Source organism: Nycticebus coucang, chromosome 4 (assembly GCF_027406575.1).
Source record: "Nycticebus coucang isolate mNycCou1 chromosome 4, mNycCou1.pri, whole genome shotgun sequence".
In the NCBI taxonomy this organism is placed as follows: domain Eukaryota; kingdom Metazoa; phylum Chordata; class Mammalia; order Primates; family Lorisidae; genus Nycticebus; species Nycticebus coucang.
In genome coordinates this window covers 85362846-85484741 of record NC_069783.1, presented here as the reverse complement: position 1 = coordinate 85484741, position 121896 = coordinate 85362846, and the positions used below count along the sequence as shown (strand labels likewise).

At 41.6% G+C, this 121896-nt stretch overlaps 2 protein-coding genes and 1 non-coding gene across 5 annotated transcripts; 2 read left to right on the top strand and 1 right to left on the bottom strand.

The window, feature by feature from the left end:
• The first annotated feature begins 1644 nt into the window (after window positions 1-1644).
• CD8A (CD8 subunit alpha) lies at window positions 1645-22291 on the top strand. Of its 3 annotated transcripts, none has more exons than XM_053588100.1 (7): window positions 1645-1664; window positions 16292-16365; window positions 16462-16833; window positions 17349-17459; window positions 17649-17759; window positions 18097-18127; window positions 20845-22291. In XM_053588100.1, exons 2-7 carry the CDS (start codon window positions 16317-16319, stop codon window positions 20894-20896), a joined length of 726 nt encoding a protein of 241 aa, XP_053444075.1. In that variant the 5' UTR covers window positions 1645-1664; window positions 16292-16316; the 3' UTR covers window positions 20897-22291. The 3 variants fall into 3 exon arrangements, 1 of the variants encoding a protein (XP_053444075.1); XR_008379516.1 differs by lacking the exon at window positions 1645-1664 and having other exon boundaries at window positions 16120-16365; window positions 20845-21811; window positions 21928-22291; XR_008379515.1 differs by lacking the exon at window positions 1645-1664 and having other exon boundaries at window positions 16120-16365; window positions 20845-21811; window positions 21924-22291.
• LOC128585111 (U6 spliceosomal RNA) lies at window positions 11698-11804 on the top strand. Its single transcript, XR_008379857.1, has one exon. It is a non-coding gene; the product is annotated as a U6 spliceosomal RNA (small nuclear RNA).
• Window positions 22292-30216: 7925 nt separating the features above from the next.
• On the bottom strand, window positions 30217-106837 carry RMND5A (required for meiotic nuclear division 5 homolog A). Its single transcript, XM_053588094.1, has 10 exons — window positions 106220-106837; window positions 78907-79049; window positions 63154-63288; window positions 61306-61406; window positions 46285-46451; window positions 44020-44185; window positions 39377-39479; window positions 37294-37448; window positions 34870-34957; window positions 30217-34372 (listed from the first exon to the last, which is right to left on the bottom strand). Exons 1-9 carry the CDS (start codon window positions 106359-106361, stop codon window positions 34894-34896), a joined length of 1176 nt encoding a protein of 391 aa, XP_053444069.1. The 5' UTR covers window positions 106362-106837; the 3' UTR covers window positions 30217-34372; window positions 34870-34893.
• Window positions 106838-121896: the final 15059 nt, after the last annotated feature.

Sequence of the window (121896 nt, the reverse complement as noted above, 5' to 3'; positions counted from 1 at the left end):
ACCTCATTTTGCTTAAAGCTGCAGTTTCCAAGAACCTAGCAACAATGTTAAGTGCAGACTCACTGTATGTGGGTATATATATTTAATTTCTAGTGCCGACCAGGGTTTAGGAAAAGAGGAACTTTTCATGTAACAGCCAATAGTATATATTTGTCAAATCCTTAAAAGGCCCAGTTGGCATTAAAGGCCATTTCCCACCAAGAAAATAATTCAAAGTGCATTAAAAAAAATTCATGCCAATGTTTATCATTTTAACAGCCATGTGGTTCTTATACTTCATAATATCACTTTAAATATATAAAATATAAACTATTGAAAATATAATACTAAACAAAGGGAAAAGAGAAAAAACAATCTATCCACTTGAAAAATTGTAATCACTTTTTAAGAACTCTTAAAGTAACTAAGAAAGAAAAATTAAAATTGCATACCATTTAGAAATCATTATCATAATGAGAATGTAGACAAGACATAAATGCCCAACTACCTTAGCAAAATATTATGCAGATATCGAGTGCAATTCATGAAATACACATTATATGTAATATAAAATAAATTGGCCGAAATTTATTTATTTATTTTATTTATTTTTTTGAGACAGAGTCTCAAGTTGTCACCCTGGGTAGAGTGCCATGGCGTCATAGTTCACAGCAACCTCAAACTTTTGGGGTTTCAGCGATTGCCTTGCCTCAGCCTTCCCTTGCCCTAGCTGGGACTACAAGCGCCCACCACAACATACAGCTATTTTTTGGTTGTAGTTGTCATTGTTGTTTGGCAAGCCTGCGATGGATTCGAACCACCAGCTCAGGTGTATGTGGCTGGCACCCTAGCCACTGTGCTACAGGCACCAAGCCCAAATTTTAATTTTTTTTTTTTGAGACAGAGTCTCAAGCTGTCACCCTGTGTAGAGTGCTATGACATCATAGCTCACAGTAATCTCCAGCTCTTGAGCTCAAGGGATCCTCCTGCCTCAGTTTTTTTTTTTTTTTTGCAGTTTTTGGCCGGGGGCTGGGTTTGAACCCACCACCTCCGGTATATGGGTCTGGTGCCCTACTCCTTTGAGCCACAGGCGCCACCCCCAAAATTTAATTTAAAATTTGAAAAAACATTAAAAGCAGGCTGGAAATCTCAACGGAAAATATGATGACCATGATGGAAAAAAAAAAAACTAAAAATACATAAGTATGGGATAAGAGCAAAAAAAAACAAAAACAAAAAAAATAAAGACCAAAAAAGCAAATAAATACACCAACATGTTAAGAGTGATCATAGTCTTATATTGGCACTATGGGCAATTTATTTTTCTTTTCTTTTTGGTTTATACTTTCCAAAATTCTTTTAAACTAGGTAACAAGGCAAAACTGTCAATTTAAATATTAAGTATACATCTGGGGCAGAGAGGGACTTAGGGATTTGAAGTTCCGAATTCAATGCGCAGCCCAGCCCCCTTCTAGTTGTCATTGGCAGGTCTAATCGGCTGGGACTCCAGAGGACAACAAGGAAACAAAGATTCCCATCACCAGGAGCAGAAACAGGCTGGGCCCAAGGCCTTATTAGTGGCTGACAGCAGCCACCGATGCTTTGACCAAGGAGCTCTGGTTCCAAACACCTCCAGAGGCGGTGGAAGAGAGGACCTTCCACATCCCAAAGTGGTAGTGAAATCGGTGAGTAGACCAAAAGAACCTCAGAGGGACCTGGGCTCTGGTAACCTCCACCTTGGTTTTCCGAGGCTTTCCCCTGTCCCAGCCACGTCCGAGCCAAGAGTGCGCATGGCCAGCCCGCGACCTGATTCTTTGCACCAGTACCCCACGGGCCCCAAACTCTACCTGCCCCAGGACACCCCATCTCCCAAGCCCGTCCCCTTCCTGCCGGGTGCTCGCCTCCTCCTGCTCCCAGGCCCACTACCCCCTTGCGGGGGGGGGGGGGCCTGCAGTTTCGAATGAGCAAGGAGCTAGCCCAGCTGTCCCAGCCATGGGCCCCAGCCGCCACCCACTCACCCACCCCTCTCCCCTGCCCTCGGGGCCCAGGACCGCCTGGGATCTCCACTGCGGTCTCTTTTTTTTTAGTTTTGTAACTAAGCCCCTTTTCATTTTTTTTGACAATTGAAGGGAGAGTTGGGAGAACTCCCAGTTTGGCCTAGAGTACAGAAGTTTTCCAACTTAGGGACTTCTACCCAAATTAAAATTTGACATTCTAGCCATTTCTAAGGACAGATGTATTGCATAGGGGGCTCCTCAGCAATTGGTAGAAAGTGAGAGATGCGAGAGGTCAGGGGCCCACCCACATTATCTCCTCGCTCTGTCTTGGGCCAGAAATTCTTTCATTGACCAGCAGTTCATGCCGAGCTAAATCTAGTAATAACCTCGGTCTCCAAAGCAAAGTAGGGTTCTAAGAGGTCTGTTATGGGACAGGGCAGGGGATCGTGACAGCGGCGAGAGCCGTTGCCCCAGCGGGCAGCGAGGCTATGGAGGGCTGAGGTGAAGATGAGGGCGGCTGGGCAGGAGCGTGCCCCTGCTGTATTTTTGCTTGAGGCCAAGTGCAGGCTGCGTTCCGAGTTGCTCCCTCCTGCCCACCGCCCGCCCAGGTAACATCGTCCCCTGCTGGAAAGACGGAGCATTTGGTTTTATTCGAGGCGTGGTAGGGAGAGTCCCTGCACTTAGTCGCAGCTCAGTCGGGGCCTCCTGAGTTACCTGGAGGACGATACTCACCATCCTTGGGCCTCTGTTTTTCTTGCTCTGCAAAATAACTGTGTTGGACCGGATCTTTTCTGAGTTCGCTTCCACGTCTGGATTCTAAATCCCTCCTCGGCCCTCTCCCTGCCCACGCCGGACCCCCAGTCACTGACTCGGAGCCACTCGCTGCCTACGCCCGGGACCTGACCTAGCTAGGCGCGCTGTCTCCTGGGGCAACTGGGAAATGTGTTGGCCTCCTCGGCTCAGGGACTCACTGTGCGCAGAAAAATGAATTCGCGTGAGAAGTGGCGGGGAGGGAGGACGAGGGGGCAGCCTAGGCTCTGGATGAATGGATCTTGACAGCTCTGCCAAGGGTGTCCCAGGGCCTTGGGCTGAATGAGCAAGCGAGGAGAGGAGGGCGTGCAAGCGCCGTGAAGCGGCCCCACCTCCTCACCAGCAGACCCTGCCTCTGGCGGTCTGGCAGGTGCCCGGTTCCCCAAGCACACTGCTGCTGTTCCCGGCCAGGCGCCTTTGCTCCCTTCTGCCTCCAGACTGGACTGCCCCCACCCCACCACCCAGCCCCTGCTTCTGCCACACCGAGTCTTCGTCTGAGACAGGGACAGCCGCCCTGGTCTCCCAGGGTCCTTCTCCCAATTCCTCCGATGACACCCTCGGCCGGGCTCCTCCAGCGGCACCCACCACACCCTGGCTCCCTCATAGTGGCATCACGTGTCTCCTTGTCTGTCCCCATTGCTTGGGTGCCCCGCAGCGCTGGGACCTGCAGAATAGAAACTGGTGCTGGGGGAGGGGTGGCAGGCCACGAGGCCGGACGACGACTGCAAACCCCACCCACACCCCAGCTCCACCGAGCTCCTGTCCCTAGCACGCCCGCATGGGGAACAGCATTCTCTAGCCTCCAAGTAAGAAGCTGACTGTGGGGCGCAGGGGCGGTCCCATAGCGTGGTTCTGCTTCTGGGCACACGCAGTCACATTTCTGAAGGACAGGTGACCTCCGTGTCTGAGGTGTGGAGGGAGCAGCTTGCCTCTTTTTCCTCTATATTGGGAATGTGCAAACCCTCCTGAGAAATCCTCTCTACTGCTCTACCGGGGAGAGAAAGACCCAGGCGCTGACAGGCAAGAGCTAGGGGGAAGGGAGGGGAAAGTCCTTGGCTTCCCTTTCTTCTTAACCTTCGCAGCTCTTTTCTGGCAGCTCTTTTCTGCTACCTCTTTCCCCGTCAGCACCTCCTCCCCTCCCCCTTCCTAGTGAAGGAAAGTCCTATAAATGGGTCACCGGCTTCAGGAGTTAGGGCCTGTAGTTAGCGGGTGGAAACAGTCTTCCTCCCCTGGCAATGTTTCCATCGCTGCCCCTCCAGCTTCCACAGCTGTCTCACCGGTAACTGAAGAGAATCGCTCAGATGCACTCAGAAAGTCACACAGCGGGCTTGCCACCAGCAAGGTCACGGTTTTTAAAACGTGGGAGTGAAAAGCTTTATGGTTGAGTTGAGGTTACTTCATGGATCCTTGGCCAGTGCCCAAAGGAAGACTTAACCATCTTATGTGAAAAGAATAATTTCCACTGACTTTTTACGTTTCTATTTTTGGTAAACTTAAATTTGTTTCAAGATAACAAATTCTCTCTCTCTCTCTCTCACACACACACACACACACACACAGAGGTACGAGAAACAGTAAAAAAGAAAAGGAAAGCAATGAGCCTTTGGGATGCATTTTATTTTGCCTTATGATGTTTTCTGGCAGAGCCTTTACTCTGACTACAACAGCATTCAGGACATCTTCTGAACAAAAAGAAGAAGCAAAGCCTCCTTTGGTTGTGCGATTAGTAGTGTATAATTGGTTAAAAAGAAATCAGGTTCTGCCAGGCACTGGTGGCTCATGCTTGTAATCCTAACACTCTGGGAGGCCGAGGCGGGTGGACAGGTTGAGCTCACAAGTTCAAGACTAGCCTGAGCAAAAAGCGTGACCCCCATCTCTACTAAAAACAGAAAACTTGAGCCCAGGATTTGGAGGTTGTTGTGAGCTATGACACTACCACACTCTACCCAAGGCAACAGCTTGAGACTCTGTCTCAAAATATATAAATATAAATAAAAATAAAATAAATCAGGTTCTCTAAGCACCAACAAAATTCCTATTTTAAGTGATTAAGTGATATGAGCTCTGGAAGGCAGGCATACCTGGTATACAAAAGTTACTTAAACATAGTTAATGCCCATCAGGGCAGTGGGCCAAGGCTACGGACTGGACACATGCAGAAAAGGAAAGCTGCCCATGCAGCAACCTCGCGGCAGGATGCTCAGCCTCACCTGAGAAGGGAGTTGCAGGTTTATACAGAAGTGAGATACTAACTCACACTCATGAGGCTGGTAGAATCGAAAGACTGACAAAACCAAGAATTAACAGAGATGTGGGTAAATGGAAACTTCTCACCACTGACGTGAGCATAAACTGGCACCACCACTTTGGAGAAAAATGTTTCAAAAGCTGTGGGGCACATCCTTCAAATCAGTCATTCCTTACAAGGTCGGCATACTTCTCAAATCATTCCTTTTGTGGGACAATGCTTTAGAAAACATCTTGTGCTTGAATGCTAGGAAAGATGTTTACTGTAGTGTTGTTTATAATGACAAAAGCCACAAATAGCTAGCCCGTTGTGGTGGGCGTCTGTAGTCCCAGCTGCTTGGGAGGCTGAGGCAAGAGAATCACCTAAGCCCAAGAGCTGGAGGTTGCTGTGAGCTGTGACACTACGGCACTCTACCGAGGGCGGTAAAGCGAGACTCTGTCTCTACAAAAAAAAAAAAAAAAAAGTCATAAATAGCCAAAAGGTCCATCAACAGAGGAACTGGTAAATAGTGGAAGTTGCCATTAAACATTATTGTTCTTTGTATCCCCCTAAAATGTAAAATATTACATACTCCTTTACTAGTTTTTTTTTTTTTTTTTTAACTTTTTTTATGGCCTGACATGGTGGCTCACGCCTGTAATCCTAGCACTCTGGGAGACCAAGGCAGGCAGATTGCTTGAACTCAGGAGTTGGAGACCAGCCTGAGCAAGAGTGGGACCCTGAGACCCATCTCTAAAAATAGCCGGGTGTTGTGGCATGCACCTGTAGTCCCAACTACTCGGGAGGTTGAAGCAAGAGGACTGCTTGAGCCCAAGAGTTGAAGGTTACTGTGAGCTATGACAACACTGCACTCAACCCCAGGGTAACTGGGATTTAAAAAAAAAAGGGACAGGGCGGCACCTGTGGCTCAAAGGAGTGGGGCGCTGGCCCCATATACCAGAGGTGGTGGGATCGAACCCAGCCCCAGCCAAAAACTGCAAAAAAAAAAAAGAGAGAGACAACAAAAAACCACATTCATCTTGTGCAACTATCATCACCATCTGTCTCTAGAACTCTTTTCATATTGCAAAATTGAAACTCTGCACTTGTTAAGCAGTTACTGTCATTTCTTCCTCTTCCCAGTCCCAGGCAACCACCATTCTACTTTCTGTCTATGATTTTGACTACTCTAGTATCAGATAAGTAGAATCATATAGTATTTGTCTTTTTGTAACTGGCTTAATTCATGAAGTATATTATCCTCAAAGTCTATCCATGTTGTGTCAGAATTCAGAATTTCCTTCCTTTTTAAGGCTGAATAATATTCCATTGTAAATATACAATTTGTTTATTTGCTTGTTTTTTAAAATAAAAAAAAAAAAATTTTGGGCGGTGCCTGTGGCTCAGTGAGCAGGGCGCCGGCCCCATATACCGAGGGTCGCGGGTTCAAACCCGGCCCCGGCCAAACTGCAACAAAAAAATAGCCGGGTGTTGTGGCGGGCACCTGTAGTCCCAGCTACTTGGGAGGCTGAGGCAGGAGAATCGCCTAGGCCCAGGAGTTGGAGGTTGCTGTGAGCTGGGTGACACCGTGGCACTCTACCGAGGGCGGTACAGTGAGACTCTGTCTCTACAAAAAAAAAAAATAAAAAATTTTTTTTTGAGACAGAGTCTTACTTTGTCACCCTTGGTAGAATGCCATGGCGTCACAGCTCACAGCAACCTCAAATTCTTGGGCTCAAGGGATCCTCTTGCCTCAGCCTCTCAAGTAGCTGGGACTACAGGTGCCAGCCACAATGCCCAGCTATTTTTAGGGACAGTGTCTCTCTCTAGCTCAGAGCTGGTCTTGAACCTGTGAGCTCAGGCAATCCACCTGCCTCGGCTTCCCAGAGTGCTGAGATTACAGGCATGAACCACCATGCCCAGCCCGAGGTCCCCTTTTTGTTTATCCATTCACCATGAATGAATACTTGAGTTGCTTCCACATTTTAACTATCGTGAATATGCTGCTATAAAATAGCTGTACTCCTTCCCTTTTTTTTTTTTTTTAGAAAAGATCTCACTCTGTTGCCCAGGCTGGAGTGCAGTCTCATGAGTATAGCTTCCTGCAGCCTCAAGCCCCTAGGTTCAAGCAATGCTCTTGCCTCAGCTTCCTACGCAGCTAGGACTATGGTGGCATGTCAGCATACCACCACCTTCAGCTATTTTTTTTTTTTATCTTTAGTACGCCACCAGCTTCAGATATTTTTAAACATTTTTTTGTATAACTCATTTTGCTATATGGGCTGGTCTAGAACTGTCAGTCTCAAGTAATTCTGCCTTGGCCTCCCAAAGTGCTAGAATTACAGGCATGAGTCACTGCACCTGACCTCCTTCACTTATTTCCTTATTCTGTAAAGGATATAATTTCTAATGTAAACATCAATATTTTAAAATAAAATAGGCTGTGCGGTGGCTCACTCTTGTATTCCTAGTACTCTGGGAGACTGAGGCGGATGGATTACTTGAGTTCATGAGTTCAAGACCAGCCTAAGCAAAAGTAAGACCCCCCATCTCTACTAAAAACAGAAAAACTGAGGCAAGAGGACCACTTGAGCCCAAGAGTTGGAGGTTGTTATGAGCTATGATGCCACGGCACTCTACCCAGGGTGACACCTTGAGATCCTATCTCAAAACAACAAGAACAACAACAACAAAACCTTTGAAGTACTCTTTTTCATTGTTTCTAATAGCATATGAAAAATATGTTGATTTTATTTTAACCAACATCCATTTTAAAAATATAAGAACAAGTTCTTTTTAACTTTTTGGAAAAAAATAATTTTTTTGAGACAGAATCTTACTATGTCACCTTCAGTAGAGTGCTGTGGCATCACAGCCCACAGCAACCTCAAACTCTTGGGCTTAAGTGATTCTCTTGCCTCTGCCTCCCAAGTAGCTGGGACTACAGGGGTCCGCCTGGCTATTTTGCAGTTGTCATTGTCATTTAGCTGGCCCAGGTCGGGCTCTAACACACGAGCCTCTGTACGTGTGGCTGGTGCTGTAACCACTGTGCTACGGGTGCTGAGCCTAACTGTGGGAAATTCTTAATCATTCTTTTTTCTCTTTGAATTTTCTGAGTCCTATTCCACCTTCTCCATTGAAATACTTGTAATTTAGTTCCAAAACACATTTCAATACAAACAATATTTTGATGAGATGTCTTTTATTATATTATCATAGGTTTTAAACTTCATTTTCATCAAAACCTTGGAGCTAAGGGCAGTGCCTGTGGCTCAAAGAAGTAGGGCACAGCCCCATATACTGGAGGTAGTGGGTTCAAACCCGGCCCTAGCCAAAAATTGTAAAAAAACCCCAAACTTGGAGCTAAAGATTTAGTTCATTTGATCAATAGAAATAAAAATACTGCCAAATAAAAGAGTAGGAAATTTAACATCCTCTCATAATTAATGAGAAACATTCCAAATTTCATGTTTGGCAAGGAGGCTGGTGGGCCTTGGGAAGGTACAATTGTATCTATAATGTTCATCTGAAGGAAATATGACAAAAAGGGTAACACATAAGTTGTGCGGAGTGGGCATGTTGGTGTTTTATATTATTTGAAGTATTTTTCTGTGTTCAAATGTTTTCAAATCTTAAAAGAAGAATAGCAAAAACATTTAAATGAACATTTTTTTGAGACACTCTTACTCATTCCCTTGGGTAGAGTGCCATTGCATCATAGCTCACAGCAACCTCAAACTCTTTGGGTTCAAGCAATCCTCTTGCTCAGCCTCTGAGCTAGCTGGGATGACAGGTGCTGCCACAATGCTGGCTATTTTTTTTTTTTTTTTTGTGACAGAGTCTCACTATGTTGCCCTTGGTAGAGTACCATGGCATCACACTCACAGCAACCTCAAACTCTTGGGCTCAAGAGATTCTCTTGCCTCCGCCTCTCAAGTAGCTGGGACTATAGGCACCCACCACGACACCCGCTATTTTTTTGTTGCAGTTGTCATTGTTGTTTAGGAGGTCCGGACTGAGTTCGAACCCACCACCCCGGTGTATGTGGCCAGCACCCTAACAACTGAGCTATGGGAGCCAAGCTGATGCTGGCTATTTTTTAGAGATGGGGTCTCACTCTTGCTCAGGCAGGATGTGAACTCCTGAGCTCCACCCTCCTTGGCCTCCCAGGGTGCTGGGATTACAGGCGTGAGCCACCATGTCTAGCTTTTAAATGAACATTTAAATAAACAGTAAATGAAGTCCAGAAGGCACCATCCGTTCATCAACATTACCCTCCACAAATCCCCACCTCACCCGTCCCACTCTGTATTGTTCGCCTTCCTTCTTACCCCAGAGTCTTCCTTATCGTATCATCATCACAGATGACAAATAGGTGGGAGGGGATGTCCTCATAATTGGCCAGCAACAGACATGTGCTTAAAATCTCTTCCTGCCACGGCCTGAGTGCCCTCTCCACGCTTCCTTTATAGCCCAAACCTGCCCGCCCACCTCGCCCTTGAAGTTTCTCCACCTCCTCAAGACTTGCTTTGAATTTCCTGCGCTACCTTATCTTGTGCCAATGTTTTCTTCCCTCCCTTTCAATGGGAGCTTTCCTTGAAGCTTCCATATCCATTTTCGTTACTGGCTTTCTGCTCCTCCTTCCTTTGCAATGACATCTGCTCTCACAATTTAAATTATCACCTCCTTCCCAGGGCTGCATTCCTAGCCTTGACCCTTTTCTTGAACTCAAATCCTGGCTCTCCAGTTGCATTCAGGACACTTTGTTTCAATGCTTTGAGATTAAAGATCTGAGACAATTTGACCCAAACCAACTTTACAGCAAGCATATGTCAGCACTGAATGACACAGCCAGAGTCAATACAAAATGTGCCAGGTTTTCCCTATTACAGTTCAGCTTCTTAGGCTCTCTGCCCCATCCAAACTGCAACTAAGGATTCCCCAAACATATTCCAAACATTGTCCTAGCTTTCTGGAATGTCTTCCTCTTTTTGCTCTTGATGTCTTGTGGTTCACTTTGATATATGTACAGAGATGGATATATTTTTATTTGTCCCATACTATCCTATCCTCTGAAAACATTTTTTATCTGAGGACTTGTGTCTTTAATTATGAAAAATTTTCAGCCAAGATCTCTTCCAATATTCTCTCTTCCTATTTCCTTTTTCCTCCCCTTTCTGAAATCTATTAAACATTTCACAGTGCTAATCCACAGATTTTTCAAATTACTCTGTTTTTCTTTCCACATGTTGCATTATCTGTGAATTCCTCAATGCTAGCCTCCAGTTCACTAATTATCCCTTCAACTATGTCCAACTTAGAGCATATTTTAGCTTATATCCAGAAGTGTTCATATCCAGTATGCTCAGTACTTATCATCTTCAACTGTTCTTAATTTCTGCATTTTCTATACATTCTTGTTCTTTTTATTTTAAATTCTTTCAGATTGTGCCATAATTTACATGTCTTCAGGAGTGAATTCATATTCTAATTTTGAGTCTTTCTTACATACATTTTGAATTTTGAGTGTGTGCATAGGGTTGTCTTGAATAGGAATTTGTAAAAATCTCTTTCTCTCTTTACTCTCTCTTCTCCTGGTTTTCTTAATAGCCAAAAGCTTTCTAGAGCCCCCAGTCAGAACCAGACCTTACTCTGGCAGCTCTGCGCTCCAGCCTTTCAACCAAGAGAAATCCAGATCCAATACTCTGTTTCAAGCAAAGAGCCTACTCTAGCCTCCTTTCATAGATGAAGCACGTTGCTAGCTGAAGGAGTCAAACTCTTGGTGTCTCTACATTGAGAACACACCCTCAAGATCCAGAGCCAACGGTGGGTGTGGTGGCTCACACCTGTAATCCCAGCACTTGGGAGGCTGAGGCAGGTGGACTGCCTGAGCTCACAGGTTGGATACCAGCCTGAGCCAGAGTAAGACCTTATCTCTAAAAAAAAAAAAAAAAGCCAGGTGTTGTAGTGGGTGCCTATAGTCCCAGCTACTTGGGAGGCTAAAGCAAGAGAATGACTTTAGTCCAAGAGTTTGAGGTTGCTGTGAACTACGATACTACAGCACTCTACTGAGGGTGACAAAGTGAAACTCTGTCTCAAAAAAAGGAAAAAAAACCAAAACACCCATAGTCAACAATGGTCTGCTCAAGAATAGACTCAGTAACCCAGCCTCTGATCTAAGCCCTGCTGTACCACCACATCCTTAAAGATGTTTACTTTGCTTTTGAATGTCTCTGCCTACTCCCTGTTCCTCTTCCCCTTCTATTTTGAACTGCACCAAGAACATGTGTTAAGGCATGGTACCAGCAAAGTCTTGACCAGAAACCAAATGCCTTATTCTAACCAACCTCTCTCCTAATTCTTTCCTTATCTTCAAATCCAACTACATGTAAAGCCTTTCTTGATCACTCTTACCTGAAATAACTGTCTCTGCTTCCTCTGGTCTGCCCTGCCCTACTTCTGCCTTCATTTAGCTTTTACAGAACAATTGTTTGCTGAGCCTTCTGTCTGACACTCTGCTGTAAACATGAATGAGACAAAACTTTTTCCATGTGGGACCAAAGATCTGATAGTCAGGCTGGACAAGAAAACAAACAATGGTGCTCCAGTCTAGGGATACCCAAGGCCCAGATGACACAGAGAAGGATGTGGTCCATGTTGCCTGGGAATGAGAGTGGGACAGGGGTGCTCACTTCGGCAGCACATGTACTAAAATTGGAAGGATACAGAGAAGATTAGCACGGCCCCTGCGCAAGGATGACGTGCAAATTCGTAAAGCGTTCCATAATTTTTGCTGTTGTGTGAGACATTCCTATTTCTTTTTGGGTTCCAGTAAGACATCAAAAATAAAAAAATACAGAGAGTGGGAGAGGGACGGAAACCCACAGAAAAAAGATGTTTGAGTGGGTCTCAAGGAAGAGTTTGCTAAGCAGAGAGCAGAGGAGGGAACATTCCAGGCTGGGGTAGCATGTTCAGTGGTACTGAGGCATAAGGAAGTAGGAACTATTTGAGAAACAGAGATATGTCGAGCATAGAACAGTGGAGAGGGTGAGCTCCTAGGGCCACAGAAATCCCCTGTGGGTTGAAGCAGGGTGGGGTGGCAAGATTTTCACAAGAAGGGACTGGAGCAGAAGTAGGGTGACCAGTTAGGAGATACTACAAAAATCTAGGCAAGAGGCTCGGTGCCCATAGCTCAGTGAGTAGGGTGCTGGCCACATACACCGGAGCTGGCGAGTTTAAGCCCAGCCCGGGCCTGCTAAACAACAATGACAAATGCAACAAAAAATAGCCAGGCATTGTGGCAGGTGCCTGAAGTCCCAGCTACTTGGGAGGCTGAAACAAGAGAATCACTTGAGCCCAAGAATTTGAGGTTGCTGTGAGCTGTGGCATGGCACTCTACTGAGGGCCACGTAATGAGACTCTGTCTCAAAAAAAAAAAAAAATGTCTAGGCAAGAGATGAGAGCAGCCTAGATGAACTTGGGCATCCTAGGGTAGAGGAAGTAAAAATGGCAGAAATGAGGTAGAATTAACAGCTATTTGTGATTAAGGTAAAGCAAAGCCCTAATAAGTCCAGAGTTTCAAAGGCCTTCTAGCCCCAAACAAGCTAACTCCTTCCAAGGAGACCAGTAACATCTCTGTTGATTGAACTGGCAAAGGGACACAGCAGGCAACTTTACAGCCATGATTCCAGGCTGTCCTTGTAGTCTGTGTCTTAGGCACTGTGCCACAGAACTCTGATGAGTTTCCTACTATCACTCTGGCCAGTTACACATTTTGAATGTCCTTAATTAATGTAAATTAGAATTATTTTATTTCCGTATTTTAAGAACAAACACTTTGAGAAAAACTAAAAGCTGTTTATTTTTAATTTAATTTAATTTTTTGGGGGACAGAGTCTCTCTGTGTTGCCCTGGGTAGAGTGCCGTGGTGTCACAGCTCACAGGAACCTCAAACTCTTGGGCTTAAGCGATTCTCTCTTGCCTCAGCCTCCCAAGTAGCTGGGACTACAGACGCCCACCACAACACCCGGACATTTTTATTTATTTTTGGTTGCAGTTGTCATTGTTGTTTGGTAGGCCCAGGCTGGGCTTGAACCTGCTAGCTCTGGTGTATGTGGCTGGCACCCTAGCCACTGAGCTACAGGCACCAATCCAAAAACTTGTTTAAATTCAGCATAGAAGCCAATTATTATCTCTCTTTTTCCCTCTCTTGATATTTTTTAAAATAAGGGGCTTGCTTAACAGGGTGTAGTCATTCCCATTTCTTCACCCCATCCTGTGAGTGCTGCGGTGTGGGCACAGGAGCTTACCTGGCAGTGATGAGTAGGTCCAACCCAGCACACCTGGCCTACAAAAAGCAAGCATCTCCAGATTCGTGCAATCACATTTGCTCTTCCCCCTGCTACAGGGCGGATGTCGTTGTGGTTACATTGAGAATCCACCACACATTCTGTGAAAAATATCATTGGGGTCACAAAGCCTCCTTGGTGGGTTTGACATGTTGCCTTGTCCCGCCCCCCCCCCACCTCCAAGCCCCCATGGTGCTCTGTTCAAAGGGGCTGCCACCCGTATGGCTGATGTTCTTTGCTACAAGACTGGAAGGCCCCCAAGCCAGCTACAGCTCACTTGGGAGACTGAGATGGAACTATTGTATTTTCAAGCGGTATACCCCCAAATCTGGCCATCATCATATTTAGGGGCTTAGTTTTTAAGATCCAAATATCTAGAGGTTGACTCTGGCCCCCTCTAATGCTTTCTCTACCTGGGGAGGCATGCTTTCCCATCTAGCCATCCTCTTTACCACTCTCTTCATTGTAGCTTTGGCTGGCAGGGCCATCTGACATTCCCTCTAATGTGAGTGGCAACCAAGCAAAATGGAAAACGGCCATATAAATGAGGGTTGCCATGTCAATGGCCTGTCTGGATTTGGCTCTTTTGTTGTTCCCCTCATTCATGTAAGTTAGGTGATGGCACTAGGTTTACACAGCTAGGGACACATGTACCCCCACACATACATTTACATGTCTGTCATAACCATGATTGTAAAAGTTTCTCCTTCCCCAACTCACTCATCTAAAAGTTTCTCCTTCCCTAACTCACTCATCTAAAAGTTTCTCCTTCCCCAACTCACTCATCTTCCATTTGAAATTGCTACAGGTACTAGCCCAAGTCCTCACTGATACAGATACAGTGTAACTACCACAGCCTTGCTAGTAACTGCAGTAATGAGAAACTGCCTAAATGTCCATGAGTAGGAGGATTAAATTATGGAACATCCATATAAAATGCACTCATTTGTAAAGAATGGGCTGGGTCTACGATGAAAGCTTTCTCTTCTGTTACATAAGAAAGGTAGGTTGCAAAACATATATACATAATAGAGTCCCATGTGCCTGAAATGATGTATAAACATCTGTTTATGTGCAGATATTATCTAGACACGCAACTGTAATGGTGGTTTTCTCTGGAGAATAGACGATGGTGAGGAGAATTGAAAAAGCAAACCTTTTATGCATGTTTTTGTACTTTCTGAAGTTTTGTGAGAATATATTGTTCTCTTGCCATTTAAAAGACACGTTTAAAACCTTTTCTAAATATAAGATTTTACATTGCAATAAGCACCTTGAATACTTTAAGGGAGGCATAATCAACATAATTTTTTTAAAAAGCCCATCCAGCACTTAAGTTTGGACCCCAACAAGGGAGTGCAGTTCAGCAAACACAGAATGATAGCTCTGTTCATGGGCCTTCAGCCCACGAGTGATGTGACATCTGGGGGTGGGGAACACAGCAAGAAGTCTGGGGCACAGTCCTTGCCAGCAGAACTCACATGTGGGGCAGACACATGGAACAGAGAATGGCAGGTGGCTTGTAGAATCAAGCAGCAGTGTGAGGTACACCATGAGATTCAAAATGAAAAGACAAGGGAACTCTGAAGAAATGGGAAGAAGTCACACCACTGGGGTTGGAAGGTTTCAGGACAGCAACAAACAAAACAGAAGGGTCCTCCTGTATCCCCAGCTACTCCAGAGGCTAAGGCAGGAGGACTGTTTGAGATCAGGTGTTCCAGTCCAACCCGATCAATATATCAGGACCGTATCTCTAAAAAAAAAAAACAAAAAAAAAACGAAGGGAAGGCATAAAACGTATGTGTTATGCCAGGGATAGAAGACATAAACTGCCTCCACCCAACTACTCACCCAGCTCTCACTCCTGAAGATCACCCAGAAGGCTGGGCATGAAAGAACTGAGGTCCAAGTCAGGAAGCACAGGAGCTGGCTCTAGGGCATTCCAGGCAGAGGGACAGTCAATGTAAGAGCCTGAAAACACAGGGTTTTAGATAACTTCAGGCCTGGAAGAATGCAGCTGCAGGTGCATGGGAAAGGCAGAGCGGGAGCCTGGGGGCAGAGGCTGGAGGAGCCAGCACCCAAGGGCTGGTAAATTGAGCCAGAGGTCTGAGTTTCCATGCAGAAGTGCAGGTCATGGGAAGCTGCAGGAGTGACACTGCCAATCTTTATGAGAATAATTTTCATAGCAAGATGGCTGGATGACTGGTTAAGAGATAGACTGGTGTAGAGGCTGTTGCAATAGCCCCAAGAAGGGATGAAATTGTCCGTGAGTCTAGCTGCCGGGCAAAAGCCCCCAGTCAGCAGATCACTGCCAGCTCTACTCAAGGCCTGGCTGCTCCAAGTGCTGTGGCAGTCTCCCTGGGGAGAGGGAGAGGGCCCTTCCTCGGTGGACTGCAAACACTTGGGCTGTCCTGCCAGAGCTCCCAAGAAGTGGGCAGGTCACTAATTCCTCTCTTCCTTTTCAGCACTCAATGCCCATTTTGCAAAAAGCTCAGGGTGACATTGCAAGGACGCTTCGGGTGAGGGCAAAGGAAGGGACACGCCTCTCCTTTCCTGCCCACTCTCATCCTCACTTCTTGACCTCTCTCTCTGCCATTCCCACAAGACAGCTGTTTCCAAGCGCCATTTCCAAGCCCCCTTTTCTTCATTCCCAAATCTGCAGTTTTCAACTGCCCCCCGCTGCTGGGCAAGGCTGCCTTGATAGCCCCATTCATGGCCCTCAGCATCTTAACAGGGCTGGAAGGAGACAACCGCGAAAAGGAGGGCGTCTCTTCAGGTCCTCCTCCGCGGGGGCTTCGGGTGATATCACATCCTTCAGACAGGAAATCAGGCTCTGTGGCCAGCCGGAGGACGCCACTTTCCCCCAACCTCCGCCCACTTCCACGCCCCACCCGCTTCAGTGAGTTCTCCCCTCGCCCCTTGCGTCCCAGCTGAGCAGCGCCCCGGGAGTGCGCCATGGCCCTGCCGGTAGCCGCCTTACTCCTGCGGCTGGCCCTGCTGCTCGGTGAGTTTGCGCCGTCGGGGAAAGCAGGGGGTCCGGTCGGGAGTCGGGGGAGGTGGCGCGGGACTCCGGCTCAGCCTCGCTGCCTGCTGCCTGCAGATGCCGTCGCGGCGTTCCGGCCGAGCCAATTCCGGGTGTCGCCGCGGGATCGGACCTGGAACCTGGGCGAGTCAGTGGAGCTGCGTTGCCAGGTGCTGCTGCAAACGTCGGGATCCAGCTGCTCGTGGCTCTACCAGCCGCCGGGCTCAGCCGCGAGCCCCACCTTCCTCCTGTATATCTCCCAAAGCCAACGCGGGGACAAGAAGGCCGACCATCTGGACCCCAACCAGTTCTCGGGCAAGAACATGGGGAACGGCTACTTCAGCCTTACCCTGAGCCGCTTCCGCGAGGAGGACCAAGGCTACTATTTCTGCTCGGTCCTGAGCAACTCCATACTGTACTTCAGCCCCTTCCTGCCGGTTTTCCTGCCAGGTCTGAGCGCAGGGCGCGGCACCTCCCCGGGTGGGGCTTGGGGTCACCTCAACCTGCACGAACGCCTCACTTTCAAGCCTGTCAGAGCGCTCAGTAGTTAGGTGCTGTTCCTATTTTACAGACGGGCAAACTGAAGTGCGGCTGTGTTAGACTGGAGATGGCTTTCTACGTCTGAGCGATCAGGGCTCCAGTTCGGGTGCTTGTGTGATTGTGGGCAAATTACTTAAATTCTCTGCACCTCCATTTGCTCGTCGGTAAAATGCAGATGTCAGCCTGAGTTTACGGGGTTGCTGGTTCAGCCCCGGGAGAGGCGGGTGGAGCGCAGCGGGCCCCTCGCTGGGGTCGGGAGCGCCGCTTGCGCGGGGCTGAGCCTCAACCCAGGCCACCGCGCCCGGCGGCAAGGGGTCCGCGCGTACCCGGGAACCACCCTCAGGTCAAGAAAGGCACGTGGGCCGGGGCTGGGGCGCGTTCACAACCCCAGCCTGGTCCCCGATCGCGGTCTATTGCCCCTGCAGCAAAGCCCACCACTACGCCAGCGCCGCGACCACCCACGCCGGCGTCCACCACCTCGTCGCAGCACAGGTCCCCGCACCCAGACGCGTGCCGGCCCGCAGCGGGCAGCGCAGGTGAGGCGGGCAGGGCCAGGCTAGAAGCCGCACAGACCGCGGGGAGAGCCGCTGCCACCGGCAGCCCTGAAACTGGGAAGAGAGCCGAGGGTTAAGTGGTGTGGAGACCGAGATGGGGTGGAGAGGTGTGCTGGGATGGCGGGAGCTGGGGAGCCTGCTCCTGAATGCTGGCGTCTTCGGCGTTGTCAGTGGACACGAGGGGTCTGGACTTGGCGTGTGATGTCTACATCTGGGCGCCCTTGGCCGGAACCTGCGGGGTCCTTCTCCTGTCACTGGTCATTACGATTATCTACAACCACAGTAAGTCCTGAGGAGTCTGTCCTAATCCCATCTAGGCGCTGCTCACGACCTTGGCGGCTCCCCCTCCGGAGGGTCTCTCCCCCTGCCCCTCCCCCCCATGAGTTCCCCCCTCCCCCATCCAGCTTTGGGACCCAGGCAGAGCTAGCTCCAGTCAGCAGGTTCCCCATGTTCAGCCACATCTGTATTTGCCATGGTTTTTAAATTGATGCCTGAAAGAGGGATGGAAAAGAAACCCTAACCTGGGTTCTCCAGAGATATAATCCTCAAAGAAAAGGGAAGGAGAAATTGTGTGTGTGTGGGGGTGTATGCTCACTTTTCCTTCTTTTTCATTATTCAGGGACCAGAAGACGTGTTTGCAAATGTCCCAGGTGAGTCCCTTAAACTCTGGGCCGCCCACCCTGGGCATCCCTTGGCCAGGGTCCTGGCTCCCCCCTCACAGATGGTGGGAACTTTCCCCAGAGAGAGGTCTTGCAGTGGAGTCCTAGGCCAGAGTCAGCTAGTCCTGGAAAAGAGAGAGGCAGAAGGCTGGCAAGGCCTCATGCATTCTTGAGAAAATGGAGGGGCAGGTTGTGCTAGAGGGGAGAGCAGTGTGACTTCAGTAAATCTCAGTCTTGTCTAGCACCAAAAACCCCATCTGAGGATTCCCCCCATTCATCCTACCTCCTCAAAGGTATTTATTTGAATGATTCCATATGGATTTCTTTTCTTTTCTTTTTTTTTTTGAGACAGAGTCTTGCTTTGTCACCCTTGGTAGAGTATCATGGTGTCATAGCTCACAGCAACCTCAAACTCTTGGGCTTAAGTGATTCTCTTGCCTCAGCTTCCCAAATAGCTGGGACTACCGGTGCCTGCCACAATGCCAGGCTAGTTTTAGAGATGAGGTCTCACTCTGGCTCAGGCTGGTCTTGAACCTGTGAGTTTAGGCAATCCACCTGCCTCGGCTTCCCAAGTACTGGGATTAAAGGCATGAGCCACTGTACCTGGCTGCATTTTATTATTTTCTTAAGAAAATCATTTTATTTTTCCTACTTGCCTGGTCTAGTTTTTTGAGGGCAAACCAATCTTTTATCACCTTAACCAAATAGATAATGGCCTCAGTTCCTAATTTCCCTCTATCCATGTAGGGCCTTGATTTGCTGCCAAGGACTAGGGCAGAAAAAAGGGAAACAAGAGGCAGGGACAATTAGCTATCTGGCAGCTCAAGCGACTGCCCCTTCAATTCCAGTCCATGATCATTATGAAACGATCAGAAAAAAGACCCACACTGTTAAGAGAGGCCTCAGCCTCCTCTTTCCTTCACCTTCAGGCTGAGGCAGCCCTATGGTAGCATCTAACAAATGCCTGCTTTAGCCAGCCACCATGATAAGGGTTGGACTTGGATCTCTCTTAATCCTCATAGCAACCTTGTGTGGTAGATACTACTGACCCTTTTCACAGGTCACAAGGAAACTAGGAAACCTACTTAAGGTGGCAAAGGCACAATTATACCCAGATTATCAATAAAAAATAACCATTTGATGAAAGCTTACACGAGTTACTTGATTTATGTGTGTCAAGTTTCATAACAACCTTTAAAGCAATTACTGTGACCTCCATTTTACAGATAAGTATACTGAGGCTTAGGACATTCATTGATCCATCCAGGCCATACTACCAGCAAGTCGCAGGCCTGTAACTTCTATCCAAAACTCAGGTTCCTTCCTGTGCCCAGCGGCTGGGGTGGAGGATGTTAAAGATAACCAAGTATATATGACAGTTCCTTTCAGTAGATAAAAACAGTTCAAATTTTATCTGTGGGGGTTGCATTTTACATCCCTTTGTGGCATATGTTATAGTTGCTATACAACAGAGATAAAGACTTTAACTTAAGAGAAGTGCCAGGCACGGTGGCTCAGGCCTGTAATCCTAGCACTTTGGGAGGTCGAAGTGGGCAGATTGCCTGAGCTCAGGAGTTTGAGACCAGCCCCAGCAAGAGCAAGACCCCATCTCTAAAAAAATAGCTGGGGTTATGGTGGGCGCTTGTAGTTCCAGTTACTTGGGAGGCTGAGGCAGGAGGATCACTTGAGCCCAGGAGTTTGAGGTTGCAGTAAGCTGTGATGATGCCACTGCACTCTACTCAGAGAGACAGGCTGAGACGCTTCCTCAAAAAAATTTAAAAAAGGCAAGATTTTTAGCATTTTCATTACCTGGGGTGTAGTTGGAAGCTTTTGCAAGAGAATCATCTCTTAACCTGTTTTCTGAAAACTCTCATTTTTTTTTTTTTTTTTTTTTTGTGGTTTTTGGCCGAGGCTGGGTTTGAACCCGCCACCTCCGGCATATGGGACCAGCGCCCTACTCCTTGAGCCACAGGCGCCGCCCTGAAAACTCTCATTTTGAGATAAATAACTGAGAATAAAACTTTGCCTTAAAATACAAAGCTTTGTGGATTAAACATATCTGAGGAATTCACACACCTGGGAGTTCATATACTGAATGATGGTGGTCAGCACAGTTTCAATAGAGAAGTTTTGGAGGACTGAGGGTAGACGTGGCACTCATGATGAATTAGCCTATTTAGGAGGAGCTAGCCCAGTACTGAATTACCACACATTTTTAGCATAGTATCAAGTTTGTGTTTTCAAAGGGACACACATAGACAAAGCAGCTCCACTTGGTTGATGGTGGTGATTTGCTGTCACATCCTCCTCTCTTTCAGTGACCCTCCAGGGCTGAGAATCAGGTCAGCTGTTGACTTTTGGTTGTCAGTCTCAACCTCTCACTTCCAGGCACTCCAAGAAGCTAGATAAACTCTGCTCAGTTCCTGGCTCCGCCACCTAGTTGTGTGACCTCAGGCACATTCAACCCCTCTAACCTCTCAAGCTCCATGCTTACCTCCTAAGGCTGCTGTGAGAATTAAACCAGATGGTGCTAGTAAGGACCTCAGCAGAGTTGTTGAAGTCATTCACCTAGTCCCATGCTGTGCCCCAGGGACAGGTTCTCAGACTTCTCAAAAGCAGGCGGTTGGGGGTTTGGCCCGGATGGATGCTGCACATAGGGGCTGGAAAGGGGCTATCCCCACATCTATGGTTGCTTGCTTCTCTTTCAGGCCAATGGTCAGGACGGGAGGCAAGCCAAGCCCTGCAGAGAGATATGTTTAACCCTGTGTGACAGCCACTACACGACGTCAAACTGAGATTTCTCCTTATAAGGGAAGCAAGTCTTTCTCTTCTATTTTTTCCAGTTTTCCTTATGTGTTCATTCATTCATTCATGTTGGTGGTGATTATTATTTTAGTTGGGGTGGGGTAGGAAGGGTTACTTTTTCTTTAAATGTTTAAATGAAGAACAGAATCATGTAACATCTCTGGTACATTGCAAGGGCCACAATATTGTTGTGCACACATATTGGGGTAAAGGGCGGAAAGGGGCCCCCCAGAGCTACTTGAGAGTTTCGTTCTCAGAATCATGCTGACAGAGCTGAAGGTGGCTAGGGCATACAGTCAGTCTGAACCTCTTCATCATCTATTTTACAAGGGGAGAGGCTAAACCCCAGGAATGGGAACAGCTTAATTGGAGTCATACAGCAAATTAAGGTTGGAGCCAGAGAAACCTTACCTCCCACCTGAGGTCTACTTCCTTCACTCCGTACATTCTTCCGAAGGCCTGTCTGTCTCTGTATGTGTGTGTGTGAGAGAGAGAGAGACAGAGAGAGAGTGTGCGCACTTGTATCTCAAACTCCAAAGGAACAAGTATTTCTTGAGCACCTATGATACACCGATTACTGTACCCAGAGACTAGCGGAGATAATGAAATAAAACAAGAGAACTTCTGCCTTTGACAGAGTTCTGTAACATAGATGAACAACGTCAGACTTTTTTATAATCCAGTGTGAAATTCTATAGATAATATGAATTCCTAAAATAAAGTATAGGGGTGAACTGAATCCTGGAAAATACATCCCTCCATCTTTAAAGACAATGTGAAAAATCTTCCCTCCATAGAGGCAAGATTGCTCTCCCAGCCCCAGCCTTGCAGGGGGACCTGTCAAAGAGAAGAGGCTGCCCCTTTACAAAGGTAATCTGAGCATCAGTTAAGTTGAGCAGAGAACCTCTGGAATCTCAACATTTGAGATACCAGATTTGAACGTGCTCCTGGAATCACTGATGACTTTTTACGTTTTGTAAAGATAGAATTGTTGGAGAGCTGCCAGCACGGCCCTGGCCTCCGTTTCACCAGCAGACGTGGGAATGATGCCGATCTCGTGAGGAGGCCAAAAGCCAAAACTGTTTCCCCAAATGCACATTTCCTCTCTTACAGTGTTGCACAAGTGAAGCCTGATTATTGAGAGAAAAAAGCTTAAATAGATAAGGAAATGAGAATTGCCTATAATTCTTTAGCTCAGGTATAATTCCCTGTTAATATTATGGTGTACATTCTCCCTGGGTACTTTTTATGCATATTATATAAAATATGTGGTTAGTTTTTAAAAATGCGATTGTACTATGTCTTTATAAGTAACTTGAATGAATAAACATTTATAGTACCCTCTTTTTAATGGCTATATTGCATTCCATTTTTGGTTGTGCCATGACTTATTTAACTATTAACTGGCATTTGTTTCCAACTTATCCACCGCTGTAATGACACTACTAAAATTCTGCACACATCTTTGTTTCTTTAGGAAACATACCAAAAAGTAAAATTACTGGGCCAGTCCCCACGTTCTGACCCCTCCATTTTCACATCCACTCAAAACAGATTAGCCGCTTCCTCCATCACCTTCCTTCCTTTTGTTCTTTCTTGGTAACAGATGTGATTGTATTTCTCTCATAATAAATTACAAAATCTTCATCTTGTTGAAGTAAAATATATATACCAAAAAGTGCAAAAGTGTACAGGTCGATGGCATCATAGAGTGGACACACTCATACAACCAGCAAGTGAAAAACAGAAACTACCAGTCCTCCAGATACCTGTCTTTCACTTCTTTAGTTTATAAAACAAAGATACTTTGAGAACAGAAAAGCAGAGAAGGCAGAAGAGAAAGCTGAGAAACTTCCTATGCCGCCTTCTCCCTGAACCCTCTCAGCAGATCAGAGCCAGGAGGTACCCTAGGGGCTACCGAGGACCAGCTCGGCGAGGATGCCAGTTTTTTGTTGCTGTTTGTTTTTGAGACAGTCTCACTCTGTTGCCCAGGCTAGAATGCCATGGCATCAGCCTAGCTCACAGCAACCTTGAACTCCTGAGTTCAAGTGATCTTCCTGCCTCAGCCTCCCTAGTAACTAGGACTACAGGTGCCCATCCCAATGGCTAATTTTTTGTTTTTAGTAGAGACAGGGTCTTGCTCTTGCTCAGGCTGGTCTTTAATTCCTGAGCTTACGTGATCCTCCCACCTGACTGCCCAGAGTGCTAGTATTATAAGTATGAGCCAGTGAGTGTGAGGGTGCCAATTTTTTTTTTTGGAAACAGAGCCTCAAGCCGTTGCCCTGGGTAGAGTGCCATGGCATCACAGCTCATGGCAACCTCCAACTCCTGGCTTAAGCGATTCTCTTGCCTCAGCCTCCAAAGTAGCTGGGACTACAAGTGCCCGCCACAATGCCCGGCTATTTTTTGGTTGTAGTTTTCATTGTTGTTTGGCAAGCCCAGGCTGGATTCGAACCTGCCAGCTCTGGTGTATGTGGCTGGCGCCGAGCGTAGGGTCCCAATTTTTGACCCTCTTGTGAAAGTAGAGTCTGAGCTCTGGGTTGTCTCTGGAATCCCTAGGAAGGGTGAGGAGGAGCACCCCACAACAGGTCAAACTTGTGAAGATGGCCATGGAGCACCTATGTCCATGAGTCTGGGCCAGGGCAAAAACAAGGAAAGGACCTTTCCTGTCATGGTAGCATTTGTTCTCCAACCTTAAGCACAAGTTAGCAGCGGAGGGGCTACACTTGTGTTGCTGGACCAAGGAATCCATCTGCCTGCTACCCAAGCCAATCAATGCAGAAGCAGATGAGAGATTAACAGTTCCACTTTTATTTACAGAAAAGCCAGCAATTCCAGAGAACAGTGAGAATATCTCCTCAAAGCACTGTTCCGCTCTCCTGTTTCTCTGTTACCTTTATATTCTTCTCAGTAAAAGTAAGTGTCAGCAATGTCATCAAGCATGATAGTATAAACAGATTCCTCCTAATTGGTTACAAGGTTACACAATATCCCCCTATGGTAAAGTGGTTACACCTTCAAAGGATTCCTACTCTAGACTACATTTATAGTCAGTCAAGTGCATTACTAATTGCACTTTGTGCACTGGGTCCTTGTAGCATCCAGTTTCTTAACTTCATCTATTACAGCAGGCTTTGGATGAGAACAAACAATTCTGGATGTTGGCACGTAGGCTCATTAGGCCTTGCCAGGGCCTGTCCAGCAGTACCCTGTATGGAACAGTCATTTAGGATAACAGTGGCTGCCATCACTTGGGAGACTCTGAAGGGGGTTAAATACTTGCTGGTTTTTGCTTAGACCCTTAAAAAAAAAAAAAAAAAAGGATTTCACTTACCACAAATAAAGTGGTAAATAATTTGGAAATTAAAAAATATCAATATAGGAAAAAACGTTCCTTAAAGCTGGCTCTCTGGACCAAGGAGAAAATAGAAAACAGATATATAGATCCTGCAGGCCTTAAGCACACTAAAGGTAGGCTGTGAATTTAGGCATTCAGGTCAGTGGTGGCCACAGCATCCAACATGTCTGCATTATACTACATTCAGAAGCACCCCACATTTCAAGGCTGCCAGCTGCAGGCCCGACAGTATTTCATTTGCCAGTTGGCTAGCCTGAAGCATAGGTTATACAAATCTTCTTGCTATGTGGGAGATGTCCGTATTTTATCCCCCAAAACAGAAGTAGACAAATGATTCCGTTATTATGCTATAAACTTGGTATCGGCTGGTTAGAACTTAGCCTGAATGTGGTTCATTTAACAAACAGTCATTTAACAAAATATATTCTATTTGTAGAATAAAAAAGCCAAAGAGAAAAGTTTGTCATTTCCTTCTCCTGTCATTAAACATACTCTTGGAAATCCCCAAAATCTTCACCAGGAGGCCAAGAAGTTTCCTTTGAGGAAGCATCCCCTTCCTCCTGCTCTGGGCCTATGTGCAAATCCTCAGCACACAGTTTTATGACTACCTGAGATAGGCACCACGTAACTGCCCTGACAAGCAGGCTTGAGCAGCAGTGTTCATCTACTAGAGAGAACTGAAGGAAGTCACAATAGCATATAAGCTCTAAACCAGCCTCCCGGCTCTGCTACTTAACTGCATTTTTTTCTGGCAAGTGACTCACTGTCTTGATAACTCAGTTGCCCCACTTGTAAAATGGGGGCCATAACAGTCTCTAACTCAAAGGGACCATTAAACTTAATACATATATTTTTTTAATTGCCTAGACCAGCTCCTGGAACATAGTAAGCAAACAGTAAACATATGCTGAAAAAAGGAACTTGTACTAAATTTTTCAAAACCAGGGTCATATTGATTACACTCTGAATGCAGCCTCATGTCTGATTCTTCCCATTTCTATTCCCCCCCAAAAGGGTAGACAGTAGCCCTTCCTGATGGATACGATATTACACATACCCAGCAATGTTAGCACCCCAGTGCACAGGAGGGTGATCCTTCACGGGTGTCTCTCAAGAGCTCAGTCCCAGACACTCAGCCCCCGACAGCACTGTCATTTGAAGTTCCTCAATCCTGAGTGCCACCACCACGCTCTGCTGATGCCGGCTATGGCTATCAATTCCATGAGGATGCTCTGGGCAGCAGAGGAAAGGAATGTGTTGTCATTCTGCCATCTCAATCCCTACTGAAATCCCCTTTTTCCCATTAGACATCTCTTCTCTGTATGCCAGTTACCAATTCCTCTTTTCTGTTCCCCTTTAGCGGATTATTTTTCCTTCTTTTGAAATAGAGTCTCCTCCCTATGTTGCCCTTCGTAGAGTGCCGTGACGTCACAGCTCACAGCAACCTCCAACTCTTGGGCTTAAGCGATTCTTGCCTCAGACTCCAGTAGCTGAGACTACAGGTGCCCACCACAACGTATGGCTATTTTTTTGTTGTAGTTGTCATTGTTGTTTAGCAGGCCCAGACCAGGTTCGAACCCACCAGCCCTGGTATATGTGGCCAGTACCCTGACCACTGAGTTATGGGTGCCAAGCCATCCCACTTTAGCTGATTATAGAATGAAAATGTCATGTGATTTATGTTTCATTGACCTACTAATGGCTTCCAGTTATTTAGCATTCACCACAGGACAGTATCTCACTTAGGTTTCATCAAGTTTCCTACTGAGGCAGGAACTATTATCATTATCTTTTACAGATGAGGAAATGAAATCATAGAACATTTCCATCACTTGCCTAAGATCACACACACACACATTCTGGTGGGATTGTGGGATCAGGATTTGAACCCAATTGAATCCTATAGCCCAAGCTCTTCACTGCTTGCTCTGCTATGCTAAATATTTTATAGTCCTGTTTTTTTTTTTTTGTTTTTTTTTTTGAGACAGAGTCTCAAGCTGTCACCCTCAATAGAGTGCCATGGCATCACAGCTCAAAGCAACCTCAAACTCTTGAGCTCAAGCAATTCTCTTGCCTCAGCCTCCCGAATAGCTGGGACTACAGGTGCCCGCCACAATGTCTGGATATTTTTTTGTTGCAGTTCTCGTTGTTTAGCTGGCCTGGGCCAGGTTCTAACCTGCCACCCTCAGTGTATGTGGCCAGCGCCGTAACCACTGTGCTACAGGCACTGAGCTGATATAGTCTTGTTTTTGATTTTAAAACCAGGTAAATGAAACACTTCAAAACTCTCTAAAAAATCAATAGTCATCTTGGACGGCACCTGTGGCTCAAAGGAATAGGGCGCCAGCCCCATATGCCAGAGGTGGCAGGTTCAAATGCAGCCACGGCCAAAAACTGCAAAAAAAAAAAAAAAGAATAGTATCTTGAAACCAAAGATACTTTTTAACTTGACTACCTGCTTTGAAATGAAACAAGAAGGAAGGAGCATCAGGGTGAGGGCCAGTCAGGTCTGTGTTCCTTGGTTCTTAGTTCCCAGTACCAAAGAATGGTTCCTGGTACCGAGTCACTGGAATAAATGAACATGATAAACAGACAGAAAGAAGCAAGACCTCCGGTGTTACCAACCTCCCCATAAGGATCGCATCTCTACTTTTCTATTCTTGCCAGTAGGACACAGTTTCATCTCAATTCCTTGCACATAGTAGGTACATAAACTGACTAAAGATGTTATACCACATGTTAAATATTTTCTGCATTTATCTTACATATGTGTAAGTTATTTAAGTAGCCAATATTTAGCATGAAGCTCCTTGCAGGAGTAGGGAACTTGCAGCTTTCTGATTTCAAGATCATTTTTTTTCTAAGAACCAAAGGAGGCAATAAAAGCTTCATTTTTCTGCTGTATTCCTTTTAATAAAAGGATTTGTTATATAAAAATCTTTGATTCAGTTGAAAGGCTGCACTTAGGGACCAGGAAAGCTGCAAGTTTCTTTTAAGGTGTCAGGTCTCCCTTGTCATATTGCAACATTTACCAGCATAGAAGTCTCAGGAGTATACAAAATCCCTCTTCTATAAGGAAAGTTTTTTGGGGGGTAGGCGGAGCTGAAAGAGAAGTACTTTCTATTGTATATGCATTGAGATTTCAAAGTGATCTGTGACTAGGTCCATCACTGCATCATTGTCTTTTCGTGCAAGGTTTATCAAACTGCGGCCCACTAGAAGGTCATAATGTCAAATTAGTCTTGAGCATTAAAAATAGAAATAGAGAATATCACACATTTTTTTTTTTTTTTTTTTTTTTTATTGTAGAGACAGAGTCTCACTTTATGGCCCTCGGTAGAGTGCCGTGGCCTCACACAGCTCACAGCAACCTCCAACTCCTGGGCTTAAGCGATTCTCTTGCCTCAGCCTCCCGAGTAGCTGGGACTACAGGCGCCCGCCACAACGCCCGGCTATTTTTTGGTTGCAGTTTGGCCGGGGCCGGGTTTGAACCCGCCACCCTCGGCATATGGGGCCGGCGCCTTACCAACTGAGCCACAGGCGCCGCCCGAATATCACACATTTATAAGCATAAAATATTTTCTAAAACCTGTGTCAGCACTATAAACTTCATGTATACAGAGTTATATTAAATTTATTCTTACTGGTTGCTGAAGGGTAAAAAGGTAGGAAAGCCTGTGCTCTGCTTGCTGGGGTATTATTTATTATTAAGTTTCTCTATTGGGGGAGGAGAGGCATCAAGCTACTATTTTGTTTCAAGGTACATTTTTAGTCCTTACTTTGCCGTTACAAAAATTAATTGTTTTCAGGCAGCACCTGTGGTTCAGTGGGTAGGGCACTGGCCCTATTTACCAAGGGTGGTGGGTTCAAACCCGGCCCCAGCCAGCTAAAACAGCAGTGGCAAATCTAACAAAAAATAGCCGAGTGTAGTGGTGGGCACCTGTAGCCCCAGCTACTTGGGAGGCTGAGGCAAGAGAATCGCTTAAGCCCAAGAGTTGGAGGTTGCTGTGAACTGTGATGCTACAGCACTCTACCGAGGGCGACAGAGTAAGACTCTGTCTCCAAAAAAAAAAAAAAAAATCCATTGTTTTGCATCTTTGCCTTCCCTGTTTTGCTGCAGAGTGGAAAAGTATTACCATGCTGCAAATACAATACTCACTCAACTACCTAATGCTTAAAGAAATACACTGATATTTTAAAATAACTAAACTAAAACAGTACAAAGCACACTAATTTTTTTTTCTTGATGCCTCAAGACTTAATCATCAAGAAAAAGATAAATTTGCTTAGTACCTGTAGCTCAGTGGTTAGGGTGCTGGCCACATGCATCAGGGCTGGTGGGTTCGAACCCAGCCCTGGTCTGCTAAACACAAACAACGACCAAAAAAATAGCTGGGCATAGTGGCGGGCACCTATAGTTCCAGCTACTTGGGAGGCTAAGGCAAGAGAACCGCCTGAGCCCAAGAGTTGGAGGTGGTTGTGAGCTATGATGCTACTGAACTCTAGAGGGCGACAAAGTGAGACTATGTTTTCAATAAAAAAAAAAAAAAAAGAAAAAAGAAAAGGACAAATTGGTCTTCCCTTACTAGCCAGATACTATAGTACCTGATTGTAAAATAAAGACACCAGTGTTTGCTTTAAAAAAAAAAAAAGAAAGAAAGAAAAAGATAAATTCTGTTTAGCATATTGATCTCTATGTGCTACATTTAAGAGGAGGGTTCATATAAAATAGGAAGTCTCCAATAGGCTCCTGGCCAGGGAAGCCAGTTTTCTCATGACCATGCAGATTTTGACTCAGGACACCTGGGCTGGGGCCTGAGCTGCTGAATTTCTCAGAAAGTCCCAGATGATGTTGACGCTGCTGAACCACGAATGACACTTTGAGTGTTGGAGAGCCCGAATGCTACACGGAAGTTGGTACTCAGGCCTCTTCTAGGTTCTAACAGGTAGGAAATATTCTAAAATTTCAGGTAAGATCAAGTTTATCTCTAAAACTACATGTAGGTCACTATGAAAGTTTTGAGACAGATAGTGTTATGGTCCATTACTTCACTTCCAAGAAACACAGTCACAGCGTCCTTTCTCATTCACCTGTTCATTTCAACTTGCTCAGCTTTTCCATGTTGCTGAGAGGGCTTCATTTGTTTCTGTCTGTACAGATTTCACATTTCAATTTTTTTATCTCAAAAAAAATTTTTTTTTTTTTTTTTGTAGAGACAGAGTCTCACTTTATGGCCCTTGGTAGAGTGCCATGGCCTCGCACAGCTCACAGCAACCTCCAACTCCTGGGCTTAAGCAATTCTCTTGCCTCAGCCTCCCAAGTAGCTGGGACTACAGGTGCCCGCCACAACGCCCGGCTATTTTTTGGTTGCAGTTCAGCCGGGGCCGGGTTTGAACCCACCACCCTCGGTATATGGGGCCGGCACCTTACCGACTGAGCCACAGGCGCCGCCCTCTCAAAAATTTCTTAATGACCCATGTATACAAAGGAGCACAATATAAATTCTTGGCCCCTACCACCTTAGGTTGTCACTGAGTAGGATAGGCCATTCAGCCTGTTGCTCCTGGAAACGCTGAGTGCACATGTCCCTCCCCACCAGCAGGCTGGACACTGAGCTGTTTTGCAGCTCCTACTGCAAAACTTAAGTCATAAACTTACTATGTTCCAGAGCACAGGATGGGCGTGAGCCCAGAAACTAAGAAACTCTGACTTAGAAACTCAGGATGGTACCCAGCCACCTCTCCTCACACTGTTGGTGGCACAGTAACAGAATAAAATGGTGACAAAGATTAAAAAAAATTTCTTTACAGGGAGACTCTCAGCAAATGCAGACAGCAACTTTCTCACAATTGACACCTCTATACTCCCTCCCTCACACCTTTGTCACCTAGCATTATACAGACCGGTTCCACAAAACACTTTCACAATGTGCATTTCTTTAATTTTTAAAAATATACACAAGAGAAGCCAAGTGTTTTACATAGGAATACACACATTAACAAAGCATTTCTTATAGTTTTCTAAAACTCTATTTATTAATCAGTCTGAAATTATAAATTAAATATATCAGAATTTTTAAAGGTAAATGAAATCCCTGAAACTACCAGATATGCTAGATGTTTTCTAAAATCAAGTGAACAGAGAATATGAATATGGTTTGTGTTAAATAAGGTTTATTGTTAGCTTTATTGCCTATAGTCTATAAGATGCAATTTTATTGTGCCTTTGCAAACAGGATACATTTCTTAAAAAACTGATCAAAATTTTCCATACATATAGCTCTATATGATAGATTACAGTGCAACACTATTCTTGTTACATAATTATAGAAATACTATAGAACCCAAGAGCACAGGGTAAGCAAAAGAAATACAATCCTGAGCCATCTGAACAAGATGATTTGATGAAATTTTTTAGGGAAAGTTCAGAAAACACAGAGGAGGAAAAAAATACATGCACACTGCAGTCATGAGCAAAATACATCACACATCTGCTCCTCGTTAGGTACAGGTGGGGCAAATGGTGAATCTCAGACACATGCACACTCACTCACACTCCCAATTTCTTCTCCTGCTTCCCTCCCAGGCCTAATACATTCACTCCCACCCCTTCCCAAAAGAAAAGATCAGGCACTAAATCCTAGTGAACCCCACATCTGCCTTGCTAAAGAAGGTTAAGTGACTGCTAAAATAAGAGTGTAGTTCCTCACCCATAACATAAAACAAAGCATGTGCTGTAAGCTAATTCTAGCTGCTTTTGCCTCTTTGGAAGTAAATGAAGCATATGCCCACTATGGGTTAAAACTGTTTCTCTCACTATGTCTTGAAGTAAAATCAACTGGCCTCATCGGTTATTAAAATACATACGTCATTCTATTTTTGGTATTCTATTCAATTTAGTTGATTAAGAATAGTTCATGAAGTCTGTACCTGTTTATATAAACACTACAGTACCACATAAAACCTGCCACATATGGACAGGCTCATAAAACACCAAAACTTCTCTACGTGTTCCTTACTAACATTCCCTCAAGACCATAGCGTTCTAGTGTTACCAAAGATGATGTATGTAAAGTAATAAAAGGTATTTGGTTTGTGTTGTCTGTTACCTTACGCACCCTAGTGATGAACTAACCAAACCATGCCTCCATGCCTTCCCTGAAAATAACCTGAGTCGGCTGACTAAACAGACTGACCAGCGTGGCTGTCAGTCCACTTGATCAGAGATTGAGCTGAAAAACCAGAATGCTAGTGTAGTCTCCCAGCAGCTTGTCTTCTGTGGATAACTAGGAATTCTTGGTTTTTATAATATCCACTGTCCCAAAGGCTGAAACCACTGAAGCTGAAATAACTCACAGCATAAAGAATACTGAATTTAAACTGCATAACCTGGGGACCACCTGGAGAGATAAAAAAGGATCCTCTTTCCCCACAAAATGTAGTGTGGGTTTTAGTGTCTCTGTATACATTAGCTGCTACAGAAAAAGTTTAAACAAAAGATTTACTTCATCATTTTCTTATTTTCAATTAAATGCGACACATAAAATACACACCCTAGGAATATGAAGTGGCTCTTTTCTTCAAATTTTTTAAAATAAAGAGGCACCAATACCCGTTCATTTATGTTCATTAGAAGTCTCATATAATCACCAATAAAATAACAGAAATGGCATCTGTGATGATCACAAAGGAAGAAAAAAGATCAAAAGACAACCTTAGCCACTGTAAAGACTATACTTGAAAACACAGATGCTCTGGCTAAAGATCTGATAAGGTTTTATTGGTTTAGCATAGTCCCATGGCCTCTTTCGACAACTGATAAATGGAAATGGTTCCCAAAGAAATTTAAGAAACCATTCTGAAATTGTTTTCAATGTATATTATTATTATTATCCTGTCTATAAAAAATCTTTTCTCTATCATTGCCTTTTCGGACTGGAGGCAGAGAGAGACAAATAGCTTCCTCCCGCACTGCTGACGTGCAGACAGCACGAGTGATGATATGGTGGTTAACACCACTTGTGAAGGTGTTTCCTTCTAGAGTACGAAGGACAGAACACTGCACTTCTGCATCTTTGGTTAAGGTTTGGCCTCATTAAATCCACCTCTCCTTCATTTAGTCTTCAATGAATTTTAAGTCCGTGCACTTAAAGAAGGTCACAAGAAATAAATTTTCTTGTTAAATTGTCAGATTAACAGAGTTTCATATTTTTGGCCCTCACACTGCCCAGTAGGCTTACAAGGACCTTACACAGAAAGCTGTAAAGTCAAATGGTTTAGTTAAAACATGTTTCTTCATAAAGTTTTCATGAGCTGCACAGAAAACTACCAATAGGACTCCCAATACTGGAAGAGGGACAAAACAGAGCTCCGTTTTTTGTCCTTAGAAGTGGCCTGAGCCAACTGTGTGAAGTATTTGGCTACTAAATACATTTACACCAACCTCTAGAACACGTCTGTATCATTCAAACCTAGGTGAAGCCTGAATGTTGTGCAGGTGTTTGGGATGGAAAGGTGAGAAAAAGTTCTAAATAAAGTTAAACTTGGTTTAAAAAAAGGTTTGTTTGTTTTTTAAAGACATTTTAGGTTTTAATTCAAAGGAAAAAAAAATATATATATATAATAAACCTATTTACACCCTTAACCAGAGTGTTGCCTAGAATTTTCTACCTTTTCTTTTGCTGCCCACAGAGCTTTTCTCTCTTTTCCGTCATTGCTTTCATGGAGAGAGGGGGAACTTTTATAGAACAGCGGTTCTCAACCTGTGGGTCGAGACCCACAGGAACTGTATGAAAGGGCCACGGCATTAGGAAGGTCAAGAACCACTGTTATAGAGGATTCCAATAGTGAAGCAGAATCATGGGGCAAGAGGCGTAGTGGGGCCAGACTGAGGTTGGACAAGGTAAGCACTGAACCGGGCCAGTCACAATTCCTGGCTAACCTACACAGCACACAGTAGGCATCTACACAAGCCTGACCACATGGTGATTAAGCAGGGCTTTTCTGCAGTACCCTCTTCCTTCACAAACAAATCCTAGCTCTCCCAAGTAAACATTTCAGGATAAACCATCCAGGTTGACAGACTATTGCAAATGCTGCCAGCTTCTAATTAACTTAGCACCAAATCTGTTATCCCCCCTCCCTCAAACTAAGTCCACAAGAAAAAGTGAAGTGCCACATTTTTCTTTGCTTCTGTTTTCTTCTTTTTTCATTTTCTCATGAAGGTACTCCTATATTGATACTCAGTTCCATGTCAGATGAGATAAAGTCGCAAAATATTTGGTGATTTCCATATAACATTCTTCTCCTATTGAAGTAACTTCGTGAGTTTAAGTCAGAATTATGTCCACAGAAGTCTTTCCATGTAGTTCATCATATAGAGAAAGATTCTTACACATGGCTATTTCTGGACAGTGCATTAAATGAAGATACCTCACAAGAGAAAAGATCATTATCTGTATCCATTAGAATAATATACAGATTCACAGTCAATGAGATGATACACTCTGTAGAAGAAAGGCATTGAACAGTATACTATTCAAACACAAAACAGCAATAAACGTATTCTGAACTACAGAAAATCTGCTAGCTTCTAACTTTAAGGATTTAAAGTGATGGGTCTGGTAATTGCATTTTAGGACTGAAACATGCTTCTTCCCTTCTAGATACACAATGTTTGATGCTGGTGCACATTATACACACACGCACAACACTGTGTCTAAAATGATATATAAATACAATATATAGCCAAGTCCCGAAGGTAGATTTCAGACAATAGGGCTACCAAGACCAAGAGAGCAAATATCAATGTAAGAACACTTCTAACTTAGAATTTCATTTCATTGAACAAACTTTTAAAACAAGCACCTCTTGGCAATAAAAGCAAAAAAACGTCAGTACTCCTTTCCACTCTAATGGAAGACTTCTCACACCAGCCTGCTAAATGATGAAATTTTAAATAGGCAGCCTGCTGCGGTTATAAGCAGAGCTCAAATGCAGGTGTGCTGACTTCTTGGAGGAGGAGCAGAAGAAAACATCAAAAAGCAAATTTGGAATCTATCACAGCTTTCTTCCTTAAGCAAAAAAAAAAAAAAAAAAAAAAAGGCGAATTAGTTTTATAACCACAATTCACTTTATCAAACTTTTTTCTGAAGAATTTTCATTTAATTATGTATACATAACAGGAAATAAAAACTTTTTCACAAATACTCTCAAGGCTTACAATTATCAAGAAAATGACAAAAGTAAAAGCAGGAGAAATATTAAAAACATGGCGAGGAGGTCAATTTCTGTTTCTGCTCTTAAAAAGTAAAAAAATCACCATATAATTAAGTACAAAAACCTGCACTGAATGACAACTGCTGGTGTATTTACTTGATCAGAAATGAAGACCAAGAATATAATAAAGCCCTATGATAATATTCATCTGGAGCACTTCTCTCAGTGTGTGTGCACTAACGTGTTGGCAAAGTTTCTGGAGCTTTAGCTTATATAAACACGGAGTCCTTGGTTAGCTGCATTAAATGGAACGTTCTCTTCTGAAATGTGCCCACAATTCAGTTTCACTTACAAATTGTGAACTAAAGTTACTTCTTCAGAAAAATATCTGTTTGGCATCTCCTGGACTTTGTTCCATTGGACAATATGGACATTTTAATCTAAAGACAAGAAAGAAAAAAAAATGAAGAAAACATTAAATCAAAGAACAGGATCAGTACTAAGCATTCAATTTTCATCTAGTAACTTACTACATCTTTAAAAATTATATACACACAGAAATTCATAAGCACAACATATGTGTCTTCATTTTGCTTTGAGGATTAAGTATGCTTTCCCTTAATACTAACTAAGCTTTGAAAAGTCACAAATAAATATCAACCATGCCAGACCCTAACTAAAAGCCTCGTCTTCAGTGGAAATCAGTGAAAATTATTTTGTAAGTAAAACAAGGACAACTTTTCTGAAAATTACTTTCGGGGTTTCAGTAGTAAATCCAACTTCTTTTCTCCAAAGATGAAGTTGTACTGGCCTGTAAATGGATTTCGTATGTACACGCCATATGATCCACTCATGGGCAGCAAATCTGATGCCAACTGCAAGCCTACAGCAAGAAGGTCCCACTTGTCCCTCAGTGGCACAACATACCAGCCAAGTCTGCACAACAATCTATCTGGCACTTCTAGTCACTATCAATCTGTACTATCAGAGCTGCTATATGTCTGAGAGGGCACAAACCATTTCTTTACAAGCCAGGGCCTTCCTTTTTTTTTTTTTTTTTGAGACAGAGCCTCAAGCTGTCACCCTGTCACCCTAGAGTGCTGTCACATCACAGCTCACAGCAACCTCCAACTCTTGGGCTTAAAGGATTCTCTTGCCTCAGCCTCCCAAGTAGCTGGGACTACAGGTGCCCGCCACAACACCTGGCTATTTTTTGGTTGCAGCAGTGGTTGTTTGGCGGGCCTGGACTGGATTCGAACCCGCCAGCTCAGGTGCACGTGGCTGGCGCCTTAGCCACTTGAGCCACAAGCGCCAAGCTGGGCCTTCCTTTTAAAAGAAGAATCTTACTATAACAGATCTGAATTGAATATCCATTGAAAATAATTATAAATGTATATATCTTAGAATTAGCAATTCCAATTCTAGAATTTATTTACCATGTATAAAGTAATTTACTTTCGGCCAGGTGTGGCTATCTTGCCTGTAATCCAAGTACTCTAGGAGGCTGAGGTGGGCAGATTGCCTGAACTCTGGAGTTCGAGACCAGCCTAAGCAAAAGTGAGACCCTGTCTCTATTAAAAATAGAAACAAAACAACAAACCTAGGTACTTGGGAGGCTGAGCCTGGAGTATCACTTGAGCTCACAAGTCTGAAGTTGCTGTGAGCTATGATGCCACTGCACCCTACTCAGGGCAACTGAATGAGACTCGTCTCAAAAAAAAAAAGTTGATGACTGGGTGCTTGTAGCTCAGTGGTTAGGGTGCTGGCTGGGTTTGAACCCGGCCCAGGCTTGCTAAAACAACAACAACAAAAAAATAGGCAGGAGTTGTGGTGGACACCTGTAGTTCCAGCTATTAGGGAGGCGGAGGCAAGAGGATTGCTTGAGTCCAAGAGTTTGAGGTTGCTACGAGCTATGATGTCACAACACTTTACCCAGGGTGACAAGGTGAGATTCTGTCTCAAAAAAAAAAAGGAACTTACTTTAACACTGGAGTAACAATTTAAATATTTATCAGTAGGGAACTGCCTAAATAATCAAACTTCTATATGGCAGAATACTCTGCAGTCTTTTCTTTTTTTTTTTTTTGAGATAAAGTCTCACTTTTTAGCCCTCAAAAGAGTACGGTGGTAGCTCACTGCAACCTCAAACTCTTGGGCTCAAGCGATTCTCTTACCTTAGCCTCCTGAGTAGCCGGGACTATAGGTGCCTGCAACAATGCCTGGCTATTTTTAGAGATGAGGTCTCACTCTGGCTCGGGCTGGTCTTGAACCTGTAAGCTCAGGCAATCTACCCACCTGGGCCTCCCAAGTGCTAAGATTACAGGCATGAGCCACCACGCCCGGAAGAAATAAAGAGTTTTCTTGGGCCACACATTAAATACACAAACACTAACAAAAACTGATTAGAAAAAAAAAAAAAAGTTTGGGCATATTTTTCATTATATTGAACACCATAGATAACCAAAAAAAGTCCTCACAAAAGCAGCATGTAGCCCACAGATTGGACACTCTTTGTTTATTGTATGCTACCATATGTATACAGAGGGAGGGAAATGTATTACCTACTAAAAAGTTAAAAGATCATGATTATAAATGTAATTACCAAATCAAATAAATTAAAGGAAATGCCAAAACACCATATACCACCTACTTTGGCCAAATGCACAGTTAAGAATCTATTTCTAAATATGGATTTATTTAACCTCATTATTTCTTTTCTTCCCATCAAGTACTAAAATAAAATTTATTTACTAGTACATAAAAGTCAGGCACTTACTTGCTACCATTAAACATTTTATTCAGAGCATCTCTTGATATAATATGACCACAAACCAATTTCATGGGTGGATTATTATCTGTTGTCTGCTGACGAAGAATGGGACAAGCAAATATAGAGTGATACCAACACTTTTTGCCAAGGTCTACTTCAATCTGTTTAAAAAAACAAAAAGCAAAAAGGCTAAAGTTATATTTCAGAAAGCCATCCACAAGATAACATGCACTATGCAGCAAAGGATTTTTATGAGATCTACGCATCTGAATGTAACTTTCTGCCGCACTCTAACTCAAAGACAGAAAGTCTTTAGGGATTTAAAAGGTTAAATTAACATTTAAAATAATCTGTAACACTACTTTTCAAACCAAATTCTGATGTCTGAGAGCATCAAAAGCAAGGTGTTATTTTAGAAGTTAAACTCTTATGTGTTAACTCAACTATTTTGTAGCATACTTAGCTGGGTGATAAAATTCAGCACAGTAACTCCTTTAAGACAGGCTAAACATGGTTTACTTCTGTGTGTGCTTCAGATCTTCCCATGTTTTCTGTGTAATGGTCCAGAAAAACCACCTGAAACAGGGCTTTAAGGCAATTTTCAACAGACCCTTTTGTAATTTGTACACTAGAGCCACAGCACTTGTATCCATTGTTTCTCTTTGCTGCAAATGAAATAAATCATCTGAAAACTGAGAAATCACCTAGCAGAGTGGCAGGCATATACAGAGGCTCCACAAATATCAGTTCTGGGAATTTTTTTCCTTCTAAATCTAAAAGGACTACCAATATAAAAGCCCATTTCCCAGACTCTTTGAAGAAAGTTGACTAGGTGTAACAAGAACAATCCTGATAAATGATGGTCAGATCACCACCTCCAACTGCTTTATTTGCCTGACCCACGGGCTTCAGGCAAATTCAGAATTCATTCTCCTCTGTTCTAGTGTGCAAGCATCAGAAATTCTTACAACATAACTGGAAAACTGACACATGCTGGACATGTACTTCAGCAAAGCCAAGTGGAGACTCAAGTTTCTTTTCACTTGATCAAATCAGCAGCAGTGGAGAAGGGGTGTTGCTTGTGTCCTGACCACGCATAGGACTGGGAATGCACCTGTGCCTTTAACCAGAAAAGATCTCTGAGAAAAAACTGGGGCAACCAACTGACAGGGTTGCCAGCTGGAAGAACAAGGTAATTGCATGGGAGTGGCAGAAAAAAGCAAAAAGCCAGAAGCACATTTTAGCCATTCAAGGTCTGTGACATAACAATGACAAAAATAATTCCAAGCAAGAATTTTAGCGCCTACTGTCAGAGGCTTGGTGGCAAAACACATACCTTTGCCACTCCAAGTCGTAACTGTACCATGGCAGCTACAATTTGAGTAACTACTATGTGTCTCATATTATTATTCTAAGCATGATTATCTTCTCTCTAGCCTAACCTTTAGCAGTCGATTAAGAGAAGGTTAGTCCCTATCTTAGAGATGAACAAATTACTGCTTAGAGAAGTCAGAGTTGGCAAGTGACTGGTACTGATGTTTAAAGCTGAGGCCTTTTCCACAGAGCAATAGACACAGCATGGGTCTATGGTAACTGCAGCTGTTATGGAAACAACCTGTATTTTAATACATCTATACATATTTGAATTGGTATTAGAAAAATATAACCAACACAAACCTATGAACTCATCAACACCAATGCTTAAGACAAAATTAAATCCAATTAAACTGACACTGCTTTTATATTTAAAGAAATCACAGTAGAAATGTTTTGTGAACTGTACCGTAGAACACACTGCGCGCTACAATATGTATGACCCTCTCCACTTCTGATGTTTTTCCTTTACCAACTTTCAATGTCACTTTAAGTCAAAATTCTAAGAATACTCCTCTAGTGGCCCCAAAATATACTAGATTCCTCACTTCCATTATTTACTCATGTCTACAGAGTCATAAAAGAACTCTTGTCAAATGGCTACAATAATTTAAAAGCCTGGTTAAAAGGCAAGATGATAGGCATTTTAAACCCTTAACACCCATATTCTTCTACAGGCAGGAAGAGTAAATAGCCGATAGAAAATGGAACTCACAGGTAATTCATCTTTCTGGTTCCAAACTCCAGTACACTGCCTCTGTTCAATCACTGCTTTGATGTTAATTAAAGCTGGCAGTGCCACACAACCTGCTGAGAAACTGGGAAAGAGAGAAAATGTCAGTACCAGGCTAGATGTCAGGCCACTTGGTCTGAGGAGATGTCAATTCCTCCAGATGCACGTGCTGAGGGCCCTGGGCATTGGAAAGGGCACAGAGCCTTCTGTTCAGCTAGAAGCAAACCCAGCCATTTCTATTAGAAGGAAAAAAAGCTTGTTTTCCCTCTCCTATCCCTCAGGCCCACTGGTATATCTGCAATTATGAGTCATTACAAAAAGTTTTGGGATAAACAAAAATCATGAAACATAAAATGTGCACAGATGGAAACAAATGAAACCCTCTCTGCAACACCAATAAGCTGAGCAAGATGAAACTTGCACAAGTGAATCAGAAAGGATGTCATTGACTTCATCTCTTAGAAGTGAAATAATGGACCATAAAATACTCTGTCTCAAACTTTTGTAGTGACCTACATACTGAAAAACAATTCTTGCCTAAAAAAATAAAAATAAAAATAAAACCCTGTATTTACTAAATAAAACTTCCTAATTAGGGAAATCTGCAGTAAGAAAATGTAACATTAAAAAAAATACTAACTAAAACTGGCATTATTCAATAGGGTACTTAATTTTAGCTTAATTTCCCAATAATTAGAAAAACAAAATTTTAAAATATACAATAAAAAAAAAAGCAGTGTCGGTGGCCAGTGTTGAAAAGGAGAACCAATCATTAAATGAAAGAAGTATAGAACATGTCAGTTCAAATGAAGGAAGAACAGGAATTAAGAACTGCTCTTCCAAATATGGTGGTTTTAGCATCTGAGTTTGAAAGGAAAAGAGATGTTGTACAGAATTCTTCAGTCAACAATAAGTAAGATGTAACATCCTTTCCCATCCTCTTCCTTACCAACTATATTATCAGCATACTTAAATTTATTTTCATTACAAAATTTGCTACAATGTATAGCTTATTAGAGGAGTGATACCCAAAATGTGGTCTGTAGACTGGTGCTACAACATCATCTTTGGTCCAAAAAAATTGAGATTTAACAATTTGGCATTGGTACAAAAAAAAAAAAGTCCTTATATTTCACAAAGATACCAGATTTAATGGCCTCTGCTTATCAGTCACCAGTAACATTCTTGCCCCTGAACCATTTTTTTGCATCCTTCTCCCTACATCCAAATCACCCCTGTTCAAGGTGGGAGCACTCATTTCTCAGATCTGGAAGTGTTGGCCGCCAACACTTAAGGACTGTACTCAGTTGAAGAAAACCATCTAATTAGGGTCACATCCAGTGACTGCTCCACGTGAGGATAAAAAGCCCCTGTAGACCCAAACTGGGACAACTCTACAGGCCCATCACAGTCCTAGAGCTCTGCAGATATGGGTGGAGACCTTTGTTGTGACTGCTTTTCTCTGTGCCCCTACAGGTACTGATCCCAAAAAACTTCCTGCATGCACACCCCATTTCAGAGTCTGTTACTCCCCAAAACCTGATGGCAATACTGCCTCACATTACAGTTAACAGCACTGAGTCTGTCTCCTACTCCGTGTGGAACACCTATGAATGCAGACTGTACTGTATTCACCATTGTATCCCACACAGTTCCTGATACCTAGCAGGGATTCAAACACTTGGGGAATTAAATGAATAAAAGAGCTAAAAGCTATATTCTTAAGATAGGTCCTGGATTTTTGGCTTCAGGACCCCTTTAAATGCTCAAATATTAAGGCTCTAAGACCTCTTGTTTTTGTGGGTGATAGCTATCATTGATATTCTTGTAAGAAATAATTACTTTCAAAACAAAAATCAAAACTCATTAGAAGAGTGGTACTGATTTATACTTTTACAAATATCTTTAATGCCTGCCTTAATAGAAGATGGCTGGATTTTTATAATTTACTCTGCATTCAATTATAACATACACTTTGACGTAAATGGAAAAAAAAAATCTAGCCTCATACAAATTTGTAGTACTTTAATTGCCTTTTCAGATCATTATGGATATTCTTCTTTACCAACACACTACAACTTAATAGGCAGTAGTTCAGTACCCTGCTACATTAAAATGCATTGGTCTTTATATTGACTTATGCATGCCTCATTTCTTAAGAGCATACTGAATTAAGACCTTCTAAATGTTTCATTCCGCTATGCAATCAAATTCATTAATATCCCCACCAATGTCATTAGAAAAGTCTTTGAGCAGGGAGAAGCTGACAAGCTCACAACGGAGGTTGCAAGTCTCCCAAAATTTTAATTTTAGCTTGAAAAAATCTTAAACATCCCACTCACCCTCACCCCTTGCCAAAAGCCAAACCAACTAATAAACAAATATCTCAAACTTTTTCATCATGGTAAGATACTGTTAGTTGTTTCCTTGCTGTGATAAGCTTTCTTCATTTATCTTACTAATGGCTAAATGGGGGCTGGGCACAGTGGGTCATGAGTTCAAGACCAGTCTGAGCAAGAGCCAGACCCCGTCTCTAAAAATAACCAGGTGCTGTGGTGGGCCCCTATAGTCCCAGCCACTTGGGAGGCTAAGGCAAAAGAATAGCTTGAGCCCACCAAGAGTCTGAGGCTTGCTATGAGGTAAGACTCCAAGACACTATACTGAGGGCGACAAAGTGAAACTGTCTCAACAAAAACAACAAAAAAGGCTGAATGTGGCAGCGTGCACAACTAGTCCCTGCTACTTATCCAGAAGTCTGAATCCAACCAGGGTAACACAGCGAGACTCTGTCTCTTAAAAAGACAGCTAACAATTAAAAAATGCCAAAAACCTGAGTATAACTTAGTTTGTCTGTTAGTGATTCTTTCAAGTAAAAATTGCATTTCATGAAAACAAGTGATCGGTTACCTCTTAAACAACATACAATGCTTTGTCTTAAGACAATCATAGGCTAGGTGCCTGTAGTTTAAGCAGCTAGGGCTCCAGCCACATAAACAGGAGCTGGTGGGTTTGAATCCAGCCTGGGCCCCCCAAACAACAATGATAACTACAACCAAAAAGAAAACCAAAAAACAAAAAACAGCTGGGCACTGTGGGGGTACCTGTAGTCCCAGCTACTTGGGAGGCTGAGGCAAGAGAATCGCTTAAGTCCAAGAGTTGGATGGAGGTTGTTGTGAGCTGTGACACAATGGCACTCTACCCAGGGCAACAGCTTGAGACTATCTCAAAAAAAAAGACAATCATACTTTGGCAGGAAACTAAAGTGCTTTACACAAAATTTCTATTTTGTCATAGAAATATTTAAAAAGTGTACTCAAAGGTCAAGATTAATAAAGCTAATAATTTAACATCTCATCAAGAACATTCTTAAGTAAAACAAGTTTTTTGGGTTTTTCTTTTTGATACAGAGTCTCACTTTGTCACCCCTGGTAGAGTGCTGTGGCATCACAGCTCAGAGCAACCGCAAACTCTTGGGCTTAAGTGATTCTCTTGTCTCAGCCTCCCAAGTAGCTAGGACTACAGGCGCTTGCTGCAACCCCCGGCTACTTTTTGGTTATTGTAGTCATTGTTGTTTAGCAGGCCCTGTCCGGGTTTGAACCCACCAGCCCCGGTGCATGTAGCTGGCACCTACACCACTGAGCCAAGTATTTTCTTTTTAAAGAGACAGGGGTCTCATTATGTTGCTCAAACTGGCCTCAAGTGATCACCCCACCTCAGCCCCTTCAGTAGCGGGGATACAGGTGCGTACCACCATACCCAATTAAAACTAGCATTTCTTTTCCTTCTTTCTTTTTTTTTGAGACAGTCTCACTTTGTCACCCTTGGTAGAGGGCCGTGGCATCTTAGCTCACAGCAACCTCAAACTCTTGGGTTCAAGTGATCCTCTTGCCTCAACCTCCCAAGTAGCTGGGACTTACAGGTGTCAGCCATAACACCCGGCTATTTTTTAGAGATGGGGGTCTCGCTCTGGCTTAGGCTGATCTTGAACCTGTGACCTCAGGCAATCCACCTGCCTCGGCCTCCCAAGTGCTGGGATTACAGGCCTGAGCCACTTTGCCCAGCCCTTTTTTTTTTGAAGACAGGGTCTTGTTCTACGTCCCAGGCTAGAGTGCAGTGGCATCATCATAGCTCACCGCAAACCTCAAAATCTTGGGCTTGAGCCTGTCTCCGCCTCTCAAGTAGCTCCAACTATAGACATGTGCTACCAGGTCTCCTCTTCCTCAGGCAGGTCTTAAACTCCTGGCCTCAAGTGATCCTCCAGTCTTGACCTCTCAGAGTGTTAGGATTATAGTCTTAAATCACAAGTATGTGGTGGTGAGGAATACAGCAAGTATCTGCCTCTGCCTCAACTTATGCTAAGTCTCCAGCAAGTCAGCCCATCATTGTTTTTGTACTGTGTAAACATCAACAGTGTAGAAAAGCTCTCGAGATCCCCTGAGGTTCACCAACACCCCACTTTGAGAACCGCTGCCCTAAAACTGTGCCAGCTGTAATGATCTCTTGAAATACCAATAGCATTTTTCTTTAGAAAGACAAAAGTTTTGACTTTAATTATGAAGAACCAGACAAGTTAAAGGTAGGTAACCAATGCATATTTCAATAGCAAACAGAGCCAATATCCATACCTGACACTGAGAGGGGACTCCACAGAGAGCCCCAGGAGGGCACAAGCATCCCGTGTGAAGATGTCACAGATATCAGCCCACTGGTTTGCATCAAGCAGGTGAACATATGGTGAGTTCTCAATCCCTTGTCTGAGATACACAAGGCTTCCCATCAAAACCTGAATGTCTAAATGAAAATGCATTAGCAAAAAAGGCATTAAAGCAGCATTTTTCAACCTTTTCATTTCACGGCATGCTTGAACCTATAGTTCAACTTCTGCGGCACACTTAAATTATGTTGGTTAAAAAAAGGAGTAAAGGGCGGCGCCTGTGGCTCAAGGAGTAGGGCGCCAGTCCCATATGCCGGAGGTGGCGGGTTCAAACCCAGCCCTGGCCAAAAACCACACACACACACACACACACACACACACACACACAAAAAGGAGTAAAACAAAAAAAAATTACTGTGCTTTGAAAGTTTTTCAAAAATAATTTAATGATCTTTAAAATTTTTCGTGGCATACTGGTGTGCCATAGCATATTAATTGAAAATCAGTGCATCAGAGTTGGCTTGTAGGTAATAAGCCAAGAAAGGCAAGAATACCCCACCTAAATGATATAGCCTAACATTAGGTTGGTGGAAAAGTAATTGTGGTTTTTGCACTGTTGAGTTCAAAATATGTCATAAAGCAGGAGACAACTTGCAACATCAATGATGCATTAGGCTCAGGAACTGCCAACAAACGTACAGTACAGTGGTGGTTCCAGAAGTTTTACAAAGGAGATGAGAGCCTTGAAGATGAGGAACTTAGTGATTGGCCATAGGAAGTTGACAATAACCAGTTAAGAGCAATCATCGAAGCTGATCCTCTGACAACTACACATGAAGTTACTGAAGAAGTTGCTGAAGAACTGAACCATTCTACAGTCGTTCAGTATTTGAAGCAAATTGGAAAGGTGAATAAAAGCTTGATAAGCAGGTGACTCATAAGCTGACCAGAACAATCATCATTTTCAAGTGTTGTCTTCTCTTATCTACACAACAATGAACCATTTCTCCATTGGATTGTGACAAACAACAAAAAATGGATTTTATATAACAACCAGTGACAACCAACTCAGTGCCTGGACTGAGAGGAACCTCCAAAGTACTTACTAAAGCCAAACTTGCATCCAAAAAAAGGTCATGTCTTTTGGTCGTTTGGTTGTCTGCTATCAGTCTGATCCACTATAGCTGTCTGAATCTTGGCCAAACCTTTACAAGTATGTTTAGCAAACTGATGAGATGCACTGAAAACTACAATGCCTGCCACTGACACTGGTCAACAGAAAGGGCCTCATTCTTCTCCAGGACAATGCCCAACTGCACGTCACACAACCAACACTTTAGAAATTGAACAAATTGGGCTACAAAGTTTTACCTCATCCACCATATTCCCCTTACCTCTCGCCACCCACTACAACTTCAAGTGTCTAGACAATTTTTTTGTAAGAAAAACATGTCCACAATCAGCAGGATGCAGAAAATACTTTCTAAGTGTTTGTAGAATCCTGAAGCACAGATTTTTTTTTTTTTATGCTACAGGAGAAACAAACTTATTTCTTATTGGCAACAATGTGTTGACTGTAATGGGACCTATTTTGATTAATATTGATGTGTTGGAGCCTAGTTATAATGATTTTAAATTCATGGTCCGAAACTGCAATTACTTTTGCACCAACCTGATACATTAACAATGTCTTGAAATTCTGGTCCTTAAGCTTGGCTTCTTCCCCTACCCCGAAGTAAAGACAATGGAGAGAAGGGAAGAAAAACAAAGCACAGAAAACATTGAACTTATATTTTTTAGTTCTTATCCACAGTACACACAGTATTATTACCATTTCTAGAAGAATAACAATTATGTCATCCCACATCTTTGATGCAGGCTACCTAGCGCTCCTACCCTGACAAGTGGGGTGAACACCTGCCACCCTGTCCCTCAGACATTTTGTCATGGCAATAACAGCAGCATAAAGTAAGATAAGGCTGGGGAAAGAGTAGTGCACACCTCAATCCTCCTCATGTCTCCCCTTAGTTTAATATGGAATCTCCAAATCTGCAGTCTTTTTTGACTTCTCACTTTAGAGGCTTTAAAGTTTCATTTTTGTTCTAAAGCCAGTCAGAGATTTTTAAGTGATTACCATCTATAATTGTTTTAGTTTATTAGCTAATATGTATTAGATATAGTTAAGATAAATTACAGCCCTGTTCCAAACATTAAAAACATCCGACTACAGACTTACCTTTTTGATGATTTAGGGCAAATGGCTGAAAATTTTTAGCATACTGTAATGCCTCTCGCTGATTTGTAGTTCCACCCATTAACAAGCTAATGAAATACAGTCTGTGTAGCTTAAATTCTAAGGAGCTGTTTTGCGCTATTAGCATTTCTCGGTTCGATACTGCCCACCTAAAGAAAAAGCAAACAGGATTTTAACAATAATCAAGAACATAAGCAAGGTGTGTTAAAAATTGTTTGAAACCTAGTAACACAAAAAAGGGGTTTTGCCTGCCATCTTGTGGAGGACTGTCATAACATCAATCCCCAGGCTAAGAATTTGTAAAGTAAGTAAATAATACCAACTATACCTAAAGAGGCCCTTTCAGTCAGTAAAAGAAAGAAAACATATTAAGTTAGGTGACAATTACATATTTATGAATGTTTTAAAACTAGACGAGAATGACTCTGACACATCACATTATACTGGACTTGGACTATACAAGGCCACACTATGAAGCAAGTATTAGCCTAAATTGCCTAAATCCACTGATCTTTTCCTGTTAAAATGGCCTGTTTATACATGAATAAACGGTTCTGAAGGGGAACCATTGTGCTACTCACATTGTGTTTAAAAACAGAAAACACAGGTATTTCCCCTCAAGGTGCTTTTAGTCTAATGAAGAAAAGATAAAGCTAGACAAATATACAGTTTATCTTACTGTGCCAAAATGATTTGTACAAATCTAGTACTAATAAGGAAAAAAACAAGATTCAATTTTGAATGATCTGTGGGTTGAGACCCACAGGAACTGTATTAAAGGGCCGTATAGTGACGCAAGTTTCTACAGAATAAAACAGCTGATACAACCAATCTTGAGCTGGGACCACCAGGTCTGATGAGGACTGAAACAGAAAAGTATACTGAAAAGCTAACTGTTAAAATAAAATTTTGTGGGAGGAGGGAGGGGAAGAGGGAGCAGGGAGGGGCTTGGTGTGCTCCCACGTAACAGGTACAATGTTAAGGGTATATGGCACAACCTCCTGGGAGTGAGGCACAACTCTAACAGGGAGTTTACTGTAAACTAATTGTCCCCTCATATTTATCTGAAATTTAAAAAAACACATGCAAACTAGAAAAAACATCAAATTTTGCAATACAGTGATAAGGAAGCACTACTTTATTTCTCTAAAACATATTAAAATACAGAAGCTATTAATATCACATTATATGAAGAATTTAACTATCATCATGTAATCCAATTTACCAAAGACCTCTGGAATCTTAATTGAGTATAAACGTAAAATCTGAGTAATTCCATAAACCACAAGAGTAAAATCTTTCAAGTTATTGGTAACGAATCAGTTGACTGGACTGAACTTTACAGAGCTGCACCATTGGAAAAGGATCCTGCCTTTTTCCAAAAGAGCCGCAACTGCAGATAAACATTCTAATTTAACTTGTTAAGTAAGGCATTTATATCTTAAGAGTCAATTCATGAAGATTCTCTGACCTCAAGGTGATTTTTAAAATATTAAATGTCTGGACCTTGGAAACATTTACTAAAACTGTGGATCCTTGCTTGGCAATAAGGTGAGTACTGTCAAGTTGGTATGCCAAGTCTGATAAACTTGCTCACACCAACAGTTATCAATAGTACTGTGTTTCTGCCATCTCTAGTCTATCAGGCATCTTAACAGACTTCAGTTCCAAGGAGAGCATTTAAACAGGTCTCTTTCCAATATCCCAAATCTCCTACCCATAAAAGCATGAATATGTTTTCCTACTAACAAGTAAGGAAAGGCAGTGAGCTTTTTCTTTTTTGTTTCTGGTGTATGTTCAAGAGTTTGTAAAGTCAAAAAAGTGAGCAAAATAGAGTAACTACAAATTTTAACAAAAGATAAAAGCCAGGCAGGATGTGGTGGCTCACCCCTGTAATCCTAGCACTCTGAGAGGCCTAAGCGGGTGGATTGCCTGAGCTCACAGGTTTGAGATCAGCCTGAGCAAGAACAAGACCCCCATCTCAAAAAAAAAGTCAGGCATTATGGTACGTGCCTGTAGTCCCAGCTACTCAGGAGGCTGAGGCAAGAGAATCACTTAAGCCCAAGAGATTGAGGTTGCTGTGAGCCATGATGCCAGAGCACTCTACTGAGGGCAACAAAGTGAGACTCTGTTTCAAAAAAAAAAAAAAAAAGATAAAAGCCAACAGAAAGGCTCGGCACCTATGGCTTAAGTGGCTAAGGCACCAGCCACATATACCTGAGCTGGGGGGTTCGAATCCAGCCCAGGCCCGCCAAACAACAATGCCAGCTGCAACCAAAAAATAGCCAGGCGTTGTGGCAGGCACCTGTAGTCCCAGCTACTTGGGAGGTGGAGGCAGGAGAATGGCTTGAGCCCAGGAGTTGGAGGTTGTTGTGAGCTGTGATGCCACAGCACTCTACCCAGGGCGACAGCTTGAGGCTCTGTCTCAAAAAAAAAAAAAGCCAACAGAAAAAAAGGCTAAGACCATAAGCAAATGATTCACAAAAGAAGAAAACAATCTCATTTTCATAGGCAAATGTTCACAATATAGTATTAAAAGGGGGAAAAGTGTGATATATAAAAAAATTACTTTATCAGTATTTTTAACAGTGATGATACCAAGAAGGCATTATTTATCAACTGCTATAGCACGAGCCTTCAGAACAAGGCCACCAACTATTAGACCAGCACTAGGGGACTGAAACCACTGGAAGACATATTAATAAATACCAGCCACACAGCAGTCTACATTACAGTTGTTTTTATAATATTCTATGCTAGCCTATGTTTTTCAATTTCTGTAAATTAACATGTATTGCTTTTATACTTGAAAATAAAACAAAATTTCTTAACTTTCCATTTTCATGAAAGGGCCAGAGTAGCACCAAATTACTTTTCCTAAAAGTAATCCAAGTTATGAATTACAAATTCAAGCTTTTGAAGCAATGAGTATTTGTAACTCCATTTAACTTAAAGAGGCATTTTAGACAACATAATTTTTCATTTACTACTTTATTTTTATTTATTATACTTTCAAATTTTGCTATGAACATGGCCATAAAATAATCAGAAAAAATATCAGCATTGCTTGATTCTTCCCTACTCCTTGTCAAGAAATGTTTATAAAGGTAAATAGCTACCCTTATAAAAAGAAGGGTGGGGAGGATACCACAAAACTGAAATTCATAGAAAGCTAGTTTTATATTCCATTAAGTCTAAATATTGGCAGTGAGGTGGCTCAAGTCTGTAATCCTAGATCTCTGGGAGGCCAAGGCAGGTGGATTGCCTGAGCTCACCAGTTCAAGACCAGCCTGACCCAGAGGAAGACCTGGTCTCTAAAAAAATAGCCAGGCATTATGGAGGGAGCCTATATAGTCCCAGCTACTGAGGCAAGATAATCACTTGAGCCCAAGAATTGGAGGTTGCTGTGAACTATAGCGCAATAGCACTCTTACCCAGGGGTAACAAAGCGAAACTCTGTCTCAAATCAAAAACAAAAAAGACTAAATATCATAAGGCAAGGGACTGCTAACCTTCTTCCTCCCTAGGAAAATGTCATTTTCTAAGCTAAGGTTGATATACTCCATTTTTACTCCTACAAACATTTGGGCATAAAGGTAACTCTCTTGCCTAATAGGTCTTTTTCACACCCTTCCATAGAATTGTACCCAGAAACTCACATTTCTATTTTTTTGACCTCACTTCATTGGCCAGATAAGCACAGGTTTTATTTAAAGTCACTCTTTGCAGTTGCCTCTTAATAAGATAGTCAATTTATCTTTAACTCTATAGCCACTTCATAATCCTATGACTTTCACTAAGTTTTGATGGGGTTGCCTTCTGTGATAAACATTATAACATCTGCCTTTACCTATCCCTTTGGAATCTGGATACAAAAGTCACAGCAGCATTCTTATCCACACTACTAGTCTCCCCAGACAGCTTGTGACAACAAAAAATGATGAAAACATCTTTAACTGAGTAAAGTTCTTCAATATCCCTTTAATCACCATTTTCTTTCAATGAGACTACTATTATGACTGTAACACTCTGGCCTTAATGTTAGCTGAACCGATTGGGATTTTTACACATCCGATTTCACTTTCAGCAATTTATCCTTGTTCCATTTTTGTAAAATGTCACCCTGATTTGTCACTAAGAGATAAAGGGTCAATACAACCACAATGTGCTGATATGCAGGTGGACTGAACAGCAGATGCAGTGAACAATCACCGACAGACTCAGGAAGAAGGGGCATGACTGGTCATGACCATGATGCACACCTGTTACTTAAGTGGTGACTGTGGACTGAAGAGCCAGAAGAGAAGTTTCCACTTAATATACCACAGTTAATATACCTCAGTGACCGAAATCGGAACCATGTTGTTGGAGGTCTGGTATTATTTAATTAAATGGTGGTAAATTAAATTTATGCAAGTTGGAACCATGCAGACAGGACTACCATGGGCTCAATAGCAAAGACAAACAGGAGAGAAAGAACACAAGAATCTCAGAGATAGGTTTCTTTCCCAGAATGGTACTATGAAGAAAGAGGCAAATTTCAAGGAACTGAGCAAGTCAGGGTATGTATGGCCCATTATCAAGAATCTTAAAGGGCGGCGCCTGTGGCTCTAGGGAGTAGGGTGCTGGCCCCACATACCAGGTGGTGGGTCCAAACCCCGCCCCAGCCAAAAGCTGCAAAAAAAAAAAAAAAAAAAAAAAAAAAGACTAGTTTTCTATTTCTTACCAAGATTCCTATGCCCTCTCCCTCCTGTCCACTTTCTTTTTTAAGAGAAAAGCAGGTTGGGCTGGAAAACTAAAAGGTTTGTGCCAGGAGGAAAAATTTATATAACCCAGGGATGAGAAAGCAATGTTTGGTCAGTAGCATAAATCAAAAGCGTTTGTCATGTGATATAAAGAGATAAAGAAGGAAAACAACAGGCTGAGAACAGAAAATGGAGGCAGAGGAAGACGTAGGCCAAAAAAACCATGCAAACATATTTGGATAACCTAAATCTGTAATAGCAACTGGCGATTGCCAACAACAGTGACGTGTCCTGTTATTTAAAGCTGGTCCAGGTAGGAAACTTGTTCCCTCTGTGAAATTAGAAGCTGTGATACTTCTCCCAATATTAAGTGCTAGTTAATTTTTATACAAGTACAATCAAACACAAATTGAGTAGCTGCAAATAGGGTTGAATAATTCAAGACCCAGACTCAATTACATTTTCTATAGCTTTCCTAATAATCTCTCCATCTGCAGGATTCTAGATGTTCTTTATTTTAACTTCTCACATGGCTCACATCCCAATCTATTCACACCCGCATAGTCTGTGGTCTCCGAAGGAAGGGGCTCTGTCTTGCTCAACTATCTTGGCACTATTTTGAATGGAGTAGAGTGATAAAAAGCACAAGTCTGCAGAACTTAAATCCTGGTACTGCAATGTGGATTGGGGCAATCTGCTAATTAATTCTATAAATTCTGTTTCTTTACTAAAAAATGGGAGCACCTCAAAGTGCTGCTGGGCATTAAGACGGCTGGGCTAGTTGTGGCTCAGTGCCTGTGGCTCAAGGGGCTAAGGTGCCAGCCACATACACCTGAGCTGGTGGGTTCGAATCCAGCCTGGGCCCACCAAACAATAATGCCAGCTGCAACCAAAAAATAGCCAGTGGTTGTGGCGGGCGCCTGTAGTCCTAGCTACTTGGGAGGTGGAGGGAGGAGAATCGCTTGAGCCCAGGAGTTGGAGGTTGCTGTGAGCTGTGATGCCACAGCACTCTACCAAGGGCAACAGCTTGAGGCTCTGTCTCAAAAAAAAAAAAAAAAAATTAGAGGGCTAGTTGTATCATTGAGCACAGAAACTGATGCAAGACATTCAATAATAAGTTGTTCAATGAATGTTTACTGAATGAAGTAATACTTTTTCAAAATCATTTTTACTCAGAAAATTATAGTAAGATGACCACCCTGTAACAAACTGGTCAACATACAGAGATAGTCATAAGCCTACGGTACTGATTTGTACGTGTGGTACGAGTAATTAAAATTAGGTCAACTTTAGGAAGTAGGTCAATGTAGGGAGGTGGTCAACTATGGAGATTTTACTATATATCTAAAAGAGTTACTGGGGCAATTCCATATAATAGTCAGAGCTACTTTTTCACAGTATATATTTGCATATTAGCTAATCCCCTTCAAAATTTTTAAAAAAATTTTCTTAGCTAGAAAAGCTCACATCAAATACTTAGCTATATGACCCACTGAGCAGGAATAAGGAGAAACATTTACAACCTTCATTAATCTGATGATGACCAAATCTAACACTTCAAAGTACATGAAACTACAAAAGCACAAAACTAAATACTGGCACCAAAAACTTAACCCATTACCTGTAAGACATTGGGAACCATATAGCCAGAAGTAACCCCCCCCCAAAATATTTTAGGCTTTTAAAGTAAGAAATGTTCAATTTCCTTAAGTACTAGGTTTGACACTGACATTTCACTTTGACGCTTTTTTTATTGTGAAGGTACATCCTCATTCTTTCAAACACACATTTTGACGTGTGATTATTTCTCAAATTTTTTTTTTAGAGAATTTTTGTGAAACCACGGATAAATAAAAAATTCATGTTATTTTTTAATATGAGTTGCACCATAAACCAAGGCAGTACACACAGCTCAAAGTCATCAAGGAAATGTTTGAGAAGGACATGGCTAATGAATGCATAGGACAACAATGGTTTGAGAAGTTCCACTCTTGAAAATGAGCCTTGTGGGTGGCCTTGAGACCAAGATGGGCATAATGAGCTGAAAGTTGTAGTGGAAGTGAATCCATTTCAACCTACATATGAATTAGCAGCAAAGTTTGATCTTACTATTCCAACAATCTTAGACCAAGATAAAGAAGCTGGATAGATGGGTTATGCATGAATTAAATGTGTCAGAAAATAAATTGTCTCGGAAGTTTGCCTTTCTTTGTTTTCACAATGTAACGGTTACATATGTTACATGTGATGAAAAATGGATTCTTTTTGACAATCACAGCACTCATTTGGCACAATGGCTGGATAAAGACAAAGTGTGGAATCATAGTCCAAACCTAAATATTCATCAAAAAAAGCTAATGGTATCTGTTTGGTGGCCCAACACTGGTATTATCCACTACAGCTTCATGAAATCTGGTCAACTAATTGCAGCGATGCCCACGCCAACCAACTGAAACAAAATGAGGAGGATACATGTGATTAAGCAGCCAAGATTGGTCAAAAGACAAAGGCTAGTTCTCTTGTAAGATAATGCTTTCGCACAAACAATGCTGCCCCAACTACAGAAGGTAGACTTGGAAACTGTGTCATCCACTGTATTCACAGACCTTGCACCAACTATCACTTCTTCTAGGCTTTGGACTGCTTCTTAGAAGGAAAAAACATTCAATTCTGAACCAGCTGTAGGTGTGCTTTCATTGCCACTCGCTCTCCAGGCTTCTTCATTGCTGGTATACACTGTTAAGATGCAAAATTGTCGATAGTTTTGGTTCACACTATGCTAACTGTACTGATTCTTGTTTGAGATATAATAAACTACACATCTGATTTGAAATTGGACATTTCATATTTAATGACCTTAGTAAGGGAATATTCCTAGAATATGCTGTGTTCTAGATAATGGTATTTTCCACAGAAAACATCTAATTTTAATTTTTTTTTTTTTTTTTTGAGATAGAGTCTAACTACGTTCCCCTCCATAGAGTGCCATAGTGTTATAGCTCACAGCAACCTCAAATACTTGGGCTTAAGCAATTCTCTCGCCTTAGCATCCTGAGTAGCTGGGACTACAGGCGCCCGCCACAACGCCCAGCTGTTTTTTGGTTGTAGTTGTCATTGTTGTTTGGCAGGCCCAGGCTGGGCTCAAACCTGCCAGCTCTGGTGTATGTGGCTAGAGCCCTAGCCGCTTGAGCTACAGACCCCGAGCCCTAATTTTTAAAAGAACCACTACCATTATACCAACCAACAAACTAAAAATTCACTTAAATTGTTAACTCTCCTGTGATTTTTAACAAACTTCTATTCCCAAATCTCCAATGTAGACAATGAGAACATTGTCACTTTTGGAACGATTCTGTTTAGAGAAACACTGCAGACCCAGAAGTGACACTTGGTAAAGTCACCAGTGTCACAAGGATCACTGTTCACTGTTACCACATTCTCCTAAAATATGGTAATTCTCTCCGAAATGTCTCCACAGACCTTTTGCGCCTCTTCCATAGAGAAACCCCCAAACACTAGCAATTACTGAGGTAGTAAGTTAGAAGCACCCTACATCTACACAATTCCAACAGAAACATTAGCATTAATTGTCCTAATTGTCAGGCCTCTAAAAAGTCTTGGCACACTGTTAGCTCCATATTTAGAATTTCCCTATCATTCCAAAAATAACTGATGTAAGATTTCATTTTCGTAGTCAGCTGTTCTCTCTAGGAACCTAACTGACAACATTCATCTGTTTATCTCTCTCCTCTTAACAACTGTGCCAACGTGGATGGGTGTCTATTTTTGGTAATACTGAAAAAAATCCTTCTTGCTAAGTTCCACAGCACACTCCACTTTCATAGCATTTTTGAAGACTTACAAATACCTTCTAGCTTCCATTGAGTCCATACTCTTGGGGGTTAAAAGCTGAAGTTCAGGGCAATGAATGACATTTATTTACTCCACAGGTATGGACTTGGCAGGATGTTACTAGTAAAATGAATCAAATGCTTAATGGCAAATATCACAAAAATCAAAGTTTGGTAAAAAAAAGTTAAGAGCCCTATAATTTTGTTTTAGAGACTGAAAAGAATACATAACATTTCATTCTGAGATATTTTCAAATAGTCATTTCTTAGTTATGGGCTGAGTCCCTCACTGGAACTATTAATACTAATATTTTACTCATTTCAGTGTTGTTGTAAGTCTTTGTCCTTCTTACATGCTATTTAAGAAGCCAAAAAATCATAGTATTATAAATTTAAATCTACTCACAATATAAACATACAATTTTACAGCAGGTTCACAGTAATGTGGAGATTTTAGTAAGAGTGTCCAAAAGCTACACATGGCAAGTAGTCACACTGGACAGCACAATTTTACAGATTACTGATTTTTAAAAGTACTTAAATGTGACATTGCCTTATTTACTGCTGGTTTCCAACAATAAAAGTAAGAGATTTCATAAACCTCCAGTAACAGATCTGTAACTACCTAAGCACAAACTCCAGGATCTGTCCTCTCAGGCTCCCTTCTCTTTATCAGTATATACATTCAGCCTCCTTGCTAGATTAGTTCCTTATGCTTTTAAATAATCTCAGGGACAATTTAAACCCCCCCCCCTTTTTTTAAAAAGGAAGAGTCTCAATATCTCTCATCATAGTCATTTCTAATATTGCTCAGGTTCTTCATGAGGATGTATTCAGGTAATGGCTATTCTTTCTTCTGAGAGATACAGTCTTGAAGATTCTTACAAACTTTCACCAACAACAAAGGTAAAGCAGACAACAGAAAATAGTGTAATCTACTCAAATATTTCTTCTTGTCTAGACTTTCTATTCTAATGTGCCCCCCCTTTTCTGCATCCTTCCCAATGGACACGTATTTTCCATTTTTCGATTAGCTTTTCTTTAACAGAGGGTACCCTTTTTCCACCAGACTTTGTGTATCAACAGAGGAAGTTAAATGTTATCCATCAACTCTTTTTTCTTCTGCCTTTTCTTAATTAAAACCAAAAGGAAGGAAGAGAGGGAGGGGGGAAAAAATAACTCTGAAAAATAACCTAACTTGCTGTGAGCCTTCATTGCTCTTCTTCACTGGCAGAGCTCTGTTTCCTCTGTGATTAGTTCCTACGTGGCTATTAAAAAGTGCCTGAATCAAACACTGTCCACCCACAGGAAGCCACAACTAAGAAGAAGAAAATAAACACCAGAAACTGCTGAGTCATTGTTTCCTTCATTTCCAATGATAATCACATTTCCAAGATCAGTTATCTCTGCTTGCTTCTTCCAATTGTGTTTTCTAGAATTATTTCCTGCTTACAAACTATTCAATTCATTGATATCTTTCTATCCCCACCTAACTGTTAGCCTTGGAGATGGAGTTCTCCCACATTTCAGCAGCCTACCTGATCCTGTTCATAGCCTGTTCAATCTAAAACCTTCCTGTGGTCTAAGTCTGTGGCCTCCAGGCAGCACAGCAGGTGAGCAGCAGCAAGCTAGCAAAGCTTCATCTGTCACTGTTTCCTATCACTCCTAGATGGGACCATCTAGCTGTAGGAAAAGAAGCTCAGGGCTCCCACTGATTCTGAACTATGGTGAGTTAAATAATTATTTCATTATATGTATAATACAAAATTAATAATAAAATAAAGTGCACAATAAATGTAATGTGCTTGAATCATCCTGAAATAAACCCCTCTTCCCACCAGTCTACGGAAAAATTATTTTCCATGAAACTGGTCCCTGGTGCCAAAACAGTTGGGGACCACTAGTCTAAACTAAGAAAATATCTTTTCCTCTCTTCCTCTGGAGAAAATTCTGTGGTCACTCTCTCCTTTTACAAACAGAACTATGAATTGTTTTTTTTTTTTTTGGCGGTTTTTGGCTGGAGCTGGGTTTGAACCCATCACCTCCGGCATATGGGGCCAGTACCCTACTCCTTTGAGCCACAGGCGCCTCTCCAGAACTACAAATTCTTTTAAAAAAAGTGTCATGAGGTTTTCTAGAGGTGATGGTGAAATGCTCTTACAGACTTTGTGGTATATGACGGTCATGTATCTCAGTAGTGATCCCTTCAGCCTTAAGATGGTCCTCACAGTCACAAACTGTTAGCCTTTGCCAGAATGAAGGTATCAGCAATTCCAGAGAAGATACGGCTCAACTCAAGAGGATAAATACAAACTAAAATATGAGGTACCTACCATTCTTCCCTTACACGTACCCATCAGATTTGCAAAGATTAAAAAAAAAAAAAGAGGAAAAAGTCAGCTGCAACATAATAACCCTTGTTATTTACGGTGGGCCTATATTTTGGGGAAATCCTTTATAGGAAAAAATTTGGTTAAGACCAATCCAAATTTTATTTTATTTATTTATTTTTTTTTTTGACCAATCCAAATTTTAAATGCACCTTGATCCAATATTCTAGAAATATACTCTCCAGATATAGGTGGGCATGCTCAAAATAATGTGCAATGGATATTCACTGATGTACCACTTATAAAGTAAAAGATTGGAAACAAACAAATGTCTATCAATAGGAACTAGTTAAATTAAGGTATAATCCCTAAAATGAATACTCAGCAGCCACTAAAAAACAATGAGATAGTTCTGTATATAGGTGAATACTTTAATATTTTTCAAGTGAAAAAAAGATGCAGAATGGTCTGTATAGTATATAATTGTGCACAAAAATGGACACATACATAACACAGTAGTCTGCCCTTATCCACAGATTCACTTTCCATGTTATAGTTACCTGTAGCCAACAGTGGTCCAAAAATAGGTTGAGTATAGCACAACAGACTTTGAGCAAGAAAGACCACATTCACATAACTTTTATTACAGCATATTGCTATCATTGTTCTATTATTGTTGTTAACCTCTTACTGTTCCTTACTTATAAATTAAATTTCACCATAGATATGTACGTATAGGAAAAAACTGTATATATAGGGTTTGGTACTATATATGGTTTCAGGCATCCATCGGAGGTCTTGGAACGTTATCTCCAGCAGATAATGGGGGGACTACTACACACATAAACTTGTAAATGTATGGATCATCTCTGGAAGGATCAAAGGTGAAGAGTAATTGTATGCAGAGAAATTGGGTGACTGAGAAGCAAGGGTAGGGAGATTTACTTTTCACTGCATTTTGATTTTGTTGTTACTTTTCATTTCTTACTTTGTCCATATATTACCTATTGGGATAATTAATGCTGACTCAAAACTCAACTGAAAATGAGTACCTATCTCATACGCTTAGCATGAAGACTGAATAAGGTTAGGCACATAAAATGCTCAGAACAATGCCAGGCACATAATAAGCACTATTACTACCTCATTCCCCCATGCTGATATTTAAATCAACAATATTCTCAGAAAAATCAAATGAGAAAAGTTTTACTGTATAGACATCTCCATTGTTGCCATCAAGTGCACAGAAGTGAGTCCTCCCTTTGCCTGACTGTGACTATCTTAACACTACAATAGAAAACATTTATGGAAATAACTGATATGTGGGTATCTGATATGGTTATCATTTAGAAACTTATACCTTACAGAAAAAGCACAAAGTTACAAAGGTCTTAAAAATTTGCTTAATTGTATAAGGAAAAGTCTTGAGTACTATGAAAGCAGAGGAAACAAATACTATGATACATGTGACTGTAAATAATAAAAAAACCTATGAAATGCATGGATAAATGAGTATTACCTTGAATAACAACCCAACTATTATTTCTTAATCACTATAAAACAACTGGGAAACACATTATATTTTTAAATTTAGGCTCCCTATTCTTCTTTTTTAAAATTTGTTTTTTAATGAAGCAGGTTCAGAGGTACCCCTTACTCTTCTTTATAGACGAATAGCTGTCAGATTTTGTTTTTAAAAGGTGTTAAGAGTTATTTGGTTGTTAGCCGGGCATTGTGGCAGGCGCCTATAGTCCCAGCTACTCAGGAGGCTGAGGAAAGAGAATCGCCTATGCCCAAGAGCTGGAGGTTGCTGTGAGCTGTGATGCCACAGCACTCTACACAGGGTGACAAAGTGAGACTCTGTCTTTAAAAAAAAAAAAATAGAATTATTTGGTTGAATTTAACTCACAGATGTGTCATAATCTAAACTCTGTTTTAACAAACTCTACAAAGGTACACATCTTACACGGTGGCACGATTCTTAAGATTTTTTTTTTTTAAGAGATAGGGTCTCACTTTGTCACCCTCAGTAGAGTGCTGTTGCATCACAGCTCACAGCAACCTCCAACTCCTGGGCTTAGGCAATTCTCATGCCTCAGCCTCCTGAGTAGCTGAGACTACAGGTACCCACCACAATGCCCAGCTATTTTTTTGTTGCAGTTTGGCTGGGGCTGGGTTCGAACCTGACACTCTTGGTATATGGGGCTGGTGCCCTACTCAGTGAGCTACAGGCGCCGCCCATTAAGATCTATTTTTTTTAAGTAGTTCTATTTTGAGACAAAGAGCTCACTTTGTTGCCCAGGCTAGTGTACTATGGTGTCAGCCTAACTCATAGCAACCTCGAACTGCTGAGTTAATGGGATTCCTCTGCCTCAGCCTCCCAGTAGCTGGGACTATAGGTTCCCACCACAACACCTGGATAATTTTTCTATTTTTAGTAGAGATGGGGTCTTGCTCTTCATCAGGCTGGTCTGGAACTCCTGAGTTCAAGGAATTCTGCCACCCCTGCCTCCCATAATGCTAGGATTACAGGCATTAGCCATCATGCCTAGCCAAGATCTATTTTTATTTTTTATTTTTTAATAAAAGGAAGGGCTTTATACCAGCTAGGAGCTTACCGCATAGAATTCCAAATGGCCACGCTCCTCAAGATCTATTTTTAAATATAAAGTACATACCTCACATTTATAGTCTATATAGGAATTTTATAACTTATAAATTTATATAGGAATCTCTCTCTACCTAGTTACCTGGGCTGTTTTAGAACTATATAAAATCTTTTAATAGCTGAGAAATGGTCATAAAGAGAAAACAAAGATACAAAGAATTAAATAGGTTAATGGAAAAAAGTTAAAAACAAAAGTTGCCATTTTTTAAAAGGTCAACTTTCCAACTTTTTTTTTTTCTGGTTCACACTAATCTCAGATCTTTCTAGTTTTAAAATGCCAGGATTCTGGTGGCACCTGTGGCTCAGTGAGTATGGTGCTGGCCCCATATACCAAGGGTGGCAGGTTCAAACCCAGCCCCAGCCAAACTGCAACAAAAAATAACTGGGCATTGTGGCGGGTGCCTGTAGTCCCAGCTACTTGGGAGGCTGAGGCAAGAGAACTGGGCCTAAGCTCAAGAGCTGGAGGTTGCTATGAGTTGTGACACCATGGCACTCTACCGAGGGCAACAGAGTGAGACTGTCTGTTAAAAAAAATAATAATAAATTAGTTAATTTAAAATGTCAGGATTCTAAGGCTACAACTTTACATCATCATTGCTTCTATCATCTAGTTTCTTGCCTTTACTGTATGAGTGATTTATTACAAATATCTGGTAATGCTATGATTGAAAAAAATTTTAGAACAGGGTCTAGCAAATGATGGTACATGTCAAATACAGTTTGCAGCTTCTTTCATAGATGGGCCAGAAATGAGTTTTACATTTTGTAAGGGATGTAAGATAAAACAAAGATGACTATGTGATAGAGACCTTATGTGGCTTGTAAAGCATTTTACTATTTTGCCCTTTATGAAAAAGCTTGCTGAGCCTGATGTAGGATAATATTATAGCTTACTCAGTCACTTCAGATAATTCCTGTCAATGAATGAGAAGTTCATTGTGAATCACCAAAATCCACAATAATTAAGAACAGAAAAGCCTTTATCAAAAGACTTGCTCTCTTTGTGCAGCATACCACTTAGTTCCAATAACCAATTAAATCATTTCTTGGAATGCTGGCACAGAATACAGGACATTCTGGAAGCTCAAGTATCAAATTAGCACCACCTGAACAATAGCACTTCAGTTACAATAGGCTAGTCCACACAAAGTGGTGGTATAGCCTGGATACAGGAAACTCTTTTCTCTCTTGGGAATTCAAACCAACTGATTAGTGAAGTAAGTGCTAACCATTTTCTCATATTGCACCTCCCTTATTTCACTTGGCTAAAAGAAATAATTCTTTGATTTCTCTGAAGTCTACTCCAACAGAGGTAAATACATTTAAAAACCTCTCACGTGTTTTCTAATTAATTTTTCTTAAAAGAGTTTTTTCAAAGTATTCAAAAGAAAACAAACTCAGTAACTCACTCCAGAGCTGGTCTCAGAACTCTGACTTTTAATGCTTCTAATATTCGATTTAACTCCACAAATGGTTCTTTCTGGCTTGGGTCTACAGAAAGACCAGATTCCTAAAAAATAGAAAAAACTTGTTAGTAGTAATCAGGGTATAAAGTGTGGTCAAAGTATATTCTAGATTATAAAACATGGGGCAAACCATTAAAGATGATTTCCTTTTAACATATATATATTTCGATGGCAGATACTAGTGATTGCCCCCTAGTATCATTCTTCTCCCTTTTCCACAGGAGAACCTCCACATGTCAGTAGAATATGTGACATGTGCAATAAAGCTAGGTCTAGCTTTGCAACATGTAAGTTCTGCAAATAAAAGCACCCATTCTTTGTCCCTTCCTGAGAGACAAAAGTATAGTTGTAGCTTTGGTGCCATCCTCATGATCCAGGATAGCAAAACGTAGGTTACTCAGAGCTTCATGAAACCACTACCATAAACCTGTGGACATCTCACTACCTCCTATTTCTGTGGGAGAAAAAATAAACTTCATTTTTGTTTAAGCCACTGTTATTTGAGGTCTTTGTTACTTAAAAACAAACTTAATCTTCAATGATACAATTTAGGAAATTTGTAAGATTTAGAAAAAGATCTAGGGCAGCGCCTGTGGCTCAGTGAGTAGGGCGCCGGCCCCATACACCAAGGGTGGCAGGTTCGAACCCAGCTCTGGCAACAAAACCCAACTGCAACAAAAAATAGCCGGGTGCATACAGTCCCAGCTACTTGGGAGACTGAGGCAAGAGACTCGCCTAAGCCCAAGAGCTGGAGGTTGCTGTGAGCTATGACATTCTGGCACTCTACCGAGGGCAACAAAGTAAAACTCTGTCTCAAAAAAGAAAGAAAAAAGAAAAAAGATCTGAGTTATCATTTATTTGCATTGTTAAAATAGAAAAGGCTTAGAGGTTCAGTATACAGACTAGCTTTAAATTATTTAATCCTTTTAGTCTTTCATTTTTATAAACAAAAATATGCAATAGCATGTAGTGGCTTAGAAAAGAATTCAGAAACTACAAACAGGGAACTGAATCCCAGTTCTTTCATGAAGAACCTGTTCTTTCATGAAGAGCCTTGAGCAAGTTTCTTCCAAGATCACAGATTTCTTATCTATAGAATGGCAATGATAATTTCTACTTCATAGTGTTGCAGCAAAGAATAAAGGCAGGGCCTTGAAGTAAACACTTAATGCATGACAGCTGCTAGGAATTAAGTCATATAATGACCTCACAGTACTGGCAAACTGTTCTAAGATCCCTAAGCTTGTGTCTATCAGAAATAAAAGATAATGCTGCTCATTTGATGTAAATTTTAGTTTGAAATTCATCAATAAAATTCTAGATCAGAAGAACAAACATTAACGTTTTTGTCCCTTTCCTCTTCTCTCTGCTATATACTAAACTTCTCTATCAAAAGGGGAAATGAAAAGTATCTCTTCTGAGCCCCTTGATTTGTAAACTGAGTTCAACCTTCTGTGCCAGAAACAAGGAAAGAACAATTCAGATAATAAGTTCTAGGGCTATAATTTTCACTACTTAAAAAATTCCTAGTAAAATGTGCTCATCCCTGATAATTAAAATACATCTATCAATAGCTAGAAGAAGCCTTAAAACCTCACTTTGCAAATAACGCTAACGCCCAGGAGTTCTCTTATTTATTTACTTATTGATTTTTATTTTTTGCAGGTTTTGGCCGGGGCTGGGTCTGAACCCACCACCTCTAGCATATGGGGCTTGGCGCCCTACCCCTTTGAGCCACAGGTGCTGCCCCTCTTATTTATTTTTTATACCCTACCATTGGCACACTGTTACCTGGCAGAGCTCCTCAGCTACATCCAGCATTCCTTGTCGAAAGAAGTGCTCCACCATCACCTCATTGAGAAGCCTCTGGCTGTCTGCTTGCCAGCAGCCATCTATTCCCACACTGCTGATGTCAGAATCAAAATTCTGGTGGGGAGAAACAAAGAAAAGGTATCAGAATAGATCATTTTCATACTACCTAAGAGAAAAAATTTCATTTCAATCTCAGATAGTCCCATTAAGTACCCAATTCCGAATTTATCTATAGCCTATCATAGAAAGGAATTTTTCCACTGTTCCTTTCAAAACTTGTCATTCTCATAAATTACTGCTGAAGAGTAAATAGATGTTTTTTTAAAGCCATACAGATTTAGCAATGATTTCTGTGAATAAACCGAAAGCAATGACAATGATTTCTAGGCATTATACTAGGGCAATATTTTCAGAGGCAAGCAGTGATGACCTGTATAACCATGCTCAATACAGTCTTGTCTATAATGGGGGCACAAAGGAGAGGGATAAGAAGAAACAAATATACCATCAACATAGGATTAGCTAAATAATCCATGACACATCCCAGCAATTGCAGTACTGAGGCCAGAGTTGGTGGGGGAATGGTCAAGCAGTTTATGTACCCCTGGCCTTGGCCTTGACTATGCATGCAGACGGGCCTGACTTTAAAAGACGTATTATAGACTTTGAAAACTGAACTAAGGGATACCTAGTTACCAGGCCCCAGATTGGCTACTGGGTGGTGTATACACAGTATAAATCTGAACAGCTGTAAATGGCTTTAGAAGCAAGGCTGACCTTGGAGCTATATCCCAGAGAAAACTAGTTTAGAATCTGTGGCCTGAACCCAATCAGGCTGACTGCACGCTTAAACAAAAATATAAACATTCTCTACATAATTTAAGTAAAACCCAGAGTACTACAACATATTATCAAAATGTCCAGGATGCACTGAGAAATTATTTGGCATATAAAGAACCAAGAAAACCTCAACCTGAATGGGAAAAGATGATCGAGAGACACCAATACCAAGATGACAGAAATGTTGGAATCTTTATTTATTTATTTGAGACAGAGCCTCAAACTGTCACCCTGGGTAGAGTGCCATAGCATCACAGCTCACAGCAACCTCCAACTCCTGGGCTCAAGGAGCAGCTGGGACTACAGGCACCCACCACAACGCCCGGCCATTTTTTTGGTTGCAGCCGTCATTGTTGTTTGGCAGGCTGGGCTGGATTTGAACCCGCCAGCTCAAGTGTATATGGCTGGTGCCTTAGCTGCTTGAGCCATAGGCACCAAGCCAGATGTTGGAATCTTAAAAGACTTTAGAGCAGTTATTATAAAAGTGCTCCAAGGGCTGGGCACAGTGGCTTATGCCTATAATCCTAGCACTCTGGGAGGCCTACATGGGTGGACTACCTGAGCTCGCGGGTTCAAGACCAGCATGAACCAGAGCAAGACCCCGTCTCTAAAACTAGCTGGGCCTTGTGGCAGGCACATGTAGTCCAAGCTACTTGGGAGGCTGAGGCAAGAGAATCACTTGTGCCCAAGAATTGGAGCTTGCTGTGAGCTATGACGCTATGGCACTCTACCTAGGGTGACAAAGTGAGACTCTGTCTCAAAAAAACAAACAAACAACAAAAAAAAACTGCTCCAAGAATAAGGGCAAACACTAAACAAAGGCTCAGTAAAAAAAATAAAAAATATAGTAATTTGGCTCAGCACCCGTAGGACAGTGGTTACAGCACCAGCCACACAAAACTGAGGCTGGCGGGTTTGAACCTGGCCTGGGCCAGTTAAACAACAATGACAACTGCAACAAGAACAACAACAACAAAATAGCTGGGCGTTGTGGCGGGTGCCTGTAGTCTCAGCTACTTGGGAGGCTGAGGCAAGAGAATTGTTTAAGCCCAAGAGTTTGAGGTTGCTGTGAGCTATGACACCACAGCACTCTACCGAGGGCAACGTGACTCTGTCTCAAAAAAAAATACAGTAATTAAAATAAAAAAATTAATTGGATAGCCTCAATAGCAGTTAAGTGGGGTGGTGACTGTGGCTCAAAGGAGTAGGGCACTGGCCCCATATGCCAAAGGTGGCAGGTACTAACCCAGACCCGGCCAAAAACTGCAAAAAAAAAAAAAAAAAAAAGGTGGGGGCTGGGCAAGGTGGCTCTTGCCTTTAATCTAGTGGTTCTCAACCTTTCTAATGCCGCGACCCTTTAATACAATTCCTCATGTTGTGGAGACCTCCAACCATAAAATTATTTTTGTTGCTACTTCATAACTATAATTTTGCTACTGTTATGAATCGTAATGTAAATATCTGATATGCAGGATGTATTTTCATTATTACAAAGGGGTCTCGACCCACAGGTTGAGAACCGCTGCTTTAGTCCCAGCACTTTGGGAGGCAGAGGTAGGAGGATCCCTTGAGGCAAGGAATTTAAAACCAGCCTGGACAACATAGAGAAACCCCATTTATTCAAGTTATATGAACTATATTATATTATGCTACTGCACTCTAGCCTAGGCAAGAGAATAGGTTCTTCAGAAGGAAGAAAGTAATACCTGGCAGCGCCCGTAGCTCAGTGGGTAGGGTGCCGGCTACATACATCGAGGCTGGCGGGTTTGAACCCAGCCCAGGCCTGCTAAACAACGACAACCGCAACAACAAAATAGCTGGGCATTGTGGCAGGCACCTGTACTCACTCCCTGCTACTTGGAAGGCTGAGGCAAGAGAATCACCTAAGAGTTTCAGGTGACTGTGAGCTGGGACGCCACGGCCCTCTACCGAGGGTGACATACTGAGACCATGTCTCAAAAAAAAAAAAAAAAAAAAAAGATAGAAAGAAAGTAATACCAGAAGAAAACCTGAACCATCAAAGGTGAAGGAAGAGCAAATCTACATTGTCATCTGAAAGCATTCCTTGCCCAATTCCACTTTTGTCTGCTTGATCTTTCACAGGCATCACCCCTAACAAATGTCTTGCACTTCACAAGCATATGAAGGAGAAAAGACTGTTTAAACTAAAAAGGCAATCCCAGTCAACCATTGCTTAAATACAGTTCAATCAATATGGCATTATTTAATGGAACATATGAAGTCAGACAATTATGTTTGTGAATTCATCCCAGAAAAAGTGCTACATACCTCATTGCTGAATATTACTATGGTCACCTTCCAGGTATGAGCTTGGAGTACCAACACCAGCGTCTAGTCCGTCCTTCAAAGTAATTTTGGAACTCCTTTTTTGGAATGACCATCAGAGCTGTTGTTGTAGAAGATCTGACAATTAAGTTTATGAACTCATCCTAGAAAAAGTACTCCCCAGAGCTTTCCATGGGGAGTACTTCAAAGGTGACCAAAGTAATATTCAGCAATGAGGTATGCAGCACTTTTTCTAGGACGAGTTTGCCAATGTAACTGACTTCATACCAGAACAGGAAATAAGTAACCTGCAACAGCAACTGCAAACAGCCTATTATTATTCACAATCACAACATAGGAGTGCTCCTCTCCAAAATTAGGCACATCCTTTTTCTTATAAAGAGTTATCTACCTTATTTTGGATTCAGAAAGCCCAAGGTCTGGAAGAGTAAGGGAAAGAGAAGGACCCATCAAGAATTCTTCAAAAGATCAGCCACTGACTTAGAAGGAAACCCAGGAAAGGATGACATCCTGGAAACCAGAGAAGAAAGTTTTTCAAGGTGGAGAGAGTTCCTGATACTTCAAAAGCCCCTGATAATTCAAGACTTTTCTGATGTAAAACCATCTGCTGCTAAGAATATTGTTAGCTCTAAAAATCAAACAGAACCTCTGAGAAAAGACCCCAAGCAAAACAATCCTGGACCTAAATCAGCAAAGGCTGGAAGATCTTGTTATACAAAAACAGCCAGCTATGCTGTGGGATCAAAATCCAGAGCAATCAAATAGAAACTAGTGAACATGAAAGAAAGAGAAAGCAGAAATGGAGAGAGAGGAGATAGGAGGATAAGGAAAAGGAAGAGAAAAAGAAGAGGAAGTAGAAAAGGAATTGGAAGAGGAGCAGAAAAAAGAAAGGAAAAAAGAAAATGAAAATGAAGAACGATATCCCAGGAACAGATTAGTTAGCAAACCTCTCATGGACACACTCTGAGGAAAGTTTAAATTAAACCTATCCCTCACAATACAAGATAGTTTTTCCCTCTCATTTGAATTTAGCATGACAAATAAACAGGTATGACAACAACAACAACAAAAAGAGTTATCTACCTTATTTTTAGATGCCAATCCAGTAATCTAAAACTGAGTACCTATATTAAGATTTGGAAACATTTAGACAAAACAAAAACAAAAAACCAAGACTATAATCAACAGTCTTAATTTTTATTCATTTTCTTTTTATAGACATTTTTCATGGCCAAGTATTTAATGTAAACAATGTAAATAATTCAAAATACCTAGACATTGGCTCAGCACCCGTAGCACAGTGGTTATGGCACCAGCCACATACACCACGCCTGGCAGGTTTGAACCTGGCCCAGGCCAGCTAAACAACAATGTCAACTACAGGGGCAGCGCCTGTGGCTCAGTCGGTAAGGCGCCGGCCCCATATACTGAGGGTGGCGGGTTCAAGCCTGGCCCTGGCTGAACTGCAACCAAAAAATAGCCGGGCGTTGGGGCGGGTGCCTGTAGTCCCAGCTACTCGGGAGGCTGAGGCAAGAGAATCCCTTAAGCCCAGGAGTTGGAGGTTGCTGTGAGCTGTGTGATGCCATGGCACTCTACCATGGGCCATAAAGTGAGACTCTGTCTCTACAAAAAAAAAGCAAAACAAAAAAACAATGTCAACTGCAACAAAAAATAGCCAGGTGTGGCAGGCGCCTGTAGTCCCAGCTACTTGGGAGGCTAAGGCAAGAGAATCACTTAAGCCCAAGAGTTTGAGGTTACTATGAGCTGTGACCGCATGGCACTCTACCAAGGGCAAAAAGTGACACACTCTCTCTCTCTCAAAAACAAAAAATCTAGACACTGAAGCAACTATATCTACACACGTAAGACTACTCCCTAGCCTGGAAGAACCACAACTGCTTGTATAAGGTCATGTGTTTCATTTCTGCTCATGAGATTCTGCCTGTTCAGAGTTAATTTTATCAGTTCATCGATACGTTAGGCACGTTATTAAATCTTTATGCTAAAAATAAAAAATCTTTATGCTGTCTATAACCACTGGAATGCTGGAAGTAAAACTAGAACACTGCGAAGTGGTGCTACTTGTGTTCCTTTTCTGGACTAGAACAGGCCCCGTGGGTGACTGATGTTATACTCTCCCATATTCTACTCCCCAAAGAGCCATTCAAATTAATGAAGGAATGGCTTTCTGAAGAGAGAATTTATTGCAAACTTGGGAATTTGCCTATAACTCTCTAAACGTCTAAATGGACAGTATAAAAAACAATCACTGAGACTAATTAAGAAATCTCTATCACTAATTTATCAGCTTCATTAAATCCAAATACAATCTTCAGTCATTTAATAATTATTCCCCAATCACACCAACTCTCAACAAATTTATCAGGTTATCTATTCCACAGGGGGGAAAACAACTTTAGAAGACACACTGGTCAGCTCAAAGCACAATTAAAACAGACAATTTTATGTGTCAGTATATATATAAAGTCAAAATTTTAATAGCTACCACTGAACAGTATCTACTCAGATTAAACAAAAGAATTTCTTGAATTCTTTCCTTAACATACATATCAAAAATAAATGTTGATCACCTAAACAATTTTAAGAAGAGCCTGATATTTAAACAATTTCCTCTAGATTTTACTTTACAATGTTTTACATTGATGCCTCCACACACCTTTAATTCCTTAAGCTTTATTGTGGTCAGCACTATACAGGTAAGAGAACTCAAATACCTTTACATTCAAAATCTAACTACATTCAAGCTCTACAACTTACTTACAATGCTTAGAAAATAACTAAACATGAATGAGCAGTGTATTCGATGATTTCCTGAGCTCTCTTCTAACCATTCTGATTTTCCAGTTTAAACTACTGAAATAGACAAGAAAACTTCAACAGCTTATTTTCTGGTCACATGTATTAAACAAATAAAGCTAAGATTATAAAAAGGAATGCGATATAGTGTCAAACTCCTTTTGTTACAACTGCAGGTTCTTTCTCACTGTTGCATCAGGGCTGGATTCAGTCCCGGTTTCTGTTGCTAGGTGACCAAACTCATTTCCACGGCTGCCCAGAAAATCAGCAGTGCTACAAACCAGCCAAGAGGCAGCTAATGAAGAGAAATACCTGTCTATTATTAGCATTTTCTGTTTTACCAGACCTTCTTCTTTCACGTTTTTTAAAGCAAAAGCCTTGGCATGATGTTCTTAATGGGAAGAAAAGAATTTAAATAGAACTAAAAGAAAGGAAAAAAAAAAAAAAGCACATATTCAAGGTTGTGTTTTCCTAGTGAGGATGTTATGGCTTGGAAAAAGAAATTCAGGACACACTAAATCTGGAAGCTGAGGTACAGGAGAAGTAAATAACTTAAAAAAAAAAATCTTTATGAAACTGAAATCTAAACAGACCACCCTACCCCTCTGGCCATGTACTATGAGCATGCTTACGAATTAGTAAGACTTTAAGAAATGGCTTTCATTATTCACCGTCAAAAAAATCTGTTTCTGAAATATACTTTATGAAATTATAATTACTGACAGACTAATTTTACTACAGTAAAATTCAATATTTGTTTTATTTCCTTAGTGCCGTTTCTTTAACAGTGTTAATATACTTTTTTTTTTTTTTTTTTTTTGTAGAGACAGAGTCTCACTGTACTGCCCTCGGGTAGAGTGCCGTGGCAGCACACGGCTCACAGTAACCTCTTAACTCTTGGGCTTACGCGATTCTCTTGCCTCAGCCTCCTGAGCAGCTGGGACTACAGGCGCCCGCCACAACGCCTGGCTATTTTTTGGTTGCAGTTTGGCCGGGGCTGGGTTTGAACCCGCCACCCTCGGCATATGGGGCCGGCGCCCTACTCACTGAGCCACAGGAGCCGCCCAGTGTTAATATACTTTTAAAAACTTCATCTACTTTGTAGAAAAACTGGTATATGAACCTAACAATGTGCTACTGTTGCACCCACCAGGAATCAATTTCTCTTGGAACCATCCAGTTAATCCGGTTTAGCAGTAAGAGGCAGACTGCAAAAGATACATACCAGAATAAGGCCTGGATTCTGGTTCCTCTCAGACTGGGAAAAGATACCATTTCACATACAACCACAAAAGATCAGTATTCAAAAAGCATGAATAGCTCGGTGCCCACAGCCCAGTGGTTAGGGTGCCGAACACATACATGGAGGCGGGAGGGTTTGAACCCGGCAGGGCCTGCTAAACAATGAAAACAACCAAAAAAAAAAAAAAAAAAAAATAGAATCGCTTAAGCCCAAGAGTTAGAGGTTTTGTGTGAGCTCTGATGCCAACATACCAAAGGCAACATAGTGAAACTCTGTCTCAAAAAAAAAAAAAGAGTATGAAACAAATACCTATCAATAAGAAAGGTAACCTAACAGACTAAACACACAGAAGAGGAGCATGAAATTCGCAGGAGGAGGAAATCCCAATGTCAATTATAAAAAAAGTTCAAGATGATCAAAGAAGGCAAGATCAGTATTACTAGAGATTATTTCATACCAATCTAATTCATTTAAACATCTAAGTCTGATAATACCAAGTATAGGTGAGAAATGAGAAACAGCAATTGTTACACATGCCTGGTAGGACTGTAATTAGTGTAAACCCTTCAGGGAAAAATTTGGCAATACTTAGTAAAGCTGATGATGAGGCACATGTTCTTTGATGAAATAATCCATATTTAGGCATGTACCACACAGCAGCTTTATAAACTATGGGCTGAGAAATAAATTTAGTAGTGTGTCATAATCAGCATTTTGTAGATGCATTTTTAGATGCACATGCTACCTTTTGACATCACATAGTCTGCTCTATATGCTACTTGGTTTTTGAAAGGAAAAGAAAGGTAGAGTCACACTGATAAATGCTCACTTTATAAACAAAGGGAAGTATTGTGCCAACCACTCCCTGATCTAACCATCTGTCATATTTGCATCCCTAAACCCTACTATTATTTTACATACCTTTTGGTGGCTATTTTATAATTCCTCCAAAGATGATTATATCTCTTACCATTCTAGATGCAAAGGAGAGAAATTCATACATATAGTGAGTATCCTCAGGTCACTAGGGATTAATTCTCTCTATATAAGAATGCCAGTTAAGAAAGTTTATTTGAAGTCTTAAAACCTGGGTTTTAATCTAAGCTCTTCCATTTGCTTTCTAGCTCTGTGGATTCAGGCGAACTCTTAACCTAAATCTCAGTTTTCAGATCTGTATTTGGGAACAATAATCTCTACTTTACAAAGTGGTGGTGAAGATTAAGTTAAATAACATACATGAAAAATCAACCAGCACTTATCCAATAGTAAACCCTTAATACATGAGCTGAATCTGAGAGCCAGGCCTTGCAACCAAACTTTCTGATTCTGTAGTTAAAAGCATCTTCACCAGAAAATATAAACAAATATATAAAAACATATTCATAAAGGCATTAATAACAAATTCATTTATTTAAAATCACTTAAATAGAATTACAGTATGAATTATTTCACACAGCCTAATGAGTATAACATCCTTTGGCCTTCTCAGTGGAGTCTTTACTTGGATGCTAGACCAAGCATATGTCATCTTCTAGCCTCAGGCAAAAGTGGTCTGCATTACCTCCAGGTCAAGTGGGATTTTCTGACCCTGAACATAATGAGACTTGATAGTAAAGGTCCAGGCTTTCCTCTTTGGTTTGGACTATAATTCAACAAATGATTATCAGCACCACCCAAATAATGCAGCTTCATTCTGTTTAGAACAGGAGTAATAAAAATACAGGCCTACAGCTTAGATCTAATGAATGATGTAATGTGACAGATGGCACAGAAAGCATAAATCATCTTCTCTTTTGAGAACGATCTTCAGGCTAAAAAAAGCAGAACCAAAACTGCTTCACAGAAGCTAAAGCCCAAAATGAGTGAGCATCTTGCTGTTATATGAGTTAGGATTCTTGGTTCATACAAACAGAAATCCTTTTTGCCCAAGCAAGATGGATTCAAATAAAGGGTTAAGCAGGAGGATAACTGGCCTCAAAGATGCTCCCTCCTCCTCTTCTCTTAGCACCTGAACTTTGTTTCCCACAACAGACTAGATTCTTTCAGGGACTAGCAATCACATTGGGAGACCTCCCAAGGAGAAAGGGCTCTAATGAGAAAGATCCTAGCAAAGGATCTAACCCCTAACCCTAACCCTAACTGAGATACCTACTCTGCAGCAAACAACTTTAGCTAACCCTAGTTTGGTCAAATGGGTCAGGCCCAGCCTCACACCAAGTACTGTGACCAAAGTAGACAGCATATTAAGTATATGGCAGCCCCTATATAAACCATAATTTAAAAAAAGGAAAAAATTAAGAGACAGAGTCTCATTCTGTCGCCCTCAGTAGAGTGCTGTCGCGTCACAGCTCACAGCAACCTCCAACTCCTAGGCTTAGGCGATTTTCTTGCCTCAGCCTCCCCAGTAGTTGGGACTGAAGGTGCCTGCCACCACGCCTGGCTATTTTTTGTTGCAGTTTGGCGGGGGCCGTGTTTGAACCTGCTACCCTCAGTATAAGGAGCCGGCGCCCTACTCATTGAGCCACAGGAGCTACCCTAAACCACATAATTTTAAAAGCACCATCTTCCATCCTGCCCACAAAGATACGAGATATGTTTTTTTTTTTTTTTTGTAGAGACAGAGTCTCACTTTATGGCCCTCGGTAGAGTGCCATGGCCTCATACAGCTCACAGCAACCTCCAACTCCTGGGCTTAAGCAATTCTCTTGCCTCGGCCTCCCGAGTAGCTGGGACTACAGGCGCCCACCACAACGCCCGGCTAAGATATGAGATATGTTACTAAATGCCTTGTAAAAATTTAGACATGCTTGCTGTCTACTAAAATTTCTTTGATTATTCTCTAACAGTTCAGGGAGCAAAGGGAAGAGTTTGATATGTTTTATCTTATTCATAGGTGAAAACATTTCTGGTATTTTAGCATTATTTCCTTATAACCTTGTCAACTATTTCTTTTTGCTAATTGTAAAAATTATACCTCAAATATATATCAAATGAAGTATTTCACATCTCAATCTTCTTTTTAGTCAGAGTGAATTTTCTAGTGTTTTTACTTTCCTTTTTTTCCCATCCTTAGCACTAACATTCCCCTACTACATAAAATGTATTCACTACATAATAGAATTTCAGAGTTAACATGCATCTAACTTCACTCTAAATTACTATTAAAGGCTAAGAACACAAAATCTTACTTTCCACTGTTATCTTTTTCTCCTCTTATACCCCATCATACCTACATAAAAAGCAGTTCTGAACTGCTCACCCAGAATTGTCGTAAAATATCACACATTTCACTTTTTATACCATTGCTCCATTCACTCTTTAATAAAATCAGCATTTTGCCTCGCCAAGGTAGACACTCCATCTAGTGGTAGATCAGTTTAGACAATGCAGTTTAAAAATTTTTTCACTATTATTTTCCCCCTTTAATGTTACCAGCCCTGCAATGACTTCACTGATTTTTAGTTTAGTATATTGTTTAAGAACAGATGGAGTGAAAATTTTTTCCAAACCTTGATCTATGACTTCCAAGCTATATATCTGGGGTATGTTATTATTAAATAAGATTCTTTGAGTCTTAGTTTCTTCATACTATAAAATGGGAACAATGTACTTGCATTATGGGATATAGTAATACAAACATGTAAAGCATTCAGCTCAGCATTTGAAAAATGGTCAACATTCAGTAAGTGACAGCTATTATCACCCTGCTCCTGTCTACTACCGTGTTTCCCAGAAAATAAAACATCCTCCGAAAATAAGACCTACTTACAGGTTTCCTTCTGGGTGAAATATAAGGCATACCCCCGAAAATAAGGCCTCCCAGGCTCTGTCTCAGAATGAAAATTAATTTACTGTAAACTGGTTGCTAGGGCCGCCCCGACTGGCGTCTAGCAACCAGTGACGTTACGCTGAGTCTTGACGTCACTGCTGTGTGGAGGCACAGCGGAGGTCGGAGTGAGCGGTGAGCGTGGGGCGGGAGAGAGGAGGAGACTTTCGCAAACGCATGTAGAAGAACAGGAGGATCACAGCGGATGGGTAGCGGGGAACCATAAATGTGTATGGTATTCTTCTTCATGGAAAAATAAGACATCCACTGAAAATAAGACCAAGCGCATCTTTGGGAGCAAAAATTAATATAAGACACTGTCTTATTTTCGGGAAAAGAGGGTAGTCTATTTTTATCCTATTTAATAAGATGAAGCAAATCTTCAACTCCTTTAATCACTTACTCCCTTTGCCCCTACTCTCCTACTCAGATCAAATCCACACCCTACTTAGTTAGGCCTCCTTCCATCATTTGCCTTCCCCCTATTCCCAACATGGGCAGCCACTCTAATCAGGTTAATCTTTAGAGTCTTCGACACTAGTCAAGTATATTCTCAATTGCTGTTTTGCCCTGTCCCAGCCCCTATATAATCCTACCTTATTGCTTTGCTGCTCTCCATCTTATCCATTCTCCCAAGTCAAATTTAAGATACCAATTCCACAAACCTTATATTAATTAGAAACACAAAGTCTTCTTTTATATTTTAATAAGCAGTGTCCATCCCTGTACAAACTTATTTTATGTTGCCTCAGAATTTTCCTAGTTATTTTCTGTGCACAAAAAGTACTTCTACATTGCAAAACAAACTAGACTGCAGTCTTATAAAGGACATGTACCATTGTTTACCTTTGGGGTGTGGTGTCTCACACTTGTGATCCCAGCCCTTGGGAGGGGGAGGGGGATGGATTGTCTAAGCTTATGAGTTTGAGACCAGCCTGAGTCAGAGCGAGACTCCATCTCTAAAAAATAGCCAGGCATTGTGGCAGGTGCCTGTAGTCCCAGCTACTTGGGAGGCTGAGGCAAGAGGATCACTTGAGCCCAAGACTTTGAGGTTCTGTGAGCTAAGATGCCACCGCACTCTACCGAGGGTGACCAAGTGAAACTCTGTCTCAAAAAAAAAGACATGTACCATTGTTTAGCTTTTTTTAGACACTTTAAAATCGTCTGTTCTATTTAACACATATACGCGTCTGAAAGTCTAGCAGGGGTCCTCAAACTTTTTAAACAGGGGGACAGTTCACTGTCCCTCAGACCACTGGAGGGCCGGACTATAGTTTAAAAAAAAAACTATAAACAAATTCCTATGCACACTGCACATATCTTATTTTGAAGTAAAAAAACAAAACGGGAACAAACACAATCACACCACCTCACGTGGCCCGCAGGCTGTAGTTTGAGGACGCCTGGTCTAAAGCAATAATTATTATTTTTTCTTGTTGCAGTTTTGGCCAGGGCTGGGTTCGAATCCGCCACCCTGGGTATATGGGGCCAGTGCCCTACTCACCACGCCACAGGCACCACCCACAATAATTATTTTTATTGACTTTTCTTAAGCACTAAGTTTTCAAAAGTCAAATATCTTAGCAAAACACTAAATAAAATGCTCTACACAGGGCAGAATTCTAGATATTCTCAAAGTAAGTGAGGAAATTAAGAACAGCCCAACACATTGTTTTTACTAAAAAAAATTTCTTAACAGAACCCAACAATTGATATTATTTTAAACAGTGATCACACTGGGTGCATCTGAAAACAGTCAACACATTAAAGCAGAAAGCTTCAACAACTTTTTATGTTCACAATAATTAAAAGCCAGACAGTGCCTTGGCTAACTCCACCACAAACTATTCTTTTCTGCTTACATTTTCTAAGATGTGCCAACTAGAGAACTTTAAAACACAAGCATTAAAACACAAAATGAAAATTCCAGTTAGCATGTCAAAAATTTACTAAAGTTTCTCACTCAAAAATCAGTCTGTTGGTGCAGGGGCCACTGGCTTCTTTGACTGTCCTCATCTTGTGAGGGTGGGAACTCGGATCCATAAAGTGCTGCTCATAAGCTAATGGACAGCATCTCAGTTTATTACTCAGGTCTGTTTATTGTGGTACTTAAAAGCCTTGTGCCATAATGGATTCAGCTTCATCCTGTTTGTTCACTACCAAGTCCACTCGGCCTTTACAACAGGCTGCCAAGAGCTTACACAAATTTACCAGGTTCAAATTAAAAGAGAACTTAACATGAAGTCTTACGTGACAAAAGCCTGCACAGAATTCCTCATGTATGCAAGAAGCTTATTGATAATGCCTAGGTTATTCTAGTAGGAAAATAGCTTCCTCCTGCACTGAGGCCAAATAGATGCCAAAAATATCAAGAGAAAGTAGACTGAAAAATGTAAAAGAACTGGGCTTAAAGACCCAGACTTTCCTCTGAACTAAAATACAACAAACACTTATTCAGTATCAACTAAATAATGTAGTTTTACATGTTAGATAACTGGATTCTAACATCCAGAATCCAGTTCACCTAGAACCCAAACTACTTTTAGCATAGGAATGTGAAACAAGTTTTTGAAAGAAACTACAAAATAATTACTTGAAAAAGTTCTTATAGCTTCCAAGTACATGAAAAAAAGGTCCTTTAAATAGACCCCAACAATGAGCAAATTAAAATAATTAACTGAGTAATGAGCAAATTAAAATAAATAATTAAGAACATTTACTTCAAACATATCCCCCGACACCAAAAGCCAGAATGTAAATTATTCACTACAAATGTGTTCCCTTGATATCCACTCTAAAAGAGATACTTCAATTTTTGCACCAAGTAGATTTAAATGTTTTACCTTAAAGATAAGTCAAAACACCCGACAACCCTTATGAATATTTATAGACAGACCTACTGGATTTGGAGGAAGACATGCTCAACAAGTCACCAGCAGCAAGTGGGACTATAGCAAAAGGTGGTTCTGGTAATTATGGCAGGACAACAGACATAAAAATAGAAAAAGAGCCATACACGGCCACCATACGAGTGGCAGAATGCAAAACTGGAGAATTATTTGCACAACAGCTGCACATCCTGATGGTCAGTAACCCATACTCTTAAAGCATGGTTGTTAAAACCATGCCCACTTATTCTGAGAATCTGGAATCTCTTCCAGATACTTTCTCTGAGTAGCTAACTTGCAAGCTTTAGTTCTTCTCACGGTCATGGCACCTTCTGATTCTGGGGGCTCCTCATCCACAGTGATTTAAGACCATTTCTAAAGTGCCCTACCACCATTTCCATAGTTCTTAAGCTAATACACACCAAACTACTGCCACTATCAACTGAAGATTTCCAATACCATTGTCCTAAATGGATCTAATGCCAAACCTACTTCCAAAGCCGTGTTCACTCCCTTGGAGTTACCTAACAGGCTCAACAACCTAAAAACTATTTAAGAGAATACTTAATGCCTTCCCAGCCTTTGCTGGTGACTGACATCACTGATCCAACAATGTGGCTGGAACCGTGCTGCTGCCAACATTTCTCTGACTCTTTTGCTAAGTCAAAGCCCTCACACCACCATGGGAGTGGTGAGAGCTCCTACAAGGCTACTAACACTTCTGTGAGCCACGATTTCCAAAGCATGTCCCAGAGCTCCTGCTATTCACAGCCCATCATACTTCTAGTGAATGCCACCACATTAGAAGCAGACAGTTCTGACTCAGGCAGCCTTAAGCCTAGCCTTTCAATACTAGTGCTCTATAGGATAATTTCTAATAATTGGGCCTACCCAAGAGTTACATGGAACCACTTTCTAGCCTCAATGAACTTCTATTACCTATATTATAACTATCAATCTTTTTCCTACAGACTAAGTAACTCATAAGACTGTTTGGAAGATATTTTTGCTATAAAGAGCTCTCCTCCAAAGTTCTTCCTATTTTCCCAGAAGTTTACACGCAAGTATGTGATCAGAAATACTCTGACCAACCACAATCTCTAAAGTGGTCTAAGAAGTCAGGGGTATCATACAGTAACTTTGGGATAACTTCTGGTAGGCCTTATTAGGACTATGAACTCCATGGGTAAAAGCAGCCCTGTGCTAAAAAAATAGTTAACTGCTTATAAGTCAACAACTAAGTCAAAGATTGCTTATTCAAGAAATGTCACAAGAAAAAAAATCATCCAACAAAAGTGACCAGCCTTGCCGTCTACAACCAACCTACTCACTCACACAGAAGACAACACTGAAGAAAAGCAACCAATGTGCCCACAGGAAGAAGGGAGGATGATGCAGGGGAGACAGATGCAAGGGTGTTATTCTGATCATCCCATTAGCAGAGAGAGAGTCACAGCTAGGGAATTACCTAGGAAGAAGGAAAGATACTCCTGTAACAAACTCCCACATAGTGGGTTACAATTTCTTTGGAACTTTATTCATTGTGACCTTAGGAGCTCTTGGTCATATAAAAAATGGATAAACAAAGATATAAAAAGGGAGGGTTTTTTGTTTTTGCTTTTATTTTTTAAATATTAGCAACAGGGAACTTTAATAAGAATAGCATAGCAAGATTAGACCTACAAAATTATCAAAAGCAAAGATGGAAAGGAACAGCATAAAATAACTTGCAAAAGCTAGTATTATCAAAGTAATGACAGAAGAAAAAAGGTGGTGCTAAAAATTACAATATACTTTCTTTAGTACTGTACCTTATCAATGGCTTTTCCAACACGAGAAACACTGCTGTGGATGTCTTTGTGGTCAGAAGCCAATTTTTGAACAGTATCCTTTATTCTTTTACAGCACTGTGTCAAAACAAGTGAAAGGGTCCCTGATAACTCAGCATCTTGGCCTATAAAAAAAAAAGAAAGGTGGTTGGTTATTCACTAAAGCAAACCCAAAGATGTCATGTTTCAAATATGCCCTCTAGACCATGAAAGATGCAAGAAAAGTGAAGAAAAATCAATATCTGCTTTGAAGTTGACTGTCTTATTCATAGATATTATTTTTCAAGTGAATACTAAGAAATAACTTATTTTTTTATTTTTGGAAATAAGAAAATTTTATTATGAAATATACCACTTTTATAATTACAAAAATCAGTACAAACTAAGGATAATAGTGTCAAATGGCATTATTTCAGAGACTATGTTTGCGTGAATAATAAACTAATTTATTCAATCTAGTTAAAGTGTTCGAGTCATTCTCAAAACATTTTGGTTGCTACTGAATTTCCTGAAAATTTCTAAATGCTTCATATCCACATAAAGAAGTATAAAACCCCCCAAACTTTAGATACCATCATGTGCAGAAAAGGCCTGAGATTGCTACCTTTAGAAAGTCCTGCTTGCAACATTGGCCTATGGCTAGCATATGAAAACTTTGAGTTCCACAAAGTTCCCACCATTCCCTAACTGCTAAGAATGGCTCTGAACTGTCATACGATGTGGTTTATGGTTAACATCTGCTTTCCTTCTAGGAATCTGGAATTTTGATACATGCTAGGCAGAGAGTATTCACATGACTAACCCCCAATAAAAACCCTAGGCACTGAGCTTCTAATGAACTTCCCTGGTATCTACTTCATACATGCCACAAGTCATTATTGGAGGAATGAAATCTGTCCCATGTTTAGGAGAGGAGAGATTTCCTCTGCTAAAGCTTTCTTCTGGCTTACTCTGGATTTTGCCCCCATGAATCCTTTCCCTTTGCTGACTTTGCTTTGTATTTTTTTGGCTGTACCAGATCTTAGCCAAGAGAAGAACTATAAACTGAATCATTGGAGTGAGTCCTAATCGATCACAAGAACCCAAGGATGGTCCTGAGGACCCATGACACATGTATCAACTGGAAGTTACTCCCCCTTCTCCTTCTTCCCTGAGCTATCTCCCTCCAAACTTTGCTCTGAAAACAAAAAGGGGGAGAAAGAGAGAACAAATCCAGTTGCAGTATGTGTCATTTATCTCTATATTTATATATTCCCACCTGTAAACAACTAGCCTGGTTTCTGAAATCCTACCCAATTATTATATAGCAGTGATTCATTTTACATCAAAAATCACCTGAAGACCTAATTTAAACAAAGTAGCTGGACCCCATCCCCAGAGTTTCTATAATAATTCAACAGGTCTGGGATAGGGCTAGAGAACTTGAACAAGAAGTAGCTCAGGAACAGCCCTAGGATGTTCACTTATTTAACAAATTATTTGTCACTATGTGACAGGTATAGCAGTGAACAAAAGAACAAAAACTCTCCCAAGAGCTTACCGTCTAGCAAGAGACGTAAACAACACAAAAAGTAAGCAAATTCTGCAGCATGACAAAAGATGACACATGCTACTGGGGGGTAAGGGGAAGCAGGGTGAATGAGATGGCAAGCATACATGGAGTGAGCAATTGCGATTTTAAATAGCATGGCTGGGCACAGTGAATAATGCCTGTAATCCTAGCACTTTGGGAGGCCAAGGCAGGAGGATCACATGAGGCCAGAAGTTCAAGACCAGCCTTGGCAACAAAGTGAGACATCATCACCATAAAAAATTTATATTAAAAAAAGGGAGGAGGGGAGGACCCGTAGCCCAGTGGGTAGGGCGCCAGCCACATACACGGAGGCTGGTGAGTTCAAACCAGGCCTGGGCCAGCTAAAACAACAATGACCACTGCAAAACAAAAAAAAAAATAGTTGGGCGTTGTAGCAAGTGCCTGTAGTTCCAGCTACTTGGGAGGCTGAGGCAAGAGAATCACTTAAGCTCAAGAGTTTGAGGTTGCTCAGAGCTGTGCTGCCATGGCACTCTACTGAGAGCCATAAAGTGAGACTCTGTCTCAAAAACAAACAAACAAAAAAACCCCAGCCAGGTGTGGTGGCACTGCCTGTAGTCCTAGGTACTCAGGAGGCTGAGGCAGAAAGATCCTTTGAGCCCACGTGGCCATTTGAGGCTACACCAAGGTACAATTGAGACACTGTACTACAGCCTGACAAAGACCATGTCTAGGAAGAAAGAGAAAAGGGAAGAAAGAGGAAGGGGAGAGAGAAAAGGGAAAGGCAAAAAAGCCAAAGTCACTGGAGCTGAATTTCAGGCAAGCCAGCATCCAGTTTGTGTCTAGGCTGGAGCTGGAACTATGGAGATGCAGAAGAAAACCTACCCTACCCCACTCACCCAGTGCCCATGGTGGCATGCCAGTGGAATCTTACCCCTATGCACCCACCTGTAAGAAACAGCAGTTGGAAGCTGCATGGTACCCATTTGCTGAGCTGAGATCCCAGACCTAGGAGCTCCTTCACCCTACCCTGGCACCCCTATGGGAACTGACCCTCTCAGACCACCTTCATCATGTATGCCATCATGACCCCCTAGCTCATATGCTGACCTGTTCCCTACCCCCTACCCCAAATTCCTGAGGTGATATTGAGACTCGACCTGCATGCTATTCTGTGTGGTCACCATAGAGATGAACCCTTCCACTTGTTACACCCCATAGATGGGGCACTTCTGCTAGAAATCTCTAGCCTGAATACCAATCACTGGGCTGACACTCTTCGGCTTTTTTTTTTTTTTTTTAAAGAGACAGAGTCTTGCTCTGTTGCCCAGGCTGGCATGCAGTGGTGCCATCATAGCTCGCTGAAACCTCAAACTCCCAGGCTCAAGCGATACTTGTGCATCAGCCTCCTGAGTAGCTGGGACTACAGGTGTGCACCACTATGCCCAGCTAGTTTTTAAATTTTTTGTGGGGATAGGGTCTTGCTATGTTCCCCAGACTGTTTTCAAACTCCTGGCCTCAAACAATCTTCCTGCCCCAGTTTCCCAAAGTGCTAGGATTATTGAGATCACAAGCATGAGCCCCTATGCCTGGCCCCTCTGGCTTTTCAAGGACTTTTGTGCCAACCCCAAAGGCTTTTGTTCTGCCAGAGTCAGAGGTCAGAATGGCTACTCACTCGGATGGGAGACAGAGGTATCTCACTGGCTCCCCATTCAGGTGCAGTTGAATTGTGGGAGCTAGATGAGAATAAGCATACTGTCAAGCAGTTCTGTAAGGAAGAGCATGATGACATCATCTACAGTCTCTGGCACATAAGCTGTCAGCAGTAGCAAAGACTTCTCCGTCAAAGTTTAGGACCCTGCTCAGCAGATGGTACTGAATTCACACTAAGCTTCTGCTGGGCAAATCACTTGTGTTGCTTGCTGCCTCTCACTACAAGGATTCTGTGGGGTGAGTTTTTCATGCAGTGAACACGGTAGAATTTTACTCTGGGACATCTGCTGTCCCAAGTCAGCATCACTTATGGACTGCAATGTCTCTGGCTATCTTCCTACCTCATTGGTTTGCCATTCTCAGCAAAGTGAGTCTTTAGTCCTTGGTGATGAGAATGGGACTGGTTCCCTTATGGACACCAAGAGTGCAAGCTGCACCCTCAGTCAGCTGTACGCTCCCAATGTTTCACTGGGCTGGTTTTCTTCCTACAGTGTTTCCTTCCTGGCCGTACACACTGCTAACTTTCTGTGCTGTACTGAGGCCTATTAAGGCTGTCAGAACCAAGCCCCCAGAGACTTTGTGAGAGATGTTCCTTGGTCCCTGCTCAATCATTTCCTTCTTACCCCATGGGCTAGGATCATTACGACATCCACCATATTGTCCCCACAGAACCTCTCCCAACCTCTGGACCTGAAAGCATTGCTGAGTAGATAGGGCTAAGGACAAAAAGCAAGGCCCTCTGAAAACCACCTGCTTTGCCCCACCCCCTCAGCTTGTGAGATGACATAGTATGTTGATACACTAGATCTGTGCAGTTAATAGGCATTGTCTTTCAGTCTGAGGAAGGATGGATTCTGGAATCCCGTAGTCACAGGGAGGAAATACTGTCTTGAAAATGTATGTGTTATCTGAGGATGTATGTATATCTATAGTTTGTGGTGGTAGGGGGAATTAAAAAAAAAATCCCTAAGCTCTATCCTACCCTCTCTCCATGAAAAAAAAAAAAAAAATAAGTTGACAGGGCAGCACCCATTGCTCAGTGGGTAGGGCACTGGCCACATACACCAAGGCTGGTGGGTTCAAACCCAGCCTGGGGCCAGCTAAAACAACAATGACAACGACTATGACAACAACAAAAAGTTGACAGAAGGGTTATATGCTTTGCATGTAGCCATGTACGGATGGGACATGGGTATCCCTAGAATCTTGGAAGCAGTGCTTTTGCTACTCATAGAGAATGATCTACTTTATTTTTTAGTGCTTTTCATCATAAAAATCCTGCCCAGCCCAATTCAAAATTGCCAAGACATGAAAACAGCCCAAGTGCCTACCAACCCATGAATGGATTGACAAATATTGGTATATGTACACCAAGGAATACTATGTAGCCATAAAAAGATGGAGACTTCACATCTTTTATGTTTACCTGGATAGAGCTAGAACATACTCTTCTTAGTAAAGTATCTCAAGAATGAAAAAAAGTATCCAATGTGCTCAATACTACTATGAAATCAATATATAATCACCTACACATTCATAGGAATGATAAAACATAACTATAGTCCAGAAAGTAGAAGGGAAGTGGAGAGAGAGGGGAGGGGAGGGAGGGGGTGGGAGGATGTTTAGGGGGACCTCACCTAATGTGCATGATGCAAAGGTACATTTCAAAACTATTAAGAAAAGAGTATAATTGTGATGGATGTGTTAATCAGTTCAATGTAAGCATCTCATATTGTATATCAAATCACTACATTGAACCCTATAAATGCATCAAAGTACACAGTTATGATTTAATAAAAATAAAATAAAATAAAAATCCTGCCCAGCTCACTCTGAGGAAGAGTCAAGACACCAGTTTTACACAATTCCTTGTCATTAAACTGAATCAAAATTTTTTTCTGGCTCAATAAAAAGTTTGGCTCGTGTTGACGTAATGCCCACTCCCTTCCCCTTCTGTCATAGATGCCATAGAGAAAAGTTTGGGGATAATGAAAGAGAAAGCATTTGAATTAAGTTAGAAAAACTGACACAAAGTATTACAAAGAAATGCTGCTACTTTTCCCACACCCAAACAGCCTGGAGCCTGACCTCTTTTGCCTCTGGGCCCCTTTCTCTGGATATAAAGTCTCAATGTTTTATTTATAGATTCCCAAGGGTTTTTAAATTCAGCATCAAGAAAAGAATCTGAAATAATGGCTGGGTTGGCAGAGTGGCTTATGCCTGTAATTCTAGCACTTTGGGAGGCTGTAATGGAAGGATTGCTTAAGGCCAGGAGTTCAAGATCAGTCTGGACAATAAAGCGAGACACTGTTTTTGCAAAAAATAAGCCAGGTGTGGTGGCATGTGCCTGTAGTCCTAGCTGCTTGGGAGGCTGAGGCAGAAGGACCCCTTGAGCCTTGGATTTCAAGGTTGCAGTGAGCTATTATCATGCCACTGCATTCTAGCAAAACCCATCTCCAAACACACACGCACACAAAAAAAAAAAAAGAAAGAAAGAAAAGAAAAAGTAAATACTGGTTGGTGAAATAAGAGTTTTAGGCATTGTTAGCCTTTCTTTTTTATTAAAGTATGTGTGCTTACTTAAGGTAAACATTTATTTACTCTTTGGGTTGGTGGATTGGCTTTTGACAGTAGGAAGTCATGGATCCATTACTGATTGTATTGAAACTAAATATAATCAATTATGTACTTAAAAAAAAATTAAAAACATGGGCATGGTAGGCCTAGCTGAGCAGGTGTCATCTGAGCTAAGACTTAGAAGAAGCGAAGGAATTAACCACGTGGCTACCTTGGGGGAAATTATTACAGCTGGGGGGACAAAAGCCCTACTGCCTATTCAAAGAATAGTAACGAGGCCAGTGTGTTGCCAGTGGATTTCCAGCAAAGGAAAACTGTAGAAGAAAAGGTCCAAGAGATAATGGGGGCCCTAGTTTGGCAGGATCTATTTGGCATTGCAAAGATGACACTTTTACTTTGAGTAAAAGGGAGATCTACTCCAAGATTCTGAGCAGAGAAGGTACCTACACTGACATAATGTTTTACTACAGTCACTCAAACATTAGAAATATAAGGACAGTGGCAGGAAGACAGGTTAGGAAGCCATGGTAACATCACAGTCCAAATGAGAGATGACAGTGGCTCAACCCAGGATATCATGACTGGTTATAAGGGAAGAAAAGGACACACAGACATTTAAGACTTTTAACCTGAGTCAACTAGAGAAATGAAACAGTCTCCTATTAAGGTGAAAAAAGCTAAAGGCTGAGTAGGTGAGGAAAGAGTTGAGGAGATGAGAGAGATGACGCACGAGGAAAACAGAAAGAGTTCAGTTTTGAGCTTGTTAAATTTGAGACACTGAGAAGGCACCCTGGTACATAAATGGAGGAGGCAGGTGAATATATAAATCTGGAGCTCAAGAGTAATATTAGGGCTAAAGATACAAATTTATGAGTTATTGATGACACTTAAGGCTGTGAAGTATCAGTACAGACACAGGGAAGTGATAAGTGGACTGAATCCTGGGAACTCCCAAGTTTATGAGGCTGAGAGGAAACCGAACTAGAAAAGGGGACTAACAAAGACTAATGAAGCACTAACTGTGATGAAAAGGAAAAATCAAGACAGTATGGTATTGGGGAAGCCAAGCTAAAAAAAAAAGGTGTCCAGCTGGGTATGGTGGTGCATGCCTGTAATCCTAGCACTTGGGGAGGCCAAGGAGAAAGGCTCACTTAAGCTCAGAGGTTTGGGTTCAGCCTGGGCAAGAGTGAGACTCTGTCTCTACTTAAAATAGAAAAATTAGCCAGGTGACAGGGGTGAGCCCCTACACTCCCAGCTACTTAGGACGCTGAGGTAGGAGGATCCCTAGAACCCAAGACTTTATTTATTTTTTTTTTTTGAGATAGAGCCTCAAGCTGTTGCCCTGGGTAGAGTGCTGTGGCGCCACAGCTCACAGCAACCTCCAACACCTGGGCTTAAGCGATTCTCTTGCCTCAGCCTCCCAAGTAGCTAGGACAACAGGCAACCGCCACAACACCCGGCTATTTTTTGGTTGTAGTTGTCATTATTGTTTTGCAGGCCAGGGCTGGATTTGAACCGCCAGCTCTGATATATGTGGCTGGTGCCTTAGCCACTTGAGCTACAGGCACTGAGCCAGAACCCAAGAATTTGAGTTTGTTGTGAGCTAGGCTGATGCCCTGGCACTCTAGCCTGGGCAACAGAGTAAGACTGTCTCAAAAAACAAAAGCGTCAATGCAAAAAAAAGATAGAGAAAATAAAATATCAAGGAGGAGAAAATAATCAATGGTGCTAAATGTGCTGCTAGGTCAAATTAAGATGTGGACTGAAAACGGGCCAGTAGAATTACAATGTGGGAGTCAACAGGGACTATAACAAGAATAGTTTCTAAAGTTTCAAGAAAGGAAATCTTAGAAGGTTATAGGGACTGTGAAAAGGGAACACAGTAAGTCTGGTTCAATAACCATTGAGCGAGGGCCGTGCTTGGTGCCTCATGCCTGTAATCTTAGCACTCTGGGGGGTCAAGGCAGATAGACTGCCTGAGCAAGAGCAAGATCCTGTCTCTAAAAATAGCCAGGTTATGGCGGGAGCCTATAATTCCAGCTACTCTGGAGGCTGAGGCAAGAGAATAGCTTCAGCCCAAGAGTTTGAGGTTTCTGTGAGCTATGATACCATAGCATTCTACCAAGGGTGACAAAGTGAGACTCTTTCTCAAAAAGAAGAAAAAAAAAAAAAAAACAAAGAAAATAAAAAAACAACCACTGAGCAAAATAAAGTAAGTGAATAGAACATAGTGCCCATAAGGGACCCACATTCAATATAAGGATGTAGAACTGCCCTCATCTCTAAAAACGACTGCACAAAGTTTACATCAGGGACTTCCAACTTCTAACAATGTAGTTTAGGATATGGTACTTGGTACTTCAGGAAATTTTCAAAATCAGTTTAAAAGGTATTCCATACATACTTTGGACCAAAAGAATCTATTTTAATAGCTCTGTTCTAGTCAATTGATCTTTTTGTACCCTACCTAAACCTTACCTAGCCTCATCCCCTCTGTGAACCTCTCTACGCAGAAACTGAATTCCCGATAATTTCTGTTCTCTCCATGACTCTTCTGTCACTTAACTACACAGCATTGAACAATCTCATGTCTATGTATATGCCATCATTAGTCTCAACTGAACATAAGCCCCTAAGGGGGAGAAAACATTCTTATTGTTAACCATATACTCCACAGTCTTATATTAATGGTGCCTGCAGATGTGCAAGACATACAAGTATTTGGACTGATGGCAAATAAAGCAAGGGAAAAGAATAGTTTTTGTTTTTAAAAGAAGCCATATTCATGGGCTAGGCGTGGTGCCTCGTGCCTGTAATATCTAGCACTTTGGGAGGCAAAAGTGGGACAATCACTTGAGGCCAGGAGGTCTCACACCTGAGTAGAAATAAGACCTTGTCTCTATAAAAAAAAAAAAAAAATAATAATAATAATAAAAACAACAGAAAAATTAGCCAGGTGTGGTGGCACATGTCTATAGCCCCAGCTACTTGAAAGGCCAAAGCAGGAAGATGGCTTGAGCCCAGGAGTCAGAGGTTAAAATGAAATATGAAGATGTCACTGCACTCCAGCCCAGGACACAAAGCAAAATTCTCTCTTACAGAAAAAAAAAAAAAAAAAAGGCTATATTCAAAAAATGATTCTAGGACAAGAATCATGCAAAAGAACCAAATCATATATAAAATTTAACTCAAATGGAATAAAGATCTAAATGTAAGAGCTGAAACAGGAACATTCCTGACCCTGGAATACGCAATGGTTTCTTAGATATGATGCTGAAAGCACAAGCAACCAAACAACAAAAATAATTAAATTAGACGTCATCAGAATTAAACTCTTGTACTTCGAACACTATCAAGAAAGTGAACAGAGGGGAGAAATTATTTGCAAACTATATTCTGTTGAGAGTCTACTTATCCAGAATATATAAAGAACTCTTACAACTTAATAAGACAAATGACTCAATTTAAAAATGGTCAAAGGATGTGAACAGACATTTTTCCAAAGATAGAAAAACAAGCACACAAAAGTTGCTCAATATTACTTATTAGTCATTATTAGAAACAGAAGTCAAAACTACAATGAGGCACTACTTTTTTGGAAAAAGTCAAAGCCTGTTCCTCTGCTCTCAAACCACAACAATCATCAACACAGAAGACTTCCGTGACCAAATGTGAGAAGAGAGAGTCTCATCATCAACAAACCAGAAATTTTATAGCGGACACCAGCTAAGTTTCCTCCGATTCAATTTTCACCCTATCGACCTGGAGACAGCATCAGATCCCACAGAGGGTGAGGACTCAGTCCCCAAGAACGCCCTCCCGTTCAGATAGTAGTCACAAGTCTGAGCCCCTGGAACTTCTGATTGACAGGCTTCAAGTTAGGCTTCCTATGCTCCCTTCTTTGTGTTCGATTAACATGCTGGAGTAGCTCACAGAACTCAGAGAAATTCTTGCTTTTATCATTTTATAACAAAGGATACTGCCAAAGAGATGCATAGGGCAAAGTATGGGGGAAGGAGAACACAGCTTCCATGCCCCCTGGGTGCCACACTCCAGGAATCTCCATGTGTTCAGCTATCCAGCAGCTCTCCAAACCTTGTCCTCTAGGATTTTTATAGAAATCAACTTCACCTTCAGCCCCTCTCCCCTCCCAACAGGTTGAAGGGTACAAGGCTTAAGTCCCAACTCTTAAATCATGCCTGGACTTCCAGGTGACCAGCCCCATCCAGATGCTATTAGCCAGTATTAGCATACAAAAAAGATAACATTGGCTTAACCATAGCTCAGTGGTTGAGGCACTGGCCATGTACACAGAGGCAGGCAGGTTCGAACCTGGCCTGGGCCTGCTAAACAACAATAATGACTTCAACAAAAAAAATAGCCAAGTGTTGTGGTGGGCGCCTGTAGTCCCAGCTACTTGGGAAGCTGAGACAAGAGAACTGCTTAAGCCCAAGAGTTTGAGGTTGCTGTGGGCTGTGACACCATAGTAGTCTACTGAGGGCGACATGTTGAGGCTCTGTCTTAAAAAAGACAACAACAACAACAACAAAAAAGATAGCACTTTGGAGATTTTAGGTATTTTGGGAAATGGGCACAAAGACCAAATACATATTTTTTGGCAGTTCCTCAGAAAGTTAAAGAGTTATGATATGACCCCAAAATTCCACTCCTAGGTATATATCCAAGAGAATTAAAAACATACAAACCAACATCCTCCTTGAAAAACGTAATAGAACAAAAAATGCAAACATATACACACAAATGTTCATAACATAACCCATAAACTAGAAACTGTCCAAATAACGAATAATGGATTATTCAGTCATAAAAAGAAATGAAGTGCTGATGTGTACTGCAAAATGAATAAACCTTGAAAACATTAAGTATTCAATAAGCCAGATACAAAAGGCCATATACTGTGTCATTCTGTTTTTATTTCATGTCCAGAATAGGCAAATCTATAGAAGCAGACTAATGTTGGTCAGGGGGTGAAGGGAGGGTAGGACGGAAGATGACTATTAATGAGAGGACTGTGTTTCTTTTGGGAGTGATGTGATGGAACTAGATGATAGATATAGGTGCACAACTCTGTGACTATACCAAAAACCAATAACTATATACCTTTTTTTAAAAGGAAGCCATAACTTCTAAACATCCAGAAATATTTGTTTCTGTGACAAAGTAGGAAAAATGTTAAAGACTTAAAAAGCAGGTCAAGTGTGGTGGCTCATATCTACAATCCCAACACTTTGGGAGACCCAGGCAGAAAGATTGTTTTAGGCTAGAAGTTAGACATAGTGAGACCCTGTCTCTACAAAAAACTTTTTAAGAACATTAACTGACAACTCAGCATCTGTAGCACAGCGTCTGTAGCTAGCCACATACACTGTGGGTGGCAGGTTCAAGCCCGGCCTGGGTTAGCTAAACAACGTCAACTTCAACAAAAAGTAGCCAGGCATTGTGGCGGCCGCCTGTAGTCTCAGCTACTTGGGGGGCTGAGGCAAGAGAATCGCTTAAGCCCAAGGTTTGAGGTTGCTGTGAGCTGTAACGCCAGGACTCTATCTCAGAACAAACAAACAAACAAACATTAACTGAGTGAAATGCCACATGCCTGTAAGTCCCAGCTATTTGTGAGGCTGAGGTAGCACTCCTGAGCCCAGGAATTCGAGGGTGTAGTGACCTACGGTTGTACCATTGAATAACCACCGCACTCCAGCCTGACAGAGATCATGGCTCTAAAAACGGAATAAAAAAGCAGAAGCCCAAGCTGGAAGAGAGAGACCATCTAGAATTTACCAACTAAACTTCCATGTACCAACTGTGAAATCTATTAATATTTTCAAATCTTAGCAACTTAGATACATCTGGAGTTTGATACTACTGTTACTTCCTTTTTTAAAATCATTTACAGTTCCTCTACTTTTTGGTTGTCAACTTCATAAATGATAAAGACTAGTAATATATGGTCTATTAATTAACATTGGAAGTTCTCAGTATGTTCTATGGAAAAATAATTTCCACAAGGAATTTGGAAGCTCAAGAAAAGTATAATAATCTGAAACAGAAGCCTGGGAAAGCCCTGTGCAGAGAGAAAGGTTCCACTAATGCACTTTCAAATGGTTCAGTGGAAAGCAGCCAAAGGTAAAAACAGGTTTGAAAAATCACTATAATGACCAGACTGACAGGGACTCCACTAAACTTCTAAGTCCCAAGGGGAGATTTCTAATTTTCTTTTGATCTCTCTGCATGAAAGTACAACCTGCTTCTAGAAAAACCTTTCTGTGAAAGCAATCTAAATGGATTCTGTTCCTAGAAATAAAACTGGGGAATTACTGTAACAGCTATCTTCACTGTAACTAAACTACATCCAGGATGGCCTCTGTGGTAGTCACTTTTCACCCTGGATAAAGTCTCACACCAACTGTGTCTTTCATTGTGATGACCCAGAAGACCTAGGCCCCATATACAAGCATGAAAGAAATAGCTTCCAGGGGCTGCGCCTGTGGCTCAGTGAGTAGGGCACAGGCCCCACATACCAAGGGTGGTGGTTTTGAACCCATCTCTGGCCAAACAGCTACAAAAAATAGCCAGGCCTTGTGGCAGGCGCCTGTAGTCCCAGCTACTCAGGAGGCTGAGGCAAGAGAATCAATCGCCTAAGCCCAAGAGCTGGAGGTTGCTGTGAGCTGTGATGCCACGAACTCTACCGAGGGTGGGGGTGGGGGTAGAAATAGCTTCGAGGCAGTTCACCACAAGCACTTTTTAAAGTCACTTTTTTACGACTTGATTCAACAAGTTCTCATAGAAGAATTAGCATGTTAAATCCAAGCAAAGAATGAACATACATGGTTGGTCTAAGTTAAAAATAATTTCCTTTCAATACAATAGTACCTTTTATTTTATAAAACAAATTTTAAGCACGACAATCTCAGAAATTAGAATAGTCATGGTTTCCTCCAAAATCAGACATTCATCAAACTAAATTAAACAGAGTTAACTCCTAAATTGTATGTTGCAAAGCCTAGCTAAGGTTTCAAGCTCTGCCCTTGGAGTTGACCGCCTAGCTACTTCACTAGTAGCTTTATGTCTACTAGTTCCACAGAATCAATAAAGCATCCCATACTTTCCTGTAAGAGTTTCACGCTTTGTTGTAAACTGTTATTTCTCTCTTACTCCCACAAAATTAATTGAAGGTAAGAAAGATGACTGCTTAATCCTCAATGTTTGGACATGGTAACTAGCACATAATAGGCATCCAGTTACTATTTACTGAAAGAGTAAATATAATGAATTATGTATTGCATATTTTCAATTTAAAGGCCAGAATTGGAAACTGTCTCATACTACCAACACCCTCTGAAACAGACACAAGCTTCACACTCAGCAGTTCACTGATCTCCCACTCTTTTGTACAATGTTGAGTGTCTACTAGGCAATAGTCTTGCAATCTAAGTTTTCCAAATACCAAACAAGTCAGGAAATAATAGTGTCCCTATTTGCCAAGGATATTATCCCTCTAAGTAGAAAAATCCCAAAGAATTTACACATACACACAGAGTTCTAGAACTAATAAGTGGGAATTCAACAAGGTCATGGGATACAAGACCAATAAACAAACACATATACACATAAACACACACACGTGCATGTCAATTCTCAAATAAGACATGCTCACATAATAGTCTCCCCCTCAGCTCAGCACCCGTAGCACGGTGGTTATGGAGCCAGCCACATACACTGAGGCTGGAGGGTTCGAACCCAGCCTGGGCCAGCTAAACAACAGTGACAACTGCAACAAAAAAATAGCCAAGTGTTGTGGTGGGTGCCTATAGTCCCAGCTACTTGGGAGGCCGAGGCAAGAGAATCACTTAAGCCCAAGAGTTTGAGGTTGCTATGAGCTGTGATGCTACGGGACTCCACCACGGGTGACATAGTGAGGGGCTCTGTCTCAAAAAAAAAAAAAAAAAGTCTTCCTTACCACCACCCCCAGTTGTAGGTCCTTTCTCTCTCCCAAGTAATTCACAAACTTGTGCTTTGATTCAAGCTACTTTTAAGATACTGTTTCTTTGTAACAGAAAACTATCCCAAGGTTTGTCAAAGATACAATGAAATACATCTCAAGTTTAGTATATGTTTCTATAAAAGTGTACCCTAAATCAGAATATAGGAGAGTAGAACAAATTTACATACATATTAAAAAGGTTTCTGGTTTCCCACAAAAGCAAAAATTATAAAGCCCCTGTCAAACCTTGAATACAGTTTCAGCATTTTGTGCATACAAAGGGTGTCAAAAAAATCTATACACATTAAAAAAAAGAAAGTATCTGTATAAAAAAAGAAAATACCTGTATAAATCTCAACATATACTGATTGAATACAAGTCATGTTGAGTACCTCTTGCAATTGCAAAAGTCAAATATGACTTGAGTATTGCAAATTTGATAGTTTTTTCTTTTCTTAAAGTGTGTATATATTTTTGTGGCACCCTCTATGTATTTGTTCTATTTTCTTCCTTACTGATCACAAGGCTTATGACAATCATATGTACAACTATGTGACAAGATTCATTATTTTGGCCCACCTAAAATAATCAAGACAAAGTATTAAGATTGACAACCATGTTTCTCATACTTACTCTGTATGTGCACTTTCAATCTTCTGTCTGCCACTTATTTTTATGATGAAGACAAGAGGGCTCAAATAATTGCACACACACACACACACACACACTGTTAAAGATAGCTCTGCTAAAACAAAACAGCTGTCTGGTAGGCAGCACCACTATGCTGTAGCTTAAAATGTCTGCTCATCAGGAGATAATTGAAAGTTCTAATTTGATCTATGAAAGGCAGTTTAAAGGTAACAATTACACCATCCAAATATATGCTACCCACAAGTTAAACACATGAGAGATGAGACCCACCATGATCCAGAGTACTCATATAAAAGTGATTCACAACACAAAAAAGGTATTGCTCTGATGATGATGATGATGATGATGACCATGATGATGATTCAAAGTTTAAAAAGGCTGAAAATGGCTGGGTACTAAGCCTCATGTCAGTAACCTTCTCACTCTGGGCAGCCAAGGTAGGAAGACTGCTTGCAGCCAGCAGTTCAAAACCAGCCTGAACAATATACTGAGACCCCATCTTTACAAAAAATAGAAAACTTAGCCAGGCTTGGGTGGCGCTTGCAGCACAGTGGGTAGAGCACCAGCCCCATTTACCGATGGTGGTGGGTTCAAACCTGGCTCCAGCCAAATTGCAACAAAAAAAAAAATCTAGGCGCTGTGGCAGGCGCCTGTAATCCCAGCTACTTGGGAGGCTGAGACAAGAGAATTGCCTAAGCCCAAGAGTTGGAGGTTGCTGGGAGCTGTGTGATGCCACAACACTCTACCAAGGGCAATAAAGTGAGATTCTGTCTCTACAAAAAAAACTTAGCCAGGCGTGATGGCACGTACCTGTAGCCTGTAGTAATAGCTACTTAGGAGGATGAGGGAGGAGGATCACCTGAACCCAAGAGTTTGAAGTTGCAGTGACCTATTGATAACACCACTGCATTCTAGCCTGGGACAACAGAGTGAGCCTCTATCTCAAAAAAAAAAAAAAAAAAACAAAGAAAGAAAGAAAGAAAGAAAAAAGTAAAAGAAAAGGAAAAGGGCCAAAAATTTTACCAGTTAAGATAAGAACATTTCAGTAGAAATAAACAGTAGGAAGATTCCCCAGAAATTACTAAGACCTGACTTAACATTTATATAACTATCTTGAAGGCAGAAAAAAATTTAAAATGATCTCAGTTTATAAATACAGTATCATACATACATATATTCCATTTGAGCTCCTCTACATTATTAAAAGTTTACTTCACTTCCATAAAATGGACAGATACCTTAAATTCAGAATTAAGCAAAATGCAAAATAGAAAACAAGTCTTGATGCAGATAACTATAAAGAAATTCATTTAAGAAACAATCCTAACTGTACCTAAATGAAAACTCTGACCTCATAGAGCTATACTCTATGAATTCTATATAGAATTCATTCTAGGGCGGTCGGTGCCCATAGCTCAATGAGTAGGGTGCCGGCCATATACACCGAGGCTGGCAGGTTCAAACCTGGTCCAGGCCAGCTAGAACAACAATGACAACTGCAACAACAACAACAAATAGCCAGACGTTGTGGTGGGTGTCTGTAGTCCCAATTACTTGGGAGGCTGAGGCAAGAGAATCATTTAAGCTCAAGAGTTTGAGGTTGCTGTGATGCCACAGCACTTTACCCAGGGCGACAGCTTGAGACTTTGTCTCAAAAAAAAAAAAAAAAAATTCATTCTAGACTGGTTCCTTTAAAAAAAAAAAAAAAAGGCAGCAATGAAAATAATTAAATTAAAAAGCTTCTACCAGGAAAGGAGATAATCAAGAGTGAACAAGACAATCTATATGATGAGAGAAAATATTTCCAAACTATATACCCGACAAAGGACTGAAACGCAGAATCTACAAAGAATTCAAATCGGCAAGAAAAAAACAAACAATCCCATTAAAAAGTGGGCAAAAAAATGTAAATATTGAGCTTTTCAAAAAGCAGATAGACAAATGGCCAACATCACTAATCATCAGAGAAATACAAATTAAAAACTACAACGAGATACCACCTTATCCTTATCAGAACAGCTATTATTAAGAAGTCAAAAACAACAGATGCTGGCATGAATGCAGAGAGAAAGGAATGCTTATACATTGTTGGCAGGACTGCAAATTAGTACAAACTCTAAAGAAAACAGTAGAAATAAATGCAGACAGAGACAGACCCACCATTCCATCCAGCAATCCCACTGCTGGGTATGTACCCAAAGGACATGAAGCCACCTTATTGAAAGACACCTGCATTCGAATATTAATCACAGCACAAATCACAACTGCAAAGAGGTGGAATCAATCTATTATCTTTTTTTTTGCAGTTTTCTGCCACAGCTGGGTTTGAACCCACCACCTCCGGCATATGGGGCCAGTGCCCTACTCCTTTAGCCACAGGCGCTGCCCAGGTGGAATCAATCTAAATACTCTTCAATTCACGAGTAGATAAAGAAAATGTGGTATATATACACTACATGGAGTACTATCCAGCCATAAAAAGAAATGAAATAATGTCATTTGCAGAAACATGAAAGGGACTAGAGATCATTATCTTAATTGAAGTTATCTTGGAAATGGAAAACCAAACACCACATGTTTTTACTAATAATGGGGACTAGTAGATGTGTGCAGATAGGCACAAAGTAATATAAAGGACATGAGAAACCAAGGAGGGGCTAGGGCGAGGAAGATGAGTATGGGATTAAAAACTTAACCTATTGGGTACAATGAACCCTCTGGTGATTGGCACCCCAAGAGCCCTGATTTAATCCATCACAGAAGATATCTATATCTTATAACTTATGCCCACTTAATATTTTGAAATAAAAAGAAATTCATAAACATTAAAATCAAAAAAATATGAGGTACCACTAAGAAGACTAGAAAGTAGGGGAGAAAAAATCCATGCAATCCCAGTCTCATTAATTTTTTTTTTTGAGACAGACCCTTGCTCTGTCACCCCAGGGAGAATGAAGTAGCTTAGCTTACTGAAACCTCAAACTTCTGGGCTCAAGGGTACCTCCTGCCTCAGCCTCCCGAGTAAATAGGACTACAGGCACCTGCCATGACACCCAGCTAATTTTTCTATTTTTAGTAAAGATGAAGTCTTTCTCTTGCTGGTCTCCTCTTGCTCAGGCTGGTCTTGATCTTCTGAGCATAAGCAATCCATCTGGGTCTACCTTCCAGAGTGCTAGGATTACAGGCGTGAGCTACCATGCCTAGCCTCATAGAAGTCATAATACCTTAAAATAAACTAAATAAAACCAAGACAAAAAAAAACCCAGAAAAAAGTCAAAGGGAAGGGAGAATTATGACATTTACATTCAATTAACATTTTTTGAGTGCTGAGGGCTTGAGTCAGTATTGTTCAAAGTACTTTCCCACATATTATCAGTTTCTAGACAGATTAAGGATTTATTATTAGGATGAGAATAAAAAGATAAAGAATAAAAGTATCTAAAACTAATTCTATAAAAGTCACTGACAAGATGAACATGGATATCAATGCAAAGTGTTAGAACAGAAAAACTTGAAGCTTGAAAATGTTATTAAAAAAACAACAGACTGCTTCATACTGTCAGTAGTAAACTGTGGAAGCTTTGGGCTTGTTAGCACTTAGCACACAACAGCAGCTCAACAGAGGAAGGAAAAGAAACAAATAGAACACTCATTTTTATCTGGAGGCAGTACACAGTGAAAACAAAAACTTTTTTGGGGGGGGAGGACAGAGTCTCACTTTGTCACCCACAGTAGAGCTCAGTGACATCACAGCTCACAGCAACCTCAAACTCTTGAGCTTAAGCAATTCTCTTGCCTCAGCCTCCCAAGTAGTTGGGACTACAGGCACCCGCCACAACGCCTGGCTATTTTTTGGGTTGTAATTGTCATCGTTTGGCAGGCCCGGGCTGGATTTGAACCCACCAGCTCCAGTCTATGTTGCTGGCGCCCTAGCCGCTGAGCTACAGGCACCAAGCCTGAAAACAAAAACTTTTTTCAGTATATTAATAGCTGGTAAATCTTCAAAGTAAAAGAAAATATAGTATTTGGTGTTCAACCTCTGACCTTTCAGAATACAACAGGAGATTCACATGTAGGCATTCTGATCCAGAGAGGTTATTAAAGACCAAAATCACAGGCATAGTGTGCTATAAAACCAAACACAAGAAAAAAAAAAGAAATAAAGAAACATTTATACTTAAGAGCCACATCACGCAGTAAGAACTAATAGTGCTCACACCTGGAGCAGAGAACAAGATCAATGACTATCACGGGGAAGAAAAGAAAGCCTCCAAAGTATATGACAGTAGAATTGCAGAGGTAAGAAAAAGGGAATACAGACAAAAAGAATTTAAATATCTGCTAGACAGTCCCATTTTAGAGAGCCCACTCACTGCCTTCAAATTCAAAATGTAGAGTCTTTAGGCATCTTTATCTCTAAAATGAGTAGTTGAATCACATAAGATTTCTTATAGCATTTGACTCTTGATGTCATATTTTAAAATGGAACTCAGATTCTACCTTCCCCTCTCCTTCACGTCCTTTTACTGATTCCATAATGATATGTCCATTACCCATGCTTTTTCAAAACCTTTGCTTTTCCAGCCCTTCTCTCATACTCTGCCAGACGCCATCTACGTACCAAGTCCTGGTAACGCCTTCCCCAAAGATCCCTTCCAAGGGGCCCTTTAAAATTCTACCACCACTAATAGGATCTAGTTCACCCAGGGGTGGGGAACCTGCAGGCCTGGGGTCACACACATGTAGTCTTCTGGGTCCTTTAATGCAGCCTTTTGACTAAATCCAAATTTTACAGAATAAACCCTTTTAACAAAGTATTCCCATCTCCCTCACTCCCAACTCCAAACCAACCTAAATACGGCTGACATCTGGTCTCAGATCATGTCCCTCCCTATTCAAAATGTCTCTACCCCACCCAAAGTAATTTGGTGTCTTCTCAATCTACTTTCCCCAGGTCTCCATGGCTTTATAGAACTTGATCCAATGTAATTTCAATGTTTTTATCCCATTTCCCCTCAACCTGATCCTTCCTCTCTCACTCCTCTACACCTTGGTTCTTGCCATTCTCCCCTCCAGGTGCTCCATTCTGTCTACTACCCACATTCAATCTCTGGTAAAACTCACAGGTGAGAAGAGTCCCCCTCCCTGTTTCAAATCCTACCCCTTCTTGTCTGTACCACGCATTCAGCATTTGGCCTATATAACTTTGTATTACTGGGCATTGTTTTTGTGTTTGTTACAAACTAGATAACAAAGTTCTAAGAGGATGAGAACCATTGTTTAGGTGATATAAAGTTCAGTGAAATAACTGTCCCCCCATGCGGACGTTTCTAAGGGCTCATACCAGTTCTGTGAATTACCAGCTTTATACCAACCAGAAGCACTGTTATATCCTATGCTATCCCCTTGGTTTCTTCCCCTTTCAAATGCAAAAGTCTGGTCTCGCCAACTAACTTAAGTTCCTTGAATACTATTAATAATACCTTTTCACTATTCCTTACACTGACAATATTCCTTAAGTAGACCACTGGGCAAAGAATGATACTTAATATAAACCAGTAATAAAGACAACTAAAGATCAGTCAAAATGTCTCAATGCAAACAGTGCTTAACACTGCTTAAAGGTACAGACTTTATAAATACCAAGTACACCCCGTTTTACAGTTTTTAAAGCCAGTTTACATCTGTTATCTATTTCATTCCCTCAATTTACTGAGAAAAACAAGCTAAACAAGACTGTACATCCAGTAAATTGACAGAGCGGGGACTCAAAACCCACATCTCCTGAGCCCAAGGACAAAATCTGGTACACTATTCTCCAAGTGCAGACTGATCGTATTTTCTCAACTAGCCTCCAAGTTCCTAGAGGACCAGGTCCACATATAAGGTTTCTTTTAAAAGTCTCTAATCATCTCCTGCCAAATGTCTTCATTTAACAATAAGATGAATTAAAATATAACTAAATTTCACAGGCATAACAAACCCATGAGAGATAACACATAGCCTGTAAGAGAAGAAATCACCATCCAGGCCTCAATCTTAAAGACTTAGCGATACAAGGCTTATGGCCTCCCCAGTGTTTCCCAAACAAACATTTTGATCTCAGCCACACAATCACCAAACCCAAATAAGGAGAAAGCCTACTGTATTTTTCTAACACCCTTGAGTCCAGCCAGATAGTCCAGTCTCTGTTCTTTGAAGTGTTAGGCTAACATCTACTCTAAGAAAGACCAGAAGTTTCTGCCACTTTCCTACAAACTCCTGGAGCTTTCAAAGAAATGGCATTTCCTTGGTATCTATAAACTTTGGAAGTACCAGGGGACTCCAAGTACACAGCTCAGGGCCAGGGCCAGGGCCCTCCACAAATCTCCATAAACTCCATTTGGGGGTCTTTTTCAAAAACCCCAGCTTTACAGATGAAACAACAGGGCCCCAAATAAAAAAAATAACCAATTTTAATACCTGAAGTGCATAGTTTGCTAAAACACCTCTTTCACCATTCTCACATCTCTGAGACTAAGACATGAAGCCAACAGAAATATCGCCATCAGCTCTAGCAGGACAGCATCATAGAAGCACTGGCAAATTTCTCCTCAGCAGTGTTATTATTCAAAGTTCGAAATTACTTAAGAGATAAAATAAACTTAGGAAAATGATTTTCTTATGCCAAGCATTTAAGTAGTTTCAAACAAGTTCCTAAAAGCAACATGAACCAAGTTGTATTCTCTAGTCTATAAATGAAGTTATACTAACTCAATATCTGAATTATACGGACATTAGAACTCGTTAGGAAGCAAAGCAAATGCTGAGAAGGTTGGGCCAATTAGGAAAACAGAACATTTTATTGATGCAACACATAGCTCTTTAACTATAACAGAAATTTATTACTGCTGTCTGGGTCTAAGTGTCCCTTTTCTAGAACTGTCTCTGCTCCACCTGCTGAACAGTGGATCATATTGGCCATACATATGACACTGGGAGAGAAAAGCTTAAGGTGGTCAGAGGATTCCAGGCCCTGCCCCCCTTACCAATTCAGGGAGAGGCCCCCAAATAAGACAATATTGATACTCTCTGGAAACATTGTTACAAAATAGAAAAGGACCATGTTCCTGTCTTTTGAGCTCCATTGGCCATCTTCACCTCCATGTAGAGAAAACTCCCCTGAGAAGGAAGCCAGCCACAGAAAGCACAACTGAAAGAGGCAGAGAACACAATTGGTCCTGATGACATCTTCTATCGCCCTGGAGCCACCCAGGCCTAAGTTTAGTCTATTTAGTTATGTGTTAACACATTCCAATTTTAATTAAAACTATTATGTCACCTGAAACCAAAACACTTAATCATGTATCAATCTAAATGAATAAGGTGCCAGATAACAAAAATTATCTCCCTAGTAAGCCTATGGCTAGCAAAGCTAAATCTACTTCTAAAACCAACTGGAAACACCAATACTATCCTATTATTCTTACCTAAAATATTTTTATTGAGAAGGTATATCCTCATTCTTTCAAATGCACATTTTGGTTTGTGATTATCTTTCAAATTTTTTTAGAGCAAGTTTTGTGAACCATGGATAAGTCAAAAATCCACGTTTTTGGATATGTCTTGGAACCAATGTGGTGCAGTCTAAAATATCAATTACGTGTTTGGGACAGATTTAGCTAATAAATTCATAGTACGTCAACAGTTTGAAAAGTTACATTCTAGTGACTTTGTTTGTTTGTTTTTGTTGTTGATGAGATAGAGTCTTACTCTGTTGCCCAAGCTAGAGTGGCATGGTGTCACCCTAATTAACAGCAACCTCAAATTCCTGGGTTCATGTGATCTTCCTGCCTCAGCCTTCTGAGTAGCTGGGACTACAGGCACCCATTACAACACCCAGTTGATTTTTCTATTTTTAGTAGAGATGGGGTCTCACTTCTGCTCAGGCTGGTCTTGAACTCCAGAGCTCAAGCAATCCTCCTACCTTGACCTCCCAGAGTGCTAGGATTACAGGTGTGAGCCACCACTTCCAACCCATTCTGGTGATTTTAATCTTAAAAATGAGCCATGTGGCCACCTGAGAACATGGAAGATAATGATGACCTGAAAGCTGCAGTGGAACTGAAACCATCTCAATCCACACGTGAATTAGCAGCAAGGTTTGAAGTTATTAATCCAACAATATTAGATCATTTGAAACAAACTGGCAAGGTAAAGAAACTGGATAGATTGGGTTGTACATGAATTAAATAAGTGTCAGAAGATGAATTGTCTTGAAGCTTGCCTTTGCTGTCGCAAAATAAAGAGAAACCATTTCTACTTATATGTGATGAAAAATGGATTATTTTAGACAACCGCAAGTGTTTATTCAGCATGACGGTTGGATAAATATCAAGTGCTGAAACACAACCCAAACTGAATATTCATCAAAAAAAGCTAATAGCATCTGTTTGGTGGTCCAGTGCTGGCATTATCCACTACAACTTCATGAAACCAGGTCAATCAATTACAGCAGATGTCTACTGCAACCAACTGAACAAAATGATGAGGATGCTTGTGATTAAGCAGACAAGACAGGTTAATAGAGACACACCAATCTTCTTTCAAGACAAAGTTGGACTACATGTCGCAAAAACAACACTGCTCAAACTACAGAAGATAGTTTGTGGTAGAAACTGATCATAGGTAAATGGAGTTTAAGCCCATTGCTCTCACCACCCTTATTCCGGAAAATAAACATTACCCTATTGGAATTAACATGGCAGCAGCCAGCCTGGAAATGGTCCTACAGTAATGAACCATAAATTTCCCAGCTGCTCTAAATTGCCTCTGTATAGCCTGGCATTCTTTCATATAAAATTTCTATTACCAACAATCATCTCTTTAAAAATGCCAGTTTCTTCATGTACTTACTTTTGGAGGTATGAAAGTAGTATTAGAAGGTCACTCATACCTGGTGGATTAGTTTGTCCTTTGCCATTTAATCTACCTGTAACCAAGTCCATCGGCATAAGGAAAGGAATACCTTTTCTTTCTTTTTTCTTTTTTTTTTGCAGTTTTTGGCTGGGGCTGGGTTTGAACCTGCCACCTCCAGCATATGGGGTCAGCGCCCTACCCCTTTGAGCCACAGGTGCTGCCCCTGGAAAGGAATACCTTTTCATACTTATTCACAACTTCAGGGAGAAAAAAATGTAAACATAAATTTTACACCTAAAGGACGCTTTAAAGCAGGCAGTCACTCACCAGTATGATGCAATGGGTGTATTCTATATAAGACCTTGTGAGATCTGTACAGTCCCTAAGATTCTTCTTTATTCATACCACATTCTTTCAAGAATATTACCACACATAAGCTGGGAGAATGAGATCCAAAGCCCTAACAGAGGGTCCCAATTGAAGCCTTTCTCTCCATAGGAGCCCACTAAATCACTTGCCCGGACAGGTGCATTCAGAAGCCCTGAAAATTTCCCTTTAAACTTGATAAAGGAATTCCAAACTTAGTTTTCAGTAGACATACCTTGAGAAGAATATATTTAAGATTCAGTGTAATATCCACCACATCAGGGCGGCACCTGTGGCTCAGTGGGTAGGGCGCCAGCCCCATATACCGAGGGTGGCGGGTTCAAACATGACTCCTGCCAAACTGCAACAAAAAAATAGCTGGGCATTGGGGCGGGCGCCTGTAGTCCCAGCTACTCGGGAGTCTGAGGCAAGAGAATCGCTTAAGCCTACGAGTTGGAGGTTGCTGTGATCTGTGACGCCACAGCACTCTACCGAGGGCAATAAAATGAGACTCTGTCTTTAAAAAAAAAAAAAATATATATATATATATATATATCTCCACCACATCGCCTACAGAAAAGTTTAATTTAGAAATTATCCACTCTGAAAAATACCATAACCCAGATACCAAAGCATGTGTGCCTTTACACAAAAGAACACCAAAAGAAAGAAGATAGATCTGGTTTTGGAAACTAAAACTGGCACTTGTGGTATTTATCTTCTGTCACTGTATAACTACCTTCAATCATTTAACTATATTATTATGAAATTAAAGGAAATAAGACTGGCAATCTGGAAGACAAGAGGGTAAAGATTATGAGGCTGGGATGGGGCAATGGCTCACGCCTATAATTCTACCACTCTGGAAGGCTGAGGCATGAAGATTTCTTGAGCTCAGGAGTTCAACACCAGCCTGAGCAAAAATGAGTCTCCGTCTCCACTAAAAAATGGAAAAATCAGTGGGGCATTTTAGCATGAGCCCTCCAGAAGGCTGAGAGAGGAGGACCACTTGAACCCAGGAGTCTGAGGTTGCTTTAAGCTAGGCTAATGCCATGGCACTCAAGCCTGAACAATAAGAGATTCTGTCTCAAGAGAAAAAAAATTAAAAGGCTGAGAAAGGAACACATATAACTAATCAAATCAGACTATTTTAAAAGTATAGTATATTATATGGTTAATTCCTCTCAGACCACATATCTAGAAAAGTTTCCTAATACCAAGCAAAGAGGTCTAAAATTCCAGCTTTGCTAACTCCTTACAATCATTTTATTCATCTGAGATTGGATTTAAATTCCCTAAAACAAAGCTTACGATCACATCCTCCTGCAATTAATATCCTCTCTGTTACAGAAAAAATGCACTTTACTTTCCATCTTTTCCCTTTCAAGACTTGCCTATCCAACCCTTCAATCTTTGACATGGTCCCTAAGAAGAAAATGTTCCTTCCACCTCTCCAAGTCCAGGTACTTCATCCATTCTCTCCTCCCACTAGTTCATCCTTTTAGCCTTTAACAAAACAAAGATTTCCTTAGGAGAAAGGGAACAATACCTTCCAGCACCTTAAAGGAGCAGCCTTGGATTTCCTTATTATGTCAGTTTGCTTATCTTTCTTCTTAACCCCCAGTAATACAGTTTGTTTTAACAACCCTATGAAACCTCTAGTACAAAGAATTACTGAATCCCAATAGCCAATTAAGAGACCAACCTCTCTCTTTTCTTTAAACCCTGGCCCTCCATTCACCAAGAGAAATTCAAGGTTGTGGATAGACCCTACTATCTTTCCTCCTTGCATCCCCTCCACTGTCCAAAATCAAAGTCTTTCCAGGAATCCCAGTCTATTCCACCTCCACTTCATTTCTACCAACTATATCATCACCACCAAGTCAAATTTCCTTTCACAGGCAGCCACCAAGGTCTGCTCCTTTTTTCCATACTAACATTGCAGCTCCTAGTTTTTCTGTCTCAAGAGAAAAAAATCAGCAGGGCATTTTAGCATGAGCCCTCCAGAGTGAACTCCAGAATGAGATTTGGATCTCATTCTCCCAACATAGTTTTTCCATATTAATATTTTACCTGCTATAGTTGTAGGTTTGTTTTTTCCTTTTTTTTTTTTTAAAGAGAATCTCACTCTATTGCCCTGGGTAGAGTGATGTGTTCTGGTAGCTCACAGCAACCTCAAACTCCTGGGCTCAAGTGATCCTCTTGCCTCAGCCTCTCAGGCAGCTGGGACTACCACAATGCCCAGTGAGGATCCCCCACCCCCCGCCCCCATTTTTAGTACAAACGGAGGTCTCGGTCTTGCTCAGGCTGGTGCAGGTTTGTTTCTTTCTCAGAGTTCCCAAGTGACTACAGCGCTCAGAATGAGACATAGCTGTTAACACTCCCTTACTGACAAGTGCTCACCCTCAAATGAAACTAAAATGAAACGCAGTCTGGGAGAGCAAAGTGTGAAAAATATGGAGCGGAGAAGCTTGGCCAATGCCACTGCCCTCACCTCAGTTGCTACAAATATCTGCATTTCCTCCTGGCTACCAAACCTTTTATGTATATTTCTGTACAGCCCACAAGTTGGGAACCCCCCGCCCCACAACCTCTTGAATAAACCCATTAAATAAGAAGTACTTTACTCCTTGATCAGAAGAAATCATTACTGTGACAATTTTAATGTAAAGATACTAAACATTTGGTGTTACCTTAAAAAAAAAAAAAAAAAAAAACCCAAACCTCTTCTCAGTCAGTCTCCACAAGTTAAATTAACTTTGGCAAAGTACCCGTTCTCAGGACCTGGGGCAGTAACAAAGTAATCTATGTGAAACACCTTCTAATAGAAAAATCTGTTTTCTGAAAGGAAAATTTTAACTAGGTAAGGCCAAGTAACAAGTCGTGCCACAATTCGCTCAGGAAAGGTCGCCTGTCCTCAGTCTCCTCAGAGGTTACACCAGGAGAGCTTAACAGTTTGATGCAGTTGGTTTCCTAGGAACCATGTCAGGGGCTGCTGCTGTTCAGAAGAGCTGCTTCCACACAGCAGTCAAAATTTGAAGTTGCAGGAGTGGCTGTTCTATTAAGCCGCGGCTAAGAATAACACTCGACTTTCCAAAATAAAAAGACAAGAGAAAGTCCCCCCGGACAAGGATGCGGGCGAGGCAGAGGAAAGGAGCTTCCAGCACTGACCCCCATCGCTTAGCCGAAAGCAATTCGAACACCTCCGGCTCCAGGATCACGCCGCCAGGACCACGTGAGCAATTCGAGCACCCCCGGGGCCAGGTGGGGACAAGGGGCACCCACACAGAGAGGCCGGCAGTTTGCAGGTGCGAAGGACGTCTCCCCCCGGGTTTAGCCGGGTTCCTGGCCGGGTTTCCGGGTGGTTCGCGCTCATTCTGAATTAACAGCGAGATCGCGGCAGGTTCGAGGTAAAACCGGCGAGATGAGGAAGAAAAGTGGTAGGGGTCTGATGGGAGACCGGGCCGGGCCCGAGCCGCGAGGGTGGGTGGGGGGTCCCCGCCGCGGGGCTGGCGCTGGGGCGGTGGGCCCTATCCCGCGCGCCCACCCGGCCGCCTTACCGTGGCTCTGCAGGATCTCGTGCTTGAGGCCGCCCGTGTAGTCGATGAGCTCCTCCAGGCCACGCTCGCACAGCTGCCCGTAGCCCGAGAACTTGTGCAGCACCTTCTCCAGCTCGCGCTCCACCGTCACGCACTGATCCATGCCGGAGGCGGCGGCGCTCGGCTCCCCGACGCCCGGGTGTCCGCAGCCGTTCGACCCGGGCCCCGCCAAGGCCGCGTCCTGCTCCTGGTCCCCCAGGCGGGCGGCGCGAGCGGCTGAGGCAGCTGAGGCGGCGGGCGAGTTAGCCACGGCGCCGGGGGAGCCCCGCGCAGCCAGTGCCCGCCTGCCCCATGGCGCCGGACCCCCGGCGCGTTGCCGCTGCTTCTTCCCACCCGGTCCCACGTCCCTGGCCCCCGCTCGCGGCGTTCGGGTGTCCGCAGCAGCGCCGCCGATTGTTTTTGTTTTCACGGGAACCGACCGATGACCTGGTTCTCCCGGGCGGCACCAAGCGCGGCCGGCGGGGGGGAAGGGAGGTAGCCACCCCAGCGAGGAAAGGAGGCGGCGCGGACCGTACCAAGCGCACCCTCGAGGGGGAGCAGTCCGGCGAGCGCGGGAGGAAGAACGCGACAGGCGCTCGCACACGCTGCAGGTCTTTAGATTATGGGCCGTACCACGAAGAAGGCGTGCAATGGAGAGGGCGAAGGTGGAGCGAGGACCCAGTTGGCCCGAGGAGCTAAATACTGAACTTTGGAGACAGCCCCAATCCTCGGAGAGCGCTACAACTAGCTCTCCGTAAACAAGGGGGTGGAAACTGTTCCGAACCACTCCGCCCAGAAGCGGGGAAAAGGAACCAATGAGCGCGGGGTGTATGTAAGGAACCAACGTCCTTCAATCCCCGGCCGAGGCGTAAACCTTCAGCCAATCCGGATTGAGGGGCCAAACCAATAGGCTCGCTGTTGGAAGGGGTGAGTTAGAAACCGTACCGAGAAATAAATAGTTTCTGGAAAGCTGTGGGAGGAAGACAGGGCAAAAGTAAAAAGCGCTGTTTTCCATAGGACTTCGCCCTAACTATAATTTACCTCGTCTTCTCATCGGTCTCATTCCAAACTTTTGGTAGACGTATCCGCCTCCTCCAGTGAAAGAACCAAGCCAGGACGCCCCAGGGCGGTGGTGCCGCAGGCTGTGGGGGCGCTAACGGGAACTAAAAGGTGGGGGCGGTTCTGGGGACCGGTGAGAAGTACTGGTCAGTGCTACCTTAAACGCTTGCGACACCCAGGAGATCTCACTCCCCACCCTCGCCGAACGCGGCCCTTTGGCCCTTCGGCTTGGAACCTGTCCTGACTGGTCGCCTCGTCTCCGCGCCATGAGCCGGGCAGCTTAGTGGGGTGGAAAGAGCACGCACTGGAGAGCAGGACAGCCTTGACCTTTAGGAACCTTATTCTGTTGAATCGGATTGGGTTTCCCCCTTCGCCTAAATTATTCCCGCAGGTCACCGTGGTGCCTCCGTCCTTGGCCTAGACTCCCTTCTCATTTAGCTTCTGCTGTACCAACCTTCGCATTTCTCCAAGGAATCCAGGTAATTCTTGCCTCGGAGTCTCTGCACTCGCCGTTTCCTTGGCCTGAACCTGGAAAACGCTTCCTCCTACGTTTCGCATCCTAAAGTTTTAAGCTCATTGTCCCCTCTGAGGGTCCTCCTCTGACTACACTAATGTAGCCTCTAACTTCCCGTACTTCTTCCCCCATCACTTTATCATGTTTATTATATGTTATACCACCAATTGTATCATTTTCACACCCTTTAAAATCTGAAATGATCTGATTTATTTTACATTTTTGTCTGCATCGCTTCCATAAAACCAACAAGTCAGACCCTTTGCCTGTTTTTTGCCCAGGACAGTGCTTGGAAAGGAGATAGGCAAACTTTTTTTTTTTTTTTAATATTTTTATTTATTTATTTATTTTGTAGAGACAGAGTCTCACTGTACCGCCCTCGGGTAGAGTGCCGTGGCGTCACACGGCTCACAGCAACCTCTAACTCTTGGGCTTACGCGATTCTCTTGCCTCAGCCTCCCGAGCAGCTGGGACTACAGGCGCCCGCCACAACGCCCGGCTATTTTTTTGTTGCAGTTTGGCCTGGGCTGGATTTGAACCCGGCGCCCTACTCACTGAGCCACAGGCGCCGCCCATTTTTTTTTTTTTTTATTCGATAGCCTTTTTGATCCTCAACGCCCTTTTTTATAATTTGGACATAATTAGAATTAATACTTAACTAGATTGTTAGATAAGCTAACTGAGATAATACAGGGTGCTTCAGGCTCAGCGCCTGTGGCTCGAGGGGCTAAGGCACCAGCCACATACATCTGAGTTGACAGGTTGTTCGAATCCAGGCAGGTTGTTTGGGCCGGCCAAACAACAATGACGGCTGCAACCAAAAAATAGCCGGGCGTTATGGCAGGCGCCTGTAGTCCCAGCTACTTGGGAGGCCGAGGCAGGAGAATCGCTTGAGCCCAGGAGTTGGAGGTTGCTGTGAGCTGTGATGTGACGGCACTCTACCCAGGGCTACAGCTTGAAAAGTTGCATAATAACAGATTTCTTGGAATGTGTTCGCTATGGGTGGGAGAGAAGACTTCATGTGTGTATAAAGAGGTAGCCAACACGTGAATATTTTATAAATAGGGGTACATTTATCACAATTTCCCATTTCCCCAATCTTCATCAACTTTTAGGACACCCTATGTATGTAAATGCCCATAATAGGCCTGGTAATGACCACATTACAAAAGCAGTTATTATTAGAGCAGCCTCAACTGATGCCATTATAGATGGCACTTTCATCTCCCCACTCACCCAATTTTGTTTTCTCCCTCTTTCTTGGCAAGTGGCCCTAATTCTTATTTCACAGAGATAAAAAAAAAAAAAAAAAAACCCAGCTCCAGCATCCTCTGTCATTCTTCTCAAGGTATTGCTGTCCACCATACATTTTGTGAATGTTCTCATGTACCCAGAGGAAAAAGGGTCCTCTCTTCCTTCCCAAGACAACACTGGGGCCTGCTCCCTTTAGCTCACCTTTGTCCAGATCTTCCCCCTACCTCTCCGGTAGGGGGAAGATCTTTCAGGTGGAATGGATCTGTACTACTTGCTAGTGTGTGGGAATTTTCATGGAGCCCTCCTCAAGCTGTTTCCTTTTTCTTTAGTCCTTTCTCTGACAAGCTGTCTAGAGAGGGCGGCACCTGTGGCTCAGTGAGTAGGGCGCCGGCCCCATATACCGAGGGTGGCTGGTTCAAACCCGGCCCCAGCCAAACTGCAACCAAAAAAAAAAAATAGCCGGGCGTTGTGGCGGGCGCCTGTAGTCCCAGCTACTTGGGAGGCTGAGGCAAGAGAATCGCTTAAGCCCAGGAGTCAGAGGTTGCTGTGAGCTGTGTGAGGCCACGGCACTCTACCGAGGGCCATAAAGTGAGACTCTGTCTCTACAAAAAAAAAAAAAAGCTGTCTAGACAAATCTGTGCTTTTTCCTTTTCTCCTTAGATCTCCTTGATAAGCTCTGTTATCCCTTTTTTTAGTCTTTTTCCCCCCTTAAAGGGTTGTTATAATTTATAATCATTCTGGACTTTGCTCTGTCTTCTCCTCTACTCCAAATTTGACTCTGTAAAATTTAAACATTAAACAAACAAAAAAAAACCAATGTGTATTTGACCAAAATACATACTCATTGTAGGAAAATTAGAAAATACAAATAAGTAGGGCGCCCCTGTGGCTCATTGAGTAGGGCGCCAGCCCCATATACTGAGGGTGGAGGGTTTGAACCTGGCCCAGTCAAACTGCAACAAAAAAATAGCCGGGCATTGGGGGGGGGGCGGGGGGCGTCGCCTGTAGTCCCAGCTACTCAGGAGGCTGAGGCAAGAGAATTGCCTAAGCCCAAGAGCTGGAGACTGCTGTGAGCTGTAACGCCACAGCACTCTACCAAGGGCAACAAAGTAAGACTCCGTCTCTTAAAAAAAAAAAAAAGAAAGAAAGAAAAGAAAATATCAATAAGTAAATGGAAATGAAAATCCCATGAAATGTGAAGACCCAGAAAAAAAAATCAGTCTTAGCATTTGAGGTGAATTTCCAGGGTGTACACATTAGGTATACACATATACCTACCTATATGTGCATTTTTACAAAAGATAGCTCTCAGTTTATTTACTATTTTGAAACTGTTTTTTGTTGTTCACTTAATGTTTCTCTAACAAAAAAATTGTTTTTAAAACACTTCTGACATCTCTTTGAAATGCTTAGTAGCTCTAGCTTAGCTTATTCAGCATAGTAATATCTCATTTGTTTTCTTTTCACTTTGACTCATTTTTAGAAAACTGAAACCAGAGAGGGGCAAGGTAGAAAAAGTCATACCGTCATCTCCAGGTTTGAAAAACTATTTTTAAAAAAAATTATACCTGCTTTAAAAATTACTTTTTGAGAGGTCAAAGACAGAAAAGAAAAGATTATTCCAAAATGTGAATGAAAGGAAATGGAGTCCAGTTTCTGTGTGGGCAACATCAGCCTTTATTCCTCCTGTGTGTGGATGAGCTGAGCTTGAGAAAGAAGTCAGCAAGTGGGTTAAGGTAGATGGGGATTTAAGGGATCAGAAGGGTAGAGGTGGGCACATTCTACTTGGACAGGTCCACTCTATTTGGGTGGTTGGTTCATTTGGGTGTGTCCCTCCATTTGACTCTATCATTTCTATGCAAAATAGCAGGGGTGCCAAAATATATACACACACACAAAGTTTGAGCAATGTTATCTATGTGTGACTTCAAAGTTGAATTGGATTATGGTGGCAATGTGTACTGTGATATTTGCTCATAAAATAGACTTAATCAAATAAATGCTAGCATCATCATGTGATAGGCAGGACAGTCAAAATGGCAGAAGCATGGTTGTCCCTCCAGAAGTGAGTGCCAAGTAACGCGAGACCATTTTGAAGTGGTATTTGAAATTCAAAAACGTGGAAATACAAGGACAGTGGAGGCAAGAGTTTGCATCAGAACCTCCAACGTGCCTAACAACTTCATGTATTCACGGTAAGTTTGAGACACATGGTACTGTGTGTGACATGCACACGGGGACATCCAAGAGTTCTCTCATGCAGCAAGTCCTGCTTCTGCTATGGTGTTGGAATGGTGTACACACCACAGAAGTCTGCTAAACAATGTGCTGATGGTAACCACTTTGAATACCCCTTGTAATTGTAGAAGTCAAACATGATTTGTAGTTATCTTTTATTATTGGTATATGTTGAATATTCCAATTTTAATAGTTTTTTCCTTTATTAAAATGTGCATACATTTTTGGCACCCTCTGTATACTTTCAGATTAAAGACAAGAAAGACTATGTTTATCATTAATGATTATAAAAATGAATCAGTGATACTTCCCTGGCAATGAAAACCCCATGATCAAGAAAGGATCAAGCTGATCCTTTATACTTTGGATGTGCTGACCCCTGCAATTTTCCCCAAAGTGGGAAACTTTACTGCTTAATTTGTGGTAGTGGGAGACTGCATTACATTGTCCCATGGAGAAAAAAAAGAATTGGTGAGATTTGCAAAGACTTCATGGAGAAGACTTTACTAATTTCCTGATTTTTATTCTAATGCACAGCCAATGTAAAAGTAAGCATAAATTGGCAAAATGGTTTTAAAGAATAGTGAATTAGGAAAATCATCATTTGAGGTACATTTCTTATTTGCTGGCTAGATGAATGATATATGTTCACCTTTGTGACCCTTCTGGAACCTGGATGTTTTCTACACTTTTTTTTTTTTTTTTTTACTATTCTTTACCAGCTGTCACAAGAAAGGTGGTAGGGGCTGTATAACCATGAAGTAATTCATGCAACCCCTCATAGCCTCAGTTTCCTTAACTACAAAATGAGAAGTTTGAAATAGATGACCTTCAAGTTCTTTCCAGTTCCCAAATTACAGAGAAGCCAATGCTTATTAAGTAATATGTGAGGTGCTACACAACTAAACAGGAATGGACACAGACATCCTTCCTGTTTAGGAAAGCCTAGAGTCTGAATCATTACTTCCACATTATGGAAATGCATTGAGGTATTTTTTATTTGTTTTTATTTATCCTTAATAGCAATTAGCTACCACTTATTAATTGCTTACAATATGCTAGGTACTCTGCTTTACATGTGTGATTATCTCATCTTCAAAGCAATCTTTTAAAGTCAATGATAATTTCATTATTATCCCAATTTTACGAATGAAACTGAGTCACAGAAGGGATAATTCCCACATTATACAGCTGGCAAGTGATGGAGCTGGAATTTGAATTCAAGTTTTTCTGACTCCAGAATTCATAGGTCACTGTACTTCAAACAAAGCAAACTTATGCTCCCTAATACTATCAAACATGTGATTTCCAGTAGAAAAAAGAACAATTTATTGGCCAGGCAAGGTGGCTCATGCCTGTAATCTTAGCACTCTGGGAGACTACGGTGGGTGAATTGCTTGAGCCCAGGCATTCGAGACCAGCCTGAGCAAGAGTGGGACCCTGCCTCTACTAAAAAAATGGTAAAACTGAGGAAAGACGATCACTTGAGCCCAGGAGTTTGAGGTTCCTGTGAGCTATGATGCCACAGTACTCTATCGAGGGCAACAAAGTGAGACTCTGTCTCAAAAAAAAATAATAATAATAATTTATTCTAAGTAGTATGGTTTAGTAATAGGAGCAGAGGCCTAAAATTCACAAAAATTATCATACTTTCACTTACCAACTTTTCAACCTTAGGCAAGAACCTCAGAATGAACCTTTATTTTTTTTAAAAAATAATAATAATACCTGGGGCTATGCCTGTGGTTCAAAGGAGTAAGGCACCGGCCCCATTTGCTGGAGGTGGTGGGTTCAAACCCACCCCCGTCCAAAAAAAAAAAACACCTATCTTGCAACATTGTTGAGAGTATTATGTATATACATATATACATATACATACACACATGCTCTCACACACACACACACATATATATAAATGCTCTGTACACCATGAAGCCCCATAGAAGTAGAGGGTGATGTTATTTGTTTATTGTTATGATTCCAGTTTCTCTTCTTCCTTTCTTAACATATCAATTGTTATTTATTTATTTATTTATTTTGAGACAGGGTCTTACTCTGTTGCCTGGGATAAAGTGCAGTAGCATGATTATAACTCCCTGAAACCTTACACTCCTGAGTTCAAGCTATCCTCCTACCTCAGCCTCCCAAATAACTGGGACTATAGTCTCATGATACTATGCCTGGCTAACTTTTTCTATTTCTTGTAAAGACAGAGTCTCATACTAGCTCAGGCTGGTCTAGAACTCCTGACTTCAAGTGATCCTCCCACCTCAGCTTCCCAGGGTGCTAGGATTACAGGCTTCAGCTACTGTGCCTAGCCTTCAATTGTACTTCTATTTTTACTTTTTTTAGTAGTTGCCTTAGAATTCGCAATATGCATTTATAACTAATCCAAGTCCATTTCCAAATAGTACTATACCACTTCACAGGTAGTGCAAATACTTTATAATAACAAAATATTCCTAATTCTGCCCTCCAGTCTCTTGTATCATTACTGTCACTAATTTCATTTATATGTAAACTATAATCATTGAATAAATTTCTGCTATTATTATTCTGAATAATCTCTTACCTGTCAAATCGATTCAGATTTTTTTTTAAAAAGTTTTCATTTTTACCTTCACTTGTTCCTTCTCTATTGCTCTTCCTTCTTTTCTGACCTATATCATTTTACTTCTCTTTGAAGAACTTCTTTTTACATTCCTTGCAATGCAGGTCTACCAGAAAATTCTCTCAATTTTTATCTGAAAAGTCTTTATTTCTTAACTTTTTTTTTTTTAGAGACAGAGTCTCACTTTATCGCCCTGGTAGAGTGCTATGGCGTCACAGCTCATGGCAACCTCCAACTCCTGGGCAAAGACGATTCTCTTGCCTCAGCCTCCTGAGCAGCTGGGACCACAGGCGCCCACCACAATGTCCAGCTATTTATTTTTATTATTATTATTTTTTTTTTTTTTTGCAGTTTTTGGCCGGGGCTGGGTTTGAACCCGCCACCTCCAGCATATGTGGCTAGCGCCCTACCCCTTTGAGCCACAGGCACCACCCTACGTCCAGCTATTTTTTCTTCATTTTTAAAGATAATTTCACAGGATACAGAATTCTAGGTTAGTAAATTTTTCTCTCAACAATTTAAATATTTTATTCCACTCTGTTCTTACTTAACATTGTTTCTGAGAAGTCAAATATAATTCTTATCTTTGCTCTTCTATAGGTAAAGGGCTTTTCTTCTCTGGCTTCTTTCAAGATTTTTTTCTTTATCTTTGAATGTTCTATTTCAAAATGGCAATGTTTCTCCTTCTTCTAGAAGTATGAAGGAATTTTTCTTCTGTGATTGTGAGAACCTGATAAAGCACCTAGAGGTAAAACTCTTTATGAGAGTGTGGGGGCCCTATGATGCCCTCCCAAGGCAGAGTTTTTAACTCTCAGACTTGTCCACACTGAGTCTCAATAATTCTGGAATTATAGTTTAGATTTTTCCTATCAAGTACTGTTTCTCTCAAAGGTTTCTGCTTCTAGGTTTCTGCTCCAAGATGTTGTGATTCTCTGTAACTGCCTGTTACACTTCACTTCTTTAACAAACCTAAGAAGAGTTACTGATTTTTCAGTTTGTTTAGTCATTAGGATAGAGTGGTAACTTCCATGTTCTTTACCTGGCTGAAAATTGCAAGTCTTATATTACGTATGCATTTAATTCAGTCTGTTTGTATATCTTGCTCTGTATCTGTGCAGGATAGGGTTTAGACTGTAAATTGCTGAAATACAGATTCATGGTTTTGACAACCTAGGGGAGACTCCATGTAGTAAACTAAAGCTAATGTTTTAAAATGGCCTTTTGAGACTTCTGGTCCACCAAGATGGAGCAATTCTAGTCCTTCCAGGTCCTCCCCCCAAACCTGGACATAACACAAAAAACAAGCATAGAAAGACTTTATAAGGTAGAAAGAAATTGGGCTGCCTAGGGAGCTCAGGACTTGAGGAATGACATGTGGTAAATTCCCTGGCTTTCTTATTTTCTCCCAAATTCCAGACAGAGCACTGCAGAAGTCTCCATCCCAGCACCACAGACAGGCATAGGCAAAACAAAGATCCATAAAAAGCCTATTTTCCTTAGCTAAAGAATGGGGGAAAAGAGTGGCCTAAGAACATTACTGGCAATACCTGCCATGGTCCAGCTGAACACCAGTGGGACAACTGCAATCTTCACTCAACTCCCCAGCACAGTTTCAGCAGAGCCAGCTGAGAAGTTGGTCTTCTACCCCACTCCCTAACCCATGAAAGTGGCAAGCAGCTCTTCAGTTCCTCTGTGGATGGTTTTGGCAGGCTTAACTGGGGAGCTGATCTTTCATCCCCTGCCTGGTAGAAGCAGGCAGTATTCTGGTTCCTCGTGTCAACTGATTGAGCAGGACTTATACCCCCAACCAGAGGCAATGAGGTGATAGGAGTAGGTCCCCGCCTCCTCTGGGAAGTTATCAGTGGAGCAAGAGGAGACCTGACCTTCTACCCTACCATTTGCAGCAATGCTATGTGAGTTAGTACTTCAGTTCTGCCAAGGTGGTGTCAGTGGGGCATACATACCCTGTAGCCTATTTCCTAAAAAAAGAAGATTAAATAGGATCATGAGTCTCATAATGTGCTATTCAAAATCTCCAGGATACAAGAAAACACCATTCATTCAAGAATCAGGAAAATCACAACATGAATGAGAAAAGCAATCAACAGCTGACAAATGACGAAGCAAGTCAAATGTTGGAATTACCTAACAATGATATTAAAACAGCATCAGAAAAATGCTTCAATCATACATTCTCTTGAAACAAAAATTCAGCCAAGAAGTAGAAATTATCAAAAGAACTAAATGAAAATTATAGAACTGAAAACCAAATAGTACAATAACTAAAATAAAAACTTGTTATTTGGGCTCAACGGTAGAGTGAACATAGGACAGTATCAGTGGAGATGGGGACAGACCAAAGTAACTTGCCAAACTGAACAATGGAGAAAAAATAGAAGAAAATGTGAACACAGTCTCAAAGATCTGTAGGATATTTAAAGGGAAAAAAAGTATTTAAGGAAAGAGTATCTGAAAATTTCCCTAAGTTGTCAAAAGATGTGAAACTGCAGATCCAAGAAGCTGAAAAGGATAACTCAAAGAAATGCAAACACATATACTAATTAGACTTGTGAAAACTGAAGATAAAAAATACATAGAAAACAGGTAGGGAGAAATGATGCATTACTTATAAGGGAAAACCAATTTGAATAACAGCAGAATGTTCACTACAAACTATGGAGAAGGAGGTTCAGCGCCTGTGGCTCAACCGGCAAAGGCGCCAACCACATACACTTGAGCTAGCGGGTTCAAATCCAGCCCGGACCCACCAAACAACAATGATGGCTGCAACCAAAAAATAGCCGGGCGTTGTGACGAGTGCCTGTAGTCCCAGCTACTTGGGAGGCGGAGGCAGGAGAATTGCTTGAGCCCAGGAGCTGGAGGTTGCTGTGAGCTGTGATGCCCAGGGAGACAGCTTGAGGTTCTGTCTAAAAAAAAAAAAAAACTATGGAGAAGGAAATGGCACACCAATCTCCATGTATCTATGAAAAAAATTGTCGACTCAGAATCATATGTCCAGTAAAAATTTCCTTAAGTAAAGGGAAATCAAATATCTCATATGAAGGAAAGGTAAGAGAATTTTTCACAGGCAGATGTATCAAAAGGATTTCTAGAGAAAGTTTCCCAACAGAAAGAAAATGACAAAAGAAGAAAATTTAGAATATCAGGAAGGAAGAACACAGCAAGAATGTGGGTGTATACAATAAACTTTCCTTCTTGAGTTTTAAAAATTTCTAAATTGACAGTGGAAGCAAAAATTATAACACTGGTATGGTCCTAAATGTACATGGAGAAAACATTTAAAACAATTATAAACAGGGAGGAGGATGTAAAGGGAGGTAAAATTTCTATAGTTGTCATAAACTGGTAAAATAATGACACCAGTAGAATGTGATATAGCTACATCTGTATATGTTGAAAAACCTAGAGTAACCACTAAAAATCTATACAAAGAGGTATGGTTAAAAAAAACTATAGATACAGGGAAATGTGGAGTTATCGTTTAATGGATACAATGGTTTTTGTTTGGGATAAAGAAAAGTTTCTGGAAATGGGTAGTGGTGATGATTGCACAAGCAACAGGGGGGAAAACAAAGTAAAAACAAAAGATAACACAAAAACAAACCAAAAAAGGCATGCTTAAGCTCTGATATATAAATAACTACATTAAATATAAATGTACATTTATAAATATACCAATTAAAAGATGAGATTAGCAAAGTGAATTAAAAGCGAGGTACCATGGCACACACCTATAATAATCCCAGCTACTCAGGAGGCTAATGCAGAAAAATCACTTGAGCCCAGGAATTTTAAGACCAACCTGGGCTCATAGAAAGACCCCCATCTCAAAATGCTGTGACTCTGTGATGTTTACAATAAGCTCATTTCAAATATCTGCACACAAATGCTCACAAGAGCTATTTGTAATAGCCCAAACAAGAAACAACCCAAAATCCTTTAGTGTGTGAATGGTTAAAAAACTAAGTTACATCCAAACCATAGAATACAACTCAGCAATAAAAAGGAATGAACAGGCTAGGTGTGGTGGCTCACACCTATAATCCTACCACTCTGAGAGGCCAAGGCGGGAGGATCAATTGAGGTCAGGAGTTCATGACCAGCCTGAGTAAAAGCAAAAATAGAAATAAATTAGCCAACAGAGGCTAGCACCTTTTGTCAGCCTGGCTAGAGTGCAGTGGAATCCTTGTAGCTCACTGTAACCATGTCGTGGCAGGTGCCTGTAGTCCCAGCTGCTTGGGAGGCTAAGGCAAGATCTCTTCAACCCAGGAGTTTGCAGTTGCAGTGAGCTATGAGGACTTCTCTCCACTCTAGTCAAGGTAACAGAGTAAGACTCTATCTCAGAAACAAAATAAACAAAAGGAATGAACTATTCATACATATAACATGAATGAATCACAAAGGAATTATGCTAAACAAAAAAAGTTTTAAACAATTCTTTTTATATAGCATCCTTGAAGCGACAAAACCAATGAGATGAACAGATTGGTGGTTACCAGGGATCAGGGACAACAGGAGATGTGGAAGTTGTCTGTGGCTACAAAAGCATGTAACAAGGGACCCTTGTGGGGGAACTGTTCTGTATTTTGATGGTCACATGATTCTACATACATGGATAAAATTGCATGGAAGTAAACAAAAACTAATGCATGTAAAGCTAAGGAAAACTGATTTTGATGGATTATATCAATATTAATTTCTGGAGTGTGGCATTGTGCTGTGGTTATGCAAGCTGTTATCCTTGGGGGAAGGGTAGGTGGTATCTTTCTACATTATTTCTGCATTATTTCTTACAACTGCATGTGAATCTACAATTATCTTTTTTTTAAATTGTGGTAACTACTTTATTGAGATGTAATTTACATACTGTATAATTCACTCATTTAATGTGTACAATATAATGCAGATGTACTTTTATTTATTTGTTGTTGCGTTTTGGCCAGGGCCGGGTTTGAACCTACCACCCTCAGTATATGGGACCAGCACCCTACTCACTGAGCCATAGGCACTGCCCAATCTACAATTATCTTAAAACTTTTTTTTTTGAGGCAGAGTCCCTCTACATTGCCCTTGGTAGAGTGCTGTGGCGACCACAAACTCTTGGACTTAAGCGATTCTCTTGCCTCAGCCTCCCAAGTAACCAGGACTACAGGCGCCCACCACAACACCCAGCTATTTTTGTTGTCATTGTTGTTCTTGTTGTTGCAGTTGTCATTGTTCACCTGCCAGCCTCGGTGCAGGTGGCCAGCACCATAACCACTGTGCTATGGGCGCTGAGCCTCAAAATAGTTTTCAGTGGACTTTTGAGGATAATTATGATAATGGGGAGTAAAACCAACTCTTTCGAGTCCCTAACTATTGTATCTATAGCCTTTTCCCTCTATATATAGTGTCGCTGTTTTTAATTTTTCTAGTGATTAATTCTGTATTACATTTAACACCATGCACACTTTTTTTTCCTGTTCTCTCCATTTTTCCCATTGCATAATCAATGGGATATTTGGATTTGGCGCAGGATTATTTAAGGTTACATTTAAATATAGAAACTTGATTGTGATTCTCAAAGTTTTGACTGGACTTCCCCAATGGTTGTTGGGCCCTCTGAGTGGACAGCTCATGAGCGGTATGCAAACAGTGTACTTGTGTTGCTACTAGAGACAAATGCCTCCATTACTAATCATCTAAGTCACTTCATGTGTTAAAAACAAATAAGGTGTTTTTTCTGCTTAGCTCATTATGAGCCTCTGTTGTTGCCCTGGTTCATAATCAGGTATTATACTTTCCCTCAAGAGAGTAATGAATTCAGAGGATTCAGAGAGGGTGGTGTTTAGCAATAGAAATGAAGGTCAGAACATGAAGAAGACTAGAGTAACTGATTACAAATATTTAAAAGGAATAGTTCTTGACAAGTACAATGTCAATCTATGCCCCAAACCTTAGCATATGCTATTCCATCTGTTCAGATGCTATTTCATCTTTCACAGCCTCCTCTGGTCTGTGAATAGCTCTGACCCTTTTATCCTACAGTTATAATCATTCTCCATGCTGTACTACTTCTATAAAGTATATATACTTCTATTGTGGTATATAAAAAGGAAAGAGGGCTAGGTGCGGTGGCTCATGCCTATAATCATAGTACTCTAACAGGCCAAGGTGGGTGGATTGCCTGAGCTCAGGAGTCCAAAACCAGTCTGAACAAGAGTGAGACTCCATCTCTACTAAAAATAGAAAAAATAGCCGGGCATTGTGGCAGGTGCCTATAGTTCAAGCTACTTGGGAAGCTGAAGCAAGAGAATCGCTTAAATCCAAGAGTTTGAGGTTGCTGTGAGCTCTGATACCATAGCGCTCTACCAAGGGAGACAAAGTGAGTCTCTGTCTCAAAAATAAATAAATAACTAAAATGGAAAGAGACAATACAATACCATAATTAAGAACTGGAACTCAAAAAAAAAAAAAAAGAAATAAAAAAAAAAAAAGAACTGGAACTCGTGAATGATGCCCCATGATCATATCAATGTACCCAGCTATGATTTAATAAAAAAAAAAAAAAAAAGAACTGGAACTCTGGTACCAAACTGAGTCTGAATCTCAGCTCTAGTGAATGTAATCATGAGCAAGTTATTTTATTTTTTTTTTGGTTTTTGGCCGGGGCTAGGTTTGAACCTGCCACCTCCCGCATATGGGACTGGCGCCCTACTCCTTGAGCCACAGGCGCCGCCCATGAGCAAGTTATTATTTTTTTTTTTTTGTAGAGACAGAGTCTCACTTTATGGCCCTCGGTAGAGTGCCGTGGCCTCACACAGCTCACAGCAACCTCCAACTCCTGGGCTTAAGCGATTCTCTTGCCTCAGCCTCCCGAGTAGCTGGGACTACAGGCGCCCGCCGCAACGCCCGGCCATTTTTTGGTTGCAGATTGGCCGGGGCCGGGTTTGAACCCGTCACCCTCGGTATATGGGGCCGGCGCCCTACCGACTGAGCCACAGGCGCCGCCGGAGCAAGTTATTTTTAACCTTTTGTTGCCTTAATTTTCTCATCTATAAAATGGCAATAGTAATAATACTCATAGAGTTATAAAGATTAGATGATTAATAATTAAATGTAAAATGCCCAGAAAATTGATTATCATATAGTAAAGATATGTATTAGCTATTATTTTTATTTATGTTTATTCTACTTAATCAGACCATAAGCTACTTGAGGGTGGTTTAAATTATCTATTGCTCTAAATTACTCAGATTAGTCCAAAACTTAATGGTTCATCAAACATTATCTCACAGTTTCTGTGGCTCAGAAATCTGGGAACACTTCGGTGGGTCACTCTCAGGCTACAGTCAAGGTGTTGGCTGAGCCCTAGTCATCAGAAGGCTACATCTGTTTCAAAGTTCACCCATGTGGTTGTTGGCAGAATTCAAGTCCACATGGGTTGTTGGACTTGGCCTCAGTTCTTCACCAACTATTGGCCAAAGGCCACCTTCAGTTCTTTGTCACACAAGCCTCTCCATAGGGTGCTTACAGCAAAGCAGCTGGCTTCCCCCAGAGTAAGCAAGCAAGAGAGCAAGATAGAAGTCACCCTATTTATATAACCTAATCTCTGAAATGAGTCACATTTCTGACATATTATTTTTTAGAAGCAAGTCACTAGATCCAGGCCACAATCAAGGTGAGGGAGTTACACAAGTGCAAGAATAAGAGGTGGCAGGGATCATGGGGGGTCATCTAGAGGCTGCCTGCCAACTTGGCCTTCTGGGCTGCATGATTCACATTCCACCCACAGGCAAAATGCACTCATTACCTCCCAGAGTCTCCGGGAGTCTCAGCTAATTATAAGCAGATATGTATACTCCGGGAGTCTCAGCTAATTATAAGCAGATATGTATATAACTGTATCTTATTCACATTGCTAAGTGCAGCCACAGCTCTTCCTATTGTTTCAAAGCTCACCCATGATCTTCATTAAGAACA

Coding starts and splice junctions, on each gene's coding strand:
- CD8A (XM_053588100.1), top strand. CDS start 16,317: ATGGCCCTGCCGGTAGCCGCCTTACTCCTGCGGCTGGCCCTGCTGCTC. Junction 17,460..17,648: donor GCCCGCAGCGGGCAGCGCAG/GTGAGGCGGGCA, acceptor CGGCGTTGTCAG/TGGACACGAGGGGTCTGGAC. Junction 18,128..20,844: donor CGTGTTTGCAAATGTCCCAG/GTGAGTCCCTTA, acceptor CTTCTCTTTCAG/GCCAATGGTCAGGACGGGAG.
- RMND5A (XM_053588094.1), bottom strand. CDS start 106,361: ATGGATCAGTGCGTGACGGTGGAGCGCGAGCTGGAGAAGGTGCTGCAC. Junction 61,407..63,153: donor TAGCTGAGGAGCTCTGCCAG/GTAACAGTGTGC, acceptor TCTATTTTTTAG/GAATCTGGTCTTTCTGTAGA. Junction 39,480..44,019: donor GAGTCCCCTCTCAGTGTCAG/GTATGGATATTG, acceptor TCTCTTTCCCAG/TTTCTCAGCAGGTTGTGTGG.